The sequence below is a fragment of the Callithrix jacchus genome, chromosome 6, assembly GCF_049354715.1.
Source record: "Callithrix jacchus isolate 240 chromosome 6, calJac240_pri, whole genome shotgun sequence".
Taxonomy (NCBI): Eukaryota; Metazoa; Chordata; class Mammalia; order Primates; family Cebidae; genus Callithrix; species Callithrix jacchus.
The window spans coordinates 23,261,553-23,382,421 of record NC_133507.1 but is presented as its reverse complement, the minus strand read 5'-3'; the positions used below and the strand labels follow the sequence as shown (position 1 = coordinate 23,382,421).

The window sequence follows — 120,869 nt, the reverse complement described above, 5'->3', positions numbered from 1 at the left end:
CGCCTCAAAAGAAGTAAAATTTAATGTTTAAAATAAAATAAGAAAAAAATTTTAATTTGAGATGGAATTTCGCTGTTGTTACCCAGACTGGAGTGCAATGGCATGACCTCGGCTCACCGCAACCTCTGCCTCCTGGGTTCAAGCAATTCTTCTGCCTCAGCCTCCTGAGTAGGTGGGACTACAGGTGCATGCCACCAAGCCAGGCTAATTTTTGTACTTTCTTCTTTTTTTTTTTGAGACGGAGTTTCGCTCTTGTTACCCAAGCTGGAGTGCAATGGCGCGATCTCGGTTCACAGCAACCTCCGCCTCCTGGGTTCAAGCAATTCTCTTGCCTCAGCCTCCCGAGTAGCTGGGACTACAGGCATGCGCCACAAAGCCCAGGTAATTTTTGCACTTTTTTTTTTTTTTAGACGAAGTTTGGCTCTTGTTACCCAGGCTGCAGTGCAATGGCGCGATCTCAACTCACTGCAACCTCCACCTCCTGGGTTCAAGCAATTCTTCTGGCCTCCTGAGTAGCTGGGACTACAGGCGCGCGCCTCCATGCCCAGCCAATTTTTCTACAGTTTTTTTTTTTTTGAGAAGGAGTTTCACTCTTCGTGACCCAGGGTGGAGTGGAGTGCAATGGCACGATCTCGGCTCACTGCAATCTGCCTCCTGGGTTCAAGTGATTCTCCTGCCTCAGCCCCCTGAGTTGCTGGGATTACAAATAACAAGTGTGAGCCACCATGTCCAGCTACGTTTTCTATTTTTAGTATAGACAGTGTTTCACCATGTTAGCCAGATGGTCTCAATCTCCTGACCTCATGGTCCACCTGCCTCAGCCTCCCAAAGTGCTGAGATTACAGTTGTGAGCCACTGCAGTTTATGTATATATCCTGCAATATATATATGTATATATATATTTATTTATTTATTTTTAGATGGAGTCTTGCTCTGTCCCAGGCTGGAGTGCAGTGGCACAATCTTGGTTAACTGCAACCTCTTCCTCTCGGATTCAAGTGATTCTCCCGCCTCAGTCTCCCAAGTAACTGGGATTACAGGCGCCTGCCACCACACCCAGCTAACTATTTGTATTTTTAGTAGAGATGGGACTTCACCATATTGGCTAGGCTGGTCTTAAACACCTGACCTCAGGTGATCCACGTGCCTCGCCCTCTGAAAATACGGGGGTTAGATTCATGAGCCACTGCACCCAACCTCTGCTTTATATATTATTTCAAAAATAGAAAATATACAGAGAGTTCCCTTTGAATGTCTTCTCAGCACCAGACCCTGCCCCAGCATCCATAATGAACTGCCATTGCGAAGTTGGAGTATATACTTCTGGTCTTGATCAGAGGTCTTAATTTTGACACTAGAGAACTCCTTTAGCTGGTTTAAGCTGAAGGAATATCAGTGCCAGAACTGAAGAAATGGATTCTTGACTATTTCCTGGAGAGTCTGCCTAAAGCCACCCCTCAGGCTGGGCTGCCAAGATTATTGCTGTGGCTCCAAAGCCTTGATGACCCTACCACAATCAGGAAGCTGTCATTAAAGCTTCTGGTCTAGAATGCCATTTCTGACATTTAAAATTGACGCGCCTATGTGGACCTTTGTTTTTTTCTATTTACGACTAGTTCTAAATCAGAATCTTGGACAAATGCCATCTGACAAATCTAAATTAGATCTGAAAACTTGGGTGCAAGAAAGTTTGGAGGAAAGACTTTTCAGTCTCTTCTTTTGTGTACACCAGGAAGCTGGGTGGAATTATACAAGTGAGTTCACAGTATTTGTAAATGTCCTGAATATTTGAATTTTAATGTTCCTACTATTAATTTTTACATAAGCAATAGTGTATTGTTTTGGGTATTCAAAAAATGTGCATAAGTTACATCACAGTGCAATTATGCCTTTTCATCCAATATTATTCTTAATCTCCCCCCAGTCGACATCTGTAGCTCCCCTTCATTCTTTTTCAGTGCTATACAGTTTATACATTAGTTATTTGTTGCTGTGTAAAAAACTACATTAAAACTTACTGGCTGGCCGGGCGCGGTGGCTCACGCCTGTAATCCCAGCACTTTTGGAGGCCGAGGGGGGTGGATCACGAGGTGAAGAGATTGAGACCATCCTGGTCAACATGGTGAAACCCCGTCTCTACTAAAAATAAAAAAAAAATTAGCTGGGCACGGTGGCGTGTGCCTGTAGTCCCAGCTACTCGGGAGGCTGAGGCAGGAGAATTGCCTGATCCCAGGAGGCGGAGGTTGCGGTGAGCCGAGATCGCGCCATTGCACTCCAGCCTGGGTAACAAGAGCGAAACTCCGTCTCAAAAAAACAAAAAACAAAAAAACTTACTGGCTTAAAACATTTGTTATCTCAGTTTCTGAGAGTCAGGAATCCAGGTGTAGCTTAGCTGGGCTCTCTGGCTCAGACTCTTTTGCAAGGCTGTAATCAAGGTGTCTCCTGGGAGAGTGCTCTCACCTTAATACCTGACCACGGCAGGATGTACTTCCAGCTCACTCGCGTGGTTGCTGGGAGGATTCAGTTTCTTGCTGCTTGTGAGCTGCAGGCTATCATCAGTTCCTTGCCATGTGCGAGGTACGGAGCTCACCATAAGGCAGCTCACAATATGGCAGCTCCATTCATCAGAGCAAGCAAACTAGAACATGATTATGGCCATCTGTAATGGGTAGAACAGTGTTCCCCTGAAGCCTAAACATGTGACTTCGTGTGGAAATAGGGTCCTTCTAGATGTCATTAGTTAAGGATTTTGAAGTGAAACCAGCCTGGATTTAGCATGGACCCTAAATCCAATGACCAGTGTTTTTATAAGTAAAAGAGAGGACACAGGTCCCATAGAAGGCAATGTGAAGGTGGAGGCAGATACTGGGATGATGCTTGTGTTAGCCAGCGAGCATCTAGGATTGTCAGAAGTCACCGAGACCTAAGAATGAGGCACAGGATGCTTTCTCTCTCTGAGCCTGCAGGAGGAACCAACCCTGTTGACACCTTGACTCCAGCCTTATAGTCCAGGAGACATGAGACAGTAAGTCCACATTGATTTAAGCTGCCTAGTTTGGTTTGCACCTTTTGTCATACGCTACTTCTTTTTTTTTTTTTTTTTAATTTTTTATTGGATTTTAGGTTTTGGGGTACATGAGCAGAGCATGCAAGACAGTTGAGTAGGTACACACATGGCAGTGTGCTTTGCTTTTCTTCTCCCCTTCACCCACATTTGGCATTTCTCCCCAGGCTATCCCTCCCCACCTCCCCCTCCCACTGGCCCTCCCCTTTTCCCCCCAATAGATCCCAGTGTTTAGTACTCTCCTTTCTGTGTCCATGTGTTCTCATTTTTCATCACCCACCTATGAGTGAGAATATGCGGTGTTTCATTTTCTGTTCTTGTGTCAGTTTGCTGAGGATGACGTTCTCCAGATTCATCCATGTCCCTACATACGACACAAACTCATCATTTCTGATTGCTGCATAATATTCCATGGTGTATATGTGCCACATTTTTCCAATCCAGTCTATCATCAATGGGCATTTGGGTTGATTCCAGGTCTTTGCTATTGTAAACAGTGCTGCAATGAACATTCGTGTACATGTGTCCTTATAGTAGAACGATTTATAGTCTTTTGGACATATACCCAGTAATGGGATTGCTGGGTCAAATGGGATTTCTATTTCTAAGGTCTTGAGGAATCACCACACTGTCTTCCATAATGGTTGAACTAATTTGCACTCCCACCAACAGTGTAAAAGTGTTCCTTTTTCTCCACATCCTCTCCAGTATCTGTTGTCTCCAGATTTTTTAATGATCGCCATTCTAACTGGCGTGAGATGGTATCTCAATGTGGTTTTGATTTGCCTCTCTCTGATGACCAGTGACGATGAGCATTTTTTCATATGATTGTTGGCCTCATATATGTCTTCTTTCGTAAAGTGTCTGTTCATATCCTTTGTCCACTTTTGAATGGGCTTGTTTGTTTTTTCCTGTAAATCCATTTGAGTTCTTTGTAAATTCTGGATATCAGCCCTTTGTCAGATGGGTAAACTGCAAAAATTTTTTCCCATTCTGTTGGTTGCCGATTCACTCTAGTGACTGTTTCTTTTGCCGTGCAGAAGCTGTGGAGTTTGATTAGGTCCCATTTGTCTATTTTGGCTTTTGTTGCCAATGCTTTTGGTGTTTTGTTCATGAAGTCCTTGCCTACTCCTATGTCCTGGATAGTTTTGCCTAGATTTCCTTCTAGGGATTTTATCGTGCCAGGTCTTATGTTTAAGTCTTTAATCCATCTGGAGTTAATTTTAGTGTAAGGTGTCAGGAAGGGGTCCAGTTTCTGCTTTCTGCACATGGCTAGCCAGTTTTCCCAACACCATTTGTTAAACGGAATCCTTTCCCCCTTGCTTGTTTTTGTCAGGTTTATCAAAGATTGTATAGTTGTAGATATGTTGTGTTGCCTCCGGTGCCTCTGTTTTGTTCCATTGGTCTATATCTCTGTTTTGGTACCAGTACCATGCTGTTTTGATTACTGTAGCCTTGTAGTATAGTTTGAAATCCGGTAGTGTGATGCCCCCCGCTGTGTTCTTTTTGCTTAGAATTGACTTGGCTATGCGGGCTCTCTTTTGGTTCCATATGAAGTTCATGGTGGTTTTTTCCAGTTCTGTGAAGAAAGTCAATGGTAGCTTGATGGGGATAGCGTTGATTCTGTAAATTACTTTGGGCAGTATAGCCATTTTCACGATGTTAATTCTTCCTAACCATGAACATGAAATGTTTCTCCATCTGTTTGTGTCCTCTCTGATTTCATTGAGCAGTGGTTTGTAGTTCTCCTTGAAGAGGTCCCTTACGTTCCTTGTGAGTTGTATTCCTAGGTATTTTATTCTTTTTGTAGCAATTGTGAATGGCAGTTTGTTCTTGATTTGGCTTTCTTTAAGTCTGTTATTGGTGTAGACGAATGCTTGTGATTTTTGCACATTGATTTTATATCCTGAGACTTTGCTGAAGTTGCTTATCAGTTTCAGGAGTTTTTGGGCTGAGGCAATGGGGTCTTCTAGGTATACTATCATGTCATCTGCAAAGAGAGACAATTTGGCTTCCTCCTTTCCTATTTGAATACCCTTTATTTCTTTTTCTTGCCTGATTGCTCTGGCTAGAACTTCCAGAACTATATCGAATAGGAGTGGTGAAAGAGGGCATCCTTGTCTAGTGCCAGATTTCAAAGGGAATGCTTCCAGTTTTTGCCCATTCAGTATGATATTGGCTGTTGGTTTGTCATAAATAGCTTTTATTACTTTGAGATACGTTCCATCGATACTGAGTTTATTGAGGGTTTTTAGCATAAAGGGCTGTTGAATTTTGTCAAATGCCTTCTCTGCATCAATTGAGATAATCATGTGGTTTTTGTTTTTGGTTCTGTTTATGTGGTGAATTACGTTGATAGACTTGCATATGTTGAACCAGCCTTGCATCCCCGGGATGAATCCTACTTGATCATGGTGAATAAGTTTTTTGATTTGCTGTTGCATTCGGCTTGCCAATATTTTATTGAAGATTTTTGCATCTATGTTCATCATGGATATTGGCCTGAAGTTTTCTTTTCTTGTTGGGTCTCTGCCGGGTTTTGGTATCAGAATGATGTTGGTCTCGTAAAATGATTTGGGAAGTATTCCCTCTTTTTGGATTGTTTGAAATAGTTTTAGAAGGAATGGTAACAGCTCCTTTTTGTGTGTCTGGTAGAATTCGGCTGTGAACCCGTCTGGACCTGGGCTTTTTTTGTGTGGTAGGCTCTTAATTGCTGCCTCGACTTCTGACCTTGTTATTGGTCTATTCATAGTTTCAGCTTCCTCCTGCTTTAGGCTTGGGAGGATGCAGGAGTCCAGGAATTTATCCATTTCTTCCATGTTTACTAGTTTATGTGCATAGAGTTGTTCGTAATACTCTCTGATGATGGTTTGAATTTCTGTGGAATCTGTGGTGATTTCCCCTTTATCATTTTTTATTGCATCTATTTGGTTGTTCTCTCTTTTCTTTTTAATCAATCTGGCTAGTGGTCTGTCTATTTTGTTGATCTTTTCAAAAAACCAGCTCTTGGATTTATTGATTTTTTGGAGGGTTTTTCGTGTCTCAATCTCCTTCAGTTCAGCTCTGATCTTAGTAATTTCTTGTCTTCTGCTGGGTTTTGAGTTTTTTTGATCTTGCTCCTCTAGCTCTTTCAATTTTGACGATAGGGTGTCAATTTTGGATCTCTCCATTCTCCTCATATGGGCACTTATTGCTATAAACTTTCCTCTAGAGACTGCTTTAAATGTGTCCCAGAGGTTCTGGCATGTTGTGTCTTCGTTCTCATTGGTTTCGAATAACTTCTTTATTTCTGACTTCATTTCATTGTTTACCCAGTCAACATTCAAGAGCCAGTTGTTCCGTTTCCATGAAGCTGTGCGGTTCTGGGTTGGTTTCTGTATTCTGAGTTCTAACTTGATTGCACTATGGTCTGAGACGCTGTTTGTTATGATTTCAGTTGTTTTGCATTTGCTGAGGAGTGCTTTACTTCCAATTATGTGGTCGATTTTTGAGTAGGTGTGATGTGGTGCTGAGAAGAATGTATATTCTGTGGATTTGGGGTGGAGAGTTCTGTAAATGTCTATCAGGTTTGCTTGCTCCAGGTCTGAGTTCAAGCCCTGGATATCCTTGTTGATTTTCTGTCTGGTTGATCTGTCTAATATTGACAGTGGAGTGTTAAAGTCTCCCACTATTATTGTGTGGGAGTCTAAGTCTCTTTGTAAGTCCTTAAGAACTTGCCTTATGTATCTGGGTGCTCCTGCATTGGGTCCATATATGTTTAGGATCGTTAGCTCTTCTTGTTTTATTGATCCTTTTACCATTATGTAATGGCCTTCTTTGTCTCTTTTGATCTTTGTTGCTTTAAAGTCTATTTTATCAGAGATGAGAATTGCAACTCCTGCTTTTTTTTGCTCTCCATTTGCTTGGTAAATCTTCCTCCATCCCTTTATTTTGAGCCTTTGTGTATCCTTGCATGTGAGATGGGTTTCCTGGATACAGCACACTGATGGGTTTTGGATTTTTATCCAATTTGCCAGTCTGTGTCTTTTGATTGGTGCATTTAGTCCATTTACATTTAGGGTTAATATTGTTATGTGTGAATTTGATACTGCCATTTTGATGCTAAGTGGCTGTTTTGCCTGTTAGTTGTTGTAGATTCTTCATTATGTTGATGCTCTTTAGCATTTAGTGTGATTTTGGAATGGCTGGTACTGGTTGTTCCTTTCTATGTGCAGTGCCCCTTTTAGGAGCTCTTGTAAAGCAGGCCTGGTGGTGACAAAATCTCTGAGTACTTGCTTGTTTGCAAAGGATTTTATTTTTCCTTCACTTCTGAAGCTGGATATGAAATTCTGGGTTGAAAATTCTTTTCTTTAAGAATGTTGAATATTGGCCCCCACTCTCTTCTGGCTTGTAGTGTTTCTGCCGAGAGATCTGCTGTGAGTCTGATGGGCTTCCCTTTGTGGGTAACTCGACCTTTCTCTCTGGCTGCCCTTAGTATTTTCTCCTTTATTTCAACCTTGTTGAATCTGACGATTATGTGCCTTTGGGTTGCTCTTCTTGCAGAATATCTTTGTGGTGTTCTCTGTATTTCCTGCATTTGAGTGTTGGCCTGTCTTGCTAGGTGGGGGAAGTTTTCCTGGATGATGTCCTGAAGAGTATTTTCCAGCTTGGATTCATTCTCTTCGTCCCCTTCTGGTACACCTATCAAACGTAGGTTAGGTCTTTTCACATAGTCCCACATTTCTTGGAGACTTTGTTCATTCCTTTTTGCGCTTTTTTCTCTAATCTTGTTTTCTCGTTTAATTTCATTGAGTTGGTCTTCGACTTCAGATATTCTTTCTTCTGCTTGGTCAATTCGGCTATTGAAACTTGTGCATGCTTCGTGAAGTTCTTGTATTGTGTTTTTCAGCTCCTTTAATTCATTCATATTCCTCTCTAAGTTATCCATTCTTGTTATCATTTCCTCATATCTTTTTTTAAGTTCCTTAGTTTCTTTGCATTGATTTAATACATGTTATTTTAGCTCACAAAAGTTTTTCATTATCCACCTTCTGAAGTCTAATTCCGTCATTTCGTCACAGTCATTCTCCGTCCAGCTTTGTTCCCTTGCTGGTGAGGAGTTTTGGTCCTTTCTAGGAGGTGAGGTGTTCTGGTTTCGGGTGTTTTCCTCCTTTTTGCGCTGGTTTCTTCCCATCTTTGTGGGTTTATCTGCTTGTTGTCTGCGTAGTTGCTGACTTTTCGATTGGGTCTCTGAGTGGACACCCAGATTGTTGATGATGACGTATTTCTGTTACTTGGTTTTCCTTCTACCAGCCTAGCCCCTTCACTGTATGACTGCTGAGGTCCACTCCAGGCCCTGCTTGTCTGGGGTGCACCTCTAGCAGCTGTGGCATAGTGAGGGATGCTACCCGTTTCTTTTTCTGCTATCTTTGTCCCAGGATGATGCCTGCCAAATGTCAGTCTTTTGGATATAGAGGGGTCAGGGAGCTGCTTGAGGAGACAGTCTGTTCTTTTTAGGAGCTCAATTTCTGAGCTGTGAGCTCTGTTGTTCATTCAGGGCTGTTAGGCTGCTATGTTTGATTCTGCTGCAACAGAGCTCATTAAAAAAACCCTTTTTTTCTCAAATGCTCTGTGTTGGGGGGGTTCGGGCTTTATTTTTCGATGTCCGTTGAGGTGTCCTTCCCAGCTAGGAGGCAGACTAGCCACTGTTTGCCTGCCGAGTCTCCGCCCTGCTGTTGTGTGATTCGCCCTGTTCCTGCAGGCTCATCTGTGGTCTCCGCCACGCCCTGCGGCGGAGTCTCTTCGTTGTAGCGTGTTGCCTCGGCAAGGGCAGGCTGCGTCAGCAGTGGGCATGTATCTCAGTAGGGACGGGTTGCCTCGGCAATGGCTGACTGCGTCAGCAGTGGGCGTGTATCTCAGTTGGGGTGGGTTGCCTCGATGGTGGACGCCCCTCCCCCACAGAGCGTCTCGGACCGTCTGCTCGTGATAGTTTGAAATCACGGTTTTGTTCGTCCCACTGGGTACCCCGAACGCTCTGTCCCTGCAATCCCCTGGGCTGGCCTACTGTCCAAGTCTCGTTCAGTCTCAAGTCCAGCCCTCTCAAGTCTCAGGTTGCCGGTTCAACAGGGCACCCGGACAAGCGTGCCCTGTGGGGATTGCTGGGTAGGGCCGGCTGCCGCCGCCCCGGCTGCCGGCTTCGCCAGGCAGACTTACTGCCTGGCGTCCCATGTCTTTTTTATACTTGGGAGTTTCCCCGTTCTGTGGGCAACAAAGATCAGTCTGGAAATGCAACTACGACTCACCTCTTTGCGGATTCAATGAGAGCTCCAATCCTGGGTTGTTCTCACAGCGCCATCTTGAGTCCTCCTCCACGCTACTTCTTTTACATGTAGATCTTTATAAAATTCTGTGTATGAGTTTATACTTATTTCCATGATTGTCTTTTCTAACTCATGCATTTTCTTTTTCCATTTGTCTTTTATTTCTTCTTTGCTTTTTTGTTGTTGTTAAAACAGTTTTGCTCTTGTTGCCCAGGCTGGAATGCAATGGGATGATCTTGACTCACCACAACCTCCGCTTCCTGGGTTCAAGTGATTCTCCTGCCTCAGCCTCCCGAGTAGCTGGGATCACAGGCATGCATGACCACACCCAGCTAAATTTGTGTTTTTAGTAGAGATGGGGTTTTTCTATGTTGGTCAGGCTGGTCTCAAACTCCCAACCTCAGATGATCCGCCCGCCTCGGCCTCCCGAATGTGCTGGGATTATAGGCGTGAGCCACTGCTCTCGGCCTCCTGTTAGTGATTTTAAGTTCCATATTCTTTAATTCCTTTGGCAATTTCTATACAGGTGCGTAATTCTAGGTTGGCCATTTCCTTCAGTATTTAAATGTTACTCCTTTGATTTTAGTCATTGCAGATAAGAAGCCTGATGGTGGTCTAACTCTATTCCCTTTGAGATTTGTCTTTTCTCAGCTTTTAAGTATTTCTCTTTGTGCTCAATGTTCTACAGTTTCACTTGTGTAGATTTGTTTTACGTCTACTGCTTAGGATTCAATGTGCCTTTACGTCTGTGAACTTGTGTCTGTCAAATCCTGGAGGACTCTGCCCTCCTCTAGATGGTGCTTCTCCACATTCTCCCTTCTGGATCTCCTAATTGGACATATTTTTGAAGCATTTCTTTCTACTCTCATATTTTATCTTCTACATTTTCCATTTTTCTCTCTGTGCTCCATGCTAATTGAGTCCCTTCACTGTCTTCCAATTTACAAATTCCCTCTTTAGTCACGTCTGGTTTTATGACACCTAGACACTGAAGTTTTCTATTTCAATGACTATATTCTTCATCTCTAGAATGTCTATTAATGTGGTTGTCAAATCTATTATTAAGCTGTCTTGGTTTACCTTAGTTTCTTTTTTTTTTTTTTTTTAAAGAGACTGGGTCTCGCTATATTGCCCAGGCTGGAGAGCAGTGACTATTCACAGGTGCGATCCCACAAGAGTTCAGTGGCTATTCACAGGTACTGATCCATATAGGAGTTTTCACCTGCTCCATTTCCAACCTGGGTTGGTCTCCCACTCCTAGGAGGTCACCATACTGATGCCGAACTTAGTGTGGACACCTGATTGGCATAGCGCACTATAGCCCAGAACTCCTGGGCTCAAGCCCCTGAGTTGAGCCCCACCTCAGTCTCCTGGGTAGCTGGACTCCACCGCGCCTGGCTACCTCAGTTTCTTTTTTTCTTCTCATCTCTTTAAACATGTTAAGCCTACTTATCTTCAAGTCTCTTTCAGATTATTTGATAATTATTACCAGCTCTTGGTGATGCAAATTCCATATATTACATGCACTGCTATCTCTGCCTCAAGATGGTTGAATTCTTTGTGTGGTTCATTCCCTGTTTTCTATGCACTTGGTGGAGGGGACAAACCTGTCTTCCCAGCTCAGTCCACAATTACTATCTCAGGTAAAATGTCTTAACATAAGACAAAGCCTTTGTTTCCTTAAAAAGAGAGACCCCCAAAGGGCTTGCCCTGTCAGCCCTCCAGAGTGTCCTGACATCTGAATGGGTACCTGGTACCCAAGAGCCATCTCTGAGAGCCCTCTGTCAGCTCTGCAGCGTGCCTTTCATCTCTCAGTACCCATTCTGAGGTACCAGGCAGTGAACTGAAGTTAATTCTGAGTACTTTTCAACATATTCATCTGGCCCTGTGTGACCCTGAAAAAGTCATTTAAAACTACCCAACTTTTCTGTAAAGTAGGGAATATTCTTTATAATTTAGAGACGGGTTCTTGCTTTGTTGCCCAGGATAGAGTATAGTGGCATGAACGTGGCTCACTGCAGCACTGAACTCCTGGGCTCAGGCCTTCCACCTGAGCCCCTGAGTAGCTGGGACCACAGCTGCATGCCACCATGCCTGGCTAGTATTTACGGGTTTTTTTTGTAGAGATGAGGTCTTGCCAATGTTGCCTAGGCTGGTCTTGAACTCTTGGGCTCAAGAGATCCTCCCACCTCAGAGTCTCACAGTATGCTGGGATTACAGTCATAAGCCACTGTGCCTGGTCTTTATTATTTTTTAAAATAAATATTGTAAGTATTATAGAACAAAAACTCCCCACAAAAATAACACATGATTTCTTAAAAAGAAATGGTTTAATTTCATTTTTATCTGGGAAAAAACAAATTGAGTTTAATGTGAAATGACAAACATGCTGACATGTCAAGTGTCATTATTTTATGGTATGCTTATTCAAAGTGTGAAGATACAGAACCTCTTTATAAATTTCTGGCATCGAAGATTCCCACTGCAGATAAAAACAGGTTGGTTATAAAATGTGAATTCATTAAGCATTCCATTTTTGTTCTTTGTTTTTATAAGAAATATTTTGTAGAAACAGTGTATAATAGGGTCAACTTTTGGAAATTGAATTATAAAATTTTAGAAAAAAGTTTTCTTTGCAAACCAAGAAGAGTCTTAATTTGACCCAGGGGAGTTGTCTGTGAAATTCAGTAAGCGGCTCAAGCTGCTTCAGAGCCCTGGTTTCTTCACAGTAGAAGCAGCCTTCTTTAGCGCTTACATTAAGACTCCAGCTTTTTCCAATTAGCCTCAATCAAAAAGTTTAACATACAGAAACATTTCTGTAGTGCAGTAAAAATGTCATTTTATATTAATTTGCATTATGAAAATAAGTGTGTATACCCAGTAATGCATAATGAATGTGAATCATGTAAGTATGGTCATAGTATTTGAAATTGGCTTTGAAGTATTTTTAAGTTCATAGAAAATAAATAAAACATTTTAATAACTGTATTAATAATCATTTTAAAATTTTATGTAATAAACAAAGCTTCAGGGCTCTGGGTGGTGTCTCTCACTATAAAGGAGGTGGTCGAAGGCCCCGCAGCATCATTCTGTCCAGTCCCCTCCAATATTGAAGGTTGCGGTTCAGATGCCACATTAACTCTGGCAGGTCTACAAAGGCTGGAGAGAAAGATGGGAATGTGATATCCTTTTACAGCCGTGCTTTACAGGTTTAGCTTTCTGCTGAGAGCATTTTAAAGAGTGATAGATAGGAGCAGGCATCTGTGTGAGGCTAAACAAACCTCGGCAAACACCCAGCAACATCAACGAGCCATGTCTAAGTTAGACCCTGTCCTCAATGCCAGCACCTCCTCCATAACCACCAGCTGAGCTGGTAACTTTGGCCAATACAACAGAAGGTAACTAATCTGCTTACCTGCCATTCAGCCAACACCTCTGGGCCTGGGGTATCAGAAGCAAAATGCCATGTGCCCCCACCTTATGGCCTGGCTCCGTGTGTGCTTCACATACACCAGCATCTCCTTCTACCTGCAGCCTGGAGCCACAGGCATCTGGTCTCAGTCTCAGAAGCCATGAGCTGCAGAGCTGGCAGTTTCCCCAAAGCCAGAGCTATCTCCACTGCTTCAGTCCTTCTCCCTAACCACATACCACAATTCTACGGACTCTCTGAGACAGAGGTTTATTTCCTGACCGGATCTGGACATTTATCAACCCTGTAGCCCCTCCCCCAGGGTGCAGCCCTCAGACTGAAGATGCCCATGGAGTATCAGCGGATCCTGTTCTTTGGTTTATTTGACAGGCTCCTGTGCCCCACCTGAAGTTAAAGGATGGTGACATGGTCAGAGACAGACCAGTCCTTCTGGTCCTATGTAGAGTGAGGCTGGGAGACGTAGGGGACAGCGGAGTGCAAATGGCTGGTGTAGAAACACCATGGATTCTGAGCAGCACTATTGCTTTTGAACCCTGGCTGCTCTACTACAAGCTGTGGGGCCCCAGTTCAATCCCCTCATCTATAAAACAGGTGTAACGACACCTGTGCCTGCCAGGAGTGTTAAGAAAGAACATCCGGCCCTCAGGGGCCCTTGGTGATGGTTCACTTCTCCCGTTCTCAAAAGCCTAGGCCCCAAATAATATTCTGGAGTCAACTGCACCCTGTTGTTTCAGATGCAGTTCCCATTAGTTAAAGGAAAATGTGCTATTTTAAGAAAGATTTCTTACCGTTCCAAGCAACAAACATGTATTTGATAATCTGACGAATGAAGGAGATTTGGGACTTGGGGATGCTGCACGTATTTCTGTCAAAACGTGGCATCTCCACAGGTAAGTGCCGCTGCTTCTCCTCATCAGTCTGCAAAGCAGAAAACGTCATGATCAAAAGGCCCCAGCATCTGGTTCAACTCCACCTAGGGGCAGCCCCTCCCCCAGGGAGGGCTCCTGCTGGCAGCCTAAGGTGGCTTGTGGTGAGAAGCCAATTGCCACCCCACTCAGCAAAACCATGTTTCATAGCAGATACCCAGTTGTTCTCAGAATGTGGACCACTCCATGTCAGGGGGGTCTGAGGACACCCCGACTGAAGCCAAACTTTGAATACTGTAAAGCCACCCTGCAGAGGCTCCTCAGGTCCCAACGGCAAGTGTAGTCAGCCACCACTGTCGTTCCTACTTACCTAAAGAAACTGGTCATCAGAGAGATGCAAATCAAAACCACATTGAGATACCATCTCACACCAGTTAGAATGGCCATCATTAAAAAATCTGGAGACAATAGATGCTGGAGAGGATGTGGAGAAAAAGGAACACTTTTACACTGTTGGTGGGAGTGTAAATTAGTTCAGCCATTGTGGAAGACAGTGTGGTGATTCCTCAAGGCCTTAGAAATAGAAATTCCATTTGACCCAGCAATCCCATTACTGGGTATATATCCAAAGGATTATAAATCGTTCTACTATAAGGACACATGTACACGAATGTTCACTGCAGCACTGTTTACAATAGCAAAGACCTGGAATCAACCCAAATGCCCACTGATGATAGACTAGATTAGAAAAATGTGGCACATATACACCATGGAATATTATGCAGCAATCAGAAATGATGAGTTTGTGTCGTTTGTAGGGACATGGATGAATCTGGAGAACATCATTCTCAGCAAACTGACACAAGAACAGAAAATGAAACACCGCATATTCTCACTCATAGGCGGGTGATGAAAAATGAGAACACATGGACACAGAAAGGGGAGTACTAAACACTGGGGTCTATAGGGGGAAAAGGGGAGGGCCAGTGGGAGGGGGAGGTGGGGAGGGATAGCCTGGGGAGAAATGCCAAATGTGGGTGAAGGGGAGAAAGGAAGCAAAACACACTGCCATGTGTGTACCTACGCAACTGTCTTGCATGTTCTGCGCATGTACCCCAAAACCTAAAATGTAATAAAAAATTAAAAGAAAAACAAAAAACTGAGTCAAAAGGAATAGAGTTTATTTGGGCCAAGTTGAGGCCAGCTGCTCAGGAAACATTGTTCTGGAGAATAAAGGAGATGCTCCAGGTTTTAGGAATTTTTATTGTACTGGTTTAGTGAAGGAACACTAATTAGTAATTGGCTATATGCTGCTGAATGATAGGGTGTGAGCTGTGGCATTGTTAGGTTAACTTATGGCTCCTGGCCTAGAGTCCACAGAGCAGGCGAATACTTATGTCAAGGTGAAGAGTGAAATGTAACTGCTGTCACATTTCACTGCCTCTCTGGGCCTGACAACTAAAAGGGGCTCACATTCCTCAGAGAAAAAGATCCTTTCTTTTCTCACTGCTATCACAGTCCAGCCATCCTTGTACCCAGCTTGAAGCTCACACAGGGGCTACAATGATGAGACAGAAACACACCTTCACAGAGAAAGGCCTAGTGGCTGCTTCTCATCTAAGGCTGAATTATTTATCTGAAAAGGTTCTGAACACCCTTGAGATCCTGGAAGTTAAATAAAACCTCTGAGGTGAGTTTTTATATACTTTAGTCAGATCATGTCTCTTCAGGATTCCAGAGAGCCTTACAAAGCATTAAAACCATAATTAAGAACGTGAGAAAAAAGGCAGGCGTCCTGTTCTTTCTTTGATAAGGTCTCATTTTGCCCAAAGGGTGCTGGAGAAAGGGTGAGACAAGGCCCCTGGGGAAAAAATGAGGCACTGGAATGAGGCTGGAGTCATGAAGGCATTCTCTAGAGGCCCCTGTGCATGTGCAACTGGAAGCCCCACAAGGTCCCCGCGTGCTGGGCCAGGGTGCCTGTGCTGGGCATCAGGTCAGGATGAGAGGCAGGGCGAACACAGGTGGAGTGAGGTGGGAGTGGGCTGCAGGGAACAGCTCTTCAAGACGGGACCCTAGTACATGTGTGGGGCCAGGTGAAAGGATGGTCACTGCTGTGCTGAACACTACCCTTTCTCCCCAATGCTGGGGCTGGAGGGGGTGGAGCCAACCCTCTGGGGTCACTCTGGGAGAGCCTGAGGTGTTAGGCCAGGTGTGGTAAGAATGATGGGAGAAGGCTGGCTGAGCACACAGAAGAATGACCACTAAAGTCTCATCCCACTGTTGGCCACTCACAAGATGTGTCTTCTACACTCAGAGCTGTACTTTCACCTCCCAAATGGCCAGCAGAGCTCCCCCCATCACAACCAGGCTTCTGGCGACTGGCAGAACCCACTCGCAGCTCCTCCCCTTAGCCCTTACTCCACAGAGCTTAACCATGGCCACAGCACCTGGCCAAGAATATTCCCAAGCTTGCATTCATAGGCCCTCCAGGGAATGCTGTGCCAGGCCAGAAAGTTCTCTCATTCCAGCATCTCTCTACCCCAACCACACCTTTACAAAACCAGCTTCAGCACTTGCATGGGGCTTCCTCAAGTCACTAACTCCACTGTCTTTCTTCTGTGCCCCCCACTACCCTTCCCCATCTTCCTTACTGCACCTGGCCCAACACCTCAGGCTCTCCCAGAGTGACCCCCAGAGGGCTGGCTCTACCAGCTGTGCCTCTTGCCCTGTGCACAGAACTCACTGCAGCTCTCCATATGGGCTCTCCACTTGAGAACAGCAGGCAAACCTCTGGAGGTGTTCCTAGGATGGCACCGTACCTAGCACGGTGCTCAGAGGTACGTTTACACTAGGTAAGTGTTCATGGTGCTGGCTACGAGTGCCCAGAAAGAGGTCTGTGCTCCCTGTTTTCAGGTGGACAGTGCTAAACTGGGAATGGGCAAAAGCCAGAAGTAAGAACTCCTGCTGTTCTAGGTGGTTTAGAAGATGGAATTCATGTGCGTTGGTAAGAGGAGTGGGGAACGCTGGCTCAGCAGCTACTGGCTGGTGAAGGCCCTGCTGTTGGCCACAGGCTGGCGGCCCTAGCCCTGGTGCTGTCTCAGAAGAGCACAGTCAGCCTTACATGAGTCTGCCACGGTGTATATGGGAAGGATGGGGGCACAGGGAGGGCTTTGAGTTCACAGCCCATTGGCCTGTCCAGCTCAAATAGCAGAGCCCTGAATAGAGCACTCTCCTGATGTGCCCTCCCTTGGTCACATTAGACCCTAAACCTGCTCTCCCTGGGCAGCCATGGCAAAGGCTCAGTCAGCTCAGCCACTCATGCATCCAGAGGCTTTTCTGTCTCTTTACTCTTAGGGCCTGCCTGCCCCATCCACATGGAAGCAGCTGGCTGGTTGAAGGTCAGTGAAGACCCTCATGCTCAGATTTCTTCTCTTTGGTCCAATGTGACAAGTGCGTGGAGCTTCCAGGGACCCAGTTACCTCACGGAGATGGCTGTTTGCTAAGGAGACCAGTTAAACCATGGCCCAGGAACTCATCTAAGTCACCAGAGAGAGGTCCACACCTGTACATGCTTCCTTTCTGTGACCGCCATCCTCAGGGCAGGGTCTACAAGTTTCACATTTCACCCTTGGGCCTCAAGCGAAAGTAAGACAGACTGTACAACACCTTGCGCAGAGCCAGGTAAGTGGTCTTCAAGTCCCATTCCCCAAAAAGTCAAGCAGCCCCAGACAGAAACCAGAGATGCCTCTTCACCTTGCTTCAGGCCCTGGTGCTCTTGGTGTCCATGCTACTCAACAGAGAGGGTGGCTATAAGGAGGGAACTTGCAAACCTAACTCTACGCAATACAAGAAGCAACTGTGTCTCAATGACTTCCAAAGTCAAAGCCTGAGCACTTGAGTAACATCAGTAATGTGGTAGATAAGAAAGCTCCAAGCCCTCATTCCTCCATGAAAATATCAAAAAATGAGAGACTGGCTAAAATAACCTAGAGGAACTCTGGAAAACAGTCAAAAGTCTACAGCAACCAAGTGAATGCTCATCAAGAAAAGCCACATTCAAACAAGTAGAAAGCTTAAGGGTATTCTCACTTAACCTTGCCCTCCCCAGTGTGGCACAATCTTGATCTGTAGGAGGAAGCAGCCCAGTTTCCAACTGTGTCCCTTGAACAGGAGGAAGCAGAGCAGACCTTCTTTGCAACATTCTGACAAGTCTGTGGGCTGCCTACAAAACTGGTCTGTTTCACTTCGCTCCCAGGTAGAGAAGCGATGACTACTGCTCAGGAAAGCTGCAGGGAGATGACCGACATGCACACCTGGGGACGAGAGATTATGAACGAAGACCGACAATTGACAATCTAAAGCCCTCCTTGGACAAGACTCTGGGAAATTCAGACAATGGAAAGCAGCTGTGTATATAGGGGAACTAAGGGTATGTATATGCAGACTCAGGCAAGACATGCTCAGAAAAATGTTTCAGAAAACTTTAAACTTTCTTGTTGGGTTAACTGCAAGGCTCACAGACGGTCTTCAAAGAGTAGGAGAGGCGGCTGTTGTTAAAATGTCTAATTTTCCACAAAAATCACAAGGCACACACAAAAAATATGGCCCAATCAAAGGAAGAAAATAAAGACATACAGGCACTAGATAAAGAGTTGAAGATGATTGTCTTAAATATGATCAAAGAACAACAACAACAACAAAAACAGACGAAGTATTACAGGAAATCAGAAAAATGGCAGATGAACAACGCACTGAGAATAGCAGCAAAGAGAGAAATTATGAAAAGTAAACTAACAGGCCAGGGGTGGTGGCTCACACCTGTAATCCTAGTATTTTCAAAGGCTGAGGTGGGTGGGTCACCTGAGGTCAAGAGTTTGAGACCAGCCTGGCCAACATGGTGAAATCTCATCTCTACTAAAAATACAAGAATTAGCAGGGCATGGTGGCTGGCGCCTATAATCCCAGCTACTTGGGAGGCTGAGATAGGAGAACTACTTGAACCCAGGAGGTAGAGATTGTAGTGAGCCAAGATGGCACCATTGCATTCCAGCCCAGGTGACAGAGGAAAAACTCCATCTCAAAAAACGAATTAAACTTCACCAGAGAAGTTCAGCAACAGATTTGACCAGACAGAAGAAAGAAAAAACAATGAAGAAAAGTGACTAGAACCTAATGAATTCATGGGAAACCACTGAGTGGTTTATACAATGGTTACCAATATACATCATTACCAATATACAGTGGTTACCAATACACATCTTATGAGTCCAGCAAAGAGAAGAGGAGAAAAAGACTGAGGGATTATTTGAAGAGATAATAGTCAATAGGCACAGTAGTGCATGTTTGTAATCTCAGCTACTTGAGAGGCTGAGATAGAAGGGTTTCTTGAGCCCAGGAATTCAAGATCAGCTTAGGCAACACAGACCTCATATTTGAAAAAATAAGAAATAGTGGCTGAAAACTGCAATAATTTGGGGAAAGATGTGAATCTACAAATCCAAGAAGCTAAATAAACTCCAAGTAGAATAAACCCAAAGAGATCAATCCGAGACACACTATAACCAAACAATCAGACAAAGGATCTCGAAAGCAGCAAGAGAAAAAAGACTCATCACAAATAGGATATAAGAAGAGGATCTGCTCATTTCTCAGCAGAAATACTGCGAAGGCCAGAAGGCAGTGAAATTATATAAAGTGCAAAGACAAAAACCCATCAAATGAAAATTCTGATTCTGGCAAACTGTCCTTCAAAAAGGAGGGAGGAATTAAGACATTCCTAGATAAACATAAGCGGAGGGAATTCATTACCATTAGTTAGACCTGACCTACAAGAAATGCTAAAGGAGTTTTTTAGTTTGATAGAAAAATCTCTGATAAAGGTAAATACATGGAAAATATAAAAAGCAGTATTATAATTTTGGTTTGTAACTTTAAAAAATACATAAAGATTTTAAATGTTAATGGATATATAAGATATAAAGGTATTATTTGTGACATCACTTACAAAATGGAGTGCGTAGGTAGAGCTACATAGGAGTCTGTGTATACAATTAATGTTAAGTTGATAGCAATTTAAACCCATTGTTGTAACTTTACACTGTCCTGCGCAGTCTCTATGGTATCCAAAATGAAACTATCTATAGAAAAAGGGAATCAAAATGTGTCATTACAAAATATCAGGTAAGCACAACAGAAGGCAGTAATGGAGGAAATGAGGGACAGGAAAGCTGTAAGACATACAGAAAACTAACAAGGTGGCCAAAGTCTTCCCCATCAGTAATTATTTTAAATGTAAATAATTAAACTCAAAAGGCACAGACTGGAAGAATGGATAAGAGCACATGATCCAACTACACTGTATATACAAGAGAATCACTTAGCTCACAAGACATATGTAAGTTGAAAAAGATATCTCATGAAAATAATACCCAAAAGAGAGTTGGGGGGAGTATCCTAAGAGACAAAATAGACTTCACATCAAAAACTGTTATAGGCCAGGTGCAGTGGCTCAGGCCTGTAATCCCAGCACTTTGGGAGGCTGAGGTGGGTGAATCACCTGAGTTCAGGAGTTTGATATCAGCCTAGCCAACATGATGAAATCCTATCTCTATTAAAAATACAAAAATTAGCCAGGCATGATGGTACATGCCTGTAATCCCAGCTCTTCAGGAGGCTGAGGCAGGAGAATCCCTTGAACCTGGGAGGTGGAGTATGCCGTGAGCTGAGATTGTCCCACTGCACTCCAGCCTGAAAGGACATTAATAAAAGGGTCAATTAATCAGGAAGATACAACAATTATAAGCATATATGTACCGATTATCACGGTTCCAAAATATAGGAAGCAAACCTATATACAACTGAAGGAAGAAACAGATACTTTTAAAATAATGTTTGGAGACTTCAATATGACACTTTCATAATGAATAGAACAATGAGACAGCAGATCAACAAGTACATAGTTTGAACAATGCTCTAGGCCAATTAGACCTAACAGAATGTATAGAACATCCACCCAAAAACAGCACAATATACATGTTTTTCTCAAGTGCAAATGGAACATTTTCTAGGATAGAACACATTATAGACCATAAAAAAATAGTGTATTTTAAAAGGTCAAAAGTTATACAAAGTGCCTTTTCTAATCACAATGAAATGAAACCAGAACTCAATAATGAAAGGAAAACTGGGAAACTCACAAGTATATAGAAATTAAACAGCGTATGCTTTGATATGGTTTGATTTCTGTCCCCACCAAATCACATGTTGAAAAATAATCCCCAGTGCTGGTGGGATGTGTTTGGGTCATGGGGGGAGATCCTTCATGGATGGCTTGGTGCCCTCCCCATGGTAATGAGACAGATCTTGCTCTGAGTTCACAGGTGACCTGGTTAGGAGCGAGGCAATTCCCCCTGCTCTCTTGCCATGTGATACATCTGCTTCCCCATTTGCCATGATCATAGGCTTCCCAAGGCCCTCACTAGAAGCTGAGCAGATGTTACTTCCATGCTTGTAAAGCAGCAGAACCATGAGCCAAAATAAACTTCTTTTCTTTATAAATTATCCAGCCTCAGGTATTTTTTTATAGCAATACAAAGGGACTAATAACAACCAATGGGTCAAAGAAGAAATCATAAGGGAAATTAGTAAATACTTTGAGACAAATGAAAATGAAGCACGCTATACCAGAAGTTAGTGTACGCAGCAAACACAGTGATAAGAAGGAAATTCATAGCTGTAAATGTCTACAAGATTTTACATCAACAACCTAATTGAACATGTTATGAAGCTATAGAAAGAATAAACTAAACCTTAAGTTAGCAAAAGGAAGGAAATAATAAAGAAAAGAGGTACACAGAAAACAGAAAAATTAGTACAGAAAAATCAAAACCAAAACATTAAATTTTTTGAAAAGATCAACAAGATTGACAAATCTTTGGCTAGATGGACTAAGAAAAAAACACAGGACCCAGATTACTAAAATCAGAATGAAAGTGGGAATGTGACTCCAGGTTTCACAGGAGTAAAAGGGATTATAAGAGAGTACCATGAACAACTGTATGCCAACATCATAAATAAATTACTAAAAAGATGCGATCCACCAGCACTGAGTCATAAAGAAACAGGGAATCTGAATAGACCTATTATTAGTAAGGAGACTGAATCAGTAATCAAAAACCTCCCAACAAAGGATGGTTTCACTGGATAAGTTTTACCAAACATTTTGAGAAGCATTAGTGTCAATCTTTTTCAAATTCTTCCAGAAAAATAGAAAAGGAAGGAAGCATTTCCTAACTTATTACATGAGGCCAGCATTATGCTAATAACAAAGCCAGATGAAAACACTACAAAAAAATTGCAGGCCAATATCCCCTGTAAATACTGATGCAAAAATCCTTTAAAATAATGCCAGGAAACCAAATTCAGCAGCATGTTAAAGGATTATACACAACAACGATGTGGAACTTATTCCTGAAATGCAAGATTGGTTTTGCACATGAAGATCGATCAGTGTAATATACCACATGAACAGAATAAAGGGAAGAAAAACCAGATAATCTAAAATGGTAAACTTTATCACAAAAAGAAAAACGGAACTGCGAAACTGCTTCCCAAAGTGCTTACAGCATTCTACACATCTATTACAGATGCATGAATTCTAGCTGCTCCACATCTTCAACATTTGGTGGTGTCAGCCTTTCCCATTTTTAGTTATCCCATTGAGTGTGTACTGGTGTTTCACTGTGGTTTTAATTTGAATTTCCCAGGTGACTATTGGCTTTTCATAATAGCCTCTTTGGGGAAGTGTCTGGACAAATACTTGTCCAGATAAATTGGGTGGTTTCGTTTATTACTGAGTTACAGTTCTTTGTGTATCTGTGGATACAGTTCTTTCAGATATAATTTTAAGTATTTTCCTCCAATGTGGCTTCCCTGCTCATTTTCTAAGCTGTGTTTGAATGAGCAAACTTTGTAAATTTTGAAGAAGTCTAACTTATCAAATTTTCTTTTTACAGTTGTTGCTTTCTTTTTTTTTCTTTAAGACGTGGTCTTGCTCTGTCATCCAGGTTGTGGTACAGTGATACAATCATGGCTCACTGCAGCCTCAACTTCCTAAGCTCAAGCAGTCCTCCTGCCTCAGCCTCTCATGTAGCTAAGACCACAGATGCATGTCACCACCACATGCAACTAATTAAAAAAAATTTTTTTTCTAGAGATGAGGTTTCACTATGTTGCCCAGGCTAGTTCTGAACTCCTGGGTTCAAGTAATCCTCCCAGTTAGGCCTCCCAAAGTGCTGAGATTACAGGTGTAAGCCACTGCACCTGGCTGGTTGTTGCTTTCTGCATCTAAGAAATCTTATCCACTTCCATGTTGCTGAGGATATTCTGCTATGTTTCTTTCTAAAAGTTTTATGGTGTTAGCGATGTAGGTCTACGATATTTCTCCATGGTGAGATAGGAGTTGTGGTTCTCTTTTTTTGAATAGGAATATCTAATTACCCTAACACCATTTGCTGAAAAGATTTCACATTAGCTACTGATCAAATAAATGTGATCTGTTTCTGGGATTTTTCTTTTCTTTTCTTTTTGAGACAGAGTCTCACTGTCACCCAGGCTACAGGACACTGGTGCAATCTCAGCTCACTGCAACCTCTGCTTCCCAGGTTAAAGCAATCCTCTGCCTCAGCCTCCCGAGAAGCTGGGATTACAGGCACGTGCCACCACACCCGGCTAATTTTTGTATTTTTAGTAGAGATGGGGTTTCACCATCTTGGCTAAACTGGTCTTGAACTCCTGACCTTGTGATCCACCTGCCTCAGCCTCCCAAAATGCTGGGATTATGGACGTGAACCATTGTGTCTGTCCTGCTTCTGGGATTTCTATTCTGTCCCATAGATGTACTTGTTATCTATGTGCCAGCACCACATTACCTTATTTTAAGTTTTGAAGCCAAATGGGGCATATCTTTGAACTTTTTATTTTTTTAAGTTTGCTTTTATTATTCAAGGTCCTTCTCATTTTCATATATAATTTGGAGACAGTCTGTCAATTACTACCAAAAAAAAAAAAAGCATGCTAAGATTCTGCTTGAAATTGCATTGAACTGAAACACCAATTCGGGTAGAAGTGAATGTTAATTAACACTGAGCCTTCCAGTATGTGAACATGATATGCCTTACCATTTATTCAAGTGTTCATTAAACATTTCAGCAATGTTTTATGGTTTTCATTGTAAAGTTCTGGTCACCTTTTATTAAGTTTGTTCCTAATTTAAATTATTTTATTGCTATTGTAAATGGAACTGACCTCTTGGTTTTCTTTTCCAGTTTTTGGCTGCTAGTATATAAAAATACAACTCACTTTTGTATATTGAGCTGTGTTCTATGACATTGCTAAATCAGATACACTTACTAATGCTAATAATTCTTTGTACATCCCTTAGAATTTTCTACGTAGTCATGTCATCTGCAAACAGAAGCAAATGTCTGCCTTACTTTTTGTTCTTTAAACCTTTTTCTCCTTTGCCTGTTGTAATGATGAGGACCACCAATACAGTGCTAAACAGAAGATGTAAGAATGGGCACCCTTACCTTCTTTCCAATCTTAAGAATGTATTCAATATCTCACACCATTAAATATAATGTTAGCTGTATGTTTTGAGACAGGACCTCACTTTGTGACCCAGGTTGGAGTGCAGTGACACAATCATGGCTCACTGCAGCCTCAACCTCCTGGGCTTTGAGAGATCCTCCTGCCTCAGCCTCTAAAGTAGCTGGGACTATAGGAGTGCATCACTATGCCAGGCTAATATTTAAATTTTTTGTAGAGACAAGGTCTCACTATGTTGCCCAGGATGCTCTTAGATTCCTAGGCTCAAGTGATCATCCTACCTTGGGTCCTAAAACTAACAGCACTTTAAAGATGTTCCAGTGTCTTCTGGCCTTCATAGCTTCTGATGGGAAGTCAGAGAACAGAGACTCACTGTTTTCTTTTAAGTAATGTGTTGCTTTTTCTCTGGCTGATTTCAAGATTTATCTTTAGCTTGTTAGCTACTTGACTATGACAAATCTGACAAGGGTTAAAGTTCACTGGGCTTTGTATACATATGCATATGCCCTCTACCAAATGTGAAAAAATCTTAGCCAGTATATTTCCTAGTATATTTTTCTGTCCCAAGAGAGGTTTTTTCTTACTCAGAAAGAATATGAAGACCAGATAAGACCAGGCTCCCTTAAAGTACTTTCAGGAAAAAAAATCATAAACCCAGGATGCTGTATCTAGCAAAAATATCCTGCAAGAATAAAGGGAAAATAAACATGTTTTGAGAGAAGAAAAAAAAATTCACTACCAGTAAACATGCAATAAAAGGACAAAATTTTGTTTAGAACCCTATTTCCTAGTGTTAAGTCCATTATCTCTTATGGTTTTTATCTCATCTCTCTCTAGAAACTTAAAAGAGGCAGCATCTTACCTGAGAAAAATATTCTTCTGAAATGCGTGCAGTCCACTCGATGCAGTACTGCAGGGGTCGGCAGGGATTGGACAAATCAGCACATTTAATCAGCATTCGTTTCATTAGAGTCCGTTTCTCTGGAATCCTAAGCATATTGTTTATGGCTTCCAGACGTTCATCAGTTTCCTAAAACATAAGTGAAAGCAATCAAAATGGGTCCCTAGGTGCCAAGCCCTCTCTTACTGGTCTAGTCCCACTGCAAGCACAAAAAAGAGCACTAGTCAGAATCTCTAAGTTAAAGCTCTCACAAAACACTGCCAAGGATACTATGAGCATTGAGTTTGGCCTCTCATTTTGCACAGGAGAAAACCAAGGCTCAGTGAGATGCCAACCGGACCTAGGAGTGGAGGGTAGCACAGCGGTTGGTATATCTGCCCTTCCCCTTTTCTTTGCCTCTTTCTTCTCTTCCTCTCATTAAATCTTTGTCACAGTTGCCTTTTTTTTTTTGTTCCACTCTCCCCACTCCCTTGGTAAGAACTCAAAGACTGGTTTTCTCTTTTATTATATTTATTTTTAAATAGAATGAGCTGGAAAAAAAAATTTATCTGCCGTCACAACAAATGGGCTCTTGTAGCCCAACAGGCTCCTTACTTCTCCTACCCAGTCCCGTGATAGGTGTGATCTTGGGAATCTGCTCTAACATTTTTGATGTAGAAAGGACTTAACAGCCATTTTCTGTTGATCTGCACTCACGAGAAGATCTAAACTTAAGCATAATAAGTATTTATTACATTTTACAAATGAGGACACTGCGATGCAGGGAGGTGAAGTGACTTGTCCAAAGCAACCCAGCTGAGCCAGGATAAGAACTTAAGTTCTGCCTTTAGTCCCAGGCTGCCTTCCACTCACAGTACTACATGCTGTCTGCCTCACAAGGATCCCCACTGGCTATGGATCAATTTATGACATAATACAACCTCTATTCATAGGCTCTCTGAAGAGAACTCAGGTTAGAGGCTACTGGGGCAGAGAGCAATGGAAAAGACCAGAGCCAATTGAGTGTCCTCAGTCTGATTCCATGTCCATCAAGCAACCTTGCAAGGGAGTTAGTCATATCATTTCAATATGCAACAACAGCGGTCTCAGAAGGCCTGATGGTCCCAGCTCAGACGGAACAGATTTACCATCAAGATGGGCAGGTGGCAACCTGACTCTAGGCATCCTGGAGAGTGCCAAAATGACTACACCAGTGCTATAGCCCTCCTCACTCCAGGTTTCCCCTGCTGACTAGCTCTGTGCTGATGCTTCTTTCTTCAGATCTGTTAATACCTGCAGTGCGACTAAAGTTTAGTACTGCCAGCCTGGAAACTTCTCTATCATCTTCCTTTCTCCTGCTCTGACCCACTGGATATTGATTTTCAGTCTCTCAGAAGTAACCCCACATACTGACAACAGAGATGAGAACCATAATGTTAAGTGGAGTCTGTGAGGCATGTTATTTCTTTCTGTGGCATGGGGTCAGCCAGGAGTGGTGGCTGGGTGACAAATGGCCCTATCCAGAATGGCAGGGCAGGAGCCAATAAAAGATGCTGGTACACGCACCTCTGTGTTGAAAGTCTTTGGAAAAAGAGGGAAGTCAGGGGCAGGCTGACAAAGTGAGAGAACAGGAAAGGGTGAAGGAACAGAGTTCTCTACATCAGCTTAAACTGAAGTAAATGTCAAGGGGTAATATGCTACAAAGCCATGGGGTAGACAAAGGCCACGGCCAAACAAATGAGTTGCAGAAGTAAAATGGAGTTAGAAGTCTAGTCTGCAAGGATGAGTCATCCCTGTGTGTGAACTATCTCAGGATAGTGATAGAAGCTGGGGAGGAGGGTGGTAGAGAAGACTGTAAGGTGCTGCCAACATGGTCAGTAAATGTGGGCCTCAGAGGAAGAAGGTTCATAAAAGAACATATTCTTTAAGTTGCTGACACAACCAATCTACTGTAACAGGCTCCAGTTCTTAAGAGCCTACCATGTACCATGCTCATCACTCCTATTCCTTTAGACCTATTATTTCCATTCTACAGATAAGCAAATGGTACAGTAGAAATAGGGTGGGAACTCGAGCCTGTCTGCTTCCTCAGCTGGAGTCTCCTGCCTGGTGAGAGGGTTAATGTTATCCTTGCCCAGCAGTTACTGTGAACTCCATGCCTCAAATGTAGAAAGGGGGCAACAATAATGTCACACTTGTGACCCAAATACAGTGCCTTTCTCAATCGACACAGTCCTCTAAGAGTAGACCAAGAGAGAATAGCTGCTGCTACTATAGTATATGCCCCGTGGGAGTGGCTAGAGAGAGATGTCAAGGGCTCTAACTGATCACAGAATGGCAAAGAGGACAGGAATAGTCTACTTGTCTGAAGTTAGTTTATTTAAAATCTGATCTTCCTTTCGAGTTTTCTCATCTAGTTATATGTGCTAATTTTTTTCCTGACAAATTTTTGAACTTTAAATAATGTTTTAACCAATAAAAACTAAATTTAGTGAGCCCACTGAGATGGTTAATACTGAGTGTCAACTTGATTGGATGGAAGGATACAAAGTACTGATCCTGGGTGTGTCTGTGAGGGTGTTGCCAAAAGAGATTAACATTTGAGCTGGTGAGCTGGGGATGGCAGATCCACCCTTAAGATGGTGGGCAGAGTCTGGTCAGCTGCCATCAAATATAAAGCAGGCAGAAAAACCTGACAAGGAGAAACGGACCTAGCCTCCCAGCCTGCATTTCTCCCATACTGGATGCTTTCTGCTCTCGAACATCAGACTTCAAGTTCTTCAGTTTGGGACTCAGGCTGGCTCCCCTTGTTCCTCAGGTTGCAAACAGCCTATTGTGGGACCTTGTGATTGTGTTAGTTAATACTTAATTAACTCCCCTTTGTATGCATGTGTGTGTATATATATGTGTGTATACAAACACACATATATATCCTATTAAGTTCTGTCCCTCTAAGAGAACCCTAATACACCACTGAGGGAACCCTTCTGTGGCTATCGCAGCCCATGTGTCTCCACAACCCAGTAGTATAAGGACCCCAAACACAGGTTCTCTTTGCAGCAAGTTTCCCTTACCCCATTTTCTTCTAGTGTTGCCAAGGTTGTGTTGATGCTGTTGACAAATTCGTTGACATGCTCAGAGTGATTTGTCATTTCTGTGGCTAGGACCATGTCAATAATCCCCTGGCGCAGTGTCCAATAGTCATCCCTGTTTCAAATGACAAATTAGAGGCCGCTACAGGTTACTGATCCGAACCAGACAGGTACTCCTGAAAACAATCTGTCATCCAGGTTATGTGTCCTCTGAAGCTATAAGTCTAATGTCACTGAAAGTCACAGGACACATTTTAAAAGGATGTGGAAGCTATGGGTTACTGCCTAGATCATTAGAAAGGAGAACCCAAACAGAAGTTAAAACCGAAAGCTAAAGGCAAAACTTAATAGCTGCAGTGTTTACCTTGTCATTCTGTAGTATGATGTATATAGTTCTTTCAATAAGAATATAAGAAAGGTGAGTGATACCAGTTCTCTTAATGAAGATAGAGATCTGTGGTTATAAAGAATACACCACACATGAAGGTACCTTGAGACCCAACAATTCTAGTGCCCACAGAATGTGAAATCAGATCTTCTGATAGCTGAGAAAATCATAGGGAGTACTTGATACGTCTAACTCTAACCATTGCTTTTACTTTAGTACCTTAAAAATTCATTTATTGAAGAGATAATCCATATAATTCAAAATTTGAAGGGGTACAAACAAATATGAAATAAAGTCTCTACTCAACCCCTTTTCTCCAGTTGGGTAGAAAACTTTCCCTGGAAAGTTAACACGGTCTGATACAGTTTTCCATTGACAACTGATGTAGCTATATGCAAATATAAACGGAAACTTCTTTAACTCCATCTCTGAAAGCCTAGAACATGGCAGAAGGGAGTTTTACAAAATCAAGAACCATCTTCTTTAAAACTCCAAATTAGTAAATATTCTTCATGATACAATGTTTTTTCCTTCTTCAACTCATATTCACTAAGATCCTAGTATGTACCAAGCGCTGTACTAGGCGCTGAGGGCATGGTGACATATGACCCTTGGGATCTTACAGAGCTTAAGAATCTAATCAGACATTAAGCAAATAATTAAAATAATTATTTAATAAGAAATGTGATATGTGCTATGAAGGAATCTGGGATTGAATAGAGGGTTTAACTTAGCATGAGAGATCAGGGAAGACTTCCCCAAGAAAGTGACACGTAAACAGAGACAATGCCAAGCCTCTGTATGCTGGCTACAGAGGGGCGGAGTGGAGTGCTTCAGGGAGAGATGTAAGATGACTGCTGCTCTGAGTCTCTGAGAGCTCAAGGTATCAGCATTATACTTCATCTTAAAACATCAAGACATAAAGGGGCTGAATCTTAAAAACATGCAAAGTGAAAGCAGCCAGTCACAAAAGATCACGTTGCATATGATTCCATTTACATAAAATGTCCAGAACTGGCAACTTTATGAACAGAAAGCAGATCAGTAGTTCTCTAGGACAAAAGGAGTTAAGGCGGAATAGAAAAAAAACTGCTCATAAATTTGAGGTTTTATCGAAGGGGTGATATTCTAAAATTGATTGTGGTGATGGTTGTACAACTCTATAAATTTAGTAAACACCACTGTACACATTATTATTATTTTGAGACGGTCTCACTCTGTTGCTCAAGCTGGAATGCACTGGTCTGATCACAGCTCACTGCAACCTCAGCCTCTTGGCTCAAGCGGTCCTCCCACCTCAGCCTCCTGAGTAGCTGGGACCTCAGATACAATTACCAAGCCTGGCTAATTTTTTTTTCCTTTTTATAGAGACACAGTGCCCCTATGTTGCCCAGGGTGGTCTCAAACTCCTGGGCTGAAGTGATCCTCCTGTCTTAGCCTCCCAAAGTCCTGGGTTTATAGGCATGAGCCACTATGTCTGGCCCACTGTACACTTTAAATGGGTGAACTGTGTAATATGTGAATTATATCTCAATATAGCTGTTTAAGAAAGACAAAGAGGGATCAACACAATCCTCAATCATTGTTCTTACCTATCCATATTTTTAAATATGTTGTATTTATCATCTCCGAGGGTCAGTTGGAAGGCCAAGGCTGCATGGTGTCTCTCTAGCACACATATGTCATTATACAAAATGGCCAACTGACTTCCAGAATTACATAGAAAGGAGTTGGTTCTCCCAGGGTGATCCAAGTTGTGAATCGTGGCTGCAAGGAGTGCAGCCACCTTATCAAATTGATTGAAAGTTTCCTGAAAAAGAAGAGAGCTTTCAAAAACTGGGTTATGACATTGAAGGCAAGGAAGCCTTCTGTATAGTTTTCTTTCTCCCCTATTACTTTAAGGTAACAATATTTCAGATTTCTAAGAAAAGCACACTACCTGAGCAAATCTAGTTTTCCTACCTCCACCCTAAAACAGTTACATTTCTGCAAATGTTTGTTAGTCTCACACAAGTTAAGCACTTACCAAAATATAGGTGTTTTCAACAGATAGGAGTCACCTCCTCAGCAAGTCTTTCTCTAGACCCATCACAAAAAAAAGTCCTTTGTCTGAGATATTGACTTAGACTAACATAAACTAATAGTAATAAAGGAAAGAAATAATTTTAAATAAAATTTAAAATAGGCACCACTTAACATTAACTGGGAATTGGTCCAGTTTTCTTCCCCCCTTTAGTGCTACCTTTGTCAGGTTGATGTCAGAGTTTTGTGAGTTTGACAAAATGACCTGGACGTTTTCCACCTTTTTCAAAGCTCTAGAAAGATTTATGTAATATGGAAAAATTCCTCAAAAAGCTAAAGAATTCACCTGTCTATCTGGGTCAGGAGCCAACTTTTGAAGAAATTCAGTAATTTAAAAATTACTAAAATTACTTCCATGTTACTGACCTTTTTTCCTTACATCAATTTAATTTAAAACATTCCATTAAAAACTATTTTAAAGCTTTTGATTTAGTACCTATGTGTGTGGTACCTCCTTCTACCAATTTCTACCTTAAACGTGTACATTTTTGTGTCTATATATATTTTAACTAGTTTGGCTAGAACTTTATCTATTTTCTTGGACTTTATTTTTCTTCTAGGACCCATTTTGCTCTTCCCATGTTCTTTTCCTTGCCTAAGTGATTAAGGCATTTTAAAACATAAACCTTTAAATACACAATTGGCTTCATTCTGTAAGTTTTGGTGGATAAATTTCTCACTTTGCTGTTTTCTAACTAATTCAATTTTTAGTTTTATTTATTTGTTGATCCCTAAATTATTCAGAATATTTTCTCATTTGTTGTAGCTAACATTTTAAATTAACCATGAGTTATTAAACTCTATTTTGTTGTGTTGTGGTTAGAAAATAAAGCCTATGAAGTTTAGAAGTTCAACACATTATGTTCCAGTATAAGATCATTTTTGTAAATACCCTGCAGACACTTGAAAAGAAGATGTATAGTTAATAAATCAGCCTTGCAAATTTATTTAAATTGATTCAAATTAAAATTCAATAATTTAAATTATTGAATTGCATTTCAATAAATGCTTTTTTTTTTTGAGATGGAGTTTTGCTCTGTCACCCAAGCTAGAATGCAGTGGTGTCATCGTGGCTCACTGCAACTTCCACCTCCTGGGTTCAAGTGATTCTCCTACCTCAGCTGCCCAAGTAGTTGGGATTAGAGGCATGCGCTACCAAGCCCAGCTAACTTTTCTGTTTTTAGGAGAGACGGCGTTTAAGCATGTTGGCTAGGCTAGTCTCAAACTCCTGATCCATTTGCCTTGGTCTCCCAAAGTGCTGGAATTACAGGTGTGAGCCGCTGTGACATTTCAACAAATGCTCTTAAAAACTGTGTTTGGTTAGCTCTCTAAATATGTTTGTATGTTGTCTATAGAGTAGGTCAAAAGCAATACAGCAAAATTAGGTTATTTATATGCTGAGTCAATATTAACACAGATGTCCCTCTGTTATCTGCTTTCGTAATTTAGAAAACAGTCTTTTCTCTGAACATATATTTTACCTACAGCCTCATTTGATTTTTTTTCTTAAAAAAAAAAAAACAAAACAGCAGTAAGAACAAGAGGGAGCAGAGAAAGCTCTGAGAAGGACTGCCCTGCAAGGTGAGGAATGAACACTTGTTCACTCCCTGTGTGCCAGATGTCATCTTCCACTTTGCTCTCTGCCAAATGCAAGTCCCGTGATAGAGAGGAGGAAATTCAACCAGAAGCCACTTGCCCTGGCCTCACATGGCTGCAGTCATCTAGGCCCTGCCAAGGGAGCAGCAGGTCAAGAGCAGAAGTTTCAGAAATGAAAGTGGTTTGGCATGGTCCAAAAGTGACCAGTTCCTGGGGCACAGGAGAGGAAATGATGAGAGGAGCTCATTGTTGAGGTGAGCATGGAGAGCTGTAGAGTTTAAAGTTTAAATCCTGATGGAGGTGGAAAGCTGCTCCTGGGAATGATAGCAAGGATCATCTGGGAATGACAGGATTGCAATGGCAGTAGTGTGAGGGTATTCCACAGGAGGCAGGACAGGTAGGAGTTCTAGTTGGGAACTGCTCAGGAGAGGATTGCGGGGGGCCTCACTGGGACAGCAGCAGGGGCATTATGAGGAGGAGACAAATCTGAGAACATTTAGGTGTGACAGGAGGCAAGGTCAGATGATAAACCAGATGTCGGGGTCTGAGGAGCGGAAAGAACCAAGGATGACTCTCAGTTCCTAGCCTGGGTATCTGGTTGGATGACAAAACCCTGGATTAGGTAGATAACCCTGGGTGGGAGCAGTGCTGGGAACAGAGATGATGAACTTGGCCTCAGACCCCTGCAGACTTTGACGTACAGACAAAGGCCCTAAAGTGGGGATATCTAACAGTTATTTGGCTCTACTAGTGCACAGGCTTGGAGTGAAACCCCCAGAAGCAGAGCCCTAATCCTTTTCTTGTTGGGTTTCTCCTCCAAAACCAAATCCTGCTTCTTGTACCCTCATGTAATGGCAAGGCTTTTGTCAATAATTAACACATCAATTTCCCAAAGCTACAGTGTGGCTTCCTGCCTGATTCCTCATGTGGCCTCACCCTTCCTGTGCAAGGATGCGCACATGAGCAGTCATGCTGTGTATCTCGATGGAGGCAGGAGCATTAGGCTCTCCCCACTGCTCCTGCCCATTAGACATAGTGTGTAAACACAGCTCACCATTATCCTCTCCTTGGAGAGAAAATAGGCAGTGGCATGAAGCACATCTGCAGCATGCGTAGAATTGTGGTAGGGATTGGAAGAATGATAATTCGCTTCAATAATTCCTAACCACGAACTTAGCGTTGACTCGGAGCAGCGTAAGAACTTACAGATTTCAAATCGAACGAAGATGTGGAGACCCAGATATATCAAAGGCCTATAGAGAGAAAAACACCCACAATGTTAGAACAAAGCAAACAAACAGGCCAAGTGTTTGAGGCCTGAATAAGTTCCAAGCCAAATTTCAGAGAGTGCAGGGCAGCAAAGTGGCGACTGCTTGGGCTGCGTTAGCCTCTTTCTGTGGGGGCCAACCAACTCTGGTTTCACTTCTTGCCCTCAGGGGACCAAGATGCATGGGTGAGAGCGGGCTGACCCCACAGCAGCAGCTCTTGCCTCAGCCTGGTTGGGATTCCTGATTTGCCTGGGGGAGTTTGCTTGCTTTGTCTTTCCAGGTTCAGCTTTCTACTTGCACTCCTGGATTTCTCCAAATAATCCTTTTTCAAGGCTAAGCTTGTGCCACCTTGAACACTATCCTCTCCTTTGGACTTGCTGGACCGATGTCATTGGCAAGACATCCTGCCTATAAGAAAACATTTCCTCAAAACATCGTATGAGCCAGTCACTTCCGTATGCCATAAAATTTTCTCAATAATCTGGAGGTGGGAATTACATTAAGAGGGGATTTTCCCAAAGGTGACCAGCTGGTCATCAAGTTAGGTTCTTACTTAAGAAATCACCTTGACCCAGCATCCGGCCCTTGCCTTTGAAGGCCAAGAAACTGGCTGTGTTGAGGCAGTATCCAGAGGTGATAACAGAACTTAAACTGACCTGCCTTAGCCTGATTCACATGGATGTAACATCATTAGGATACTAACCAGGTGTTCAAAGATTCATATGCCAAGGGAGTATTCTTTTCCACTCTCCTTGGCTGTGCTGGGAGATGGGGAAGTAGAATGTATCAGGTTAACTCAAGGTAAGCCTGAAAAAGTTAAGGGGCTATCTAGGGGACAGATCATCCAGACTGAGATGAGACCTGAGGAGCCATTCCATGGCCCAACAGAGCACACTTCTCCCAAGACACCCTTGGCGGCAGTCCTGGTTGGAATCAGCTCTGTGTACCTCCCTTTCTTATGTGCCCAGCAAACTGCCAACCTTTGGTTAACAGCTCTTCTCTGGCAAGGGACAAAACTCAAGACAAAACACCATTCCTGCTCCCACTCTGTGATCAAACCCAGATACGCATGACTCGGGCTTTGGGTTTCCCTACGCCTATCCGCAACACAGCAATCAGGATCTGGGGGAAGCTCTTATCACATCTGTATGTCTGTTTCTAATAAATTTTGGTTCTAGTCTCTGAGCAGATCTCTTACGTATTACCACCTACAGGAGAAATACTTTTATTTCACAGAAAAAAGTCCTGTGCTACTTGGAGAAGTCACTGGCATAGTTGCATGCTTTCCATTAATGTGCCATTACTGTGGCCAGCAGACTCTTCCCCCAGGCCCTGGTGACCCAGAGCCATCTGCTGCCTGACCACTCCTTCCTGAGAGCCCCTCTCTGCCCAGGGACCAGCTCTATGCAAAATCCACAATCCTTAGGCAGCCTCCTCACACAGGCCCTGGGAATCTAGTTCTCCCCCTGCTGAGCTCTACATGAACTCACCTATTGTGGGTGGCAGCCTCCAATTCAAAAATGTCAAAGTCCCAGGATTCCACGTTGGCCACTGCCCGAGCTATCCGTGGTGGGACATCATCCAGGGAGATGGGAGTTATAGTCCCTGAAACCATTTGAATGTCTGTAAAGTGATGTGATTTGGAGAACAAAATTAATACGCTTTATAGAATTAATTTGTTTTTCTTTTTTTTGGAGATGGAGTCTCATTTTGTTGCCTAGGCTGGAGTGCAGTGGTGTGATCTCGGTTCATTGCAACCTTCACCTTCCAGGTTCAAGTGATTCTCCTGCCTCAGCCTCCCAAGTAGTGGGGACTACAGGCACGTGCCATCGTGCCCAGCTAATTTTTGTATTTTTAGTAGAGACGGGAATTCACCATGTTGGCCAGGTTGACCTTGAGTTCGTGACCTGGTGATCCACCTGCCTCGGCCTCCCAAAGTGCTGTGATTACAGGCGTGAGCCACCGCGTCCAGCCAGGATTAACAATTTCTTAGGGAAGACAGAGCTGCCTCAGAGACAGTTGCTTTGTTTCTGAGGTTTTATGACATACCAACACACTTTTAATGAGGTGAAAAATTATTTAAAAACTTTTATCTGAAAAACTAATTTCATCACTTAAGCAAGACTGCAATATTATACACCGTGATCTAAAAAATTAAAAAGGAAAAACTTACTTTTTGTTGAAGGAACATATTCATTCCCTGATGGTCTTCGTAAACCATCCTGATAAAAATCAAGAAAACAAGAAAAAGTCACAACTATTCTTTCCTTCCTGGAAACTCCAGGTGGTCTTCCCAGAGGAAAGCTCAGGGCAGCCCTCTCAATCAATCCACTCAAGGCTGCCCTGGGCCCAGCAGTCTACCCCTGTGATCACTATGGTCAACCACTGACCTCAGTCACTTACTGGAGAGCACAATAGGCTACTACTGGGAAGGACAGGCCTGGCCCTGCTGGAAGCCAAATTCAGGCACAGGGTCAACACCCGAGAGGTGAGCTTGCATCTTTCTTTTTTTTTAAAGATAAGGTTTTACCATATTGGTCAGGCAGGTCTTGAACCCCTGACTTCAGGTGATCCACCTGTCTCAGCCTCCCAAAGTGCTGGGATTACAGACGTGAGCCACTGCACCTGGCTCAAGCTTGCATCTTTTGCAGGGCAGGTGGTCCTCAAGCCCAGCATTCTTGCCTGCATTCCAGGACCATTTGGTTTCTTAGGGACAACTCTGCTCTGCCTTCTGTTCTTTTCCATTTTCCTGCCACCCTGCTCACTCTGAGGACACAAGGCTTTCCTGGGAACATTGGATCCTCTCTCACCTTCTAAATGACCTCATTCCCCCCAGCTGACACTCCTGGGCTCCTCACCACTGCTCCCAGACCACCTTGCCCAACCCCAGACTCTCAGCAGCCCCCTCTTCTCCAGTCCCATGGCTATTCTCATCCACTCACCTCCAGGACACTATCACACCCCATCCCTCATCATTTTCCCCTCTCACCTACAGTCTGAAGAAGACTCTGTCTCAAACAGGCAAGACCACAGGTTAGGTATTATCAACATTGGAAACCACTATACCTTCTAGATTTCTGCCTGGAATCTTATTTTTATAAAATCCAGTGACTTCAGAAAGCAAGAATTGGGAGGGAGAATTTGCTTCTGACCAAGACAAAAGCTAACAGAGCAATGGAATAATCTATGCTGCACAAAGTTGTCGCTCTCTAGTGAGAGATCTATACCAGACATGTTGAAGGAGGCATCCAGGGCCCCTCAAGAGTCTATGGCACAAAGCCCCTTTCTACTGAAAGATACCCAAACCCCTCTTTCCTACAGTCAACCAAATGTGTGTGGGATGCTTTAAAGTCCAAACTGTTGGACACCCAGGCATCATTTTAAATACATATGGCGGAAGAAAGACATTCTTTCTGTTCTGCACTGAGCCACTTTTCAAGATTCTTAATACAACTAAACAAGCTTTATTTAGATAAACTACTGTAGCAGCCCTAAGCAACACTGGAGAACTAGCTCAGCAGACTGTCAAGATTACATTCTTCCGTGCTCTGCTCCAAGCTAAGCTCTCCCTAGGAGGCAGGCAGCAGGTAGGTGTTTGGCCAGAGAATAGTAGAACCCAGGCAATGAAGGAGAGTTGAGGCCTTGACTAAACCCTATAGTGCCCTGTCTGTCTCTTCAAAGAGATCTGTTTAAATGAATAACCTTAAATGAAGCCAAGAGCAGACAGGATCTAGCCAGGAGCCTAGTCAAATATACTTACAGACATTAAGCCCTCAACAAGGTCACTGGCATGAGGATCATCATCCTTAACACGAAGCTGTTGTGCATATAGTTCAGTGGTTCTTAGAATTTCCAGCACACGGTCTAGGGCTTCTGTCACAGCCATGGGACTGCTTTCCCGGGCAGTGTTGATCATACTGATTGCCTACATTATGGAAAGAAAATACTTCAGTTTCATAACCTTAAAAACAATGGGAGAGCCAGGGATGGTGGTGCATGCCTATAATCCCAGCTACTCAGGAGGCTGAGGAGGGAGAATAACTTGAGCCCAGGAGTTTGAGACCAGCCTGGGCAACAGAAGTGAAAGCCCATCTCTAAAAAACATAACAGCAAACACAAAACCAACGAAATAAAACCCAACAGGACTCAGTCTGGCCATAGTACTTAATACTAATGTGAGACTCGTTAATATGTCCATGTCACATATCCTCTTTCTTCAGAGGAGGCAGCACCACACAACTAAGAGAGCATTCTCATTACTGCAGGTCCCTGTTTCTCCTCATTGGAAACAATCCTTGGGGAGAACAAGGAGCATGTGTGCTCACTGGAGACAGACCACAAACTGCTTCACCTTGGTGATGGGCGCCTCAATTATCATGAAATGTGTCCGGGCCATGGAAGAGTGTCGTCGTCTCTGGTTGGAAACTGTGGAGAAAGGGATGCACAAATCAGGGTGTGCACAGCTCTGGGCACCACACCTGGGCTCACTGTGCTCAGCTGAATGATGAAGGAGCAGAATAGAACTACGAGTTTGCTGAGCTTCCTTCCTATCCTAATAAGCCTGGGGTTTTGGCATAACCAATTCTGTTTCCTTCAGTTCTAGGCACTAGGATGCACAGATGCCCCCGTGGACTGAACTTCTGATGTCACAGGATAGAGAGAAAACAGAGGAAACGATCTAGCAAGCCAAAGCCAAACAGCCTCTTTTTGTGTTTATGTACCATGCACAATGCCGTGGGCCTCTCAGACTGTGCCATGCATCCCCATTTCACAGAGGAGGAAACGGGGAGCTGCTTTGCAGATGAGTGCACAGCAGGGTGGGTGCTGAACTCAGCTCTTCCCACAGCCATGGAGTGGCTTCCCTATCTTCTCTTGGCTTCCTCACCCGAAACCTCTCTCTGCTCATGGACAGGAACTGAATGCAGGCCCCTAGCACTTCCTCTGCACTGTCAAGAAGCCTCTTCATCTGCTGTTTGCTTCTCTGTCCAATTAAACTACATCTGCTTCTCTGTGGACATTGAGAGTGAACATGTCAAGGTTACCAATGACCTCCTTTTTGCTAAGTCTGAAGGCTACAACTCAATCCTTGCCTGACCTGACTTGACTGTGGTACTAGACACAACTGATCCCTTTCTGGACACTCCTATTTGCAGAGTCCACACTCTCATGGTTTTTCTTTCCATCTCTTACTATTCCTTTCTAGTTTCTTCCATGATTTCCTCCTCCTCAGCACCCCCAGTTTTCCAAAGGTTCTATCCTTAGCCCTTCTCAGTCGACAAAACCTCCTTGGGAGATCTCATTCCTTCCTATAGCTCTAATTCCTATGTTGCCATCTTACCCCAGGCCTCTCTCCTGAGCTCCAGACTTAACTAACCACTTACCACCTCATTTGGATACTCCTCAGGAACTGCAAATGAATCGATTATCCACCATTTACTTTTTCTTTACCCAAATCTGTTCTTTAACCCAGGTCACTGAACAGCATCTACCATAAGGTAGACAAAAGTCATCCATCACTTCTCCCTCTCCCTTCTCCTCTCCTTCCACTGGGTCAGCCAAATCTAAAAATTCTACCTCCTAAACACCTCGAGTCTATCCCCTGCTCTATCCCTGTTTGAGCTCAGACACTTGTCATCCTCTGTGGATTATAACAGCCTCCAAGATCAGTTCCAAAACACCAACCTTACCCCCTTCAACTTATTCTCTGCAGACGGCTAAGCAATCGTTCTAAAACAAAAATCCAACCAGATCTCTCAATCAAAACACTTCAACAGCTCATCCTTGTTTTTAGGGTAAGATTCAAACTCCTCAGTGTGGCACCCAGAGTCTTATGAGGTCTGTCCCCCTCTCTCCAGCCACCTTGAACTATTGATGATTTGTTAGTTTGCCTCCCAAACTTCTATGACTTGGTACATACCACTTACTTGGGAATGTGCCTCACCTGCTTACCTCACCTGCTTACCCCAGATCTTCTTTGAAGATGCAGTTCGAGTATCATAACTTTTGGGAAACTTCCCCTTAAACAGCCTTTCCACATGACCACAGCAGTGCTTTGGTGTCTTTCCTTCCTTGCTAACGTGAATGACCTGGGGGCAGGGACAGTTTTTCCTGTCTTTCCTAGGTGATCAGTACCGTGCCTAGCATGTGCTAGAAGCAGCATGTGTATAAAAGCTCAATAAATACACATCTGCTTCACCAAAAACCTGCACCCTCCTGTGCACAAACCAAAGTTCTACTAAATAAGCCACTTTGATTCTGTGGCTCCCCTGCTAAAAATCCTTCAGCACCTCGGAGATAAAGAACTTCCTGGCATTCAAGAATAGGTACAGTCAGCCTTCAGCAGCCTGCCTTTCATCTCTCGCTGTTTCCCACGAATGCACTGCATCAGCACAACTGCAATGCCTTCTGTCTCTGGAACGGCCATGACACCTGCTCCTTTCATCTGAGACATGACACTGCACCCTCTCCAAGTGTTCACACCTTTACATTTCCCCTCTCCTCAACCACATGGAGCCGGAAGTGTGTGTCCTTCCTCTGAGCTGCATGGTGAGTAATATCCACATGGCCACCTGATGAGCCTGGGCTGGGAATAGGGTTATTTGTTCCTTCATTCTCCCCTCTTTTATTCCATTCAACAAACCTTTACTGGGCACCCACCATGTGTGATGCCCTAAGCTAGGCATTAGGGAGGTGAAAATGTTAAGGTATGGTCCATGTCCTAAAAAGGAGATGGTCAGTGGAAAAAAGAATTAAGAGTTACGGTAATAATTTTGAAGTTCAGGAAAAGCCTGGGTGGGGGGAGGTGGGAGAGAGGGGGGTGGAGTGGCAGATTCTCCTCTGGGAGTGGGAGCAGAAAGGAGATTAAATGGAGTCTTGTAGCTGCAGCCAAGATGAGGAGGAGGAAAACAGCATTTCCAGGAGGGGGGAAATTGCTTGTGCAGATGGAGCAGTGTGGCTGAAGGGCAGGTAGCAGTATGTATGAAGGATGTGCTGTGAGGAGTGGAGGGAGACTAAACAGGCTTTAATTTCTACTTGACCATTTCAAAGTTACTATATGTAAATACAAGATCTTCCTGTTCCCAAAGGCCCTAAGCTTGCTGCTCCCCTAGTGCCTATAGCAAGTTATAGATGATTCTGTTAATTTTCGCACAGTGGGCAGAGATGGACCATGTCTCCACCCTGTCTCAGCCCATGAATTTTTAGTATAGAGCAAGTCATCCGTTTTTTCATTTATACACACTTCTCCTAACTCTTTCCCTAGTAATTCACCTGACTGATAGCCCATTGTTTCTTCTACCGCAGGATTTGCATACTGAAAAAGAAAAAACATCAAGTTAACTGAAAGTAATTTTGAAAAAGAGGACAATCAAAGGTCTTCAACATAAGCCCTGCAGTTTTTTTCGCCAGAAAAAGCTCAGAAGTCTGCCCTTCATAATTCTGAAGCCCAGATGAGCTTCTGCTGGGCTTTCTGCTATGTTCTCCTGAGGCTCCAGGAGGGCAGCAGGCTCACTCCCACTTCAACAGGGGCAGAGAAAGGGGTGTATGTGCACAGGGCCAAACCAGGAACTTCTATAACAGGGCTGTTTAGATTCAGGGACAATGGAATAAAGCACCAGATAAGAGTGCAAAACACTCAGGCTCTCCTCCCCCTCCACACAGCCCTCAGCAAGTCACTTAATCCCTCCAACACTCTTATCCGGATATGGGAAGGAAACATTTCTCTTGCTTCTTTCATATGGTTCAAATAAATGATGTGTGAAAAGCAGGCTATGAACTAGGAAGTAATTACAACTGTAAGGCTCTATGGTTAAGTTTCAAATACGACTATAAGATAAGCAGAACATGAATGGGAAAAAGTGTGCATGTGCTAATGATGATAACAATCGAACAATAATTGATACTATCTGTCAGGGTCTGTTTTCCTCACTGGGCACTACAGTAAACACTTCACGTACATGAACTCAAACACTGGCCCATGCTGCCCCTCAGGGCACCAACTCAATGTCAACACCATCAACCCTTTAACACGGAAGTCACAGGTCAGATTAAAGTGAAGGACTGGAGAGCCCAGAAGTAAAATCAAAGTGGAGCTGATCCTCAGATAAAAGGAATGTTTTTTCTGGCACAATTTCTTTTTTTGCTGTTACCTGAAAGCATTAAGCTACGTTGCCTTAAGTCACTCGTATAAACCCACTTAGATAATGTGTAATGTATTCAGTACTTACTAGGTATGTTATTTCTGAAACTTTTAGTTGTTTCTAGCATATTTCTGTTAAGTGCCAACTATCTTCTAAGACAGTGGTGGTAGAAGATAGTTTGCACTTAACAGAAATATGCATTTCCATGAACTTACACAAATATGCACTTACAGAAATATGGCTCAGGCGAGTAGCAGGGACTACAGGTGTGAGCCACCACGCCTGGCTAATTTTTGTATAAGAAACCCCATGCCTGGCTTTTTAATAAAGATGGGGTTTTGCCACATTGGCCGGGGTGATCCTGACCTCAAGTGATCCACCCGCCTCAGCCTCTCAAAGTGCTGGAATTACAGGTGTGAGCCACCACGCCCATCTTTATTTTCTTTTATTTTTTGAAATCAACTTTCAAGGGCTTGGAATGGTCTGTATATCATCATACTCTCACAGCGCAGAAAGAAAAGAGGCCCTGAGAGACCAGTTTGAAGGACATTCACATTTACGATGGCAACATTGTTAACAGCCTTGTCCCTCTAAAAAAACTCATGAGAGTAATTGCTTTAGGTCTGAACTCAGAAACTGTACTTCTCCTGAGTCACTTGCTAGTTTTAAATCTGCAGAATTCTGGAACTCTTTTCGTATTTGGTGAGGCTGTGGAAGCTCAGAGGCGAACCTGTGACCCAGCCCCGTGGCAACCATGCATGCCCTTATGGCATGCGCTCTCACATACGGACTTGACTCCTGACTTAACTGGCCAGTTCTCGTGTTCCCTTGGCCTGATTTCCTTTTTGTTTTTTTAATCTATTATATGTATTTTTTAAGTTATTTCAACTCTTTTTTGAAACAAAATGAGAGAGGGCAGTCCTAAAGCTGAGGTAGTCCCCACTCTCCTACCCGCCATATTCTAAGTGGAATGAGTCAGGCTGGATTTTCACTGTTTTCATTTGTCACCACAGGTGTACAAGGTGTCTATACGCTGGGCTAATGAATCCTGGTTGTGCAAATTAGCTTCTTGAGCAACAGTCCCTAAATACCAGTTACTTTTCATTGCCTTACTAAATACCATATAATTCTCTCAAAATGTTCTTTCAGGAACACCACGGGGCATATTTTTGAAGACAGAGGTGCTATAAAATCTACAAATTTGACAAGCTATTCAAACTCTAAAATGGCTTGGAATATTTAACTCAAAATATAAAATTCCTATAGTAATAGCTGGGCACAGTGGCACATAGTTGTAATTCCAACACTTTTAAAGGACCAGGTAGGAAAACTGCTCGAGTCCAGGAGTTCAAGGCCAGGCTAGGCAATATGGTGAAACTTTTTCTCTACAAAAATTAAAACATTAGCCAGATGTGGTGGTACATGCCTGCAGTCCCAGCTACTCAGGGGGCTGAGGTGAAAGGATCATTTGAATCTAGGAGCTCAAGTTGTGATCATGCCTCTGGGTGACCCTGAAACAGCAAGACCCTGATACAAAAAAAAAAAAACTTCCTATAGTAATATAGAAATAATACCCAGGTATAAACCAAATGCATTTGGCAATGTGTATGATAAAAGAATTCTATATACTTCCTGGAGGAAAAGAAAAACTTTACAAAAGTCAACAAAACAAAAGAAGAAAAAAATTATATGGACTATATTCAGTACCTATGAATCCATTTTGGTGGAAAATAAATAAAATGTCAAAATGTCTTCTTCAAAAGAACTATATATCATTCAAACCAGAGAGAAATCATTGTCTACAGGTAGAAAAAGAATATTTAAAAATCTAATTATTATCCAGTTCAAAGAGGTAGAAAAAAAAAAAAAAAACCTAATTATCCCCACTCTAATTCCAGGTAATGAAGAAGTGAAACTAGGATACCCCACCTGATCGTGTTCAAGTATTCAGAGAAATATCATTAAAAAGACAGAAATAAACAGAAGCAGGACTTAGAGATCCTGATTTTTCCTTTCTCCCAGTTCCTCTTCCATTTTATTAGCTGTGTCAGCCAGGACGCTTGTGGTTTCAAGTCAAGAAAATTAATCTTAGAGCATTATGGGATAAAATGGATTTACTACCTCATGCTAACTAAGAGACCAGGGTCAGCTCTTGTGAGCTTCAGGAAAGGTTTGGTAGGACTTCAGCTCTGAGGGTCTGCAATTCTCTACACCTGTTCTCACCCAGGAGTTGGCTTTGTCCTCACTGTGGGGGTTGCGAGGGGAGTGGGAGTAACATCTCCCAACCACTCCAAAGTCTGATTGGGACAGTTTCTATTACATGCCTGCCCCTGAACTAGTAACAGACCAGAGGAATTCCATGTCCTGCTCAGCTTAGGCCTGAATTATGTATCTATTACTGAACCAATAAATGGGGAAGGGAGGTTGCTGGGGCCCACCCTGGCTAGCTGGCTATTCAAACCCAGTTCCTCTTCTTCCTGGGCACACAGCTAGATCATATTTCCCAGCCTTCAGTGAAGTTAAATGTGGCCATGTGGCCAATAAAGTAAATAAACTGACACGGACCACTTCCAGACCTGGCTGTTAAAAACCTCTCACCCATGACCCTCCATGCTCCTTCCCCTTTTAGGAGCTTGTCCATATAGACAAGCATGGCGACCTTGGCAAGCATATATTGAAGATAAAAGAGCCACAGATAGAAGGAGCCTTAGTCCCTGAATCACTACTTAGAGAAGAGTCTTCCACTGATTGAGAACATCGATTTGAAATTTTACACGACTGGGAAACTTCTACCAGGGTTGTTGAGCCTTTAGTATATTTTTTGGTTTGTTACAGCAATCAGCCTGTCCTAACAAATCACCCAGAAAGTTGGGTGATTTGGCCAAGATATAGGGTTAGCTGATGAAACAGAAACACAAGAACAAGATGCAGACTGGACACCATGGCACATGTCTGTAATCCCAACACTTTGGAAGGCTGAGGTGGGAGAATTGCTTCAGTTCAGAAGTTCAAGACCAGCCTGGGCAACAAAGTGAGACTCCCCGTTTTTATAAAATATTTAGAGATTAGCAAGGTGTGGTAGTATCCACCTGTTGGCCCAGCTACTCAGGAGGCTGAGGTGTAAGGATTGCCTGAGCCCAGGAGGTTGAGGCTGCAATGAGCCTTACTGCACCACTGCACTCCAACCTGGGCAACAGAGAGAGACTGTGAGTTGAAAAAAAAATTTTTTTTAAAAAGAAAAAGCATAAAACAGGATGTTTTTTGCATACCTTACAACCGGTATGCAAAAACAGAATTGAGAACAAGTAGTTAGTATAAAGGACAGGGTAAAATGAGAAGTGATGAGCAATGAAGGGTAGCTATCTCTTAGGCAGGCTACACGAAGTACGGAAGAAGGTCAACTGGGAAGCCCTTTCTGTCAAACCTTGCTTGAAATTTTCCTACAAATTGCCTATTCTTCTCTTAGCAAATAAAATAAGTGGAAAAGTTCTCTGATAATTCAGAATACAAACCACCTTAGAGTCAGATTAGGAACAAAAACTATCATTACACATAAAAGTAGTATTAATTCTCAAGCTGAAAAGCATTTCAGGGCTGGGGCTGAACCCCAGTGAAGGCACAGCTATTGTTCTAACCAGTACCCTCACTTCCTCTGAGGGCTGCTCCCCCTCATTCCAACTACCTAGTTCTGAGAAAGTTGTTACCCATCACAGAGGTCATCCACTGGCTGCTGGGGTGGGCAGGTGTTCCCAGTCAGGCCCATCTTGGTTTTTTTCTAGGATTTTCAAACTGGAATTAAGGGAAGAAGCCCTCTACTGAAGAAGCTATAAAATGTGAGAACAGGAGCTATTGATGGACATTGTTTCCCATTGAATAGCAAAAAGCAGCCCACAGAAACAAAGACGGCACCAACAAGATGGAAAAATGGAAAAAGAGTCCTGGTTTCATTGGTACCAGAGGCCAGCATACTCATGTCCTTCCCTTGGCCTGGTTATGTAAGCCAGAGCATGATGATCACAAATTCCACTTCTGGCCTCAGCTAGTTTAGATTGGATTATGTTACTTGCAGTCAAAAGAAATCAGACCAATATAATCAGGTTAACTGGTCTGAAAAAAAAAGAGACAAAAAATATTTATGACATTTCCTAAACTCAAAAAAGTAAAATAAAAAATACAGAAATATCAAAGTATAGCTGTGATATAATAAGAAATACATATTTTGGTCTTCCTCCACAGTTCCTTGCTCACAGCTCTTTTGTTAAACTATTTGTCTTTTGTCCTGCAACAGGCCTGGGGCAGCTCCAGGCCAATAAAGGTGAAAAAGTGACTTATGTTATTCATAACAAGCCCCTTCCACAACACCAGAGTTTATGCTAATGAGGTAATTTGTGGGAAGCCCCCAGATAACCACAAGATGAAGTGCTGGCTGCCATAGGAAGCAACCATAGGATTAGAGGGTTGGAATTTTCAGCATACCTTCCCCGCTTTCCCCAGGAAATGGGTTGAAGATTGAGCTGATCACCAATGGCCAGTGATTTAATCGACCATGTCTATGTAATGAAGCCACCATAAAAATACAAAAGGATGTGTTCAGGGAGCAGCCAAGCTGGTGAGCAAGAACACATCCACATGCCGGAGGGTGGTGTGCCTAACCCTACAGTGACTGAAGCTCCTGTGCTTGGGACCCTTCTAGACCTAGCCCTGTGTATCATATGTCTGTTCATTTCTATCCTTTAATAAATACATACTTCACAATAAACTGGTAATCTAGAAAGTAAACTGTTTTCCTGAGTTCTGGGAGCCAGTCTAGCAAAATCATGAATCCCAAGAAGAAGGCCATGAGAACTTCCAATTCATAACCAAGTCGGACAAAAATTGGGGGCAACCTAAAGACCTACTACTTGCAATTGGCATCTGAACTTGGCAGGGGGCAGCCACATGGGATCAAGTCCTTAGCCTGAAGGATCTGCACTAATTCCAGTCAGTGTCAGAATTAAACTGAACATGAGGGCACCCAGCTGGTATCCACAGAGAACTGAACAGCTGCTTTATGTGTGTGGGAGAAACTCCCATACTACTGGTAGCAGAAGTGAGAATGGTTTGAGGCTGGGCATGGTGGCTCAAGCCTTTAATTCCAGCACTTTGGGAAGCCAGTGCAGGAGGATCACTTGAGGCCAGGAGTTTAAGACCAGCATGGGCAACACAGCAACACCTCCATCTTTTAAAATAAAAAAAAAAAAGGTAGAATTTTGAAAAGGTGAACCTTTAAGGTAACCCCAAATCCCCCGGGTTGTCATAGGATTAACTTAACTCATGCACAAAGTATGTAGAACAGTGCCTGGTATGCCGTAAACAGCCAATACATGACAGCTTTATTGTTACACCAATCTTAGTATTTCCAGGTTAATGACCCAGGGTTTAATAAGTTAAGATGTCACAGCTAGAAATGTGCAGAGCTGATCATAGAAAGTGTGTTTGTGCCACACACTCATGTTGTGATCTCATAACCCAACACTCAGCAGTGCACCATCAAATCCAGAAGATCTTTGATTTGTAATGACAATTTATTCAGGTGCCCAACAAGGTGAAGCCACTTCAAGAACCTCAGACCGCCTGTGGAGTTCAATAAGTATATGCAGTATCAGCCACCATGCTCTTCCAGTCACTAGGATATCCATCCATTCTCTGCAACTTTTTCCCATTCTCTGGGTCCTCAAGACCATAGTGCAACAGCCAGGAGGGCAAAAGCTGTCCCACAGCTGAACACAGGAACCTCTCCATCCTCTGAGTAGGCATGACCTTGACAGCTGAAACCTTTTACCCTTAGTCTTGCCTTGTTTCTGTAATGAAATACTGCATGTACAAAAAGAGAGGCCATCTTTTCCAGATATAAAACACTTCTTTTAACAGTTGCCTACTTCCTTCTTAGTGCTCCACTTTCACCGAGGTTTTTTGTTGTTGTTGTTGTTAATTCCACTGATTAAGTTGGGAAGAAATTCTCATAGAGTACTGGCAAGGAAACCACACTGTCTATCAAAAGTCCAGAGGTTATCAAGTCCATAGAAATGTGAGTGCTCGAGGCATTCAGTGTGTGAGGCACAGGAAGAAGCTGGAGAGGGGGCAGGAACCCATCAGGCTGGGCTTTACAGACCAAAGAAAGGAGTCTGAATTTGGCAACTGGGAGTTACAGGGTGTGTTAGGCAGGAGAATAGAACAATCATGTCTCCATTTGCTCACTCTGCTCCCTTTCTGAACCTCTGCTTGCAGGGTAGAGCTCTCCTAGACCTATGCATGTGGGTTCTGGTTATCTGGCAATTAGAAAAATGAGATCTGAAGACATGTTTTTTTCAAAAGAATGGATAAGGTAAAATTAAAATTCCAGAAAATTGCCGGGCACGGTGGCACATGCCTGCAGTACCAGCTACTTGGGAGACTGAGGTGGGAGGATCGTTTAAGCCCAGCAGTTCTGGGCTGTAGTGCACTATGCTTAGTCTGCACTATGTTCAGCATCAATATGGTGACCACTTGGGAGCGGGGGACCACCAGGTTGCCTAAGGAGAAGTGAATAGGCCCAGGCTGCAAACAGAGCAGGTCAAAACTCCCATTCTGATTAGTAGTGGGATCGCGCCTGTGAAGAGCCACTGTACTCCAGCCTGGGCAACAGAGTGAGACCCTGTTTCTAAAAAGAAAAGACCAAAAAAAAAAAAATTCCAGAAAATTTCCTCAGGAGAAAGAAAAACAAGGCAGATTATTTTAGCTACCGGGCTCTACAGTGGTAGAGAAAGCTGAGAATGCTGAGGGCCAGGGCAAAGCCCTCACTGCCACCGTTTAGAAACTATTGACTCCAAATGGACCTGGTGGGGAGGAGCCAGGGCCCAGTTCACAGGCCTTGCTCGAAGGTCTTTCCAGAGCCTAGTTAGGGGAAAGGTACACTTCTCTGATTAGCCAGGGCCTGCAAACTGGAAGAACAAGCTCACTTCATAATAGTCCTGACCAGAGACCACTTCTAGCCAGCCTACATTATTTTACTACACCAGAAACAGAACACAGTAAGCAAAGCTAGCCCGATAAACAACTGAACCTAAACCTAAATCATGTGATTACCCAAGAAGTTCAGTGGGATCTGAAGCTGTCCTACATTGCAGAAACATTCTCAGCCTTGGAAGACAAACACAGCTTTTGGTACTGAAAACTGTTTTTGGTTTACAGGCCAGAAAACCAGTGCACGCCTGTTTATTTTTCCATTATCAGTATATTCAGCAGCACTAAATGGATTATAACCGAGGTTCCTTCTCCAGTGACCCACAGGTGGGAAAAAAAAAAATTCTGGTTAATAGGCAAAGAAAAACAAGAAAAGTCTGTCACTTCTAAGGTGCATTAACAGATTAGAAGGTGTCTTCCTGTAACTTCTCTCACATCCACATTTTACATACAAGGAACTGTGGCTCAGAGACAAGTTACTCAATTTTCCCCAGCTAACACAGCTAAATAAGCATCAAAGCCAAAGAGACAGCCCAGAATTTGAGCCCAAGTGAGCATATCTTCTTAAAAGGGAGACCACAGCTTATTCATCATCACATAACCAGCAAATGTCCAATGCAGTTCCTAGCCCACAGTAAGCACCAAGTGTTTGTTGAATGAATGAGGGAATACTTTATTGTTAATAAAGAATGTAGGCAAGGTGGAATGGCTAACACCTCTAATCTCAGCACATTCAGAGACCGAGGCGGGCAGATCACCTGAGGTCAGGAGCTCTAGGATATGCCTGGCCAACATGGTGAAACCCCATCTCTATTTTAGTAGATTTATTTTACAAAAATTAGCCAGGCGTGGTGGTGGGCGCCTGTAATCCCAGATACATGGGAGGCTGAGGCAGGAGAATCACCTGAACGTAGGAGGCAGGGGTCGGAGTGAGCTGAGATCACCCTGAATTCCAGCCTGGGCAACAGAGTGAGACACCATCTCAAAAAAAAAAAAAAAGAATGTGACCTATCAGGAAAATTCACCAAACTAGAGTTCTCTCTGTAGATGGAAAATTTACAAGAAAATATCTACAATGGAGTTCAAAAAGTAAGACTAACAAACCATTAAAATAATTTCTAATTCATAGCCTCTGAAAACTAATCTCACTAGAGTTTAGTGTCTAATGGAAGAATTAACTTTTGCCAACATTGAAAATGAGTATATGTTTGCTCATACAGTCAAATATCAATTATCTTCATAGAGGTGTTCTGTGCCTTTGAAAATCCTGCTGGCCCTCAGGGTGTTATTCCTGCCTTCTTCAACCCAAGGCAAGGTTTTATTATAATACTCCTCATGGGAAATTTTTGGCTTTTTAAGACTATTTCTTAATTCTAGAATAACAAATAAAGCATACTGATTTAGGGAGAACAAGACTTCCTGCTTTTATCGAAAAATGATACAACAGTAAAGGAAGTTGATAAAAAATACAGTTAATGACTACATATTAATAAATACTGCAGGTTTCATTGCCTGCACTCTCCAGCTCCCATAGAAACTGAGAAGAAAAAGTAGGTATCCGGACATGTATTTAAAATGAAAACAGAGCCATTTTGCAATAATCTAGCAATCCCCTAATGATATCCAAGTTTAGAAATTCCAGGTGTACAACTTCTTTATTGCTTCTGATACAGTAAAGTCTGCTGGACAAGGGTACACTTTGCAAACCTGAATCAGAAAAGCATGCAGAGCGTCTGATGCTAGGCAATCTCAGTGAAATGACCAAGGAAAGTGAAGTAACTCTGGTTCACCTCCCATGGATATAAAAGGTATCATGGGATAAAGAAATAGAGTTAGCTTGGGATTCTTGTCTCAGCTTCACCAGTACTTTCAGTGTGATCTTGCAGATGTCTCCCAAATGCCTTAGGGTTTCAATTTCCTCCTCCATAAAATAGGGAAGTTGAATATGATAAAGTCAAAGGTCCCACTAAGGAATTAAATTCTTAAGAAAATGGAAGATTTCAATAAGTAAATGTAACTTATGTAAAGCCAAGTTAACACATTAAAAAATTTTTATTAATACCTAGGAAAACAACTTACAAAGAACGTAAGGGACCTCTTCAAAAAAAACTACAAAACACTGCTCAATGAAATAAGAGAGGACACAAACAGATGGAGAAACATTCCATGTTCATGGTTAGGAAGAATCAATATCATGAAAATGGCTATACTGCCCAAAGTAATTTACAGAATCAACACTATCCCCATCAAGCTACCATTGACTTTCTTCACAGAACTGGAAAAAACCACCATGAACTTCATATGGAACCAAAAGAGAGCCCGCATAGCCAAGTCAATTCTAAGCAAAAAGAACACAGCAGGAGGCATCACACTACCGGACTTCAAACTATACTACAATGCTACAGCAATCAAAACAGCATGGTACTGGTATCAAAACAGAGATAGAGACCAATGGAACAGAACAGAGGCATCAGAGGCAACACAACATATCTATTGGGATTAAACCTGACAAAAACAAGCAATGGGGAAAGGATTCCCTGTTTAATAAATGCTGTTGGGAAAACTGGCTAGCCATGTGCAGAAAGCAGAAACTGGACTCCTTCCTGACACCTTACACTAAAATTAACTCCAGATGAATTAAAGACTTAAACATAAGACCTAACACTATAAAAACCCTAGAAGAAAATCTAGGCAAAAAAATTCAGGACATAGGAGTAGGCAAGGACTTCATGACCACAACACCAAAAGCATTGGCAACAAAAGCCAAAATAAACAAATGGGACCTAATGAAACTCCACAGCTTCTGGACATCAAAAGAAACAGTCATTAGAGTGAATCGGCAACCAACAGAATGGGAAAAAATTTTTGCAGTTTACCCATCTGACAAAGGGCTGATATCCAGAATTTACAAAGAACTCAGATTTACAAGAAAAAAAACAAACAAGCCCATTCAAAAATGGGCAAAAAAATATGAACAGACACTTTACAAAGGAAGACATACATGAGGTTAACAAACATGAAAAAATGCTCATCATCACTGGTCATTAGAGAAAGGCAAATCAAAACTACATTGAGATACCATGTCACGCATGTTAGAATGGCGATCATTAAAAAATCTGGAGACAACAGATGCTGGAGAAAATGTGGAGAAATAGGAACACCTTTACACTGCTGCCAGTGTGAATTAGTTCAACCATTGTGGAAGACAGTGTGGTGATTCCTCAAGGACCTAGAAATAGAAATTCCATTTGACTCAGCAATCCCATTACTGGATATCTATCCAAAGGATTATAAATTATTCTACTATAAGGACACATGCACACGAAATGTTCATTGTTACAATAGCAAAGACCTGGAACCAACCCAAATGCCCATCGATGATAGAATGAACTGGGAAAATGTGGAACATATACACCATGGAATACTATGCAGCAATCAAAAACGATGAGTTCGTGTCCTTTGTAAGGACATGGATGAAACTGGAGAACATCATTCTCAGCAAACTGACACAAGAACAGAAAATGAAATCCCACATATTCTCACTCATAGGGGGGTGAGGGAAAATGAGAACACAAGGACACAGGGAAGGGAGTACTACACACTGGGGTCTATTGGGGGGAATGGGGAGGGACAGTGGAAAGGGAGAGCTGGGGAGGGATAGCCTGGGGAGAAATGCCAAATGTGAGTGAGAGGCAGGAAGGCAGCAAAACACACTGCCATGTGTGTACCTATGCAACTATTTTGCATGTTCTGCACATGTACCCATAAACCTAAAATGCAATAAAAAAGAAAAAAAAATTTTATTAAAATATAGGGCTTTTTCATTACAGACTACCCCAAAGTTTTAAAACTAAAAACCAAATTTAAAAGTAGATTCTGTTTCTAGAAAACTTAGAAGTAGAATAAATCCAATTCTTTGTGCACAAAGGCTTATAAAATTGTGCCCATCTTACACTTGTTGCAAGAAGATGTACATGGCAGAATTAGTACCATCATATAAATGTTGTGAAGAAATTAGTAACATGAAAAATGGTTGCAATTTATTATTGAATTTAAAAATCACAACTGGGCGTGGTGGCTCACACCTGTAATCCTAGCACTTTGGGAGGCCAAAGTGGGTGGACTGCTTGAGGCCAGGTGTTTCAGACCAGCCTGGGCAAAATATCAAGACCTCACCTCTACAAACAAAAATACAAAAAAACTAGCCAGGCACAGTGGCACAGGCCTGTGGTCCCAGCTACTTAGGAGGCTAAGGTGGGAGGATCGCTTGAGCCCAGGAGGCAGAGGTTGCAGTGAGCCAAGATCATACCACTGCATTCCAGCCTGGGTGACAGAGTGAGACACGTCAAAAACAAAAAAGACATTATAATGGCAAAAATCTTATAGAATAAGTATGTGAAGAAAGTATGTATCGCTATACAATGTGTTCGTGTTTTAAGCTAAATATTACTTCAAAAATGTCAAACGTTAGAAAAAACAAAACTTCATAAAGTAAAAAGGTTATAGTAAGCTGAAATTATTAAAGAAATAAAAATTTTTAAAACAAATTTAGTATAGCCTAAGTGTACAGTGTTTATAAGGTCTACAGCAGTGCACAGTAATATCCTAGGCCTTAACATTCACTCATCACTCATTCACTCAGAGCAGCTTCCAGTCTTGCAAGCTCCATTCATTGTAAGTACCTTATACAGGTATACCATTTTTCATCTTTTTTTTTTTTTTGAGACAGTCTTGCTCTGTTGTCCAGGCTGGAGTGCAGTGGTGGCATCTTGGCTCACTGCAATCTCTGCTTCCTGGGTTCAGCGACTCTCCTGCCTCAGCCTCCCAAGGACCTGGGATTGCAGGCATGCGCCACCATACCTAGCTAATTTTTGTATTTTTAAGTAGAGACAGGGGGTCTCACCATGTTGGCCAGTCTGGTCTTGAACTTCTGACCTCAAGTAATCTGCCCACCTTGGCCTCCCAAAGTGCTAGAATTACAGGCATAAGCCACCACACCCGGTCTATTTGTTATTTTTATACTGTATATTTATTACATCTTTGCTATAATTAGATACATAAACACCTGCCATGCATGGTAGCTCATGCCTATAATCTCAACATTTTGAGAGGCTATGGAAGAAGGATCCTCTGAGCACAGAAGTTCAAGACTCCTTGCACAACATGGTGATACCCTCTCTTTAAAAATCAGCCAGGCACGGTGGCACACACCTAAAGTCCCCGCTACTCAGGGGGGCTAAAGTGGGAGAATCACTTGAGCCCAAAAGTTTGAGGCTTCAGTGAGGCTGCCACTGCACTCCAGCCTGGGCAACGGAGCAAGACTCTAGTTCTAAAAATAATTAAATTCAAAAAATTCAAAAATACTAAGAAAAAAAATTTCAGTGCAAATGAGAGGTCAAATTTAACATTCAAACCGATTAAAAAGTTCTTTTAAGTAATAATTTAACCTCAAAAACCCAAATAGAGATATAGGAAACAGACTTGAAAAATTCGCAGAAAACTAAAATGTCCAAAACATACATGGGAGAAATGAAGAACAATAAATGATAAATGAAATAAATTCAAGCTAAAATACCAATAAAATACCACCTCTCACAGTCAGATTGTTGAAAGCACCACCAATACTCTCACATGCTGCTATGAAATAAATATCTGACCACAGGGCAGGGTAAAGTAGTGAATGCCTATAATCCCAGCCACTTGGGATTTTTTTAATGAAAAAATTTGATCACATTTTCCTGGAGGGCAATTTAACAATATTTATCATGACCTTTAAAAGTTAATCGTGTAATATTATGAACTACTGATACAAGAAACATAGAGGAATCTCAAAAACATAATGCTGAGGGAAAGAAGTCTTATATAAAAGTATATACACTGGGCATGGTGGCTCATACCTATAATCCCAACACTTTGAGAAGCCGAGGCAGGAGGACTGCTTGAGCCCAGGAGTTTGAGAGCAGCCTGGGCAACACAGTGAGACCCTGAGTACCCATAGTCCCAGCTACTCAGGAAGTTGAGATGGGAGAATCACTTGAGCCAGGGAAGTCAAGGCTGCAGGAACTATGATCACAGCACTGCACTCCAGCCTAGGCAACACAGGGGGACCCTGCCTCAAAAAAAGAAAAGAAAGAAAGAAAGAAAGAAAGAGAGAGAGAGAAAGAGAGAGAGAGAGAGAAAGAAAGAAAGAAAGAAAGAAAGAAAGAAAGAAAGAAAGAAAGGAAAGAAAGAAAGAAAGAAAGAAAGAAAAAAGGTACACACTGTATAACTCCACTTACATTAAGTTCTAGAAAAGGCAAAACTAATCTATGGTGAAGAAAAAGAATCAGAAGCATGGTTGCAAAAAGAGATTCTCCAATAAGGAGCATGATGAAACTTTCCGGGGTGAAAACAATGTTCTATAACTTCATAGAGGTTTGGATTACATAGAGGTATACATTTGTCGAAACTCAGCAAATATACACTAAATATTTGTGCATTTCATTGTATGTAAATGCTGCCTCAAAAGGAAAAAACCTAAACAAATATCAAACTCAAGCTGAAATATGTAAGAAGTATACTAACATTTGCAATTACTTTAAAATAAATCAAAGAAAAAGGAGAATGACAGGGAAAAGAATGAAAACATGGATATACGTGATAAAGCAAGTACAGTAAAATGCTAATATAAAATACAGGCATTGGATATACAGGAATACCATATGAAAATCCTTCAAGATTGCTGTAAAAATGTTAAAAATACCAAAAAACAGTGAATAGCCCTAAGGCAGCCTTCTGGAATGCAGCACATGTTTCTGTCTTGATTTGGGTGATGATTACATGGGAGCATGAGGAAAATTCATCAAGCTGTACACTTAGAAATTTTGTACACTTTGCTGACTGCATTTACAATTCAATAAAGAGTATTTTTTAATAAACAGCAATCAGAATAGGACTTTAAAGTGAGTATAATTAATATTCTCAAAAAGATAAGGGAGTATGCCGCAACCATAAAACATGAATAAGCAGTCATGGAAAACAGCAAACCACAGATTGAGGGCAAAAACTCAAATTTAAAAACTCAGTGGGCTAAAGAGCTGAGTAGACCTTGAGGAATAAATTCGTGACTTAAAAGACTGAGTTTAAAAATGCTTACAGAAGATGGCACAGAGAGGCGAAATAAAAGAAAAGTGAAGAGACTCGGAGGACAGATCAAGATGTGTCTCTATCTTTTAGAGGGAGCTTAAGAGAAGAAATGAGAAAATGTAGGAAACAGCATTTAAATAATAGCTAAATGTTTACTAGAACGAAAACAGAAAACTGCTTCAAAAATATTTTTGCTTTTTCCTTTTAAAGAACCTTGGTCTCACTCTGTCAGGTAAGAGAACAGTAGTATAATCATGGCTCACTGCAAACTCAAACTCCCAGCCTCAAGCAATCCTCCTGCCTCAGTCTCCTAAGTAGCTGAAATTAAAGGACTGTGCCTCATGCCCAGCTAATATATTTATTCATTTATTTTTTATAGAGAATGGGTGTCTTGCTATGTTTCCCAAGCTGGTCTGAAACTCCTGGCCTCAAGTGATTCTCCCATCTTGTCCTCCCCAAACTGCTGGGATTTACAGGTATGAGCCACTGCGCATAGCAAAAAAAAAAAAAAAAAAAAAAAAAAAAAAAAAAATTAATTAGTTATTTAAAGCAATCTGCATGGATGGAAGGAAACACACCACCATTTTAGGAGACATTATCTCCTGAATGTGCAATTTGAATGACTGTACAATTTAAGTGATCCTTGTTGTTTTCTATATTTTTCAAGATTTCTACAATGAATATAACTTTTACAATCAGGAAAAGTAAAAGTTTATTTTTGTAAGATGAACCCAGAACCAGAAGACAAGGAAGGTTTTTTCAAAAACCCCTAACTTCTCTTTCCTCTGACTTATGAATATGATTTTTAAAATCAGAAAAAGTAAAAGTTCATTTTTATAAGATGAACCTAGAACCAAAAGACAAGAAAGGTTTTTTGAAAACTCCTTAACTTCTCTTTCCTCTGACTTATGCTATTACAATGAACCTGTTTCTGTTAAGTGGTCACAACAAACTTGAACAAGTCATTCAATCTCTGAATTTCTGCTTCTGTAGGCCTGAAACAGAAACAATAAAATCCCTCCTTTCTACCTCCCCATGTTCTGGGGAACATCAAATGAGATGGTGTACAAAAATAGCTTTCGGTAAACCATAAAGCACTGTACAAATTGCGGCGTGTTATCACCGTCCTTCTAAGCTGGTAAAACCCAACCTCTGAGTCACCCTCCACTCTCCACCCCTTCACGCACTAAATCCACTCTGTCACTAGTCTGTCAGTTTTTCCCTCCCTTATTCCCTCCTTTCCAAAACCACTGCACTAAGTTAGTCATACCTTGTGCCCAAACCACTGCAATAGGTCCTGGATAATGCCCCACCTCTAGCTTTCCCTTGCCCCTCCTAATGCAATTGTTGCCTGAAACCTAATCTTCATGAAATATGTTTATCCTTTGACTACCCTGCTGAAAATGAAATGTCTTTGGGAGTTCTCTCAGGTTTACAGGATGGACTTCAAACTCCTCAACATGGCTTTTAGACCTTCCCTCCTAACCCTGGTCAGGCGCCTCGTAATTGGAACATGCACCCAACTCCCACACCCTTCCCTTATCCTGAGATGTATTTTCCACTTATCCACATCCTCCCAGTCTTTTAAACCCGGGTCAAACCTCTCCCTCCTTTCCTCTTGCTGTACCTTATGACCAATCCAGACCAAGCTCCTGCCTCCATGATCCATCCCTCAAGGTGCCATCATCACTTCCAGGTCAGCACCTTTCCAGAAAGGACTACTTGTTTCCTGAGAGCAGGGCCTACTGTCCTTCTACAGCTTCTATAATAGGCACTCAAATTGACCTGATAAAAATTTAAGTCCTTAAAATAAACGTTATTTGCCTAAACTAATTTTATATTGTGTTAACATCTATGTATACATTACTATATACTGTTTAGCTATTAATCTCTTTTTTTGTTGTTAGAGATGGGGTCTTGCTATGTTGTCCAGGCTCATCTCAAAATCCTGGCCTGGACAACATAGCAAGACCCCATCTCTAAGAACAAAGTAATCCTCCTGCCTCAGCCTCCCAAAGTGCTGGGATTACAGGTGTGAGCCACCACTCTCATACTATTAATGTTTAAATAAAAAGAATCATAGCTTATAAATGTTTTTGATGGCTTCTTCTTTCTCTCCACATTGTTTCTGAGATTTATCAGTTAATACCAAGAGCTGTAATCCATTTTTTTCACAGCTGTAAAGTATTCCTTTCTTTGAACATATCACAACTTGTTTATCCGTCATGTTGTTAACGGACATTTGGGTTTTACAGTAAAGTTTGGAATTAAAAGTAATCTGCTCTGAAAATCTTCAAACATGTATCCAGTAAAGACAGCTTCTAGGAGAGAAGCTGCTATGTCACAGGCTCACATGTTTAACTCTACCTGTAATGACAATGGGTTTCCCTAGTGGTTGAACTAATTTATGCTTCTACCTAATGTTGAGCGGTTCCTAAAACTACTGTCAGTCTTTTAAATGCCTGCCAATTTGATGGGTATGTTATTTCATTGTGGGTTTAATTTGCATTTCTCCCATGAGGTTGAACATCTTTTCATATACTTATTAGCTATTTGATTTCCTCTCATTGCCGTGTCTGTCCCAACCTTTCCCAATTTTTCAACTGGGCTCTAGTTTTCTTAGTGACTTTTATAAGTTCTTTGAGTACTAATCCTTTATTGGTATTATGCATTGCAAATACCTTCTTCCAGTCTGTGACTTTCCTTTTTACTCTCTTCTGAAGAGAAGTTCTTTATTTTAACATAGTTGAATTTATTAACCATTTCCTTTATGTAAATGCCTTGTGTAACTTGGTTAATCAGTCCTTCCCTACCCAGAGGTCATCATAATGTTTATACTTCCTTTTAATTAAAAAGTATTAAAATAAAAACTTTAAAAAGTAATACAGAAAATGAACAATAAGCACACAAAAAAGTACTAAAAATCATTAGCTATCAAGGAAATGAAACTCAAAACCACAATGAGATACCACTGCACACCCACCAGAATAACTAAAATTAAAATGTTGATTAACACCAAATGACGGGAAGGATGTAGAGTAAATGAACTTTTATTACATGTTGCTGGCATGCGTGTAATATTGGATCACTATTTTGGGAAAAGGTCAAGCAGTTTCTTAAAAAGCTACACATATACAGCTGGGTACGGTCGCTCACACCTGTAATCCCAGCACTTTGAGAGGCCAAGGCAGGCGGATCACCTGAGGTTGGGAGTTCACTGCTTATAACTGTTGTTAGTGGAGACATGGAGAAACCCCAACTCTACTAAAAATACAAAATTAGCCAGGTGTGGTGGCGCATGCCTGTAATCCCAGCTACTCAGGAGCCTGAGGAAGGACAATGACTTGGAACTAGCAAGCAGAGGTTGCAGCATTGCACTCCAGCCTGGGCAACAAGAGTGTAATTCCGTCTCAAAAGAAAATAAAAAAAAAGTTACACAAGTTACGCATATACCTATCCTACGACGCAGCAATTCCACTTCTTGGTATTTGACCAAGACGAACAAAAGTGTATTTCCACAAAATAATTTATACGAGACTACTCATAGTAGCTTTAGTCACCATAGCCAAAAATTGCAAACAGCCCTAGCATCCATTAACAAAAAAATGGATAAGTGAATTGTGGTTTATTCATATAACAGACTACTTTAATTAGACAGAAAAAAGAACAAACTACTGACTCATACAGCATAGAAAAATCTCAAAAACATTATGCTGAGTGAAATAAGCCTTACAAGAAAAGAATAACCTAGACTTTAAGGTTATATTTATATGAAATCTAGAATAGGCAAAAAAAACTTATAATGAAAAAAATTGAGAACACTGGTTACTGGTCGCTGGGGGTAAGAACGCAGAAGGAGCACAATAGAACTCTTGAAAGTGATTATAATATTGCGTAATTCTAGGCAGGGTGCAGTGGCTGAAGTCTATAATCCCAGCACTTTGGGAGGCCAAAGTGGGTGGATCACTAGGTCAAGAGATCGAGACCATCCTGGTCGATATGGTGAAACCCCATCTCTACTATAAATACAAAAAGAAAATTAGCTGGGCACAGTGGCGCGTGTCTGTAATCCCAGCTACTCGGAAAACTGAGGCAGGAGAAATGCTTGAATGCAGTAGGTGGACGCTGCAGCAATCTGAGATCACACCACTGCACTGTAGCCTGGAGACAGAGAGACTGTCTCAAAAACAAAACTAAACTAAAAAAATAAACCAGATGTCAAACAGTTATGAAGTCACGGGCCCCAAATGGAGCACAGGGGATGCTTGCAGAAAAGGCAGTGGGTTTGGAATATTTAGCAAGTGTCTATGCTGGCTGGGAAATACAAAATTATTCTTCAAGAAGAAAATGTTGCTACTGAGAAATAGCCCACGACCAGATTGTAAGTTATGCCATCTTTTGACTGACATCGTCACGTCAATCAGGCCTCGGTTGGTCAGAAACTCCACTGACTGGTCGCTAGAGTCCATGACAACTGAGGTCTGATTCACAATGGCAGTCAAAAATGGTATTCACTTGATATTCCAGAGGCCCCAGAAAAAACATTTCTCTTCGAGACAAAGAAATGCATCTTACCACATCACGGGGCATCTCAGAATCTTCGATGTCTTCTATTATGAGGTCCTGTAGTATCTCAACAGGACCTAAGGGAACACAGAGTGACAGTCAGCGCATTGGTGCTGCTGAGGAATCTCACAAGGAGCTTTGGGAAATGTGGACCGGGCTGGAGTGTGTGGAGCTGGGCGTTTGACAAGCATGGACCGAGCTGCTGCTGGACCATTCTCCTTGGTGCCAAAGGAAGGAAAAGCAGAGGGGCAGAAAGGAATGAAAGTGCCTTGGCTTCCTAGCTAGGGCAACCTCATCAATGTGAAATCGTCATTTGAAGAACTGGATCATACAGAAAGGCAGTGTACTATACAAACAGGAGGTAGATTAGGGCTGCCTAGAACCAGGGGTGTGGGGCGTTGGGGAAAACAGAGGAGTCACTACTGAGGGGGTGTTCTGAGAGGGAACCAAGAGCTTCTAAAATTAGATTCTAACAATGGTTGCACTACCCTGTCAATACAGTAAAAACACTGAATCACCTACTTTAAATGGGTGAATTGGTTTGCATGTCAACTACGTCTCAGTAACTGTTTAAAAGAAACAGAATACGTACGATGGTGATACTGGGCCGCACGCTCCTCCTGCAGTAAGAGAAAAAGAAAGCCCATGAGGATTACATCATGCTGGGTCCTGTTGGCACAGGTCTTGTATTCACTTGGTGACATAAGAAAACCAGATGGCAGGCCGGGCGCGGTGGCTCACGCATGTAATCCCAGCATGCGTGGAGGCCGAGACAGGCAGATCATCAGGGCAAGAGATCAAGACTATCCTGGACAACATGGTGAAACCCCATATCTCTATTAATAACTACAAAAAAGATGGGTGTGGTGGTGGTGAGAGCCTGCAGTCCCAGCTACTCCAGAGGCCGAGGCAGGAGAAATGCTTGAACGCAGTAGGTGGACGCTGCAGTGATCTGAGATCACACCACTGCACTGTAGCCTGGAGACAGAGAGACTCTGTCTCAAAAACGAAACTAAACTAAAATATAAACCAGATGTCAAACAGTTATGAAGTCACGGGCCCCAAATGGAGCACAGGGGATGCTTGCAGAAAAGGCAGTGGGTTTGGAATATTTAGCAAGTGTCTATGCTGGCTGGGAAATACAAAATTATTCTTCAAGAAGAAAATGTTGCTACTGAGAAATATGCCCATGACCAGATTGTAAGTTATGCCATCTTTTGACTGACATCGTCACGTCAATCAGGCCTCGGTTGGTCAGAAACTCCACTGACTGGTCGCTAGAGTCCATGACAACTGAGGTCTGATTCACAATGGCAGTCAAAAATGGTATTCACTTGATATTCCAGAGGCCCCAGAAAAAACATTTCTCTTCGAGACAAAGAAATGCATCTTACCACATCAGGGGGCATCTCGGAATCTTCGATGTCTTCTATTATGAGGTCCTGTAGTATCTCAACAGGACCTAAGGGAACACAGAGTGACAGTCAGCACATTGGTGCTGCTGAGGAATCTCACAAGGAGCTTTGGGAAATGTGGACCGGGCTGGAGTGTGTGGAGCTGGGCGTTTGACAAGCATGGACCGCGCTGCTGCTGGACCATTCTCCTTGGTGCCAAGGGAAGAAATAGCAGAGGGGCAGAAAGGAATGAAAGCGCCTTGGCTTCCTAGCTAGGGCAACCTCATCAATGTGAAATCGTCATTTGAAGAACCAGATCATACAGAAAGGCAGTGTACTATACAAACAGGAGGTAGATTAGGGCTGCCTAGAACCAGGGGTGTGGGGCGTTGGGGAAAACAGAGGAGTCACTACTGAGGGGGTGTTCTGAGAGGGAACCAAGAGCTTCTAAAATTAGATTCTAACAATGGTTGCACTACCCTGTCAATACAGTCAAAACACTGAATCACCTACTTTAAATGGGTGAATTGGTTTGGATGTCAACTACATTTCAGTAACTGTTTAAAAGAAACAGAATACGTACGGCGGTGAAAGAGGGTCGCAGGCTTCTCCTGCAATAAGATGAAAACACCATGAGGCTGGGTCCTGTTGGCACAGGTCTTGTATTCACTTGGTGACACTAGAAAACCAGATGGCAGGCCGGGCGCTGTGGCTCACACATGTAATCCCAGCATGTTGGGAGGCCAATGAGGGCAGATCATGAGGTCAAGAGATTGAGACCATCCTGGCCAACATGGTGAAATCCTGACTCTACTAAAAACTACAAGAAACCCAGCATGGTGGTGGCATGAGTCTGTAGTACCAGCTACTCAGGAGACTGAGGCAGGAGAATTGCTTGAACCCATTACCTGCAGGTGATCTAAGATCACACCACTGCACTGTAGCCAGGTGACAGAAAAAGTTTCTGTTTCAAAACAACAGCAAATAAACCAGATGTAGAACAGTGATCAAGTCACTGGCCCCAGATGACGCATACAGGATGCTTGCAGAAAATGCAATGCATTTGGAAAATTTAGCAGGTGTCTATGTTCTCTAGGAAATACAAAATTATTTTAAGAAGAAAACGCTGCTACTGAGAAATGTGCTCACGAATGGTTTGTAGGTGAAATCCCAGTTTGACAGACATCATCCATCAGGCCTCAGTTGGTCATAATCTCCAATGACCAGTCGCTAGAGTCCAAGACCCCCGAGGCCTAATTTGTGATGGCAGTCAAAAATCATATTCACTTCATAGTCTAGAAGCCCCAGAAAAAAAAAATTTCCAGACAAACAAATATGTTACCGTATCAGAGGCCACCTCCTCCTCCTCACTGCCAAGTGTACACTCCTCTGGGTTGTCAACAGGAGCTAGGAGAACACCACGTGACAGTCAGTTCATTGGTGCTGCTGAGAAATCTCACAAGAGGCTTGGGGGATATGTGTATAAAGGGGCTGGAATGATGGAGCTGGGTGGTTCACAAGCATGGACTGAGCTGCTGCTGGACCATTCTCCTGGTGTTGAATGAAGGAAAAGGAGAGGGGCAGAAAGAAATTAAAGAGCCTTGGCTTTCTAGCTAGGGCAACTTCATCAATGTGAAACAGTCACCTTAAGAACCGGTTAATACAGAAAGGCACTGTATAGAAATAAGAAGTACATTAGGGCTGCTTAGAACCAGGGGTGCAAGGTTGGGCAAAACAGAGGGGTGTCTACTAATGAGGTTTGTTTGAGGAGGAATGAAGAGGTTTTAAAATTAAATTGTAATGTAAATGCATAGCCTATAAATATAGTAAAAACACTGAATCACCCACTTTAAATGGGTGAATTGGGTTGCATGTCAACAACATCCCAATGAAGCTATGTTAAAAAAAAAGAATACGTACTGTGGTGATATTCACTTGTAGCGTTTTCCTGCAGTAAGAGGAAAGAAAAACCATCATGAGGGTCCTGACTGCACAGGTCTTTTATTCACTTGGTGGTGTTAGAAAACCAGGTATCAAACAGGGATCAAGTCACTGACCCGCAAATAAAGCACAGAGGATGCTTGGAGAAAGGGCAGTGGGCTTTTGTCTTTGGTTTTGGACAGATTCTTGCTCTGTCACCCAGGCTGGAGTGCAGTGGCATGATCTCAGCTCACTGCAACCTCAGCTTCCTGGGTTCAAGCAATTCTCCTGCCTCAGCCTTCCAACTAGCTGTGACCACAGGTGCCAGCCACCATGCCTGGCTAATGTTTGTTTTTATAGGAGAGATGGGGTTTCATTATATTGGCCCTGTCTGCCTCAGCGTCCCAAAGTGCTGGATTCTACGTGTGAGCCACCACGGCAGTAGGTTTTCATGGAATATTTAGCAAGTTGCTACTGAGAAATATGCTCACTACTAGTTTGTAAGCGATGCCATCTTTTGACTAACATATCAATCAGGCCTCAGTTGGTCACACATTCCAGTGACTGGTAGCTAGAGTTCATGACAGCTGAGTCTAGAAGCCCCAGGAAAAGATATGTCTCTTCAAGACAAAGAAATGCATCTTACTAAGTCAGGTGACATCTCCTCCTGAAGCTTTTGACTTGTGCACCCCTTTGGGTCTTGAACAGGAGCTAGGAGAACACAAAGAGACAGTCAGTGCACTGGTGATGCTGAGGAATCCCACAAGGAGGCTTGGGAAATGTGGACCAAAGCTGCAATGTATGGAGGTGGGCTCTTGACAAGCATGGACTGAGCTGCTGCTGGACCACTCTCCTTGGTGCTGAAGGAAGGCAAAAGAGAGGGGAAGAAAGAAATGAAAGAACCTTGGCTTTCTAGCTAGGGCAACCTCATCAGTGTGAAAAAGTCTGAGAACCGGTTAATACAGAAAGGCACTGTATGGCTCAGTGAGAGCATCTCATCACACCTGCTGCCCACATTAAGGTCTAGGCAAATCCCAACATTTTATGAAACGTTACAGGATTATTTAACTTCTGTGGATCTACATATCCTGCTACTACATTAATCATCTATCCTGTTGTATTTTGAAAATTTTAAAAGCTTACATATTTATTTTAATTATTAAGTGTGCATTTCAATGATATCATATTTAGTGAGTAACATTCATGATGCTGTGGCAATAATGAGAAAAATCTAAATTCATAATCTAGCTTCCACCTTGGGCAATGAAAGAAAAACAGCAGTATAATGTCAAATAGAGGAAAAATAAATAACGACTGCAGAAATTAATGGAATAAAAAACAGAAAATCATCAGAGAAAATCAACAAAACCAAAAACCAATTCTTTGAAAAGATCAATAACACTAATAAACCTCTACCTTGTCTAACCTCAAAGGAAAAGAAGGAAGTCACGATATACTAATAATATCAGTGAAATCAACAAATAGCAATAAAGGAATATTGTGAACACATCTGTGCTCACACTTGGAAACATTATATGAAATGAGCTAATTTTTTGATCTGTTTCAGAAGATTAAAAGTCTTCTCATGATAAATGAATCATCTGAATAGGCCTATATTTATATTAGAAATTGAATCAATAATTAGTATCTTCTCAAAAGAACAAAAACACTATCTTCAGATGATTTCAACAGTAAATTCTACCAAAATTCTTACAAAGAAACAAAGTCTTACGTATAAGCAAGTAATCATAATTTTAGTATTTCCTTAGTTACATTTAAAAAATTATGTTTCCAAACAAGACACAAGAAGGTTTACAATTGCTGTATTCATAATTGCCCAAACTGAAAGCAAATGTCTAAACATTTGAGATGTCGTTTACTATCAAAAGTGAACCAAGCCTGGGCAACACTATGAAACCCCATCTCCACAAAAAAAAAAAAAAATTAAATTAGAAAAAAAAAAAAAAAACTTGGTATAAAGCATGTGCATTTCAGCCATCTGCTTGGGATGCTGAGGTAGGAGGATCACCTGAACATGGGGAGGTCAAGATTGCAATGAGCTGTGATTGCACCAATGCACTCCTGGGTGACAAAATGAGACCTTTTCACAAAAACAAACAAATAAAAAGAACCAAACTCTAAGTTGTCAATGTAACTTTACTTGTGTAGTTGCATCATCCATTGATTTAATTCATTAAATGACATAGCATTTACTGAGTTTGTAAACTGGATGAGTAAACAAATTATTTGCTTCAATAAACTTAATGATATAATTTCCACCCTACCTTCATTTACAATGGGGCAAATTTTCTTACACTTCCATTTTTTTCGTACCCGGCTCCTGATGCGGCCAGCCAAACCTGCAATGTATTATAATAGAGACAGTACTTGACATCTTGCTGGCAGAAGACCACAGAGAAATTAGTAAAAATTTATTCAGTTTAAACTTTTGATCCTAGTTTTCACTGACTGCTTTTTAATGCTACCTGAATTACATCTGGGTTCTAGGAAGATTTGTTTGTCCAGGTAGATACCTTTATTCAGATGAGACAATAAAAAAAAGCAGAAGATCCAAGTTACCAAGAATAGGCTGGGTTCAAATCCTACTTAGAATCTGCACATACCTGAAAGACGGATATGAACCCATCTATGCCTCTCTTCCCTATTCTGAGATGTAGAAACATTAGTAGATCTATGCTATAGACGTACTAAGGTCTATAGCACCTAAAAGGATGAAATGCAGATAAAGACTTTAAAAGACTCATTTTTTTGGTAAATCCCCTAAAATGTTCAATCATTCAATGTCGAGAAGGATAATCCAGATACTTGGTAGTGGTTGAACACAGAGTGGGAGCTTGTATGTCCCCTGTGCAGGGTAGGATGGAAAGTGACTTCACAATTTCCATGGCCACATGATTTCCAGCTCATGACAGAGATCTGTGATTTCCCTGATCCCCACATCAGCCCCAAGGGACAGGCAGGGAAGGGGCTACAACCCATATTTTCCAATTCAATAAAAAGACATCTTACTCTTTTTCACAGCTCCATACTTCTCCTTCATGTAGAAGTACCAGCTTATTTTACTAGTCCCTTACTAGGCATGTCAGTTATTTCCAATATTTAACTATTGAAAATAATGCTACAAGAACTTTGTACATAGTTTGTTTTATATTTATGGAGCACACCTTCAGGATAAAATTCCTCAAGGTAGGATGTCTGGTTTAAATGCATTTTCATGGTTGTGAGATTGTGCCAAATTCCCCTTCATGGAGTTGGGCCTTTTTGCATTTCCACCAGCAATATATGAATGCACCTTTCCTTACAGCCACAACAAAGAACGTTTTGCCATGTTTTTGGGATCTCCCTCAATAGGAGAGACGCTGCAGTAGAGCTGTCCTTTGCCTTTCTTTTATGAGTGAAGATGTGTTTAACAATCACCTGCATTTCTTTTTCTGTGACTTGACTATTTACCACTTTATTATCTACTTTTAGTGTTACTTGATTTTTCTGAAGTCGGCCCTTTTCAGGTCCTTATAGTTTTTCTCTTCACTGTTGGCTCTCACCTGAACTACTCCACCAGCCTCCTAGCTGCTCTTCCTGCTTCCACCCTTGCCTGTATTACAGTATATTCACACAGAGCTGCTGCTCAGTCTTTTTCTTAGAGAACTAACAGTAATCCTGGGCTATAATCCTCCAGTGGTTTTTCATCTCAACTGAAGTCCATCTTATCTGTGAGTGCTCACTACATGTACAAGGCCTTCACCCACCTTATTCATCCCAGGATCCTTTCACTCTGCTGCAGCCACCCTTGTGTCTTTCTGTCCTTTGCCTAAAACAACTTTGTTTCAATTTCAGGAATTCCAAAGCGGATATCCCTCTCTGGAAGCCCTCTCCCATCATCCTCACAAGGTTCCCTTCACTTTTTTATTTTTAAAAATAAATAAGATGGGGTGTCTCTGTGTTGGCCAGGCTGGTCTTAAACTTCCAGCCTCAAGGAATCCCCTCATCCTGGCTTTCCAAAGTGCTGGGATTAAAGGTGGGAACAAGTGAACCCAGTCCATTTCACTTTTAAGACTGTTCACATGTCACTTAAAGAGAACATCCAGCTCTTAGCACCAACCTGCCCTCCTCTTTAATCCATTACCCTGCTTTACTATCTTCCCAACATGTTACCACCTGCCATTCTTGACTATTCATGTGCTAGCTGTCCTTACTTCCCTATTGAATGTAAGGGTCAGACTTAGAATGGGGCTCTCTGTTGTGTTCCACTGTTTGCCCTGCTTGCCCTGCATCTGCAACACTGCCAGGCCATTTAAAAGTGCTCAATACATATATTTCATTTTACCCCAAACTAGTTAAGTTTCTCCCAGTTCTCCCAGATCTGTCTTGTCTTTTGATTTATCATCTAAGACAGCATCAGATTTTTTAAACTGGTGGCTATTTAGAATTAAAGACACAAGCTATCAAGATCCATAAAAATATAAATGAAGTATGTTAATGTCTATTTAAAAGTCAACGGTAACTGCAGTTTGACAGAAGTACATTTAATACTAAAATGCCTTAAATACAAAGTGACTCATTTCATCAGGTTAATTATGTCACTAGACAAAATATATTATCTGAACTTTATAATGAAATATCACGCATCTGTCATCAAAATGTGCTTTACGTGTGTTCTTAGAATCAAACATGACAGGATTGTGTCTGACTTTACGAAAAAAGACGGCCAATCAGAAAGGGTACTAGGGACTTTCACCAGTCTGTAGTACACTAAGCAGTTATTCAAAGTCATCAGGTACAGCAGGGTGCCCTGGCATGCAAAGACATCCTGGCGTGCTGTCTAGGTGTCAAGTACTGTTTGAGAAAGTTACGCCATTATTTCACTGCTTTAAGTAAAAGTTACAAGGCAGCACATATAAAATGATCAAAGAATTCTATTTTATAAAAAAGTTTGTGAAATAAAATATTCAAATGCATACCAAAAATTTCCAGAAGAACCAGTACTCAAACAGTAACACAAGTGAGCTCTGGGTATTCTGGGTATAATAAGTAACTTTTCTTTGTTTCCTACATCTTTTACATGAAACATACTGATGGTTATTTTAAAAGGAGGGTTCAAAATAACTACTAGAAAGCAGTAGACCTGCTGCTCAGAAGTCTCAACATCATATGCCCATTCTTTCCCTTCCCTGACCCCTCACTTGAGAGAGCCAGCAAACGAGCAGCGTTCTTATGGTAAGAACACAAAAGGCTGCATGAAAAGTTGATGGGTAGTGATAAAATTGGATAATGAGCTCCTACTATCTTAATCTGTGTTACTTATATTACCCCCAGTCATATTACATATACTGCTAAATAAACGCATGATAGGACAAAATATGTTTGAGTCTGAGATCTAAACTTCTCTTTAAAATGGCTTCAAGACACAATGTTCTTTTGAAATATTTCAGAAGAGAACAATGAAGCAGAGCATCATTTATGGCATAAGTTCCTGAAACAGGACTTGGCACCTAGAGAGCACTCCAGGATGTCTTTCCACAGCAGTGCACCCTGCTCTACCTGATGACTTTAAATGACTGTTTAGTGTGTCACAGAATGGTTGGAGCACTGGTTACTGTGATATTTGTCTAAGTCACCAAAAGAATTCAATTTGTCATTATAGAAAGGTTAAAATGTTTCACATCTAAGTAGGAATTTATCACTTTCCGAGAAAAGTGATACACAATTTTCTGAAATGAAGATATTAACAACAAACTTTGAATGCGTCTATACTTTATATTGAGTGTTCTGAACATGTTGCTTTCTTGTTTTATTTGCCCAGCCAGGCTGGAGTGTATTGGCGCGATCTCGGCTCACTGCAACCTGCAATTCCCGGATTCAAGTGATTCTCCTGCCTCAGCCTCCCAGGTAGCTGGGATTACAGGTAAGTGCCACCACGCCTGGCTAATTTTTTGTATACTTAGTAGAGAAGGGGTTTCATCATGTTGGCCAAGCTGGTCCCAAACTCCTGACCTCAGGTAATCCGCCCACCTCGGCCTCCCAAAATGCTGGGATTACAGGCATGAGCCACTGTGCCTGGCCAAAGAATAAACACTGAAATTGAGGTTTCTGTTATCCCTTTACTGAATACCACAAAAATACATTTGAAACTTACTATCATGCACATACACATAAAATGGTAAATTCTGCACTCACAAACTATTTTTTCTTCAACTGTTCTGATTTACAACTTCTTACTCGCAGCCTGTGCTCAATGTGTGGGGCCTTACCTGCCCTCTTGCCAGCTTCTCCCGACCAGGGCATTCTCAGCTTCCAATCAGTTAGCACAAGAAACTCTTTGTTACCCCTACTTATATCCTTATCTATTTCAATAAATGTATAGACAGAAGGCAGAGCCAGGAGAGATGGCACATGCCTGTATTGTCAGCTCTCCTATAGGCTGAGGCAGCAGAAGTGCTTGATCCCAGGCCAGGAGTCAGAAGCCGGCCTGTGCCACACAGTGAGGACCCATCTCTTTAGGAGGAAAATCGAAGAGGTAAATGTTGTGTAAAATAAAATGCAGGGCCAGGCGCGGTGGCTCAAGCCTGTAATCCTAGCACTTTGGGAGGCCGAGGCGGGTGGATCATGAGGTCAAGAGATTGAGACCATCCTGGTCAACATGGTGAAACCCTGTCTCTACTAAAAATACAAAAAATTAACTGGGCATGGTGGCGCGTGCCTGTAATCCCAGCCACTCAGGAGGCTGAGGAAGGAGAATTGCCTGAACCCAGGATGCGGAGGTTGCAGTGAGCCAAGATCACGCCATTGCACTCCAGCCTGGGTAACAAGAGCAAAACTCCGTCTCAAAATAAATAAATAAATAAAAATAATAATAAAAAAATAAAATGCAAAAGGAACTAATCAAGATGAAAATAAGTTCTAAGAGAGGTTTATGTTATGGGTAGACCTTAAAATAGAAGACCTTCTAAAGTTTGTCAAGCTCTTTAAGAACTGAGTTTAGCATCACTACGACCTCCGATGTCTACTTTGATGACTTAGAACCTCAGTTCTGTTCAGCAGCTGTCTCACACAGTCCCTTCAGATCTCTAAGCCTTCCTTTCTGCATCAGCAACATAGGGAGAATATCCACAGGCCTTATTCGTATTTGGAAGGTTCCAATAAGATGTACATGAAAACATGTTTTACATCCTAAAGAATAAGGAAAAGGCTCACTTTGTTCTCTCACTACCTCATCTACCAAATCGGACAGAATATCACACAGAGGCTTGCCATACACCACCAAGCAAGGAGTTTCCACAGGTACTTGCATGCTTTGTGTATAAGGTACAATCTATTAAGTCTCATAATTATTTGTTCATTCTTTCACAATTTTTCAATATTCTGAAAAGGGAGTACAGCACTTCCTTGTTACAAAGGCACACCCATCATGAGGCTTAATTATTCTGTGAAAGGTAAGAGCTAAACTGAAGTTTAAACACAAGAGCTGTAAGACATTTTCTCCATACTAATAAAATCTCTGCCGTTAAAATGAAAGAAATGAGCTGATCATATTTCTGTGTCTTTATGATATAATGTTTTCTATTTCAGTGGACTTAGTTTTTGTTCAAGAACTGGTTACCCAGAATTATCGGTTGCTAGATTCATCTATTTCTAAAATCCTAAAGAATTTTAGACTGAAGACTGCTGGCCCTGGCTGATGCCTGTAACCCAAAAAGCCTATGTCACCTAGTTACCAGGAAACAACCAAGTCAGGCTACTGGCTCACAATGCCCTGCCCCACAACCCCACCCAATGGCTCACAATGCCCATCCCTGCTGCTGCCCACCTGGGGTCACCATTCCCCCCATGTGACTGCATTATTCATCCTGGGCTGCCTGAGCTTTCCAGTCCTGAGAAAAGTGTGTGGAGGGGAGGGTGGTTGTTACTGGAAGTCACCCTGGGGGCTGAACTCAGGAGAAAACCCTGGTTACTAATGTCAGTTCCATTAGCATCTCTGGTTTTCTGAGTCTGGTAGCTTTTCTTTGCTCAACAAATGTAGTGATACACAAATGTTTGACTGATTTTGTAACTAATTTCTCCTCTCCTGTCTTACAAGTGTTAGTTTTTGTCTTCAATTTGACCATAAGAAAAAATGAAATGTTTCCTCTCTCCTCCCCTTTCCCATCCTGTAGGAAGGGGAGCCATGAAAACAAACTCTTTTCCATAGGCAGGGTCTGGCCTTCTAACTCTATGGTCTTTACCTTACAAATTCAAGTCTAAAGTTATTTCATCTCTTTTGGAACCTGTAACCAGGAGCTAGCTCTACCTGTCTTTCAGAACAAGGAGGTAAACAAAGCCCGTGAAGTTACTGGAGAAGAGCTGAAGAGACATTCACGTCAAAGTGGGAATTTTAAAGTAATCAGAGCTCCTCGGCTAAACTTTTGGGTAAAACAAAAACAAAAACAACTTTTCTACAGCTCTGGCAGTAACATTTCATACCTTTTGCAGTCATTTTAAGCATGTCCCTCAATTTTTCCTTCTCTTTTCAAATTACAATTGGAAGAAATAAAGCTGCTTCTGTCAAGGTGACTTCAAACCATCTATTAAGAACACCATATAATCTCTTCCATAACACACTCTATTTTAAATTTAAGAAGTCTCCAAATATTTGAGTCTGAATTATCCCAATTATTAGCTTCCTTATCGAATAGGAGAAAAGAAATGATTGGGCCTTTAACCGGCTCCTTCACTGAGGTACCATAGTAGCTGGATAGGTAAGGCTAGAGAATGGGATAGAGATTCCAAAACTGGAGTATCTGAATTTTCATTGGGGAAAGAAAGAGACTAGACCAAAAATGCCTCAAGCAAGAAGGCTCAACAACAAAGACAAGAGGCAGGACTAGCCTTTGTCCGAGGGAGCTGGAAGCTGAGGATGTCTGCGGGGTGAGGGGATGGGAAGGAGGTGGGGGACGTGGTGGCCAGAGAGCAAATGGCACCCCTGGCTTCTTTACCTTTGCGCCGCTTTGACTTGATGGGCTGCACATGCTGGACCTGCGCCACTCCTGGATGTAACACGGCAGGCTCTGCAGTGGAGGATGCTGGTGCTGCAGCTGCCGCAGACTGAGTCTCACATTCACAAGACGGCGCCACTCCCTGCTGGCACGAGGTACAAGACCCAGGGTCTAGGCAATTCCCCATGAGTGACCTACAAGGGGACTTTCAAAAAAAAGCAACAAACAAAATCAGAAAAAAGAACAATGAGAACACATGGACACAGGGAGGGGAGCACTACACACTGGGGTCTGTTGTGGGGAAATAGGGAGGGACAGTGGGTAGCGGGGTGGGGAGTTGGGGAGAGATAGCATGGGAAAAATGCCAGATACTGGTGATGGGGAGGAAGGCAGGAAATCATGTGTACCTATGCAAAAATCTTGAATGTTCTTCACATGTACCCCCACACCTAAAATGCAATTAAAAAAAGAAAAAAACAAAACAAAGCAACACACACACACACACAAAGAAAAAAAGCAACACACTGAAAAAAAAAAAAAAAAAAGAAAAAGAAAAGCAACAGAGCAAGCGCCAAGGGCAAAAACACTTCTGTGAGAGTAGTCGGAGCTCCTCCTCCTCCCACTACCAGCTTCCGACTGAAGGCTGCTGGCCCTGGCTGATGCCTGTTACCCACAAAGCCTCCTATGTCACCTGGTTACCAGGAAACAACAAAGTCAGGCCAGTGGCTCACAATGCCACTTCCCACAAACCCATCTAATGGCTCACAATGCCCATCCCTGCTGCTGGCCACCTGTGGCAACCCTGCCCCTCTTGGTGACTGCATTATTCATCCTGAGCTGCCTGAGATATTCCATTTTTCACTATAGGCCTCAAAAAACTCAGAAAAGTCCCTTCATAGATTCTATATAGAGAGCGTGTCTAACTTGTGAATAAAAACAAAGCTATCATTCTGCGTGATAAATCCACAAACACAAAGCATTTTCACAGAATCCTTTGGGGCCTACCTCTCACCTTTAGCTTCCTGTTCTTAGTTATTTGGGCTTCTGTCTTGTATGCTCTGTCAGGTTCTAGGCCTTGTAAGGGTGACTTCCATGTCTCCATTCATTTATATGGGCCCAGGACGGTTGGCTCTTGGGAGGGTCTTCATGGTGACTGAGGCCATGGATCCTTTACACTGTTCCTTGAATCCACTTGACACGAAATGCTCATCCTGAAATGATGCTTTGAAAGTGATGCTTTCAGTCAATTAGTGGTCCACTGTATTATGGATCCCTAGTACCCAATATATGGCATATAAGAAATGAATGAAAAATGAGTGAATGAACTCAAGTGTGCCTACAAGGCGAGAGAAAAGTGGTCCTACTTACTGGGTGTGCTACAAAGGCATCTGGGACCATTGGCTTTGCTATTTGATAGTAGGCCTGGGGCTTTGAAGGTTGGTATATCCTCATTCTAAACCTCAAATTCCAATAAATTACCACCCAGTGGACAAAGGTCCATGGCCAGAGCTCTTGGTGTGAACAACATACCTTTTCTGGGTGTGATTAATTGACAGGGACTATACTAAACTAAAACTAAAAACAATGTTTGTGTGCTGACTACCCTCAAGCCATGGTGATAAAACACTCTGTATACATGATCTTATTCAATGCTTGTTACAAATCCATGAAGTGGATTTTTAGACAAACTTTCTATTCTAGAGCTTTTTGGAACAAGAGGCTAGTGTGGTGAGCTTTCACCTACTCAGCAGCAGATTCAGATATTTGTTACCTGATGGCCAATCTCATTACATGTATACTCCTACATGCTTCTCCTCTTCCTCTCACGATTTTATAGCAAATCCCACATATCATATAATTTCCTCCCCGACTGTCTTGGTATATGTCTGTAAAAGATACAATTTTTGTTTGTTCTTTCAAGACAAGGTCTCTGTCACCCAGGCTGGAATTCAGTGGCATGATCTTGGTTCACTGTGGCCTCTCCTGCCTCAGCTGCCTGAGTAGCTGCAAGTACAGACTCACACCACCATGCCAAGCTAATTTGTTTATTTGTATTTTAGTAGAGAAAGGGTCTTGCTATGTTGCCCGGGCTGGTCTAGAATTCCTGGATTCAAAGGATCTTCCCGCCTTGACCTCCCACACTACTGAGATTATAGGTGTGAACCACCGTGCCCGGAGACAAGAACTCTTTAAAAAATATAATAATCCCAATACCATCATCAACCAACCATCTTACACCATTGCTCTTTATCACTGTCCACTCCCCTTCTAGTTTCAAATTTCCAGTCATTTCATGTGTATATTGTTTGAATCAAGATCCAAATAAAGTCTCTATTTGGAATTGTATGATTCACCTCTTACAATTTTTTTGATCCTGACAGCTTCCCACTTTGATTTCTGTGCTGTCCCTTGCAGCCCATTTATTGAATAAATCAGGCAATTTCCCCATACTTTGGATTATGCTAAGTGTATTCTTATCATGCTGATTCTCATACTGTGAATTTTGCTAATTGTTATCTTGTGATGTTGGTAAACTTGCTCTTCACTTTGTTCCAGTTTTGACAAATCAGTAGTTTGATCTCAAGACTTGGTGAGATTCAGGTTGGACTTGAGGGTCAGGGCAAAGATTGTGCTAGTTTCTTCTGGGAAAAGGTGTGTACTTTCTGGACATCTTTTTTCTTTAATTGGTGATTTTAATGGCCATTGATCAGTTATGGATTGAACAATGAAGGTACTGTTGTATCATTCCTTCTTTGTTTATGAGCTGCCATACTTCCAGAAAGAGATACTGCTACCCGAAGAAGGGCCTTGCATGAAGAAAAAAATGAAGCAAATACAAAAAAAAGATGCTGCTTCTTATAAACTGTATTACTCACTTGTACAACTTATATAGAAAACACCAGTTCAAGGCTTGATTTCTTCTGTTTGCCATTTTTCAAAATGATGGGCTGTTTCATTTATATCCTTCAATGGTGACCACTTCTATTAATTAATTTATTTAGACAGGGAGGGTCTAGCTCTGTTGCCCAGGCTGGTATGCAGAGAAGCAGTCATGCCACTATAGCCTCAAACTTCTAGGCTCAGGTGACCCTCCCATCTCAGCTTCCTGAGTAGCTGAAACCAAAGACACGGGCCCTCATACCTGAGTAATTTTAAAATATTTTGTAGAGACAAAGTCTCCCTATGTTGCACAGGCTGGTCTTGAACTCCTGGACGAAGTGATCCTCCTAACTCAGCCTCCCAGAGTGTTGAAATTATAGGCATGTGGAAGTGTGCAAGCCCACTTTTATTTTTTCAAAAGGATCATTATGAATGCAGATATTCAAACATATCTGATATATCTCAATTCACTGCAACTATTATCCTTATTAATGTACAAAATGTCCTATCTTTGGTTAGAAGGAGTCCCTTCAGATTGGCTCTTCAGACATGTTGAAATCATCCTAATAATCTTTGATGGATTCTTTGCTATCCAGAGTGACAATATGTTCCAGGCTTCTTACACATTTCTGGCCTAGACCTGGAATCAGCACTTTCCCAGGAAGGCTTGTTTTCTTTCACTGGGCAATGGTATTTTGAGACTATATTGAGCCAAAATCTTGGGGCTAGGAGTAAATAGTATAATTTTAAAATGTAGAAAGCCGCCTGGCTCATGCCTGTAATCCTAGCACTTTGGGAGGCTGAGACAGGTAGATCACCTCAGGTCACAACTTTCAGACCAGCCTGGACAACATGGCTGGTCTGAAAGTTGTACTAAAAATACAAAAAATTAGCTAGGCATCATGGCAGGAGCCTTTAATCCCAGCTACTTAGGAGGCTGAGGCAGGAGAAACACAGTTAAGAAAATGAATAAAAGCAAGCCTGCACACAAATACGTAAGTATAAAAATAATGTTGTGAGCCTGGGTCTAAATAAAATAAATGAGTAAATCTGAGTCTGCCAATAAATAATTAGATACCTAGATAGATAAATACATAAATCCAAGCCTGCCTCCAAATAAATAAATAAATAAATTCGACCTCCTTCTCCATAAATATGTCAGCAAATAAAATAAATGCAAGTCCGCCTCTAAATAAATCACTTAATAGACAGATAAATAAATCGACAAATAAGCAGCCCCACTTGGTGGCTCATGCTTTTAAGCCCCTACCCATTGCAAGCCTGAGCCAGCTATATCATCTGAGATCAGGACATCGAGACCAGCATGGCCAAGAGGGTGAAAGAATCCCTGTCTCTATTTAAAAACATACTAAGATGAAAATAATTAAATAAATAAGTAAAAATATAAATAAATAAATGCAAGCCGGGCTTCCTGCTTCTAAGTAAATAAATCAGTAATTATGTAAATAAATAATGGCTGGAGGAGATGGCTCAGTCCTGTAATCCCAGCACTTTGGGAGGCATAGACAGGTGGAACATGAGCTCAACAGATCAAGACCATCCTGACCAACATGGAGAAACCTGGTCTCTACTAAAAATACAAAAATATTAGCCAGGCATGGTGGCACGCTCCTGGGGTCCCAGCTACAAGGGAGGCTGAGGTAGAAGAATCGCTTGAACTAAAGAGGGGGAGGTTACAGTGGGCCAAGACTGCACCACTGCAATCCAGCCTGGTGAGATAGCAAGAATCCCACCAGGGATTGAATATAAAATCAATAAATCAAACAATCAGTCAATCAAGAAATGCAAGCCAGCCTCTTAAATCATTAGATAGTTAAGAAAATGTATAAATGCGAGCCTGCACACAAATACATAAGTAGATAATTAAATGTCAGCCTGTGTCTAAATGAATAAATAAGTAAATGTAAGCCTGCCTCTAAATAATTAGATTGGTAGATAGATATACATAAATCCAAGGTTGCCTCAATATATATAATTAAATGCAACCTGCTTTTCCATAAGTACGCCAGTAAATAAATGAATGAATGCAGGTTTGCCTCTAAATACATTGATTAATAGATACATAAATAAATCAATAAATAAATAACCTGGTGGCTTATTTGATACATAAATAAATCAATAAATAAATAACTTAGTGGCTCATGCAAAAGCAAATCCCCTGCCCATTTGGAGACTGAGCCCGGTTTATCACCCAAGATCATGACATCGAGACCAGCCTGGCCAAGATGGTGAAAAAAACCATGTCTCTATTTAAAAAAAATAATAAGATGAAAATAATTAAACAAATAAATAGAGACTTAAAAAAATAAATGAATGCAGGATGGTCTGCTTACTACTAAGTAAATAAATAAGTAGTTAAGTAAATAAATAAATAAAGGCTGGGGGCCGTGGCTAAAGCCTGCAATCCCAGTGCCTTGGGAGGCCAAAACCAGCGGATCACGAGGTAAAGAGACCAAGACCATCCTGGCCGACATGGTGAAACCCCATCTCTAATAAAAATACAAAAATATTAGCGAGGCTCGGTGGCACTCACCTGTGGTCCCAGATCCTCCGGAGGCGTAGGAGGAAGAATCGCTTGAATCCAGGAAGCGGAGGTTGCAGGAAGTCAAAAATGGGCCAGTGCACTCCAGCCTGGTGACAGAGCAAGACTCCCTCTAAAATAAATAAGCAAATAAATAAATAAATAAATGCGAGGCTGCCTCTAAATCATTATACAGACAGTTAAGAAAACGGATAAATGCAAGCCTACACAGAAATACATAAGTATAAAAAAAATGTTGTGAGCCTGGGTCTCAATAAAACAAATGAGTAAATGTGAGCCTGCCTCTAAATAATTAGATAGCTAAATAAATACATAAATAGAAGTCTGCCTCCAAATAAATAAAGTGAATTCGACCTGCTTCTCCAAAAGTACATCAGCAAATAAATAAATAAATGCAAGTCTGTCTCTAAATAAATCAATCAATAAGCAGCCTCACTTTGGTGGCTCATGTTTTTAATCACCCACCCATTGGGAGACTGAGCCGGCCATATCACCTGAGATCAGGACATCGAGACCAGACTGGCCAAGATGGTGAAAGAATCCCTGTCTCTATTTTTAAAAATACTAAGATAAAAATAATTAAATAAATAAGTAAAATATAAATATATAAATGCAATCCAGGCTTCCTGCCTCTAAGTAAATAAATCAGTAATTATGTAAATAAATAAATAAAGGCTGGGCGACATGGCTCAGTCCAGTAATCCTAGCACTTTGGAGGGCCAAGACAGGTGGAACACGAGCTCAAGAGATCGATGCCATCCTGGCCAACATGGAGAAACCTGGTCTCTACTAAAAATACAAAAATATTAGCCAGGCGTGGTGGCACGCTCCTGGGGTCCCAGCTACAAGGGAGGCTGAGACAGAAGAATTGCTTGAACCAAAGAGGGGGAGGTTAAAGTGGGCCAAGGCTGTGCCACTGCACTCCTGCCTGGTGAAAGAGCTAGAATTCGTCTAAAATCAATGAATCAATGATCCAATCAATCAATCAAGAAACGCCAAGTCAGCCTCTAAATCATTACATAGTTAACAAAATGAATAAATGCAAGCCTGCACACAAATACATAGGTATATAAATATATGTCAGCCTGTGTCTAAATGAATAAGTAAATGTAAGCCTGTCTTTAAATAGATAGGTAGATAGATAAACACATAAATCCAAGCCTGCCTCAAAATATATAATTAAATGCGACCTACTTCTCTGTAAGTACATCAGCAAATAAATAAATAAATGCAAGTTTGTCTCTAAATAAATTGATTAATAGATACATAAATAAGTCAGTGAATAAATAGCCCCGCTTAGTGGCTCATGGACAATGGACTGCTTTGGTAGTGATTTTGTTTTTTCTTCATTAGTAACCAACAGCACAGCTAACCAAGAAACCATACACATTTGGGGCCATGTCAAACTGAAGAGTTTGTGCCTAAGAAACAATGAACAAATTGAAAAAACATGCTAAAAATTTTAAGAAAAGATTGGGCAAACATTCAGTTGAATAAGGGGTTATTTTTTTTTAAAGGTACAAGCCAGTAACACTACAAGCTTGCAAAAAAAATAAAAAACAGCAGAAAAATAACCAAACCAAATAACCTGAAGAGATATTTGTGCAGACAAGAAACTGATACAACATTTGCAAAAATGTGGTTACCATTACCACGCATGAGAAAAATGAAGATCAAAACCACACTCAGATCTTATCTCACTCCCAACTACAATGAATATTATAAACAGATTAAAATACTTAAACAGACAACTTCTTGTATTAATTTCCACAAAGAGGAACTTTGTGGAAATGTAAATTAAGTATTAACACTATAAAAAACAGTTGGGGGTCCTGTAAAGAATAGAAAAGAAAAATACCATACTATCTAGCATTCCCACCACTGGGTATACATTCTACCTACCTGTCCATCCACAGAGGGATAAAGAAACTCTCGTATGCATACACTAAGGAATATTCTTCGGCCACCAAAATGATGAAACAGTGTCATGTGGAGCAACCGAGATGAACCTAGAAAACATTATGTTAAATATGAGCTGGGCCAAGAAAGACAAACACTGAATCTTAAGATGTCTATCTTAAAGAGGTAGAAAGCACAATATTGGTTACCAGGGTCTGGGAGATAGAGGGGGAGTAGGGATTGGTATGGAAGCATAGTTATCTTAACCTTAAAGGCATAAATCTGAGTGTTCTCCTCCTCAGCCTGATGACAGGAGTTAACAATACTATATTTTTCAAAACAAGAAAGGAGAATTTCGAGTGTTCTCTCCACACAAAAATAATACCTTATGAGGGAATAGAGATTCTAAGTACCCTGATTTGATCATTACTCAATCTATATGTGTGAAAATGTACCCTAATTATGCATCTTTATGTTGCGAAAAAAAGTTAACAGAAATAAATACATATTGCTAAAAATCACAGGGAACCATAAAAACACTTCATATCTAAAGGAATCCTGAGAAATACAATCAAAGTGAGGACCCACAATCTTCAATATTAAATTACACTGCCAAGCTGCAGTTATGCTGCAGATAGATAGTACTTGGATAAAAACAATACCTAGAACTGTGGACAAAAACGGGGAGGACAAAACAAGATCAATTCAAACATGGACATAGTCAACTCACTTTGATAAAGACCACCGTAATGTGGAAGGCAGAGTCTGCTCAACGAATGCCTTTGAGAAAAATGTTATCTGGATGCAGAAGAGAGAAACAGGACCCCGATTTTACATGATATAGGAAAATCAACCCCCGCACCCCCCACAACCCCCCAAAAAACAAACACACACACACACACAAACCCCTGAAGACCAGAACAAAAGACCATAAACCACAAAATGTTTTTAACTAAAACACAGGTTGAGCATATATTCTGGGTCATTTGAATCTCTGTTCACCTTTGAAAAGAGAAAAAGAAAGAAACACCCTGGAAGAAAAACCTCATTGACAATTAAATGCTTTGTAACTGATACCTATTTCCTTATATGGATGACCAAAATTACATGCATAAAAGGCAAAAATAAACGTGGACTACATCAACCAGAAAAATTTCTGCATGGCAAAGAAACTACTTTCCAAATAAAAAAAAGCATCCTATAGATTAGGCAAAACTTTCAGGTAATCATGTAATTCATGTGTTGTCATCTAAGGTGTACACAAAAAACACTACAAAGTAATAAAACAATCTAATATTTCACAAAGGACCTGAACAGGCAATTCTGCGACATAAAACCAAACAACAGATAAAAGGTCCTCAAAATTATCCAACAAAGTTAACTAACTGCGTGTGGTTTAATTAAAAACCACACAGATAAACTCACACTTACTGAACATTCCTAGAAACATTTTTTTAAAAATAGGAGAGGCCAGGCTCGGTGGCTCACACCAGTAATCCCAGAACTTTGGGAGTCTGAGGCAGCAGATCACCTGAGGTCAAGAGTTTGACACCAGCCTGATCAACACGGAGAAACCCTGTCTTTACTACTGATACAAAAATTAACTGGGCGTGGTGGCACCCGCCTGTAATCTCAGCTACTGGAGGGGCTGAGGCAGGAGAACCACTTGAACCCCAGGAGGAGGTTGCAGATCTGGGGTCACTGCAATCTCCGCCTCCCAGGCTCAAGCAATTCTCCTGCCTCAGCTTCCCGAGTAGCTGGGATTACAGACACCCGCCACCATGCGCAGCTAACGTTTGTATTTTTAGTAAAGACAGGGTTTTACCGTGTTGTCCAGGCTGGTCTCAAACTCCTGAACTTGTGATCTGCCACCTCAGCTTCCCAAAGTGCTGGGATTACAGGTGTGAGCCACCTTGCCTGGCCGGGTCAGGAGTTCCAAACCAGCCTGACCAACATGCAGAAACCACGTCTCTACTAAAAATACAAAAATTAGCTGCGCGTGATGGCACATGCCTGTAATCCCAGTTACTTGGGAGTCTGTGGCATGAGAATCACCTGAACCCGGGAGCGTAGGTTGCAGTGAGGCCAGATGGCACCACTGCACTCCAGCCTGGGCAGAGCAAGATTGTCTCCAAAGAAAAAAAAGAAAAGGAATGCGGGTATGGTTTTCGAGAAAAGGGAACTCATACACTGTAGATGGAAATGAAAAGTCAGAATACACACCACGGACAACAGCTAAATACCTGGAGACTCCTCAAAGAATTGACACTACAGACGTCCCCTGCTCTATTGTGCTCTACTGAGGTCTCTTTCTAAAGGTCCTGAGACATCAAAATAACCCTGGACCTCAGCTCAGAGGCCCATGGGGCTCGGAGGGCCCCAGGTCCGCGCTTCACGGCGGCCTCTGGGCTGGCCCTCCTATATGCTGGACGCAGGTCGCACACCATTTCCGGCCAGGGTGCGGACGCCGGGGCAGCCAGGACCCCACAACCGCCGCCATGCAGACTACTGGGGCCCAGATGCCCACAAGGAGTCAGGGCCCAAAAGCGAGCGGCGGGGAAGGAGCAGGGAGGCCCAGAGGGTTCCCGGTGGGGTCCATGCCCCGCCACTTACCGCAGAGACCTGCCTCCTGCTCCCCCATCACGTGGAAACCACCACGGCTTCTCCCAAGCTCGCTGGGACCGCGCCACCACTTCTGGACGCCGCGGCTTCTGCTCCTTGGGACACGACTCGTCTTCTGCTCCATGGGACCGCGCCGCCATCTCTGGCCGCCGCTTTCGCTCTCTCCAACCACACCCCCACGGCTTCTGCTTGCTTCAACGACGCCACGGCTCCTGCCGGGGCCCTGCGGGAAGTGTCGCCTCGGCTTCCATAGCGGCAGCGCACGCCGGCAGCGGCCCTAGTGATCGGCTGAAGCACCACCCCCTCTTAAAGGGGCCGCGGCTCGGACTGCACAGAAGCAGCTTCACCTTGCGGCACAGGCTGAGCCTCTGCCCAGCCCCAGAGGTGGACGAAAGGCACCCAGTCTCTCCTCCTGGCTTTGGGACCCTAGAGATCACAGGAGTGGAGCCCTGTGATCCCAGCCCCCAGATCAGCTCTCTTTGCCTCGGGAGCTTCCAGAACCTGCCCCTGCCCTCCTCTGAACCTCAGCTTTGCGATCCGCAAAGGAAGCGGCCTGGCCGGAGCTCTGGGGTCCCTCAAGTGCGGCGCCTCAGGATGCAGGCCGGGCTCCCTTGTCCCTCTGCAGAGGGGGCCCTTAAAACCACGGAAAGCTGGGGGCTGCAGGGACAGTCCCGAGGGCAGCAGGGCCTCCCCGGCCTCCCTGTTCGCATCCGTCCTGTGGGAGCCTGGGGGCCTCCTAGGGCCCAGACACCCGCGGCCTCACCGGGGCTGCCTGGGTCACCCGGCTCCCCAGGAGGCAGGCAGGGGCCCTGAGGTCCAGCGCTGCAGCACCTCAACTCCATCCTAGGTCAGCACCCGGGGGGGCCCTGTGGACTGGACCCAGTCAGCCCCTTCCCAGGGAGAGGGACCCTCATCACATCTGTCTCTGTGCCACCCAGGTGAGGGCCATGCTGGCCTCTCCGGGGGATCTGAAGTGAGGCGGTGGAATCCCAGCCACCTGGCCATCATGCTGAAACCGCATCTCTACTAAAAATACAAAATTTAACCGGGCGTGGTGGCGCCCGCCTGTAATCTCAGCTACTGGAGGGGCTGAGGCAGAACCACTTGAACCCGAAGAGGAGGTTACAGATCTGGGGTCACTGCAGTCTCCGCCTCCCAGGCTCAAGCAATTCTCCTGCCTCAGCTTCCCGAGTAGCTGGAATTACAGGCACCCGCCACCATGCATGCAATAAATCACCAAGCACAGGGAAATACTATTATAAAACCTTCCAAATACACCTTGGCTCTCGTGATAGGTGTGTCCAAAGCTTGGATGCATTCAAAGACCCTTAAATATGCCATTGTTATCACTGAGAAATTAACATAGCCGTATCAACAAGGATTTCTGATCACGTGGCCCTTGACTGTAAATACTTTCATACCCTTTCCATTGGATATCTGTTCCATCATGATCATTAGTTTGTTCAGTCACTTAAAGATCAGTTGGCTGAGTGCAGTGACTCATCACTGTGATACTAGCACTTTGAGAGGTAGAGGCAGAAGGAATGCTTGAGAACAGGAGTTTGAGACAAGCCTATGTATCAAAACAAGACTCTGTCTCTACAAAAAATTTAAAAATTAGCCACATGTAGTGGTATGCATTTGCAGCCCTAGCTACTTGGGAGGCCGAGGCAGGAGGATCATCTGAGCCCAGGAGTTGGAGGCTGCAATGGGCTATGATCGTGTCACCGCACTACAGCCTGGCAATTGGGCAGAACTCTGCAGGAGTCCTGCAGGAGGGATGGAGGCAGGGAGGAAGCGAGAGGAGGGACCAGAGTACCATCCTGTATGAAAGGAACCAGGGAAAAATTCATCAGGGGAAAAAACCAGCAACAAAAAGGTTAATAAACTGAAACAGTTTTGATCAGGGTTCAACTACTAATGACTACACTATAAATATCTGAGCCTGTATTCAAGGCAGTAATTCACCTCTTCAGCTTCTCTAACTGCCAGACCCTAGAGTATATAGGGCACAGCCCCTGTAATCTTACCGTCCACAGTACACATTAGGTTTTACCAACTCTAAGTGCACAGTTTCTTGAACCTAGACTACTCTCAGTCCAACTCCATATTCAAATCCTTTTTATTATTCAAGGACCATTCAAAAACAACTTGTTCCATGAAGTCTTCTCTGATACCCAAGCTCAAAAAATCTCGTTACCATTTGGGGAAACATGATCTGTTTTTTTTTTTTGGAGACGGAGTTTCGCTCTTGTTACCCAGGCTGAAGTGCAATGGCACGATCTCGGCTCACCGCAACCTCCACTTCCTGAGTTCAAACAATTCTCCTGCCTCAGCCTCCGGAGTAGCTGGGACTACAGGCATGCACCACCATGCCCAGCTAATTTTTTTTTTGTGTTTTTAGTAGAGACGGGGTTTCACCATGTTGACCAGGATGGTCTCTATCTCTTGACCTCGTGATCCATCCGCCTCGGCCTCCCAAAGTGCTCGGATTACAGGCTTGAGCCACCACGCCCGGTCCACATTATCTGTTCTTTTAAAGCTTTATGGATTCTCATACATGTTCTTCTTCCATAATACTAAGATTAACCTGTAGATTTTACAATCTTGAAAGCTGGAAGTTTGGCAATTAAAGGTGTGTTGTTTTTTCAGAATTTAGGAAAGGGAACAGTTGTTTGCAGCAATGTTTTAACAGTAAACATTCAGGGAGCAATGCAAACTTCCAATTTGGGAATGACAGTTAAACAATTATATCCAATTGATAAGGTATCATGTAGAGGTTAAAATGAAAATTATGAATTGTAAGTAGCCAAATGAAAGCATGCCTACAAAATAAATAATCTAAAAAAGCAAAATATTAAATTATTTCTATCATAAGGTTACAGCTATGCAAAATGTACTATCATGGACAAGGGCTGCAAAAGAAAATGGGAAATAAAGTTGAATTCCAAGGAGGAAGAGTTTTCTTTCACTTCGTGATTTATTGTTAATAACGCTTGTGCAATAACGTTAATTAAAAACACATACAAATAAATGGGTAGATCCTTATTCTTATACACCAGGTCACACTAATGTCTTCCTTTTGTCATAGAGCTATAAGAACCAGGCCAATGTGGTTGACAGGATACAAATGGGCTTCAATCAAATAGGAGATAAAGTATCCTGCAGGCACAATGAAGAATGTAGGCTGGCTGCCACTATAGTTAGATCAGCTACAAGTTTACAGATAATTATGGTAACAGGTCGACCCCACTCTGGAAAGTGGTCCTTAGTGGGTCTGCTAGTAGCTCTATGTTCTTATCATTATAATCAGTGACTTAAAAAATGAGGCACAATGATCAAATCCTAAGTTGACATGAAGGTGGCAGGTAATAAATACTGTGACACAGTCAAGATAACTGAGCAAGGACTCCAATTTTTTTGCTTTATATTTTTATTTTGAGACAGAGTCTCATTCTGTGGCCAAACTGGAGTGCAGTGGCGTGATCTCGGCTCACTGCAACTGCCAACTCCCTGGTTCAAGTGATACAAATAAAAAAATTAGCTGGGCATGATGGTGAGCACCTGTATTCCCAGCTACTTGGAAGGCTGATAAAGAATCGCTTGAACCTGGGAGTTGGAGGTTGCAGTGAGCCAAGATCACGCCACTGCACTCCAGCCTGGGTTACAAAACAAGACTGTCTCAGGAAAGAAAAAAAGGTTTTTAAAAGTATACAGTGATGTATGTGTAAAAATAAAATGTAGACTCAAAATATCTCATGTACTCCATAAATATATACATATACATACGAAATACCCATAAAATTAGGATCACCTGAGGTCAGGAGTTCAAGACAAGGCTGATAAACATGGTGAAACCCCATCTTTAGTAAAAATACAAAAAATTAGCTGGGCATGGTGGTGGGAACCTGTAATCCCAGCTACTCTGGAGGGTGAGGAAGTCAAACCTCTTGAACTCGGGAGACGGAGATTGAAGTGAGCCGAGATTGTGCCATTGCACTGCAGCCTGGACAAGAACAAAACTCCATCTCAAAAATACCCAATAAATAAATAAATAAAAATTTAATAAATAAAAGGAAGAACTAGAGTAATCATAGCTGTAATTAAAACTCTTAATTAATCTAGGCACAGCGGCTCACGCCTGTAATCCCAGCACTCTGGGTGGGCTGAAGTGGTGGATCATCTGAGGTCAGGAGTTTGAGACCAGCCTGGCCAACATGGTGAAACCCCCTCTCTACTAAACATACAAAAAATTAGCTGGGCATGGAGGCGGGCACCTGTAATCCCAGCTACTTGGAAGGCTGAGGCAGGAGCATCACTTGAACTCAGGGGGCAGAGGTTGCAGTGAGCCAAGTCCGCACCATTGCACTCCAGCCTGGGCAACAAGAGTGAAACTGCATCTCAAACAAAACAAAACCAAACCTCTCAGCTAGTACTGTCAAACAAAAAGAGGTATTTTTAAAATGTGAGATTACCAAAGAGTTTTGAAATGAAGAGCAAAAATAAAAAAAAGATTAACAGATTAGAAGAAAAAAATACAAAAAGAAACAATTCAATGACAAGCAGGTAAAAGCTCAGCAATAATCAAGCTCATTACACAGAAATTTCATGGGTAAAAAATGATAACAGAAGCACATCTTTAGAAAAGTGGGTTTTAAAAGTTCAGAAGGGCATTTTCCTGAAATTATTTCCCCAGATAAAATGGTTTTGAGATGATTATTTTCCTACAAAATTTCCCATTTTGACCCCATGCAATTCTATCCATTTATAGAAAGATTTCTTGTTTTTACAATCTATGTAGAAAAAACTAAGTTTTAAAATAAGACTAAGGAAATTCATTTTGCTAAATAAAAAACACCTGAAATCAACTTGTGCCGATTCTTGGAGAATTAAAACAGCAGTCAGCAAAGTCTGAAGTCTTCTCAGAAGATCTCTGAATATCCAGACAGGAAACAAATGGCCTCAGGAACACAGAAGTTCTTTTCATTTCTTTCCAATGGAAGGTGTTGATTGAGAAAGTAAAAAAAAAAAAACAAAAACCACAAGTGAACAGCTGGCTGCATTGATAGACCTTAGACACTAGAAATTGGTTATCAATATAAAAGAGCCCCTCAAAAGCAAAGAGAAAACAGGCCTCAGAGGAGATTCTCCAGTCTAAGCAACAGAACTTCAAATCAATTCGAGAAAAAAAATCCAGATTGACTCTAAATGTAACTTCTTTCAGGGCAGTGGATGTGACAGTCAGTTGGACTCAGGCAAAGTATTAAGAAAGTTGACCAGTGACAATGGTACAGAGACTGCATACCAACCCACATACACACAGTTGCCACACAGAGAGTAAATAAATGGGGCTTCACATAGGGCAGTGATGCGTAGTACAAGGACATTTGTACCTGGGTGAGGCAAGTCAAAATGATCCTTTGTTCCAGAGAGAGAAGGTGACAAAGAACCCTGAAAGTTAAAATATGTATCTCTTCCTGGAAAGTGGCAGAACTGAGTCTGATGGCCAGGTGGTGAGTGCTAGGATAAAAATATAAGGATAGGATGACAAATGATATTTTGAGGTATTATCCTAGGGTGGCCTGGTCACATGCAGTGTCCAGGTGGTGATTTCCAAATAGAAATGAGAAAACGAACACAGAGGAGTGACTCAACAGGGGTGACTCAACGCTCTGCTAGAATTCAGTCTGATAAACACCAACAGCTGATTCTGGCTTCACGTGTTGTGCTGAAAATTCATCTTCTCAGAAAACAAAGAACAAATGCCATTCCAAATCATAATGCAGAAGAGATGGCAATCTGGGGAGAAAACAGGTGTTCCCATTATTTTGGGAGGAAATACATGTTCTCATTATCTTGAGAGAAAGGATAGGCATAGACCTATGCAGGCCCTGGACTTCAGAAAGGATCATTTTGGCCGGGTGTGGTGACTCATGCCAGTAATACCAGCACTTTTGGAGGCTGAGGCGGGTGGATCACTTGAGGCCAGGAGTTTGAGACCAGCCTGGCCAACACAGCAAAACCCAATCTCTACTAAAAGTATAAAAAAAATTTAGCTGGGCATGGTGACACATGCCGGTTATCCCAGCTACTTGGGACACTGAGGCAGGAGAATTGCTTGAACCTAGAAGGAGGAGGCTGCAGTGAGCCGGGATAATAGAGGGGGGAAAAAAAAGAAGGAACATTTCAAACATACAGAGGGACAGGAAAAAAAAGACAACTAACACACATGGTAAGTTCTAGGATAACAAACCCTACAATAAAATTCCTTTGCAAAGTAACGAGAGAATCTAAAGGAAATCAATCATGAATGATCTCAATGACAGAAAAAGGAAGAAAATCCCTCCCCAACCCCTATTTTAGGAGGATATGCACAGTAGAAGGAAGAGGATGCCAACTCAGGTGATCAGTAGCACGTCCAGGATACTCAAAATCAGAACAAGCAGAGTATACCAGAGTAAAAGAGCTAAAGACAGTGCAAAGGGCTTTTCCCAATACCAGTTGAATATCTATCTCTTTTTCAAAATGAGTGGGACCAGACGTGTTTTAGATTTTTGATTTTTTTTCAGATTTTGGCATATTTGTATTACACTGTTTGAGCATCTGAAATAAAAAAAATCCAAAATACTCCAATCAGCATTTCTTTTCTTTCTTTCTTTCTTTTTGAGACAGAGTTTTGCTTGTTGCCCAGGCTGAAGTGCAGTGGCAATCTGAGCTCACTGCAACCTCTGCCTCCCAGGTTCAGACAACTTTCCTGCCTCAGCTGCCTGAGTAGCTGAGATTACAGGCATCCACCGCCATGCCCAGATAATGCTTTGTATTTTTAGTAGAGATGGGTTTCACCATGTTGGCAAGGCTGGTCTTGAACTCCTGGCCTCAAGTGATCCATTCACCTCAGCCTCCCAAAGTGCTGGGATTACAAGTGTGAGTTATTGCGCCCAGCCATCCAATGGCATTTCTTTTGAGCATCATTTAATGATCAAAAAGTTTCAAATTTTAGTAGATCACTTGGGATCTTGGATTTTCAGATTTGGGATACTCAACCTATACTTTCAAAATATGGAGACATGTCTACAACTTACAGAAACTAATTTCACGTTATAGTGGATAGCAAGAAAATAGGGGTTCATAATACCTATGTTATCTATCACTCTCCTCAGTAAAGAGAATAGTGAACAAACTATAGCAAGTGGAACAAGGTGAAGTGAGAGAACACTGAGGTTCAGGATAGCTCAGAAGTTAATGTGATGACTAAGTGCTTGGCCTTCTTAAATGGTCCTGGTTTGAGTCTCCAGGACCAGAATTATAACTCATGATGTTAAGTGAATCTGCCCTTTTGAGGAATTATGGATAGTAAGGTAGAAACCAGACTGTTTAAGCATAAACGGTCATAAAAGGTAAATAATGAGTAAACTTTTTCAGGAGATAAACACTGGGATTTGTAAATTGCAGACTAGAAAGCCGTATGTTAATTTTGTATAGAATTTTAAAGAAACATTACAGACATTTGTACATGTTTATACAAGCATGAAGTAAATCTCTGGAGACAACATGGACTTTCTAACACAAAATTATATTAACTTAAGCTTTTTTTTTTGCTGACATGATTGGTAAGCTTTTTTTTCTAACGTGATTGATAACTGGGGAACTGCTATAGACGTAAAGGACTTTTAACTTCATCAGAACGTTTGATTTTCTACCTGTCGAGTTTTACTTCTCATCAGATAAGAAAAGGACAATGAAAAAAATAAGTAAGAAATAAATGTGTTAAGATGGTGGTGGTGTGACTGTTCTTGCCATTAACATTTTTCTCCTGTTTACTGTTGTAATACTAATTGTGTTTATAACTTAAGAAAAAATTAGATGTATAGATTCAGTACTCATGTATAAATACAGGAGTTCATATAACTACATAATTTCTACAGTCTAGTCAATTACCAAAAATGTGGATTCTGCTTTTTGGGGAACAGAGTGGGAAAACAACTTTTTTTTTTTTTTTTTTAAGAAATGGGATTGATCTTGACTTCTCACATGAATTAATGAGAAGATGTAATTACTAAACTGCATTAAAAGAAGAATGCTGTATTTCACGAAGGAGGTAATAGTGTAAACATAGACGTTCTCTACTGGCTGGAGGGTATGTGAGGTGCTATGTTCTAATATGGTTGCTTTAAGAGGGATGCTGACCAAATAAAGTATGTCCAAAAGACAGCAACTGGAATGGTGAAAGAATACAGAAATCATAATAGAAAAACAGGTGAAGGATTTGGAGAGTTTTTCTCTTGGATATAAAACTAGAAAACTAATGATTTCCTTCAAATACATAAAAGTGTTATTGCATGGAAGAGAGATGAATGGTGGTACAGATAACTGGAAACTAGCAGGTGACAGATATTTTGCTCAATATAGGAAAAAACATCAACTCACGAAGCTGGCTGTGAGCTGCCCATCAACAGAAGTATTCAAACAGAGGTGGTATAAGCATCTGTTGGGATAGGAGAGGCTGGAGAAAAGCTCTTAGGTCTTCTTCAAGGATTTGAGGGATTACAATTTCTTGATTTTAACTCTTATTTCCACCTCCTTAAATTAAGAAAGTTCTCAATGAAAATGAAATATACCATCTGAGAATAGTGATTGGTGTTTCCCAAACGAATCTACAAATTCCATGGCTGTTAATAGGCATGCTGTATTCAAATAAGGTTGAGAAGCACTGTATATGACATGCCGTATTTGGAGATTTTATTCGCAGTGCACACTGGCCTTAATCCAGCTATTTTTCAAATACTGCTACTGATGCTCAGTCTCACAGAAACCTTAATGTGATGCAAGCCTAAATTTCTTCTGGAAAAAAAAAAAAAGCTTAGATTTCTTTCAGGAATTGATTAGCAAAAGAACCTTCCTTAAAAGGAGGTAATTAACCACATATTGACTCAAAGGGCCTCAGGGTTAGAGGAAACTTAATCATTTGGCTGACTCTCTCATCCAAGGCTCAATCCTCCTTTATATTCTCTTCACTACTGAAACAGTTCCTTGATCTCGAGAGAATAAGACAACTACTGTGTGCCAGGTGCTGTTCTAGGCATTGTATTTAACAAGTTGTGTTATCCTAATCTTCACAATCTGTATGAATTATTATCCTCTTTATAAGTAGAGAAAGTAAGTCTTAATGAACTAATATTAGCCAAAAGTCCAAAGAGGTACTTAGTGCCAGTGCTTCATGTCTCCTGAGATCTTAAAGTCTGCTTCTCCCAAATAAGAAAAATCAGAAATTGGATTTGATAGAATGATTAGCAGTGAATAAAGCCACAAATAATTTTCTTTCTTAGAACCCAGAATTCACAAAAGCCCTTTTGTGTTATAAGAATGCTACCTTATTCTTTGATCATTTTCAGAACAACTTTGGTTACACAGACTGATATGCTTATTTGCTTGATACACAATACTGCAAAGATTTGGATGGTAACACATATGAGCAGTTTAACCTTCAGTTAGCAGACATTTCATCACAGAAAGGATTCTGTTACTTGCAAAAAAAAGATCTTTAGTAGTCATGTTTTTTCCCTCTCAAGATTTTAATATCTAAGGTATCTGGCTTTCAAAGATCTTAGTTTCTCTTAGTAAATCTGAAGATGGTATAGCTTCTGCAAAACATACCAAAAAAGTTTAAGAGTTGGGGTTTGCCAGGTGTGGTGGCTGATGCCTGTAATTCCAGCACTTTGGGAGGCCAAAGTGGGTGGATCACTTGAACTCAGGAGTTCGAGACCAGCCTGGGCAACATGGTGAAAACATGTTGTTTCACATGGTGAAAACAACATCCATCTCTACAAAAAATACAGAAAAATTTAGCTGCATATGGTGGCATGTGCCTGCAGTCAACAACTACTTGAGAGGCTGAGGTGAGAGGATCACATGAGCCTGGTAGATGGAGGTTGCAGTGAGCTGAGACTGAACCACTGCACTCCAGCTGGGGTGATGGAATGAGACCTGTCTCCAAAACAAAGGTTTGGGTCTAGGAGACTTCACTGTTATTCAGGGCATGTCTCACTATCTTTACCTTTTCTTCCTTACCAAGAACATCACTGGTGGCCATGATCTCACATGTGTACATAGCTGCGATCAGGCGCTGAGGTTTCACTTGCAGTGCATAGTGACGTGCTTCTTTCATGGTGGCAATTAGCTGTCCTGAGAAAGGTCCATAGCAGTCAGTGAGTGCAGAGTCTTTCTGGGATGTCCTCTTCTCCAAGGCCTCAGAGCAGCCATCTTGTAGCTCTTGGTTTTCATTTCCCCCAGAACAGGTTCCATTTTCCTCCTGTCCCTCTTTGGCCAGATCACTTCCTCCTTGTTCCTCAAATTTACTTAGGTCCCATTTTTCCAGAATGAAACAGACACCCATGAGAGGGTCCTCACTCATGGGGCCACAGAAAGTTGCTTGTTGGAAGCCACTCACAATGCTGTTTCCCAAATCTCGGTATCTACTGGCTTCTTTTGAAGCTTTGTCAGCTGGACCTGTCCATACTGAGTTCTGAAAATCTTCACTTTTATTCACTAGCATGTTGGGCCCACATTTTCTTGGGCTGAATAACCAGACTTGGTCAACAATATTCCTCCATCTTCTCCCTGTCAGGTGTTGCTCCAGTTTTCCTCTGAATTCCAAAATTTTCTCTTGGGTCTTTTGATAAATCATCTGAGTATTTTCGCCCTCATTCAAAGAGGATGTCAACTGCTCCATAGAACGAATCAAATCACTATTTTCTTCCAGAATCTGAGTGACTTCTTCTGGAAGGGGCATGGCTCGAACACTGAGCATGGCAAATTTATTGGGAGTTGTTATGGTGATCAGCCCGTCAGAGTCAACTTGGATTCCCTCAGGGATTTTACTTTGATCTTCTTTTGTTTGGTGTATGACTGCAACTTTTTGCTGTTTGCCTATTTCTTCATTGACCATGTCAACCTTTGGGGGTTTTGTAATTGTTTCTCTGAATGGAATAATGGGTTCAGATACACTGATATAAATCTTGGCAAACCTACAGACAAATTCAAGATAAATAACAGAAGGTTAAAATCCAAATACGATCAAAGCTCCCATGTAGAAATATCACACAGTGGAGATTCTGCAAAAACACAGGAACATAAAAATTATCTTACTATAAAAGACCTGCAATTTACATTATATCACAATTCAAAAACTGCTTTCTTTCTGATTGAAAAGACTACTTCTAGTGGGAATATACCTCTGCTGTGGGCAGCAGCTACTCTTCTGGACACCGTAGGTCTTGAGCCCCAGTCTGGCACCAAGTTCAGAAAGCCTCTTTTCCCACACAATATCAAGTCTGATATCGTCGTATACTGCATATTCACAATCTTGTTGTATATTCACAGGATATACAACAAAGATGGACCTGACATTGTACGTTTTTAAAACTACTTTGATATTCAAACCTGAGAAAGACAGTATCCATACACACAACTGTAGTTCAATCTTACCTAAGAATTCAGATATAAAATCTAAAATAACAAAAACTATAAATATGCATTGTGTGTGCATTAAAAAAAAACTTATCATGTATGAGGCACTGTGTTAAGTATTTTACATGTAGTATTTCTTTAGCAGGCACTAGTACTACCATAATTTTATAGAGAAAACCAGATAAGAAACATTAAGTAACTTCTCCAAATAGCCTGTAAGTGGAGAAGCTAGGATTCAGATTTAGGTCTGACCAGAATCCACACTCTCAGTCATTATGCATACTGAAAAATAGAGTTAAATAGTACATTAAAGGAATAGTCTACCATAAAACTAGGAAGTTTTTATCATAGGTTATATAAAAATTAATCTGAATTAGGAGAATTGCTAAAATAATACCACATTAAAAAAAGGTCAAATAATCTATGTAGCCACCTTTAATTATGCTAAATTGCCAATTAATAAGATTCAATATCTATTCTTGATTTTAAGAAAAAAGACACTGAGAAATCTTAGGAATAGGAAAATATCTGTAAAATTATCATTGCATAGAGAAAAATAAGCTCACATACTTAGAACACTCAAGAAAATCAACTGCAAAGCTACTGAAACTATGAGAGAGAACACATCTACGTTCTTATTCCTAAAACATAAAGTCAAAAGAGCTATAGAGCCACTTTAGTCCTCCCAATTCTTGAGGCTCCCAAGAATTCTCCTGTAGTAATTATTTATATGATTAATTAAAACCACCCCAAGCTGTGGAAGGAAGTGTGTGATGGCTGCCACACTTACAAAGCACCTCAGGGCAAAAGGTTCTCTAAGTCCTGGCAATGCAGAGCCTGTGATTACTCTACAAAAGTGCAGTAGGTTCAGGCTACATCACAGCAATTTCCTGTGGCTTCCTGCTCTGATTGTTACTACCTTGAGATCTGGATGCTAAGAATTCTGACAGTTTCTCTGGCCTGGGGACAACAGATAGTCTCCTTGTCTCCCATTCCTGGACAAAATCCATTCCTGAAAATGTGCACAGAAGTTGAAAAAGAAGATTACATACTACTCCTAAAAAAAAACAAACCTGTAACATTATATACATTCTTAATGTAAGTATAACTGTGAAATGTAATGGTCAAACAGAACAGTGCACAAAACAAAAATCTACTCAACTATGATCGCTTACCTCAAAGTGAATACTCATGTAAACTACATGGTATACTCAAGAAACAGAACACTCCTAGCCCTAAGAGGGCTATCCTGATTTTTATTGTAATATCCTTTTTTTCTTAATCACCTAAACATGTAACCCCTATACTCCACAGTTCAGTTTGGACTGCCTTTTTTCCTTTTCTTCTTTTTAAAAACAGGGCCTTGGTATGTCACCAAGGCTGGAGCACTATGGTGTGATTATAGTTCACTGCATCCTCGAACTCCTGTGCTTAAGCAATCCTCTTGTCTCAGCCTCCCGAGTAGCTGGTATTACAGGCATGCACCACCTGCTCAACTAATTTATTTTAATTTTTTCAGAGACGTGGTCTTGCTATGTTACCCAGCCTGGTACACTATGTTTTGAACTTCATATAAATGCAACAAACACGTTTTGGGACAAATGGCTTCTTTTGCTTAACATTATATTGTGAGATTCACCCATATTTTATATAGCTGTAGTTTTGTTCACTGAGATCATTCTATAGAATTCCATTGTATGAATACACTATCATTTATATTTCCATTTAAATGTTTGAGTTGTTTCCAACTTTCGACTATTAAAATTTTGTTACCATGAGGCAAGGTGCAGTGGCTCATGCCTATAATCCCAGCACTCTGGGAGGCTGAGGTAAGCAGATCACTTGAGGTCAGGAGTTCGAGACCAGCCTGGCCACCATGGTGAAACACTGTCTGTACTAAAAAATACAAAACACAAAAATTAGCTGGGCGTGGTGGCACATGCCTGTAGTCCCACCTACTCAGGAGGCTGAAGCAGGAGAATTGCTTGAGCCCAGGAAGTAGAGGTTGTAAGCTGAGAGTGCACCACTGCACTCCTGCCTAGGTGACAGAGAGAAACTCCATCTCAAAAAGAAAAAAATATGGTTGCTATGAGTATTCTTGATACACATTTGCCTAGCTTTGTGTTGGTTGCACAGAGCACAAATGGGAGATTTGCCAAGCCACAGGAAGTGCCTATCTCCCATCTGAGCAGATCATACCAAATCATATGCCAAAATGGTTGTATCAATTTATATCCCCACTAGTTGTACAGGTAAATTCTTGCTGCTCAACATCTTTGCCACCACTGGATAATATCACTTAAAAAATGTTTAACCACTCTAGTGGGTATGCAGAAGTATCTCACTTTGATTTTAATTTGCATTCCATCAGTTAGTAATAAGTTGAATAGTTTTTCATGTTTATTGGCCTTGGAAAGCCTCTGTTATAAAGTACCTCTATCAAGTATTTGTATAATTTTTTTGTTGGATTGCTGCTCTTCTCATTTATCTGTAGGAATTCCTTCTAAATTGGGATATAAATCTCCTGTCTGTTACATGATACAAAGGTCTTCCCTAACCATGTGGTCTGCCTACTGTCTTAATAGTGTCTTTTGATGATCAAGCTTTTCCTTTGTCATTAGTATTCTTAATACACTATTAAGATGCTTTTCCCTACCCTGAGGTCTTGAAGATATTCTCTTATTCTATCTTCTAGACACTTTATGGTTTTACCTTTTACATTTTAACCTACAATCGATTTGAAATAAATTTCTGAGTAAATTATGAGTTAGGGGTCTAGTTTCTGGCTTCTGGTAGAAGCTTCTACAAAATCCCACAAAAAAGCAGCAGCAGTTATTCTTATTCTTTTTCTTTTTTTGAGACGGAGTCTTGCTCTGTTGCCAGACTGAAGTGCAGTGGCATGATATCGGCTCACTGCAATCTCCACTTCCAGGGTTCAGGTGATTCTCCTGCCTCAGCCTCCTGAGTAGCTGGGATTACAGGCACACAGCACCACAACTAGCCAATTTTTTATTTTTAGTAGAAACAGGGTTTCACCATCTTGGCCAGGCTGGTCTTGAACTCCTGACCTCGTGATCCATCCGCCTCGGCCTCTCAAAGTGCTGGGATTACAGGCATGAGCCACTGCATCCAGCTAGCAGCAGTTACTCTTATTCTATTATTAGTAGCAGGTATTGTTGTACAGTTACAACTACCACCAATTTTACTGTGGTATATTAAGATAAATATTGTTTAACCCAGTGACTGTTATATAATATTTAATTATATCAATCATTTATAATTACTTGTTATGATTATTATTAAAGTCCCAGAAATTTTAAAAACAAAAGGAAGGAGGCCATTGTAGGGAAATTTATAATTTTTCCCACTAGTAGGCACAGAAATGTCTATTAACAGTGAACATCTTTTATTTGTCTTTAAGATTAGAGAAAATTTTTTAAAATGATAAACTATGCAATGTTGGCAAAAGTTTGAGAAAAGAGGCACTTTCGAATATTTATTGCTATTATAATGCAAATCAGAACAGCCTTTCTTGAGGAAAATATGGATCATAACCCTTAAAAATATGTACACTTTTGGAGCTAGCTATAATACTTCTAGAAATTTATCTTAACCAAATAAACAGAACTGTGTATACAGATATTTATGTACATTTGCATATGAATAGGACAGTGTGGATTTATGAATCTGAATGTACTGGTGGTTATTTCTGCCTGATAACTGAATGACTTTTCTTCCGTATTTTTCTAATTTCTGCAACAAACATACATTATCTTTGGAACAAAGAGGAAAAATGTCTGCTACAAAAAGTAATTTGGGATGTCCATCTTATAATCATCTTCAGAGAAAACTGTAAAGATTTCCAGAAGATGTACATTGTAAAGGCCACATGTAGTTTTGTTCACTGAGATCATTCTATAGAATTCCATTGTATCAATACACTATCATTTACTTATATATCTAGAAGTCTATTCCAATTACATAGCCAACATTTACAAAATAATATTTTGTTTTGTTGTCCTGATATTTTGTGTGTTTTGTGTACATGCTTAAAGTAGAATACATACACAGAAAAACATTTTATGACTTAGGTAAAAATGCAAAAGCATTCAAGTGTAAGCAGTGAATGCCATTTTTCGGTTATTAAAAAGTCTACAATCAAATAACTGTTCATGTTTGAATTGAGGGCATTTCATTTTTCTCCAAAAAGAAGTCATAGTCTAAGTTCAGCTTGTTTAGGAAATACTAAAACATCCCATTAATTGAGAGCGATCATTTCTCCATCTCCATCATTTTCACCTAACCTTTCTTTTAAGTCATCCAGGCATCGCTGAAGGTGAACTTCTCCTGCTGTGACTAAAACGTGCTCTCCCATTTCCTGAATTAAAATCTGGACGGGATCAGCCTGGTTTAAGTTTCATTCCTTTTACGAGCTGAGGCATTTCACCTAGGTTAACAAAATGAAACAGATTAAATAACATATAAGAACTAACACAATTCAAAGACATCAGCTCTGGCTAGTGAAGGAAAAATTACATTGAAATAAACTCTTAAAATAACAATTTATTTTTCTTCCAGATAGTGTAGCGATGTGAAGAAAACTACCTTCTAGTAATTTTTTTGTACAGAGAGCAAAGATGACACATTTGCAAGCTTATCATCAAGACTCCCAAAGCTGATCTACATCACTTCTTCTAATACTCTGCAGATATAAGCTACCATCTTTCTACTTGAGAATTCACCTAAATCTTTTAACAAATGTACACATTCTATCCCCTAGAAACGAATTTCTTCAAACATCACCCATAAAATTGACAAACAAGCAAAAGAAACATTTAATATCATATTCAAGAAACTGTACCAGAGCCTCATATTAAAAATAATTATTTGTGAAACTGTTTGATAGAACTTGAGTTTTAGAATGCCCTAACTAGCTACTTTATCCAGTAAGCTAAAGGCATCTTCTGCATTGTATTCTGTATGTGTTTTTCACACATAATTGCTTCCCTACAGTTCCTAGGATTTAAAAGTAGAGATGGGGGCTGTGATGACCTATATCTTGGGTTTTGCTACTTTTTTCACCCTCTTTCCACATACTCAACTGCTACTGCTCCCTCAAGGCAGGTCCAAGGAAGTCTCTTGCAGCTGCCTTAGCGAAGACCTTAGTCTTGAAGGCATTTTTATGCAGTCTTGTTTCAATTCTACATTTGAAGAAAAGACTCAGCGATTCCTCAATGCTTGGTTTTCAGCATGCCAAACACACAAAATCACAGGAGTTTTCTGCAATGCAATAATTTTCAACATGCCTTACAAAAGTTGATTAACTGGGGCAGGAAGAGAATATTAGAACTTCTATACCTATTTATATTTGAAATAAAGTTCTAATAACAATAACATTTCATAGTACTAACAATGTGCCAGACAAGCACTTTACATACCCAAGCTCATTAACGATGAGGCACTATGATTATTGTTCTCATTTTATAGATGAGGAAACAGATGTAGAGAAACTAAGAAATTTGTGTTCAAGGTCCCAGACTGACTAAGTGGCAGAACCTGGTTCAGAAGCTGGGCAGAGAGCCATGGAGCCCATGCTCTATGGATGGATGTCAGCACCCTCAAGGTAATCATAAGCCACATATAGGATGCAAAGAATCCCGAAGGAAGACAGGAAGTAAGATTTCCCTGTGTCCAGGGTTGACAGAGGCACCTTCATTTGTTCCTTTTCAGCAGACTGTAGTTTTCTTTTGCCTAATTAAGTGGATTTACAGATATTATGTAATGTTAACTAAGCCTTCATAGAATTTGAAACCTGGCTTAAAAGGATTCCTGCAAAAACATCACTGATAATACTTTAATACTAATAACACAAGCACATGGGAATAATAAAAAGAGAAATGGCAAAGTTTTTTGTCAGCTCTCCATCAACCAAATTATAAAATTAAAACAATGGCTATCACTAAGATGAGATCCCAACAAATATTTTAGAAAAAATATATAGACTTAAATCTGTCTCTTCAAGGTAAAATAAAGGTAACAGTTTAACAGTAAGAGAAGTTTGTTTGTTTGTTTTTAAAGAAATTTGAAACATGGAGACAACATTTTGAAATTAGGTATTTGAAAACGTTGTCACTGACAGTCCTTTGGTTGCCAAAGATAACATAAATACTTCATGTATAATGTATAAAACCTCTTAACATTTGAAAATGATTTTCTTAACCTATTCTTATAATCACATGGATAGTTCAATAAAGATGTAAGAATTAACAAAGCTTCTAATTAGTGTAAGAAAAATAAACTGCCATCAGGAAAAGTAGATATTCACTATCTGTATTTTATCAAAACCTTTTAATAATTGGGAAAATGGGATTCTGAAATGGACACCGTGATTTAGTAAAGGAAGGCAACGAATCATTCTTCCATTTGGAGTATGCAACTTTGTGAGGTGCCTTTGCCAGTGATAATGATTATTAAAATCAAATGTTTTAACAAACAGAACCTAGAAGCAGACCTTGGAATGGCTATATCACAAAGCGTTCAGGCAAGATCTTCACAAAGAAGAAACCATTAGTGTGGCAGCCAGCCTCCAAGATGGTCCCAATCATCCTTGCCTCCTGCTGGTCACATTCCTGTGTAGTTCTCTCCAACAGTGAATCAAGGCTGACCTGTGTGACCAACCGAACACTGTGGAAAGGATGATGTGTGAGTCCCAGGGCTAGTTCACAAAAGGCATTACAGCTTCTGCCTTAGTGTTTTGAAATGCTGGCTGCAGCCAATCACCATGCTATGCTGCAGGACACTCGGTTATGTGGAGAGAAACTGAGGTCCCCAGCCAGCACCAACCTGTGAGCCCGTACACTCAAGGTGATATGTGACTACAACTACTTGAAAGACTGATGCTGAACCCTTCCAAATTCCAGACCAAGGGAACTGTGAAAAATAAGTGATTGTTGTTTCAAGCCACTGAATTTTGAAGTAATATGTCACATAGCACTGAATAACTAAAACAATTATAAGCCACAATCACAAATAAATACTATATATGCTTATAAGTACATAACATATGTATCTTCGTCAAATACAAATAAAATTAGGTATTTTATCTCCATTTTTTAAAAATTTCTATTTTTGTGTTTCATAATGTATAAAAAACATCAACAGAAAAATTCCTGTATCTATATAAGCACTGGTATCAAAACATTTTTTTAATATGGATAAAGGATAAAATAATTCTAGACACAAATTGATCTGATCTCAGATAAATAGGATTTCTTGAATTCCTACAAGTGAAGATCCAGCACTGTCTCCGAGGCAGAGATCTGAACCCGACTTCAGTGCTTCCCAACTGTATGGCATTGGGCAAATTAGTTAAATTCTCTAAGCTTCAGTTTCCCTCATGTGAAGATGAGAATAAAAAGAGTATCCTAATGAACAGGGCTTTTAGGGGGATTAGATGAGATAATGTAAAATCCGTAGTACAGTGTGTGGCATACGTAAGGATCAATTGTCATGAAGAACCTAATAGTTGCTTTGGAACATTTGTAGTTCTCTGTGTTGAGTTTGCAGTTGACCTGTGGGCATGAAGTAGAGGGTGGCTGCCACAACATTTTCACCACCACTTGGGAAATTAGAGAAAGAAAAGTGGAAGAAGAAATGCTCACGATCTGCTTCTCCCAGAAAGAAGAGAAGCAAATTATTGTCTTCTGGATTAGTTAATCTAGTTGTCTTAACGAAAAGGAAGAAAGGATCTGGGGATATGTGGTCTACTCAAGAAAAACAATGGATGTGTCCAGTGCCTCTCAGAGGCAGTATTACTGGGCGTCCTATAAGAGAATGAAATATACCAATAGTCATCACACATGTAACCTATGAATAAAGTGGTCACTGCCCCAAAGTAAGGATGAGCCTAGTTACTAAGGCAAAGAGTAAACAGACAACGAATATCCTCTGAAAGCTCACAGGAACAAAGAAGGGAAGTTTCCTCAGATATTCTGAATGTAAAATAACATGTGGACAATGTAAAAACACCAAGAAGACAAAACAGAGTATAAAGTTCAGACAATGAAAAATCATATGGGTGCTTCCATAACACAGTCAATAAATGCATGGTAAATCGAGTAAAAACAATATACTTAATGGGGAAAAAGAGCGAGACTGCTTTTAAAGTTATGAAGAAAATTATGTGCTCCTTCTAACTTTTAGCTTAATTTTTTAAAAAGTTCAGGTAACTTTAATGAAAACACACATAAGGAAGTACACTTTGGCCTCCAAACTGATAATCCTGAATAATTCTATTTATTAGACTATCTCATTTATGGAAAGGAAAGGAAGTTAATCTTACTATGAGTCAGCTATAGGACAGGAAATACTCTAGTTACTAAAATCCCTCATCTCATGTAGCCAGTGCTTCAAAAAAGAAGGTTCTTTAGGTTTGGGCTTTTACTTAGCTTGCATAACAGAGACCACAGACTAGCATATAACCATAACAGAGCCTTTAAAAAATTATCAATTTCCATTATTAAAATATCACATCTTAGGCCAGGCACAGTGGCTCATACCCGTAATCCCAGCACTCTAAGAGGCTGAAATGGGAGGACTCCTTAAGCTCAAAAGTTTAAGACCAGTCTGGGCAACATAGGGAGAACCCATCTACAAATAATACAAAAAAATTAGCTTGGCGTGGTGACATGTATCTGTGATCCCAGCTGTGATACCAGCTACTCGGAAGGCTGAGGCAGGAGGATCATGTGAGCCCAGGAGGTCAAAGCTGCAGTGAGTGTGACTGTGACTGAGCCACTGCACTCCAGCTTGGGTGACAGCGAGACCCTGTCTCAAAATAAATAAACAAAATAAATTATGGCTTATATTATTATTGTTTCCTATTTTTAAAATACATGTGCAAATGCCACAGAGAAAAACCAAATAAGAAAGAATATACAAATAAATAGTAGAAGCATCTAAGAATAAGCCATGGTTGCCAGACTCAACTATCACAACTTAAATAAAACTGAGCTTTTTTCTATGTATTTCTTAGGAATGAACACAGTAGACAGTGGTTAGAGCCAGCCTAGTGAGTCGATTAAAAGAACAAAATCGGCCGGGCGCGGTGGCTCAAGCCTGTAATCCCAGCACTTTGGGAGGCCGAGGCGGGTGGATCACGAGGTCAACAGATCGAGACCATCCTGGTCAACATGGTGAAACCCCGTCTCTACTAAAAATTACAAAAAAATTAGCTGGGCATGGTGGCGCGTGCCTGTAATCCCAGCTACTCAGGAGGCTGAGGCAGGAGAATTGCCTGAACCCAGGGGGCGGAGGTTGCGGTGAGCCGAGATTGCGCCATTGCACTCCAGCCTGGGTAACAAGAGCGAAACTCGGTCTCAAAAAAAAAAAAAAAAAAAAAAAAAAGAACAAAATCATAATAGGCCAGGACCTGAACAAGCCTAAAAGAGGAAGCATGTTTTATAGAGAATGGGATAAATCCGTGCAGCAACCAAGGCACTGTGTCAGTGAACAGTGACAGCCCACAAAAATTCCTCTCTGAGCCTGAAGGCAGATGGCTGTTTACTAGGGCTGGCCCCAAAGGTCAGAGGTCCAGTCCTCCAAGTGTCTGCTCTGGGGATCAAGGGATCCATTAAGGATACCTTGGAGGACTGCTCTGGGGATATATCTAGAATATATAGATATGTCCTAGAACTTGAGAGAGGGATGAGTTCAGAAGGCTCAGCTCCAGGGAGAGGAGGGATATGTTCAGGAGCCATGAGGCCATTACACACTTCAACAGAAAACTACCATTTTACCATTTGTTCTTTGGTTTCCTTAAATCACAGTCTGGAGATTCTTCATTGACAATCAGTAGCACTGAAATAGCGAAGTCACAGCGATTCAGAATTAGCAACAGTCATGGAACACGAAATGCAAAAGTTGAAAAGGATTGACTTGGCAAATACTATAAGCCAAAAACTAAGGAGTTGCTATATGGTCAGGCATATGTGAGTGTCAGGTGGCCAGCAGGAAAGGTGCAGAAAGTAGTTTCTAAACAGATGGGAAATTCTCAGTGTCCAGATAATTTGTCAAACCTAAAGGAGAAGCAAATGATGAATTCTGAACCAAGGAGCTTGTGATAAGATTTCAACTAAGAAGTCACATAAAACATGAGCTTTGGCTGGGCGTGGTGGCTCACGCCTGTAATCCCAGCACTTTGGGAGCCTGAGGTGGGTGGATCACCTGAGGTTGGGAGTTCAAGACCAGCCTGGCCAAAATGGTAAAACCCTCTCTACTAAAAATACAAAAATTAGCCAGGCATGGTAGTGCGCACCTGTAATCCCCGCTATTCAGGAGGCTGATGCAGGAGAATTGCCTGAACCCAGGAGGCAGAGGTTGCAGTGAGCTGAGACCTCGCTGGAGCACTCCAGCCTGGGCAACAGAGTAAGACTTCGCCTCAAAAAAAACCAACCCCATGAGCTTTCCTGAGCTACGACCCTACGCCAAGATTGTGGGGGATGCAGAGATGACCCTGTCTCTGCCATCAAGAAGATTCAGTCTCCCTGGACAGCAAAGGAACCTCTAACCATGGAATGTTCCTAAGAGAGAGGTTAGATGCCCTTTGAAGGGTTTCTTCTACCATATACTTCAATGAAACTTCGTTAAATACTACTGAAACAAGTCATGAGGAATCAAATACTAAATACATGCATATACTTTAAAAGTATAATAAACATCATATGCTTTTAAAAATAAGGTCCTCTTACTTGGATGTTTTGGTTCAACAGCAACTCTCACAATAGGCGTGGCTTTGAAGTTGAGTGGTATAAATTGTGGGCAGGATGGCCCACAAAGATCAGGTTACCCACAAAGGGAAGCCTATCAGACTTACAGCAGATCTCTCAGCAGAAACCCTACAAGCCAGAAGAGAGTGGGGGCCAATATTCAACATCCTTAAAGAACAGAACTTTCAGCCCAGAATTTCATATCCAGCCAAACTAAGCTTCACAACTGAAGGAAAAATAAAAATCTTTTATGAACAAGCAAGTACTCAGAGATTTTATTACCACTAGGCCTGCTTTACAAGAGCTTCTGAAAGAAGCACTATACATAGAAAGAAACAACCAATATTAGCCTTTCTAAAAATATACCAAAAAGTAAAGAGCATCAACATAAAGAAGAATTTACATCAACGAATGGATAAAACAGCCAGTTAACATCAAATGGCAGTAATCCTAAATTTAAATCGACTAAATCCCCCAATCAAAAGATACAGCCAAAACCCAACGGTATGCTACATCCATATCCATTTCACATGCAAGGATACACAAAGACTCAAAACAGAGGGATGGATAAAGATTTAGCAAAAATAAATAAATAAATAAAAAGCAGGAGTTGCAATTCTTGCATCTGATAAAATAGATTTTAAAGCAACAAAGATATAGTGGTAAAAGGATCAATGCAACAATAAGATCTAACGATCCTAGCACCCAGATACATAAGACCCAATAAGAGATTTAGACTCAACGAGACAGAAAATTAATAAAGATATCCAGGACTTGAACTCAGATCCGGAGCAAGTAAACTTAATAAATATTTATAGAGCTCTCTACTTTAAATATGCAAAATATGCATTCTTGTCAATACCACATCACACCTACTCATAGGTTTAAATGAAATATTGATTGGCCATTATTAATATCCATTTTTAGAATAAAGCAACACTTCTGTCCTCTCTCCTTCTTTTTCTTCCCCTTTCTTCCTCTCCTTCACTACTTTGTGTGACCATCACCACTATCTAACTTCAGATCATTTTCATCACCTCAATAGAAACCCCATAGCCAAGCATTCCCCATTTCCCCCTCCCCTTACCCCCGGAAACCTCATCTAATAAAAAATAAAAATAAAAAAAAGAAATTAGACCATATGCTAACTACAGTCAATTATAATGGGATGAGAAGAACCACTCACTACAACCCTTATAAGGGCACTCCAACTTTTCAAACAATAGGTGGAGAAAACACCCTCAAGATTACTGATTACACGGAGAAAAACTGTTAACGATGCCATATTGTACAACACTGGTCAATTCAATTAACACATCCTATTTGGAATAAAGCACTTGGATCCAAGAACTTAAAGTTACAATTTTTTAAATTTAAAAAACAAGCAAGTCTGGTCAACTCATACCATTATAAACATAAATAAGAACTTTCCACTATTATAAGCCAACTGATTTGAACAAGGCAAGTGGATTTCTCTTCTAAAGGCCACAGCACCTCCCATTCCACCCTTGCTTCCAGAAGGCCTACCCATGCCCTTAATGCCTGCTGTGATACAATCCATAATCTGCACTGTTTTTGCAGCAGATGAAAGAATCTTGGGGCATACAACAAACAGGGATAGGGTAAGAATTACTCAACAACTGTACTTAGGCACACATTTCAAGTGTTAAGCAGCCTCTTCAGCCTCTTCTGCATTCAGCACAAATGTAAATGTCTGAAACCTCAATCGTTGGTGACACTATTCTTTATGGTTAGTTTGATTCACAGAATGCTACACAGAGTTAGAGATTTCTGGGTACAAAACTTTATTTCCTAGCTATGTGATGCTAGACAAATTTCTTAACTCTTCTGAGGCTTAATTTCATAATGTGCAAACATGGATATTATAATCCAAGCACTGTTTTGAGAATTAAAGAAAATGTGCATTAAAATCTCAATCTATGGTGTTTGCCACAGGGAAGTCACACACAGATGCTGCCTGTTCTTCCACATTCTACTCTTTTATTCATTTAAATGTAAGTCTTAGTAAGCCTTCCCTTCTTAAAAGTAGATAATGTTTCTACTTTTTTCTACTTTTCTACTTCTATCAGAAAATCCTGTTTTCTCTGACACAGTGAAAAAAATCCTCAAATAGCATTCTGATGCGGTGTCTAGTAGCTCAAAGATCAGGCACAATAATAGATTATGCTTTCCATCAACCCTTTCCTCCTTATCTAAAATGTTCTTTATTTTTCCTTTCCTTATAACATCAACATCTTTGAACATACCATATCATATTTTATCTTTTTCTGAGATGGAGTCCCATTCTGTCACGCAGGCTGGAGTGCAGTGGTAAAATCTCAGCTCACTGCATCCTGACTCCTGGGTTCATGCAATTCTCCTGCCTCAGCCCCCCAAGTAGCTGGGATTACAGGTACCCATCACCACACCCAGCTAATTTTTCTTTGTATTTTTAGTAGAGACAGGGTTTCACCACATTGGCCAGGCTGGTCTCCAACTCCTGACCTCAGGTGATCTGCCCACCTCTGCCTCCCAACCCATATCATACTTACTATAATTCCACCAAAGCAAATGACAGATTGGTAAAATATCACTGAGATTCTGGGAGGAAGGTTATATTTGAGATTATCCTATTTTGAAATTGAAGAAACTGAAGAATTAAGAAATTATAGACATGCTATCTAGCCACTGAAAAATATGGTAAAGATTACTTCAACTCTGTCTCTCCAGAGACTATTCTACTAAGTCATACCTGTCTGTTATTAATAACTCACCAAAGAATAATTGGAATTTTTAAGCTAAAAATATGCTATAGTGGCAGCCATAAAAAAGGATGAACTCATGTCCATTGTGGGGACATGGATGAAGCTAAAACCCATCATTCTCAGCAAACTAACAGAGGACCAGAAAACCAAACACCACATGTTCTCATTTGTAAGTGGGAGTTGAACAATGAGAACACATGGACACAGGAAGGGGAACATCACACACCAGGGCCTGTCAGGGGGTAGGGGGCTAGGGGAGGGATAGCATTAAGAGAAATACCTAATGTAGATGACAGGTTGATGGGTGAGGCAAACCACCATGGCACATGTATACCTATGTAACAAACCTGCATGTTCTGCACATGTATTCCAGAACTTAAAATTAAAAAAAAAACTTAAAAAAAAAAATGCTACAGCGGAGAACTTATAAGGCAATGGAAAATCATGTACTGGCTGAGGGTAATAACAATTAAGTGTGCTCCAAAAAACTACTATTGCAATTTCTATACCAAAGAGTGGCTCCCCAAAGGCAGCTTAAAGTAAGAATGGCATATGCTATACTAGATGTTTTACGTATTTAACTAAGCTGCTCTACTCTCAGTAAAATGACCTCAAACAGAAAAGTACGTGCAAAACACTCTCAACAGTTCAAATGACTCAAGAAGTCAAACAGTAGGGAGACAACTTCTCTCTAATTTTAGCCCTTTCAAGCCTAGCCTGACATAGTCACTAACATGCCTAATTGTGTGGCAGACATTATCAGCATATCGCTTAGTCAGATTATCATATATAGCCATAATCCAACAAAAAAGACCTCTGAAAACAAAACCTGCAGAATGTTTCTGTAACTTTAGGCATAACAGCATTAAAAACTGGAAGCAACCTAATCAACCAGTAACTGGAGCACTAAGTGGTAAATTAGCCAAGGCAGGAGCAATTAAAAAGTGACACAGTCCATTCTCTGTGAAATGGAGTAGTATACCAACCTTGCCACTACTAATTCTCAAAATGTTCCATTTCTAGTATCTAAACCTTGGGAAATTCCTTTCTCTAACCACAGCCTACTTACCTTCTACCTCTCTCACTCTTACCTTCCAGAGGAACGTGCTTTTGTCGTCACAATTACCTCCAGGTGCTAACCCTTCAATCTCCCAATTCCTGTCCCTGTGGATTTTTGTTGCTTCCTCCTCTTCCTCTAGATACAAAGATTAGTCAATGCAATTATTTTTCCAGTGTCTTCCATGAATATTCGTTGTTACCGACACTCTTCCAAACCCATTTCACCCACAGGTCTGGGTAGGTCCCATCATCCACTCATTCAGCAAGTATGTATGTGCCAGGCACTATTTAAGGTGCCGGTGACCTGAACCAAAATCTCTTTTCTGTTGAATAAAGGGGACAACAGCAATCAAGGTGAATAAGTAAAACACCTAGAAGACAGCAAGTACTGTGGAGATGAAAGCAGGCATGAAGGTTGTGATTTTAAATGCGGTGGATCAAGGGAGGCCTCATTAATGTGACATTTCAGAAAACACATTTCCTGCTCTGCGTTACCACTGTATAAAACCCTTACTGGGTCCATTAGTAAAATCTGGCAAAACTCTATACATAAGAATGTTTCTTCAACTTTAGGCATAACAGCATTAAAAACTGGAAGCAACCTAATCAATCAGTAACTGGAGTGCTAACTGGTAAATTAAAGAACAGATCTATAAACTATTACCATACCTATTAAAAATAACATAAAATTCAGTAACATTGAAATCTACAAAAAGTTCTGTGAAATAGTAAAATTTTTAAAAATGTACATAAGTCTAGACCGTAAAATGTACCAATATAGAAAGTATCAGGGTGGCTGAGATACACATTTTCCTCTTTCTCAAGATTTTACCAATGTTTTTAATAATTGCTTCAAAAGTCCATTCAGCCAGGCCTCACTGTTGTTCAGTAATGCTTATACTCATTGGTATACTAATCCTCCCCAACTGAGATTATTTAAAGTTTACACAATTTCCTCCAAATATTAACCTTGCCTTCTTCGTGCTCAAAAGACCTTTTCTCCTTTATTACTGATAAGCGTGAGGCCATCTAATGTGAGCCAAAACAACTGTCAATACCAAAAAAAAAAAAAAGCCTTTCCCCACCCTCTCCAACTTCAGGATACCTCTTGTAGACAGATGTTTTGCTGGGTTTCCTCCTGCCCTCCTCAGATCCCTGCTTCACTAAATCACCCCCTGGCTGCAGTTTTCCATGCACCTCTGGACTAGGCTCCTTCCCCACTCCAGCAGTAGCAATCCTTATTCAACCCTGTGATCAGATCAACCCTGTGATCAGAAGTTCTCATCCAACATTTGACGATGTGTGGAGACGTCTGTAGTTGTCACAACATGGGGGCGGGGGTGGGGTTCTACAGTGCATGGGACTGCTCCCTACAACAAAGAATTATCAGGCCCAAACTTGGTAGTGCTGGTGTCAAGGAACCCTGCCGAGCCCACTGAACCAGGTTCCATCTTTCTCTTCCTCTTTCCTTAAGGGAGTCTCACCATCTCTACCTCCTTCCCATCTATTTCAGCATTTTAAGGCTTTGTGACCTCGCTCCTACTCACTTTGTTTTTTGTTTTTTTCTGGGAAGAGTGTCTCACTCTGTCACCCAGACTGGAGTGCAATGGCATAATATCGGCTCACCGCAATTTACGGCTCCAGGGTTCAAGCGATTCACCCGCCTCAGCCTCCCAAGTAGCTGGGATCACAGGGCGTGCATCACCACATCCGGCTAATTTTTTCATTTTTAGTAGAGACAGGTGTTCACCATGTTGCCCAGGCTGGTCTTGAACTCCTAACCTCAGGTGATCCATCCTCCTCTACTTCCCAATGTGCTGGGATTATAGGCATCAGCAACCACACCCGGCCTCCTACTCACTTTGAGTACTGCTAAAACTTTGTCACAGGTTTCCAGTGACAAGTAAATCTAAAAATCCAGTGGCCTTTCTTTACCCCTGTCAACCCTGAATTTTGCAGAATTCTGCAGAATTTGCATGTTCTTCTTTTGAAATGTATTTTCATTTGACATCCACAAAAATCCATCCTATCCATCCACTGTTCCCTGGCTCCTCTTCCTCCTCTCATCTCCTAAAGGCAGACACACATCAACTCTGATTTCAGTCCTCTACTTTCATCCATCCTTTCCCCAGTTCACCCCCACAATCTCTCTCTTGACTCAGAGTCTCTCTTAGTTCTTGCCCCACACTTCCAACCACTTTATGAATGTCTTTGCCAAGGAGTATAAAGGGCACTTCCAAATTTCAAACCTCAATTTTATGTTACCCATAACCCAAAGCGGCAGCAATGCCAAACCTATTTCCATTAATGAAATCACTGTTATCCCTAATAATACCATTTCCCTTGTTCAGAACATTCTGTTGTCTTTATGTCTGCAGTGCTTCCCCCATTAAGTCCCTTATTTCAAATCCTATAGGGACTGCTCAGTTCAGACTCTGAATTACCTGGACTCTTATAACTGCTCTTGTTACAGGGCAATTACCCTAGGGCCTTCACTTCCTGCCAGTCTATGAGAAATAACTGTTTCAAAGCAACAGTGACATCATTTTTTCGTTCAAAAGCTCTGTTCTGCAAAACAACTTTTTTGTTGTTCTTTTTGTATTGAGAGTGAAGCACATGTGTGCCTGTATGAGCTAGGCTTTCTCTATTCATCATAACCTTAATTCTACGAAGCATCCTATCTCTATTGTATAGATAGATAAAGCAAAGAGCCACAGAACCTCCTGAGCAAGGCCACCCAGCTAATAAGCAGAGCTAGAACACCATCTCTTTCACTACTGTGGTGCCTTGATAGGCCGTGCCACACCAGCAACTCTTCTGCAGGCCATCACCATTCTCTGTATCACCAATGCTCTTTTCCACCCACAATTAATTTTCTTATACCCCATTCTGGAGCCAAACTGTAAACGTGCATTCCTGAAAGACACTTCATCACCCAGGGATGCCAGCCTATCCAAACCCACCCATCTTTCGGCCTGACTTACTGATTGCTTTTTTCATTCTTTTCTCTATGGACACAGGATCTTTTCTCCCCTCCTTATTACTCTCTTGTGGCTTTTTTGTTGACAGAGGGTCTTGCTCTGTCACTCGTTGGAGCACAGAGGTACAGTCTCAGCTCACTCCAGCCTCAAACTCCAGGGCTCCAGTGATCCTCCCACTTCAGCCCCAAGTAGCTGAGACTACAAGCACACACCACCACACTGGCTAATTTTTGGATCTTTCCTAGAGACAGGGTTTTGCCATGTTGCCCAGGCTGGTCTTGAACTCCTGGGCTCAAGCAATCTGCCTGCCTCAGCCTCCCAAAGTGCTGGGATTACAGGCATGAGTCACTGCACCTGGTCTCTTGTGGCTTTAAAATACACACACACACACACACACACACACACACCCTCTTTGGGCTATTTAAAAGGTATTTATATACTTTTCTCAGCTCTCTCACTAGAATAGAAGCTCCAAATTAGGTGTGGGGCAGTGTCTGCTGGAGTTGCATTTTACTGAGGGTTTAAGATCCAAAGTTGGTACATAATACAAAAATACAAGTATACCAAGAATTTCTCTTTGACACTTTTTCTGTTTGCCAATCAACAAATGCAATCCTGGCCTAACATTTTTGGGCCATGTTACATAAAAACTACACATCTCCAAACAACAGAATCACAAAGCAGAGCTGGACATGCACACAGAGGAGGAATGTGAGAATGAAGACTGATGAGCTTACAAACTGACTTCTCAACATAGAAAATGAGTATTTAGCTTACTGTCTGCCCCTCTTCCCCAAAAACATATGCACACAGCTTGTCTTTTTCTCCTAATAGTTATAATAGGCGGAGGTTGCGGTGAGCCGAGATCGCGCCATTGCACTCCAGCCTGGGTAACAGCGAAACTCTGTCTCAAAAAAAAAAAAGGGAAATGGTGATAACATTTGTGTCAATCACTGAGTTATGCTCTCTACATGAATTCTTTTATTTCTCAAAGCAACCCATTGAAGAAAGTCCTCTTATTCTCGTGTTACAGAAAGAAAAAGAAAAGCACTGAGGTTTGGAAAGATTAAGTGAATCACCCAAGATAAATAATACAGTTTCAGAGAAGCAGACCCTGGATTCAAAATCAGCCAGTCTAACTAGACTCCAATCTACTAACTTTAATTCACAGAGAACTGCAATAAATATTACAAAACAACATATCTGGTAGACCAATCAATTGGAATTTGAGTTTCATTGATTACCTCTAATTTTAGTGATGTCATTATTAATATATAAGAAACTTTCAAATAGTTATGAGAGTTTAACAGTATTTGCACAAATATTCTTTTAGCTTCAGTAACCTTGTGATGTAGGCAGAATAGGTATTATCCTTAAGAGAGAGGAAGCATGAGACTGAGTGGATAGGTGACTTTTCCAAGTCACACTAACTACTAACTAGGCAGGCTTAGATTTTAATTAAGCTCTTCATCCCTAAGCAATTCTACCATACCATACTACTATCTTTCTCCAAGCTGAAATACTTACCACACCTTTATTGGCTCCAGAAAAATATCCAGAATCTGTATGACAAAAAGCCCTAATTTTTCATATTGCACATACTAGAGACTGGGTTGCCATCAGGAAGTATACTATTATCCTTTATTTATGAGATGAAGAAATCAAGGCTTAGCGAGGAAAGTTTGCAAATGGCAGAGCCAAAATGCAAACCTAGGTTTGACTTCCGAGTTTGCACACCTAGTCACTACTGCAGCTGCCTCGTACTCTCAAATTCCCTCTTAACCACGTGGGTGATCCACGTCCCAAGATTTCTACTTTGTGATGTGGTACGTAAGAGATCAGCCAGATCCAGTAACATCCGGCCTAATACTCTCTTCTTAGGTAACTACGATGCCACGTTTATCTGAGGTTGTCACTTCCTACCATTCATGAAACCAAGAGCCTGCAAACTAGGGTCTTTACCTATTTGCTTCAAATCAGAGGAGATGTAGGCCTACATGTTTTGGGTACTCTTCTGGGGCTAAGATTTCTCAGGCAAGATAGAAAATTCAGGAAAGGGAAATAAGAGATAACATATATGTCAATCATTGGGTTATGCTCTGTACATTAATTCTTTCATTTACTTAAGGTGAAACTTAAATACAATGTATTTAGGATCAATTTTCAGATCACAAATGCATCCATATTCATAATGTAAGATCTAAATTATAAACTGAAGCAAAAAAGCAAGTCAACAAAAGCTCTGCATTCCCTATCACTGAACTAAGTGAAAGTTAACAGTCACAGACTACAAAAAAGGGAAACTGTAAAAAATGTCGTGAATACTTATTACCATCTGGAAGTCCAAACGTTTTCTTTCTTTTTTTTTTTGAGACCAAGTTTCGCTCTTGTTACCCAGGCTGGAGTGCAATGGCGCGAACTTGGCTCACTGCGACCTCTGCCTCATGGATTCAGGCAATTCTCCTGCCTCAGCCTCCTGAGTAGCTGGGGTTACAGGCATGCGCCACCATGCCCAGCTGATTTTTTGTATTTTTAGTAGAGACAGGGTTTCACCATGTTGACCAGGATTGTCTCGATCTCTTGACCTCGTGATCCACCCGCCTCAGCCTCCCAAAGTGCTGGGATTACAGGCGTGAGCCACCACGCCCGGCCAAGTCCAAGTGTTTTCTAAAAGATGGTAGGGAATCCTTGTATCTCCAAGAATGGCTAATCATAATTTTCACAGAAGAAGACTTGGTTTATCAAAAGAGACTGGCAATCAAAATAAGCCTTGAACAAGAAACACAAAAAGAACTTGGGCCCTAACCAGCACAATACCCTGACTCCCCACTCCCAGCCAAAATTTATAAAGCAAAAAACAACATAAAGCAGCAAGGAATTAAAACAACAAATGTACTTTCAAAGGGTTATAAATGGGGTTAAATAAGCTTGAATTTTCAGTAAAGTGTAGAATACAACTAGTTATTCCATAAATGTAAAATGTATATAGCCATACTTTAATTTCGTACTAACTGAAAAGAGGCAATAAAAGAGGCAGGCTTATATGTGGACAATTTCGTTTTTAAAAAGTAGAGCAGGGTACCCAAAGTCTAATGTTAATAAACTACTAGAAAGACCGCATCAGCCTGGGGTGGTCGCTCACGCCTGTAATCCCAGCTACTTGGGATTACACAAGGTCAGGAGTTCAAGACCAGACTAGCCAACATGGTGAAACCCTGTCTCTACTAAAAAATACAAAAGTTCACTGGGCATGGTGGCTCACACCTGTAACCCCAGCTACTTGGGAGGCTGAGGTAGGAGAATTGCTTGAACTGGGACCCGGGACGTGGAGGTTTCAGTGAATCAAGATCTCTCTACTGCACTCCAGCCTGGGCTACAGAGTGAGACTCCATCTCAAAAAACAAAACAAAACAAAACAAAACAAAAAACATACACTGTGACAATTCTTAACTTTCTACAAACCCCTTTGTGAATCTCACCAACAAACGCTTTGCTCAGAAAAACAAGTGTATGTTTATCTATAATTTCAAGGGATACAGACCCTATGAATTCTGTTCTTAGGCCACTTTTTAAGAATCCCAGGAATGGAAGGAAAGAGCTCTGGACACCCTTTTGTCTTCTATTTCTGGCCCTGCCACCTTGTTATCATAATTCAACAACTTTGCTCTCTGGATCTCAGTTTCATCTGTTAAATATTTTTTTCTCTTTTTCAGGCTGAATAGTATTTCGTTATGTGAACATACCACACTGTTTATCCATTTATCTGTGATGGACATCTAGGTTGTTTCCACTTTTGGCTCTGTGGGGGAGGTAATAGACAACATCTTTTTATTTATTTATTTTTGACAACATCTATTTATAAGGCACAATGTGATGTTTTAATCGATGTATACACTATTGAAAGACAAAATCAAGCTAAGTAACATACCCATCATCTCAGCCACTTGTTTTTGTGTGGTGAAAAATATATTCTTCTAGCAATTTTGAAATATTTATTATGTTGACACATGTTACCACATGGATGAACCCTGAGGACATTATGCTATGTGCAAGAAGACGACATAGAAGGATAAACGTTGACAGACATAGAAGGATAAACGCTGCATGATTCCACTTATACGAGGTACCTAGAATGACCAAATTTTTAGAGACAGAAAAGAGAACAGAGGTTATCAGGGGTTGGGGGAAAAGGAAGTTCTGTTCGGGGTGATGAAAAAGTTCTGGAAACAATAGTGGTGATGGTTACGTAACACTGTGAGTGCTGTCAATGTACCAAATGCCACTGAATGCTGTACCCAAAATTTACTATTTTAACCATTTTTCTGTTATGTATATAGGGAAAGGGGAAGGAAAGGAGAAAAAACCAAAAACAAAATGATGACAATTCTTGTTCCTTTACCAACTGAAATTCTAGCAAATTCTACTAGAATCACGCTCAAACTGATTTGGGACAATCACCCCCTTTCTGTTTTTAATTGCTAGTTATGACTCAGCACTTTTTCTAAACTTGAACAGTAAAATCCCAGAATTCAAGTGAAGCCTTAGATCTGCAGCAAGGTGGTCATCCTCTCCTAACTGCGTCCTCTACTTGGAGATTTCTCAAGTAGGTTTTCCCTCACCAATCTACCTTCAAAAGGAGATAAGTGGCTTTGCACATGTAACCAAGGTAGTACTTTAAAGCAAGCACAAAAAAGTCCAGAACAAACGCACTCTAGTTTCCTTAAAGCTATGCTGCAGTAACAGTCTTGTGACATCCCCTCCAAGGATATAACGAAGCTGTTCTAATCACTTTACTTCCCCATTTGGATGGCAGTCCTTAACCAACTCTGCTTCCCAGCAAAAAAATCAAATTTAGAGGAAATTCATTTAAACATCACAGTAGTTATGTGGAGTTAACTGTTTCAACTTCTGGAACAAGGCCTGTCTTCCTGAGGCCATGAAGCCAACAGTAGAATGAATCCAATCATTGGCCAGATGGGAAGTGTGAAGGAGTAGAATGTATCACTCCCTGGAATACTGTCTTAGCTGAGCTCAGGTATCCAAAGCTCATTTGAGGTAAGTGCCCCTTCTACCAGTAGCACCCATCAGAGCTTTCTGCAAAGAACCGTCTGTCTAGTGTGACAGGGAAAGTTATTAGCTTGGGAACTGAAGCAAGAAAAAACTGTTTATATAACCGTAAGTAGCATTACATTCTGAGATCTCTTCTTAGTCCTTCCAGACTATATACACAGCTAAAAACAGTAAAACATAAAGCGCAACTAAATTAAATTTGACATGAGCAAAATATAGAGAATTTGCTAATACTGACTCAATTTGCAAAGGTCCCTCAATTGCTAAGGAACACAGATCAAATGGGGTTCATACTTGTTCACATAATGTGGTAGACAAGATAATAATAACCACAAAACTATTAGAAAATATATTAAACAAAAGAAACTATTCTTGAAACCTCTTTATATAAACAATCCAATAAGAACTTTTGGCTGCTCTAGTGCATTTATTTCTTTATTTATACAAGGAAAAAAAAGAGCACTCTTCAAATGTTTTGACTAACAACCTTCCTCTAGAGAATTTTTAGAGTCAGAAAATATAATAAATGAGCCTAAAGATAGACAGGATTTCCTATTGCACATTTCCAGGACAATTCAGTTGCTTTTACTGCTGTTCATATGAAGAAACGACTGCTCTCAAATTTTATCCACAGAGACTACATTCAATGCAGAACTTAAATGTTTACCATAGTTTCTGTATGCAATTATAATATGAAAGTACTGGTTTCTAATTAATTAACTCTTTCAAGTCTTAAAGACATACCAGAAAAAAATGTATGACATAGGAAGTCCGTTCCCTCCTGTACTAAACCAAGATAAGCTGTATACATTGGTAATGTTATGCTACCTCCACAGACAAGGCTCGTTCTGACTTTTGAGTAAAATAGTAAAATACAAGAGGTAAGAAGCGGAGAAGGCAGAGAGGCAGAGGAGAGAGAAAATGGTAATATGACTTACGTTTCTCTCTAACAATCAAGTGGTTAGCAGGAGCAAGCTTACAAACCCACAGCAGAAGGCAAGGTACTGGGTTGAGGTTATAATTCGTTGCAGACTCACACTGAGATGCCATGTGGGCGGTACTACTATGAATGGGAGTGGGGCTGGGGATGAGCGGAGAGAAATAAGGAGAAGGAGCACTTACTCGGTTAGAAGCTGGTTCAGCTTGTGATAGCCTCGCTCCAAGGCCAAGCTCACAGGCGTCGCCCCTTCCTGGTTGTGGATGATGAGAGCACCCCGACCACCTGGCTTCTGCAACAGAAACCATGTCAACCTCAGCAGTCCCAGCCGCACAGCAAAATGCATCAACGTCTCTCGTGGGCCAGCATCTGTAAATGGGGGAGAAAATGAACGTTAAGTGAGGGGAATAGGAAAACAAAAAGCAAACAAACATAAAAACAAGTTATGTAAATGCTGCTGCCTCCAAGTGCCTAAGACTGTAAAGTTAAGCTACAAGACACAGTGTGAACAGCTTTACTGTGGCCAGATAGAATCAGCCCTCGAGTAATGGCAAAACAAAGCTACAAAAGCTTAGAAAGTATAGGAAGACAGTGTGGCGATTCCTCAAGGCCTTAGAAATAGAAATTCCATTTGACCCAGCAATCCCATTACTGGGTATATATCCAAAAGATAAATCGTTCTACTATAAGGACACATGTACACGAATGTTCATTGCAGCACTGTTTACAATAGCAAAGACCTGGAATCAACCCAAATGCCCATTGATAATAGACTGGATTGGAAAAATGTGGCACATATACACCATGGAATATTATGCAGCAATCAGAAATGATGAGTTCGTGTCATTTGTAGGGACATGGATGAATCTGGAAAACATCATCCTCAGCAAACTGGCACAAGAACAGAAAATGAAACACCGCATATTCTCACTCATAGGTGGGTGATGAAAAATGAGAACACATGGACACAGAAAGGGGAGTACTAAACACTGGGGTCTATTGGGGGGAAAAGGGGAGGGCCAGTGGGAGGGGGAGGTGGGAAGGGATAGCCTGGGGAGAAATGCCAAATGTGGGTGAAGGGGAGAAGAAAAGCAAAGCACACTGCCATGTGTGTACCTACGCAACTGTCTTGCATGCTCTGCTCATGTACCCCAAAACCTATAATCCAATAAAAAATTAAAAAAAAAAAAAAAAAAAAAAAAGAAAGTATAGGAAGCACAAGCCTCAATAGAACACAACCCTGCAAAAGAGAATCTAGCCATTTCTACAATCTGACTTAACAGTGTTTGTTCAACCAATGTCATAGACAGGCATATAGATGCGACCCTCCCCATACACATTTTTTACTCAAATAATAGAAGCAAATACAGCCCCACAACATGAGGTCCAACAGGAAATAGCTGTTAGGACTTAAATGGGTGTATAATAAAGGGTATAATTACTTTTTATAAGAACACCCAGACAGGAGTTGGCTAAACACTAGAAACAGGTTCTGCCTGTTCAGTACACATGGGGCTTTTTATTCCTCCACAATAAAGGCAAATCAAATTTCTGGCACTGCCAGCTTTATTTGTTTAATGAGAGGAAGAAATGCATCTTCTGGCACTTAGTAAGAAAGACTAAGACAGTCCACTAATAGCTGCATAAAGAAAAATACTTATTTCACTTGAAATAAAGACTTCCTCTTAGTAAACTGAGTCACTCTGAAAGTGATGGAATGAGGAAGGGCTCAGAGTCAGACAACTCTGTGTTCGAATCTGACATTTACCATCTGTATGACACAGTGTGATACATGTAACATCTCTGAACTTCACTTTCTTCATCCCTGAATTGAAATACCAACACCTCACTCACAGAGTTGTAACAAATGAGAAGATGTGGGTGAAATGCTCCTACTATGACTGGCTGTAGTAGATAATCATTAAATGCCAGTTCCCCTGCTTCCCTGCTCTCTTCACTGTCCTCTTGGACTTCAAATTACATTCAAGGTTCAGTAGTCATACTGTCTTTCTCAGCAGTCCTCTTGTGCCCAACCTATGATGACAGGAACTAAGGTCTCTGCAGGGATGTCACATATGGCCCCACAAGACTGTATTACACTCAACTACAGGGAGTTGTGAATGGCACTCTGGAGTTGTGCCTGCCTCGGCTTAGCTATCATCTCTCATTCTTCATGGCATCCCACAGGTCTCAACAACTTCACCGAGCACTCACACTTTTTAGATCCCCAGTGGTTTTCTCCTTACTGCGAAGTACTCCAATACTTCTGTATGTGAGTATTACAAAGGAATGAACAGATTTTCGAAGCTGTGATTTTAAACTGAATTACACTGTTTCCAAATGTCATCTGTTTATTATTAGTCTGGTATCCCTATTTCTAAGGGCAATTTCCTTGGAAACACAATTTTCCATGTTCTATCTTTTCCCTACAGAACTGTATACACACTGAACAATTCAGGATCTATAGGGTGTTTCAGCAGAGGCACAGGGCTGAAAAGGTTATGCCCCAGAAGAAAGACTACATGTGCAGGTACAAATCTTAATAATCAACACCTCTGAACAGGCGGCAAGACCAGACAAAAGGACAAATAGAATCCTCACAAAAGATCAAACAGCACCATTTAACTTGTGCCTTACAGTTGTTCCGACATCTTTATCAAAAACAAAAGAGCTAATAAGGAGCTAACTAGGAAACGTGATTTTTTAGAGGCCAGTTAATTCCAACTTGGAAGCAGTTGTCTCTTTACCACCCTCACACAATCACTTTTCTGATCTGTTATTTGTTTTGAATCAGCTCGGCATTTGCGTAGAAATCCCAATAATACGGCCATGCACCTGCTCAGAAGCTGATGCCCATACTCCCGCACTATATCCTCTCTCAATTTCTTTTTTTTTTTTTTTTGAGGGGGTTGAGTTTTTATTTTAAGGGTTCTTTATACATTCTAGATAGAAATATCTTGTCAAATGTATGGATTGCACATAGCATTTGTCTTGGTTTGCTTTTTCGCATTTTACAGGGAAAATTCCTAGCATATTAGAAATATATTTTTTTAAATTTTTTATTGGATTTTAGGTTTTGGGGTACATGAGCAGAGCATGCAAGACAGTTGTGTAGGTACACACATGGCAGTGTGCCTTGCTTTCCTTGTCCCCTTCACCCACATTTGGCATTTC

The 120,869-nt window shown here is 41.3% G+C and overlaps 2 protein-coding genes across 8 annotated transcripts; both read right to left on the bottom strand.

Moving 5' to 3' along the window:
* Positions 1-11,674: 11,674 nt before the first annotated feature.
* LOC100397885 (high affinity cAMP-specific and IBMX-insensitive 3',5'-cyclic phosphodiesterase 8A) lies at positions 11,675-82,814 on the bottom strand. 7 transcript variants are annotated; one of them, XM_078329054.1, is made up of 25 exons: positions 82,643-82,814; positions 80,760-80,827; positions 80,033-80,139; positions 78,122-78,242; positions 73,693-73,909; positions 72,688-72,892; positions 65,983-66,057; positions 64,344-64,408; positions 63,698-63,725; positions 63,120-63,184; positions 62,361-62,388; positions 61,778-61,845; positions 60,976-61,003; positions 60,393-60,460; positions 40,843-40,885; positions 37,925-37,998; positions 37,334-37,498; positions 35,747-35,795; positions 35,064-35,196; positions 33,360-33,558; positions 30,220-30,437; positions 28,222-28,354; positions 25,130-25,297; positions 13,582-13,711; positions 11,675-12,522 (listed from the first exon to the last, which is right to left on the bottom strand). In XM_078329054.1, the coding sequence occupies exons 6-25, from the start codon at positions 72,872-72,874 to the stop codon at positions 12,416-12,418; spliced, it is 2,031 nt and encodes a 676-aa protein (XP_078185180.1). In that variant the 5' UTR covers positions 72,875-72,892; positions 73,693-73,909; positions 78,122-78,242; positions 80,033-80,139; positions 80,760-80,827; positions 82,643-82,814; the 3' UTR covers positions 11,675-12,415. The 7 variants fall into 7 exon arrangements, with proteins under 7 accessions (XP_078185180.1, XP_054113250.2, XP_054113251.2 ...); XM_054257275.2 differs by having other exon boundaries at positions 73,700-73,909; XM_054257276.2 differs by lacking the exon at positions 80,760-80,827 and adding an exon at positions 74,459-74,573 and having other exon boundaries at positions 73,700-73,909.
* A 2,798-nt stretch (positions 82,815-85,612) lies between these two features.
* On the bottom strand, positions 85,613-118,047 carry LOC100397517 (elongation factor-like GTPase 1). The gene is made up of 4 exons (XM_017969342.4): positions 117,881-118,047; positions 98,422-98,564; positions 92,720-93,675; positions 85,613-87,640 (listed from the first exon to the last, which is right to left on the bottom strand). The coding sequence occupies exons 2-4, from the start codon at positions 98,490-98,492 to the stop codon at positions 87,516-87,518; spliced, it is 1,152 nt and encodes a 383-aa protein (XP_017824831.4). The 5' UTR covers positions 98,493-98,564; positions 117,881-118,047; the 3' UTR covers positions 85,613-87,515.
* Between the last annotated feature and the right edge of the window lie 2,822 nt (positions 118,048-120,869).

Excerpts from the sequence above, each read along its gene's own strand:
- LOC100397517 (XM_017969342.4), bottom strand. The coding sequence starts at position 98,492 with ATGGGAGAGCACGTTTTAGTCACAGCAGGAGAAGTTCACCTTCAGCGA. Across the intron at positions 93,676-98,421 it reads CTGGATGACTTAAAAGAAAG|GTTTGCCAAGATTTATATCA; the intron begins GTTAGGTGAAAA and ends ATTTGTCTGTAG. Across the intron at positions 87,641-92,719 it reads GGCCACCAGTGATGTTCTTG|AAATGAAAAGAACTTCTGTG; the intron begins GTAAGGAAGAAA and ends TCCATTGGAAAG.
- LOC100397885 (XM_054257275.2), bottom strand. The coding sequence starts at position 73,789 with ATGGAGACATGGAAGTCACCCTTACAAGGCCTAGAACCTGACAGAGCA. Across the intron at positions 63,726-64,343 it reads AGGAGATGTCACCTGACTTA|GAAAACGCTACAAGTGAATA; the intron begins GTAAGATGCATT and ends CTCTTACTGCAG. Across the intron at positions 35,796-37,333 it reads TTGTTGAGGGCTTAATGTCT|GATGGTTTACGAAGACCATC; the intron begins GTAAGTATATTT and ends GATTTTTATCAG.